This window comes from Gopherus flavomarginatus, chromosome 15, assembly GCF_025201925.1.
Source record: "Gopherus flavomarginatus isolate rGopFla2 chromosome 15, rGopFla2.mat.asm, whole genome shotgun sequence".
In the NCBI taxonomy this organism is placed as follows: domain Eukaryota; kingdom Metazoa; phylum Chordata; order Testudines; family Testudinidae; genus Gopherus; species Gopherus flavomarginatus.
In genome coordinates this window covers 15237731-15381909 of record NC_066631.1, presented here as the reverse complement: position 1 = coordinate 15381909, position 144179 = coordinate 15237731, and the positions used below count along the sequence as shown (strand labels likewise).

Sequence of the window (144179 nt, the reverse complement as noted above, 5' to 3'; positions counted from 1 at the left end):
TCCAATGGCTTTTAATAATAAAAACCACATTGTAAATGGCCAATAAATTAATCTTTAAAAAGGCTGCAGTACCCCCTGTGTGTTAACTATTTTTCAAAGACATTTCTTCTGGATTTTTGGTTACTTCCTTTAATATGTGTTGCTAGCTAGCAGAGCTGTTATGCTCTGTGGAGTAAATGTAATATTCATTTTTAAAACATTTATAAATATGTATTCACCCTATGGACCAGAATGGCCTTGTATGAGCTGGGTTCTGATGTGTCTTGAGAGTAATGCAGTTTTTAAAAATAATTATAAATATACTGAGGTATATGCTCATCACAATGCATGGGGATTTAGCTACATAAATTTCATTAACACTAATGAGAGATGTGCGACTAAAGCCCTGCTATCAAGACATCGTGCACAAAGAAAAGCCTGCCTGATGATATATTTACTTATTAAACCAGCACAGCTTTGAAGGGCATGAATGTTGATCAATTTTTATTTATTCTTTTTAAAAATGAAACTAACCACACACACGTAGGCACTGTAGAACTGAAATTACCGACTGAACATTAATTTTTGCTCTATTCACGAATTTGAAAAAAATCTGTGAAAATGAGTCTTCAACAATTATTTTTTGCAATAGGCAAATGGCAAGCATCTTCTGTGGAGGCTGCTTTGGAACATGCATTGCAAATAATTCAGTGTAAATACGGGCCCGGTCGCTTTTGAACTAGAATAAACAGACACTAATGTAAAGAGGACTCTGGTATATTTTGGTATTGTTGAGGTTATGGGCACATGCCACTCAAAGCTGGGAAATTAACACTTCTGGCTAATTTATACCTCAGCTCACTCACTCTCTTATGCCTTTTAAAAACTTTTTTCTTTCAGGAATAGCGTAAATAAAGTGCAGAGTGTCCTTGTTAACTGAATGCCCTGTTTTTAGTGCATGCATTTGGGTCACAAACTGGGGATTCTGTCACTACACTTTTGTTAATTTCTGGACATGAAAGAATGCATCATTATTTTGGTTGTAGTATCAAAAGCAATTGCTTATTTACTTCACTATATTACAGGTGGTCCCTTTGTTCAATGGATACCACATGTGTTTGCTGCCAAGTTCAGGGTCTTAACATGTTGCTCCAATGTATCATTTGAAGACTTCGGTGCCATCTACTAGATCATTGTGTTATGGGGCCAACTAAGGGCCAGCAGGGTAAAGGCAATTTATAACCCACATTGTGACATCAATCTAACCTAGCAACCTCCTTAGCAACACTGCCAAAGCATCACAATGTGCCCCCATCACTCAGATGATATGAAGATAGCAGCATTGTTAGGGTGGGAGGCTGCCACTTTGGCCTAGCAACAAACAACTGCCTGACCTTGGGATCTATTGAAAACTGAGAAGCCAAGCAGAACAGAGAGAGCAGCACCAAATGACGCCCCCCCCCCCCACCTCCCCGGTTCCTGCCTGTTTCTTTTATTTAACCTAAACAAATTCTTCAGTGAAAAAATATGGCTGTCCATCCAGACAGTCTGCATGTGTATATTCAAGATTGCCTTTCCATATTGATGGGTCTTCTGCATTGTGATTCTGAAATCTTAAAATCAGTACATACGCACCAGGAAAAATAATCACTGGAAAAAATTCTCAGTGGTGACAAACAAGTTAAATATTATTATTACAGTGTACTAGCTACGCTAGGTCTTATATTTCAGGTGCTGAGCATTGAGCTCTAGCAGCTGCAAAGAGGGTATTTGCCACGTAAGAAAGCCAGTTGTAACCAGTTTGTGTATAAGCATTCTATCACTTAAAATAACTAAATGGACATAAATCACAGGTTTTCCTCTTCTCTTTCCTCTTGTTACTTATTCAAATGAGCCCCCTACACATGCCACTGTGTCAATTCTTCTCCACATGCAGCTGCTGATGTAAGGTAACATTTTTCTCTTTCGCTTACACCCACACACACACACACACATACACATTGAAAAGTAGAATCACTTTAATATCTTCTACTGTACATCCCCTGTTGGGAGGCTAACTATATTCTGGAGAAAAATGACCTAATTGGTCTTTTCAGTAGCTACGATGATATTCCTAAAATGGGGAGGAGGGGGGTTGTATTTTTAAGTTAAATGCCACTTCTTAAAGTGTGGCCACACTTACAATGATTTGACAGGAAATTGAGAGAGAAACAAATACTAATTATAGGGAAAAAAGTCAAAGAAATGTTCTGAGAACTATGTATTTCTAGACAGGTGGCGCTGAGTCATATGAGACGCTGCTTATTCTCCAGGAGACTCAGCTTCTAGCCTGGTGCAGAAGCTAGCCTTCTACGTGAAATTCAGCTAGTAATATCAACCCAGCAGCCCTTTCCAGTGAGTAATAACCCATCTTCTAACAAAGCCACCTTGTACTCTGGCTAGTTCAAGGACCAAGTTAGTGAGGACAACTCACCCCCTCCCTCACTTTAGCTGGCCAGTGCAAATTGCAGCTGCCTTTACCCTGTTTAGCATTCGAGAGAAACAGATGACTTTAGTTTGCAGCAGCAAGACATGTCATGACAACCATTACATTTTCATAAGTGTGAATTGTTTCTGACAAGGAAATTCACACTTGTACAGACTGTGTGTTTATATATATATATATGAGAAATCGCTACACCTAATTATAAATGTTTGAAAGGGAATTTCTCTGGGCATTTAATAATTTCCATTTGGCTACATTTGTTTTATTTAACACGTGGTTATCATCTTCAGTTTACAACCTGGCTTAAAAGAGTAGCCACAAGTCACAGTCAGTTGCACATTAGTGGTAGTCTTTAAACGGTTAATATAGTTAAACTTGAAAGCTGACTTTGGTGATATTGTAAAGTGCTTGCATAAGACTGAGGTGCCTTAATATAGGCAACAGTTAGCATAGGTTTCATTGTGGTATATTGCATATGTTTATTGGATCAAATTTTGGCTCTGAGCCCTGGCAACCCACTGAACTTAAGAGGGTTGGTTGTATGATGTGACAGAGAGCAGAATTTGATCCATTATGTGCTTCATAAAGTACATACATTATATGAATTTAAAATGGGTTCACACAGGAGCCGAGGCTAGGAGAAATCTCTCGCGTCATTTAGTCCTGTTTCAGAAACTACCAGAGTTTTAAATTGGAAAACTGGCTAATTTTGTAATAGTGAGCCCAACTGCATCACCCTACAGAAAAGTCCACAGCAGGGGCTTCTTGGCCTCGGAGTGAGAGTTTCCTCCAAACTCTCCTGGGAAGTGATGGGAGGAGGTCATTAGCCAAGGAACCAGTGGGTTTAACTCCTATCCTGCAAATCAGCTGGGATTCACACAGACCCTGTGGGAACTGCTGCCTCCCCATGGCTTCCTAGCCCCTTGCAGTTAGCCCCCGCTGCCGGGCTCCCCTGCACATTGTCAGTTTCCCTAGACACAAAAATGTCAATATAACCTCTAGCTCTCTTACTTTTCTGGGCTTAACAGGGAACAGTATGCATCCCCCCTGGACCCAACTCTGGCCTCCCTGCTCACAGCCTGCCCCCTCTTTGGCTCCCAGAGCAGGGGGAGGGACAGTGCCAGAGAGGTAACTGAGCTCCCACGCTCTGTGGGATGGAGTACGCCTCCCTGCCTGGACTTCAGAGGGATTTGGGGCATAGTGTAGTTTATATATTTTCCCTATGTATGGTAATCTGGCGATCTGTAGTAGATAACATGTGCAATGCACTTTGTAAAATATATGAGAAGCATCTTATCTCCCCACCTAGTACTCAACACACAGCACTTCTGCATAATACTCACACCATGGGCAGTCTGAGCTCTCTCGTTCCGGTGTTGGTATTCTCTGGGGGCTCCGAATCTGGCTAGGGCTGTTTTCTCTAATTGCCAGTGCAGTGCTATTCACTAGCTAAAACTCCAGTGTGATGAACAACAAGAAGGAGAACCAGTGGGACCCAGACACCAAGAAGGTGACTTGTTCTCTGTGCTTCCGATTGTTCAGTATGGTTCATTCCTTTCCAGCTTCTGAAACAGAGTAATTGAGGCAAAGACCAAAGTCAGGAACAACTGCTCAGAAGAAGGATAAAAGATTCCTTCATGAATCCATTCAAGAATGAGGCGATGCTTTCAGGTGACATATTATGCATACATTTAACTTCTTAGAAATCTGTAAATTTAGATTGTTTGTAATTGCTGGTTCCCTCAGAGTGACATGAATGAAGCTGGGACATTGAAGCCAAAAGGAATTACTTATATTCTACGGAGGGGAAATAAAATCCCGTGTCTCTATTGAAGGCCAACACCAACCTGAGAAATAATGAATATCTGGGGCAAAGATGAGGGAGGAAATCTGGAAAAGCTTGGGATGTTTGGATCTGGGTCTTTGGTTGATTCATTAAAGGCAGGGTAGCAGGCCCAGAATCTGAATCCAATTCAGCTCCCAGGTTTAGGTTTGCAGCCATCTCTGGTGTACAGCATGTTAAGCCCATATGTAAGCACCTAGGAAGATGCAGCATCACTTGAACAATATGTGCTTTCGGGGTGGAGGAGGAAACAATCCAGCATTTGAGAGAGGAATGTGGCTATATATAAATATAAGGATCTTCAGTGCCTGTGGCTGTAGTTAATGCCAAGGTCAACTTTTTCAGCTGACACTTGTGCCTTCAGGCTGGGTGAGGTGGGGGGTGTTTGTTGTATTGTGCAATGAAGCCACAAGATGTCAGGAGACTGCTGCTCTGATTCACTAGTGTGTTAGCTGGGTACAGAGTGTTTTAAGGGATGAGAAGAGGCTGCAAGGTTTTATCCTCGTTTTTAGAGCTGGCCTACTTCTTAACTATGTTGTCCGGCCTAGTTCCCCGCACCCCTTCTGTTTCTCAGTGCAAAGGAGCGAGCAAACAAATGAGAAATTGTCCATCTTGGGATAGCTGTTCTCAGCCCCTTATTTCCACAGCTTGCTGATTCCCTACCTGTATGTCTCTAGGCATGTTTCTTCCTTTTTAACTGTACTTTGGTTACTGGTGGACACTTCCATTTGAGGTCCTGTCAGTTGAGGCATATTACATAATCATTGACTAACCCACTGTTTTAAGTAACCTGCATCGTATTCAGTTACAGTTCCACCATGTGAAATTCAAAACTGGGCTTGTCACGTACAAGAGAGCAGCAGTTTGCTAGAACAATCACATTAATAAAAATTTGAACACAAGCTTACAAACTGGTCATGAAACTGTGCCGGAACTTGTGTCCCAATTCACCGTGTTGTGCCTGAATGGCGTTAAAAATAAAAGAAAGTGAATAATGTGTATTTCCCATAGGCAGCATGTGTCCTTCTAGTGAGAACTGTGGTGCCAGTTAATACCCTGAGTAAAATGTGAAAATACTGCAGGATTCTGCTTAGGGGATATACCCTTTCCCAGCAGGTAGAGTGCATTCATTTGGGGCTTATTAGCTGTTTGTGCCTAAGGTAGATTGCAGTTTCTGTCCATAATTCACAATGAGAAATGCCCTGTTTGCATGGTTCAATCCCTATGCAGTAGTTAGGATTCGGGTAATTGCTGTTCCTTGCACAGAAATTACACATGGGCCAAGAGAAAGCATTCCTTTACATCCAGACTGATCACAAAGCTAACATCTGGAATTTCTGTGCGGCATTATCCAAGGGAGCACTAATAGCAACCATTTTGCTGCTTTTTATCAGAGCAAGAACAAAATGGTGGCCTGGAAAACCTGCCTCATCTCTCTTTCACACGCGTACATTCAGACATGCACTTGTCTATACATGCAGAGCGAAACCCACTTATAGAGAAGTCTTTTTTTCCCACAGAACAGCCTTACTGTAAGCAGAAGTTCATTGTAACCAGGACCTGCACAGTGCAGTGTGAGAAACAATCTGGGACCTTCCCAGCCCAGGTCTCCACTGCTTTGCTCCCTTTGTAAACTGATCACACCTGTGCAGACTGACTGAAAACTGCTGCTGTTCTGAACTGGTAATATTTTACATTCATTTTGCACAGGTGTAAATGGTGACACAAGGGACAAGGCAGCAGAAAGCCACTCCCACATTCTACCACGCTATAACTCAACTTTTACTACAGGAAGAGGTGTACAAAAGATCATCCTTCTTAGGCAATCTCCCGCCTTAAGGTACCTTCCCTTATATATTGAGTCTGGTTCACCTGGCTGTTACATCAGCTTTATGACAGCGTAACAACTTTGACTTAAATGGAGCTACACTGATTTAAATGAAGTCATACCAGTATAAAGCTAGTGTAATGGAGTGGTGAATCAGGCCCACTGAGTGCAACTGAACTCTGTCTTTGAAAACTAACTGTGCTCAGTGAGTCTCTCAGTCCCTTGAGTCATCACAAGTCAGGTTTCGCTGTATATCCAACTTCTCTAAAAAGTGCTAGTTCTGTGGCTAAAACTGTGCACATATGCACTGGTTATTCCTTTCACATTGCCCCGCAGCTACCCCATTCCTGTCACATGAAATCTCGTGTGCTATTTTTTGTGGTTGCTGCAAAAGATCATTTAAAAAGAGTGTAATAATCTGTTCAAATGATCATTCAAATTTGAAAGTAGTACGGTGTTCTGAACCCCTTGACTGCTTTGGGTGCACACGCCAGGTACGTTCTCGATTTTGCTACATGCTTTGCTGGCTGGATCTAGCTGGCTCACCATGCAGGTCATGGTCTTTGTCTTCTGACTCTGGTCCTAGAGCTGGCTGGATATTGGATGAATGGAGTGAGGCCTCCTCTCTGAGATCAAGCAGCCGGTGTGAGCAGTTGCATGCCCCTTGGCTCATAGCTATCTGTATGCAACCCACAAGTGAAACAACTAGACCATGGTCTCTTATGATGCTCTCTAGCCAAGACATAACTGACCAGTTTGCAACTGAGCATGGCTCTTTGTTAGCGTCCCCTACTAATCCCTAACACACACCACCACTAAATAATACTTTACTCTAATTATTCCAAAGGCATTTAAGGCTAAGCATGAAATGTTTTTCCTCCTATACCTTCTCCTCCCCATTTTTTAATCTGAAATGGGGGCTCCATAGGTTAAAACAGGGCCTATGGCAGCCATTGTGCAGGCTTCATGCACTTGAAATATTCTTACCATAACGGAGTACTGGGACAGAACTGAGGGTATGGCTACCCTACATCCACTTCAGTGGCATAACAACAATACTGCCACTGTGCTGCTATAGTACCATCGTGTAGATATCTCCTACATCAACAGAAAGGATTTTTCCACCAATATAGTTATTCCTCCTGTCCCACAGGCAGTAGCTAGGTCAAAGAAGAATTCTTCTGTCCACCTAGCTGCAGAATTCAGGACGCTAAATTTTTCACGGCCCTGAGCAAGGTAGCAAGGTCAATGTAATTTTTAAGTGTTGAGCAGGCCTCTGTATAAAAGTATGAGTGCCGGAGGTTTGGAACTCTGAAGATGAGGGACAACAATCTCTGTTTTTCTGGTCATAAATGACAATGTTACAGCTGCAATTTTTTACTTATTTCTGACACTGCTGATGGCCTATCAGGAGGTCAAAACATATGGTGAAGCCAGGATTATTCAGTATAAATTATTAGTAGAAAATATTTGGGGGAAAGAGGAAGGTGGTATGGAAAGAGATAATGTAATACCCAGGGGTCAAGCCAGTCAAAGGACAGATCAGTGGTCAGAGTTCACACATGAGGTCCGATAGGCAGGAGATCCAATCCAAGAGGAAGGTACGACAAGGCAGCTGGCAGGGTCAAGCAGGATCCAAATAGTTGCTAGCAGGCAATGGCTTGTTGTTCAGACAAGACCAGAAAGAAAGCAGGAAGTTTATGTATGGTCACCAGCCAGTCAGGGTGAAGACTATGTGCCCAGTCAAGAAGCAGATCGCAGAACCCTAGAAACTGGCCCATCCAAGTCTGTGAATTCCCTGGTATGTAGACAAGTTGGTGTGGCATGATGGTCCAAGCTACTTCTCAAGAACCCTGTGGGTCTGGGCTCAAGACCAGAGTCCTGACCGATTGACTACGTAAGGGACTGTGGCACTGTAGCTGTGCCAGCATAACTCTGTTGTGTAGATGCAGCCTACAGCAACAGCCGGGGTTTTTATGTTGCTGTAGGAACACCACCTCCCTGATCAACATTAGTTAGGCTGATAGAAACATTCTTCGGCCAGCCTAGTTGTGTCCCCAATGGGGGTCAGGCTGGCATAGCTACACCAGTCAGGAGTGCGAATAGCTATGTTGACCTACATTTTAAGTACAGACCAGTCCTTAGTTAGAATCAGTCACCTAATGGCATGAAATGCTTTCTAATGAAGTATCTGATAGATCAATTAATGGATTGTTCAATCCATCACGGGCAGTGGCCATTCAAATATGCACCCAGAGTCCTGGGTAGCTAGGACTAGTCTGTGCTGCTGGGTTTCACTACTATTGTTACACAAGCTATCTCTGATCTATCTTTCTCTAGCGCTGCTGCAGTCACACCTCCAGACTGCAGTGGAGACATACCCTAAAGTGAATGAAAAGTATGCACAGTGTTTTAAAATAACACCTACTTTGCCAGAGCAACATGACGAAATCTGACACATGGGATAGTTTATCTACATTTGCTTATCTTCCAGTCCCAGTGAGGGTCAATGACAATGGATCTTAGAGTGGGAGGTTTAGATATGGGCTCAGGTCCTTGATACTGGGATAGACTTTCACGCTTAGGACACTGGTTCAGTTTTGGGCCCGGTAGTGAATGGAAATAACCCAATTGTTTGTCAGCAGCTTATACAAAATGACTTGTAGGCCAACAAGTTCTTATGGACGTGTCCAGTATTGGCCCCCTTTATGTCAATACCAAAACTCTCATTGATTCCAGTAGGACTGTGACTTCACCTGAACACAAAAACTGTCCTCTCTATTCTACAGGCTGGTGCTATCTGTCAGGACCGAGGCTCATTAGTGGAGTAGCACGGAGAAGCTGCACTGTCCCGGTACATTCTGCAACTGCTGTGGCTAGTAGATTTAGATTTCTAGTGCAACCAACCTAGGATCTTTCACCAGTGCGCAGTCAAGATTTTTAAAAAAGCCTCTTCTCTTTTCGTAACTTTAGAAAATATGGACTTTCCAGTTTTTTCCTCTGTTTTCAACCACTGGTCGGGCCACCGATAAACGGGTGGATACCACCAAGTGGAGAGTAGTAAATGCAAGCATTTACTTAAGCCTCTAATCTTGCCCCCCTTTTTGTTAATGTTTCACTGCAGTAAATAGGAATACCCATAGGAGTAAAACTTGCTCTGTGAGTAATGGTTGCAGAACTGGGCTGTAAACTGCAGAATTCAGAACTGCCATGCAGTGGTTCACATCCTGAATTTGGTACTGTAATCAGAGCATTTCAATTAATTAAAATATATGCATATTTTAATGACAACGTAGGGCATGTAGATGATTTTTACTGTGTTATCTTACACTTGCAAATTCAAGGAACATCAGAGAAGCAACGAGTGCAGCCCTCAAGTCTGTTAAGTTTTAGAGACTGTATACACCTGTCAAGGTACAGCTTCCCTGTGTTTTGCCACAGCAACCATATTTATGTGGTCACTCTTAGACCACAACTCTGTCAACAAAAGAGCACTGTCACAATTAGGATACCTCAGGAAATTATAGTGCTTCCATTTTATCTTAACAGCATGTTTCCCAAAACCATATGGAGAAAAAGGACTAGCGACAAAGGGATGCCTCTTCCTAGATGGATCTTGCTTTTATTTCAAAGAGAATTAGGGGATAAAGATAATAGTAATGAGATATGGAAATGGTTACACATCTTAGCAGTAATCTTTTATACGTGCTTGTGTCCCAGGCTCTCTCCTCGGTAAGGTACTGTTTTGGCATGCCAGAATTAGGATGTGTGCCATACAGCATGGTCTGCAAACAGACTGGAGAAGTAGGAGATTGATTTCTATGGTGACCAAAACAAAGTCAGGTATGCAAATAACTTCATGCAGTATCGATAGGTAACGTTCAAGCACCTGAACAACTGTGGATTGTACCTCCGCTTACAAATGCAGATTCTGATTCTACAAAGCCTGGTTCCCTTTTCTCCTGCTTGACCGTTTTCTAAATATTTTGAGATCTATTTCCAGTTTCTTGCAACAGAAGCCAGTTGGGGTTTTGTAAATATACAATTAGTTATTAAACCAAGACAGAATGTTTTAAGGTGTTTAGAACCCTGGAAATTAACTAGATTCCTCTATTGCTGCTGATTATGTTCCTTCTGTCCCTTTTGAGACCTTCCTTTCCTCGAGCCAAGTGCACACCACACTAAGCTACACATCTCAAGCATTGTGTTTGGAGCCAGACAAAACTTTTCTGTCAAAAGATTTTGAGTGAAAAATGCAAATTCCGCAACACTGAAGTGTTTTGCGAATGTATGTTGGTTCGACATCTTAGAAACAAAATATTTTGGTTTTGGGGGTCAACATAATTTTTTTTTCAAAATTTCTTCAATTTTTAAAAAATGCAAAAAAAGAGAGCTTGAAATCAGAATGAAATATTTGTTCAAGTCAAAGAAAATTTTCCTTCAGCTTTTCAATTTGATGAAAAATTCATTTTTGGGTCAACAAGAAATGATTTTTATTTTTATTAATCAGAATGTCAGCAGACCAAAAAAACGTTAGTCACACATCTCTGTGTCACCTTGTCATCAGTGTTGACATTTGCTTGCAGAGAATGTAGAAAATACAGGGAGACTGCAGATTTCCTGAGGATGGAAGTCAAGACTGAATCCAGCTGAGCAGCTCTTCCTAAGCAAGCCACATCACTGGAGCCAGCTGAAATTGCTGCAGGCATTCCAAGGTGCAAAGGGATACTTTGTAAGAAAGAAAGAACTTGAACATGAAGTAATGTCCCTAGGTGAACATTAACAATAACTGGATGATGACATTGTTTTGACTGAACCAAAACCTCCTAAGTGATTATGTGTAGGATTGTATGATTTTACAATGCAGATGAGTGACAGGTCAAAAAGAATGCCACTGTTTTTCTGTTCAATAGAGTTTAGATCTAGGCATTTATTTATTGTCTTGTGGAAGACAATACAAAGAAGCAGATTTTGCCAGATGAATCAGAATTTTCTTTTAAATAGTTGCAAACTATTTTTTCCAAGAAAAATACTGTCGTTGTTATTTGATTGTCCACTAATAGTATTGTTTTCAGCACATACATCACTGAACTTTGTATTAAGTACACTTGTGGGTACAGAATATATTAATCGAGCACTTTTATTTGTCACTTTCCGGGAATATTCTTCTTGCAAAACTAGCTGACTCAAACTGAGTGCTCACGTGATGATGGATCATTTTAAAAATAAATATTAAAAGAACCTGTGTTCCATCCCCTCAACCATTTCACAGAGGAACAAGGACAGCAATGTGTTAGGACTGCAGCATGGAGTGGTGTGGTTTCATGCTTCACATTAGCGGAAAAAACAAGTAGAGGCCAGCACAATTTGTAAACCAATTACAGCCTCTGGAATTGATGGTCTTGTGCTGCTAACTAGAGTTCTAAGAGAATCAGGTGTTTGACTGCAGCAATGGCCAAACAAGGAGAGACAGTAAATTAAGTGCCATTCAGAATGGCAAAGAGAATATTAAGTTTCTTACTAACAGCGAGTCATTAATTTAAACTTTGAAGTTTTACTTAGATCACGGAGCAGTATGTAGCATTGTGACTAGTTTGCCGGAAGAAGCAATGACGCTAGATTAAAAAGAAAACTCAAAGTCAAAAAATCCTCTCTTAAATGTAACCTTGGGGCTTGCATTGAAGAGACCACAAACTCAGTTAGCATTTCCCATTGGATCATGTGATGTACCTAACCCTGCCTGAAGACCATGCATTATCACAGACATTATTGGCTACACACATGACCTCACCAAAAAAAAAAAAGTACTTCTGCAAAAAAGGAAATTTTCCTCATGCAGAAATGGGAACTAGGAGTTTTGCATTCTTCCTAAAAGAGAACTAAGCTTTTCTCTTGCACTAGTGATTGGATTAAGTAATGACTAATTAGATGAGTTCACCACATTTGATGTTGTCAAATACGGACAATATTTATGGAGAATTTGCTCATTCTAATTAACAAAGCAGAAATCGTTTCATTTTCCTGAAATTAAGAGTCCCTTGAATTTGTTCCACTTTTGATCTTTCTTTGATGGCTATGTTTGCTTTACATTAAAATAACTTCTAACATTCCCATTAAGGATAATCCCTCCAGAAGCCACAGTATGACATTTCTATATTAATCTTTTAAGCATTTTAGAAAAGCAAGGTTTCATGTTTTAATAATCACAGTGTTTTTCTCCAAGGAGTTGTAAAAATTTATGGGGCCTTTCTATCCTATTTGACTTCTACATCTTTAGAGTTTGGTGCTAATGGCCCATTCAGCCAGCTTACTCTTTGACTCCTTTTTTATTTCTTTTTCATCTTCTTGCAAAAGAAAAATTGCTTCCACGGCGTACACTGTTGCAGATCCTATTCAAGTGGTAAGTAATTTCAACCCAACTAGGTGAAAAAAATATAGTTTACCCTCATCTCAAAATCACTGGGGGTGGGGTGTCTTCACTGTACATGTGTGCATATAGACCCTTTATTTCTTAATTACAAAGGTGCAGTGGCTTACTTTTAAAATAAGATCAACTGATTTCCATGCATTTTTTATTAGGGCTCTGTCTTTTTTTTTTTTTTTTAATATCTTTTCTTATTTTCCTTAAATCTCAGAATCTCACTCCTGGATTCTGAGTAGCAAAGTAACAGGAATAGATGCCATTTATTTGTTTATTGTGATATTTTAAACTAAAAGAAGTGCCTCTGCAATACCCCTAAGAGCCTTCACAGATGCTAAAATATTGCACACAAAATTTTAAAATACAGAAAATCATTCAAACCAACGAAATCCAGCCATTCAGTGACACCCCACCTTTCCAAATATCCAGGAAAATACATTGTCTCAGCAGCATGCCCTGAAGGTCAACACATTTAAGCCATTTTGGACCAAAAGGGAGCAGTAATTCCAAAATGGAAGGAGAACGGCTTGCCAGCAACTCCCTGTTACATAAATCAAGTGGGCTCTGGCTCAATTGCCTCTGGTGATCGGTAGGTGGAACTTGCTCTCCTCACCTCCATCTTATTTTGATTGAACTTCAGCCAGTTATCCTTCACCCATGACGCAAGACTCAGTTGCACCAGCACAATTAGTTAACAGGAAGGTATAGTAGTGAGTAACATCAATCTACAGATGCTGCCAACAGTCATGTCTCCGCTCTATCTCACTTACTTGCCCCACATACATACCAAACAAGAGGGTTGATAAGCTGGAACCCCGCAGCATCCTGCAGGACAGCAATGAACAGTTTCCTGATATAATCTTATGAGACCTAATTCTGACTGCAGGGGAGTCAACGTCACCTCATGATTAGTAGCACTATAGGCAGCCGAAACATCTAATACTATAGCCATGGACTCTTCAGAAGACCATTGACCTGTGTGATAAGTGTAGTTTCTGAAGCATATCCGGTACTGTAACTCTACTGGCATGGGTCTAGAACAGTAGTTTTCAGCCTGTGGTCCATGCATCTCTGGGGGTCCACAGACTATGTCTAAGATTTCCAAAGGGATCTGCACCTCCATTTGAAATGTTTTAGGGGTTGGCAAATGAAAAAAGGTTGAAAACCACTGAACTAGAAGATCTGAGGCAGCTTTTATTAATTATTATTATTATCACCATAATGCCACAGTGTTGTTACACCATTCCAGATGTGAAGGGCCCTTGTTCACCTCCATACTGGAAGCAAGAATTTGTCCACATTTGTGGAATAATGAGGATAATATTTACTGCCCTGTATCTTAGAAGGCTGTCTGCTTAGAAGGCTTAGCTACTGTCTGCTGAAAAGCACTATGTAAATGCTACATTTTATTTATGATACAGAGATATATTTTTTGCAATTATTGTTCATGATGTCAACATTGTGTTTTTCTCTCTCTCTCTTTCCTACATCAACTTTTATCTTTACTCAGGTTTTAGATTAAGCAGAATATCACCTGGCAACATGTTACACAGTTTGCAAACATTACACCAGGGAAATGTGTTAGCATAAAGGGTTAACATACTCTACCCCGTTCTCCCCTGCAGAGATCCAAGCTGAAAGCCTGCTAAGGACCTCTTGCTGCAGTTACTTTACTAACAGCCTGAAACTATGGCTGTGATAAACCAGTACGCATTGCTCCATCCTCCCCTGTGTCTGAACTCCACTTTGCACAGGAAGGGAGGGAAATGTAAGGCAGACAGTTACAGCTCCCTGATTCTGCACCAGCTTGGCCCCAGCATCAGTTAGAGGCAGGATGGCTTTACCGTGGGTTCAGTTGCACCCACAGAAATCACACAACCAAGGGTGCCAAATCTAAGTGGTGCTGCAACCCCATGTGCCAGGTTGCAAAGCCTGAAGTGGTGAGCCAGGCCCAGCCTTGTGGGACAGGAGGTGCCACCGTTGGGTGAGTGCAGAGAGAGCTCACTGTCCTGCCCCACCACACCCCATGGGCTTCCTCCACCACGGCAGGTCAAGATTAGGATTGCAGTGCCTGGGAAGTGGGTGCTGCTGGAGGTGGTCAGTGCCCTCCTTCATTACAACTCAAAATTATGTCCTAGAAGCTATTATCTGATTTACTGCAATTACACTAGAGTTTAGTACAGTGCACCCAGTGAGTCAGGAGACTTCATTCTCCCCTGGTTAGAGCAAACTAGGGGAAGCTCTTTCTTACACCACTAACATATGATCCCTAAGAGACGGTACAGGGACCACACTGCATGGCATATGCTTTGTGTGCCTTCTTCAGCTTCTTAGCAGTTCACGTTGTACTTGAATTGTCCTTCAAGCTTGAACAATGTGAGGGCAATACCATGTTCTTTATGTCTTAAAGAAAAATAGAATACAAATCTTAATGAGAGAAAAGAAAAAATTAATATCTGGAGTTCTGTCCCCATGCTATCAACCCTGGACTGGTATCCCACATTCAAAGCCAGTCAGAGAGCCACACTAATACCACAATGCCAACACAGCCAATCAGCAGACTAAACCTTTCCAGGCGCTCATAACCAGTCTTCTTTCTGTCTGCAGCTGAATAAAACCCCAACCTCTTTATTCTTTGTCCTCTGAACTATAGTCACCTTCCATTACACAGTATGAAATGACTTGCAAGGCTTTCCATGGTGATCAGCATTTAAATCACATCAAACACTGGGCTGGATTCTCCTCTGACATACACCAGGGTAACTCCATGGATGCAAGTAGAGTTACTCCTGATTGAACCCGGCAACAGTGATCTCAGGATCAGACGGGAGGGTGATTTTTGGAAAACAAGAAGAAAACATCAAAATCAACAGAAGGGAAAGTCTCAGTGAAGCTATTTTCTCCTTTGTCAGGTGCATTCAACTGCCTCAGACTCTCAAATTAGCAGAGCATCTGGCAGAGTAAGGCGGTCTGGCCTCCAAGGCAAATCCTCTGCCAACATAAAGCAACACATACTCCACACCCATATTTTTGCATTAACATTTTAGGTCATAATAAACACATTCTGCTCTGATGCCAAACAAGATGACTCACGATTGGTACAGAGGCTTGAATCCTCAGTCAGTGCCGTCCTGTTAGCAAAAGGACATATGACTTTTATTAGCATTCAGCAGCCTTTGTTACTGTTAGCCACTAGGTGTTGCTGACCTGCCAGTGGGCACTTTCACAGGTGGAGAAGTAGACACTTGGTAACTGTCACCCACTCTTGTCAGTGTGTTCGCACATTAAGTGTTTTAATTCATATCAAGGTGCAGGAGACTGAACTCATTGTTGGGCATGAAGTAGCTGCTCTGTCCTCTTTAGCACCTGCTGCAGGCAATCGCTCTGTTCCTGTGCAGGTCTCTTTTCCCATGACTTGACCCACTGGAGAGGTAAAAGAAAGTCCAACAGGAAATCCAGTTCTTTACATCTAGTCCACTCCACCTCTTGGTCCCGTGGTCTTCACACTCTTCTCTCAGGGCTTTAAATTGTCCTTGCTCCCTCATGTCAGGGGGCTTCGCAGCACCTTCCTGCAGGGTGATAGGGGAAGCCAGGCTCACCCACTACATTGGGTTCCAGTCCAGGATCCAGAGGACAAACAGCCATGTTTTGCTCCATCAGACGCCTCACCATTGCCTCCCCTGACTCCTTCCTACCATTAGCCATCTGCAGGCCTTCCCCCCAGCCCCTTCCTGAGCATTTGTGACCAGAGGACCCCCCAAGACTTCTCCCCAGAGGTCCAGTTTCTACCCTTGTGTCAGGGCCATGCACAGGAGCTTGTGCCAATCCTGCATCTTCCAGGTGTCTTTTCCCCTTTCACCCCAGGCTTCCTGCTCACCTGCAGGAGCCTTCCTGGTCCCATGGGTCTCTCCACTCTCTGCTACCAAGAGAGTGACTGGTCATGGCTGAATTCTCCTCTCTCCTTACAGCCCCATTCTGTTCCCGACTTCCTCTCTTTATAGCACCAACCAGATCCTCTCCAGCTGGGTTTAATCCTTAATTAGGCCTGATCCACCCTCCAGGTGCAACCAGGTGATTAAGTGACCTCTCAAGACAACATTAACCTTTTCACCACCTGTATGGAGTAGACCCCATTGCAAAGAGTAACACAGAGGATCCAGAAAAAAAGTTGATGGAAGAGAGTCAGATAAAGATTATGGATGAAATTCTGATTCCATTGAAGTCAATGGCAAAACTCCACAGAGTCCAGGATTTCACCCTACAGGTATATAATGAGACAGAGAAAGTGATGTTTGCATCTCTATGGATATTAAAAAGCAGCTTTTGCCATGCAGCTGCAGTGCAATATGTCCTAACATGCCAGGATCCTCTTTGCATGTAATTGAACCTAATAGAATCTTCCTTGTTCATCTCATCTGTATCTGGTGATTATCTTCTTCACCATCTTAATTCAGAAAACTGCTTTGGATTGTCCCGGATCTTTAATTCTGTTCTGGACAATTTTCCCCACTCTTTTTGCGCTTGTTTTTGAATAGCCTTATGAGGGCTCTTCTCATTGGCTACATCTTCACTGCAAGATAAGTGTGTCTGTACAATGACTTAGCTATCTCCATGTGAAACCCTACAGCAGACACACACAGGTAGTTTTTACCTCGAGTAGTTAGTCAAGATCAACCCCAGGTAGGGGGGTATAAGGTTGACCTCCACTAGATACATTGAGGTAAAAACTGCCTGTGACATGTTTCCAGTAGGGTTTTAGACTAAGGCTACGTCTCCTCTACAGCACTTACAGTGGCACAGCTTGTGGTGGAGTGGAGATGCTCTAAGCTGACAAGTGAGAGCTCTCCCACCAACATAGCGCTGTTCACACCAGCACTTAGGTCAGTATAACTGATGTCGCTCAGAGATGTGGATTATTGACACCCCTGATGTAAATTATACCAAAATAACCTGTAGTGTAGACAAGGTCTGAGATAGCTAACCCAATGCAAGAACATATCTCTTTTGCAGTGCAGACATAGCCTTTGTGTTCCTCTTCTGGAATAAATTCCATTTCTTCCATCACACTTACACCGGCGAATGAGCCATCTCACACCATTCCACAAGTAGGTTCCAAAGCATTCAGGCAAAACTCATATTTTAAATTCCACCTAGACACTAGCTGGCAACCAGTGTTCTGTTCTCCAATACATGTTACTTCATAATGCACTCCTACTGTTGGAATTGTTTCCTTGACCATCTTATCTACTTTACCTTCATCTTCTGATAGGTTAATCTTTCAGCATGCAATCTTAATTACTCATATAAGCAGCACATACATTCATTCAAATAGGTACACACAAAAAGAAAGTAAAAAGTATTTATGTACTGTTGTATTTGCTTTTCTAATATTTATTTCTAACATGTTGACAGAGAGAGATTAATTCTAGGCTACATATAATCTGAAAATCTTCTCCACAAGTATTTCAGAAGACCTGCATTTTAACAAGCACTTGCTCGTTCTATGGTTTGTTACAGACAATGTAAAATACCACTTAGTACTCCTATCTTAGCAATAAATAATAACATAAAAACTCTAACCAAAGATGTTATAAGTACAAAAATAAAAGTAGAACTGAACAAATCAGTCTGAAATTTGTACACACACTTACTGATCACTCGTCTTCTGCCTGTGATATTGTGTACCCATAGTCTAATGGAGATACACCACTGCACAGACTATAACCACTAACATGGCAGACATAGGTATTTTGCAGTGCATTAATAAAATGTTTGATGTAAAACAAAATAACTCATATTATAGCAATACAACTGTCCCTCCTTCTCCCACAGAAATTAAAATAATATATCACTGTGTATATGATATTGAACTGTTCACAAAGAGAATCTTCCAAATCTGAACCAGTGCTGGACCAGTGAGTTTACAGCTGGGCAAACAAAAACAAAAGCTCTGAGAGGTTGGACCTAACCAATTCATCTCTTCACTAGACAGCTCTGGATTCATATTATGTTTTCAGTAAAGTTTTCTTCTAAATTAAACACGTGTTTCTTAAAAACTTGTTCTTTGCCTTTCAATTCCATTGGAACAAAGCTGCATGAAAAATGAAAGTGGAATTCCCGCACTGTCTAGTATGTAATTATTAAAGAATTTTTTTAGAGGTGGAGGTTTTTATATGCAAGGGTAAAAAAGTAATTTTCCTGCAAGCGTCCATCAACTGCAATCATAATTTGAGCAGCAATAACCCACAAAAAGGGGTGGGAAATTGAAATAACCTAATTATGAAGAGGCCTTACTGAGAATAGTCTAATAGTGCATAGATGTATTTACAGCTGAAGAGATAGAAGAGATGGAGAAGCTTTTCAGATACATCTTGGCGTAAAACACAGCCTCCTTCGTGGCCATTCTGGATTGTCTGTTGTTGAGTGGATTAGTGAATATGCCTTCCAGGGGCTTATGGTCTGATTGCAGAAGGACTTCTTTGTCAGACATTGGTACGACTACATTGTACATTATATTACCAACAGGTCTTTTTTCATTTGAGCACAATTTGCACAGTTGTCTAGGTCAGAACTTCAGTACCAATGCCTAAAAAGATGCTCATAGGCAATCTTATGTTCTCATCTTCATATCATTAAGAAACAGTTTTTTCAGCGGGACTCTTAGTCTTGTCCCATTTGGGATGCAGTAAATCAGGCAGCAGACCATGCCTAGAAAATGTTGTAGCCACTTCTTGTCTTTGTGGAGCTGGTAGGTTAGCTATTGCCTGTATTTTCCTTTCACTCATACTTTGGTGATATGATTATTTGCCCCCCATATAGTTTGCTTCCTTCCTAGAACTGCATTTTATTCCAGATTTAGTTCAAAATGTTCTTACTTTGTACATTTTATACCCTGCCGTCCTTTGCAGTCAGATTATTTCCTGAAAGACTCACTGCTGGAAAATTTCCCTTGCTGCCTAACAGCAAAAAGTGATTATTTAAATCTGTACCTGCATACAAGGTGCAGAAAGAGAACACAGTACTAGCTGATATCGAGTTTAACTCACCCATACCCACCCTTTTCATTCACTATTGTAAACAACGGCTTTGTCTGCTAGGTGGCACTGGACATCCACTGCCGTTGGGAGAGGTGGTGCTGAATGGTTGTCAGGGCACAGGGGCACACCAGCTCTGGAGTCCTCTTTATTTTCTGCAGTGACGTGTTCTTTTCTGTGATGGCTTCACTGCTGACCCTTTTAGGGATTCAATTCTACACATCACAGCAATGTCCTCCTGCCTTTTTACCAAGAGCAAAAGCCAGCTATCAGTATAGCTTTGAAAGGCTAGAGGTGCTTTAAAGTCCATCCATGGGTGGCGAGTGCCTTTAAACTCACTACAGCCCTGAAAACCTTCTGAGGTTTCATCTACCAACTCTTGTTTTGAACCTAAATATTTTGCCTGCAGCGTCTCCATCTTGTATTTAATATTAAGGTCCACAAATGCTTCTCTGCCCAGAAACAGCGTCACTGAGACATTTAGGAGGAAGGGCTGGAGACTAATGTGAATAGGGGATATAATTCCAGCCAGGTTTACTAGCTCTTCAGGTTCTATTCTGAACTATTAATACACCACTAGGATGAAATTTGTTTGTTGTACTTGCATCGGCTCCAGGGTCTTCAACATATTCACCACGATCCACAGGACAAGGTCAGTGTCTTTGTGTCTGTACAGCACCTGGCACAATGGGTCCCGATCCTGATCGGGGCCTCAGAGGGCTGCTGCAGCATATATATATTAAAAAATAATGGTTATAAGCACCAGTTTCTGATTAGAACTGGAATGGTTGTCCTCCTCCAGATATCACTGAGTACCAAACATTCTCAAAACTTATTCAGATGCGCCATACCACAGTCCCCAGGAACAATGTATTTATGCCAGAGTTGTCGTTCTCATTTGGTCTTGGCCCTGACATTGCTGCTGTCTATGCCTGGGTAGTACTTTTACTTGACACATGTACCCAGTGTTAGACATGCCCACAGTGGGTGTGTTTTGGGGGCACTGTTTGTTTGGATGGCAACATCCATGGCTGTATGCCTTGTTTGGACATATCTTTCTTGTATGCTGTAAGTCTTGTTCTGATGGAGCTGTGGTCATAGCCTGTGCCCCACTTGTTCCAGCAGATACTCAGATATCCCCGGTTTGAATGGAAGGTCCAGGTCTGGATTTCTCATTAGCCCCTCTTTAGCCATATAACTCTTACATATCTATTAAGCTGAACACAGATTTGTGTCCTATCACAGCATTTTCCACTGTGCCAGCCTCCTAATTTATAGATTTTTGTCTCAGTTCCATTATATATTTGTCCTTGTCTCCATTTCCTTAGAGTGGGTGTGTCCAGAACGGATGGTCCCCAAACCTATGGAGGTTTTGGATGAAAGCAATTTCTAAACTTGGCTAAAACAGCTTCTAGATTTGTCTCTCTTCCCTGCTTAGTTCACATGCCACAAGGATTGGGTATTATCCTACAACTCCTCCAGCACAGCATGGAGTGAGATAACTCCCTGCACCTCTCTAGCTTTTTGCAAGGCCACTAGTTTTAAAATGCAGCTGGAAACCACTCCCGTCACCATTTCCCTGTGAACATTAATGAAGCAAGAGTCTTGAACTGATCTCTATCTAATTCACCGTGTCTTGTACTCACAGTCAGTTCTGCTGTTCTCTCCATTGCTAGGGTTTTCTGCTCTTTACTGAGTGTATGGTGAGAGCACTGCAAGTCCAGACCCTTCTGACACTCTGTTGTGATCTGTCTTATCTTTATTTGTCTATTCAGGCCTCTATGGTGGGACTGAGAGACCTCTGTGGCAAAAACTTTGAACCTCAGGTGAACAACGATGAAAGGAACTTTATTATCAGACAAGGCTAATGTAGGCTGTGGGGCTATGATGGAGCTTAACTGCCTGGATCTGCACAAGAAGCCCTTGAAATACTTGATATTGCTAGGGCTACCATCAAATTCTCAGAAACATTACAAATTACAAGATCAACTTAATTAACCTAATTGTCCTGCCCAATGTAAAAGTGACTTGGGTCCTGGGCGATATTGAGGACTTTGCTTCTTAGAAGCAAAAAACCCCTTGGCACAATAATTTCCTCCTTTATTAATAAATATATAACATATCATATAAAAAGAAAACATGATCTCACACTTGCAAATATTCCAATTATTTCTATGTGAGAGCAAAATAATCTTATATCTAATTGCCATAATATGTGGTCATATATGTTCCTTCATTATTAGAGGTTAATTAGCTAAGTTCTGTATAGCATTTTGAAAACATGACACATTGAAATTGTAATACTAAATATTATTCCTGTTCAGCATTACATGCATGTTGCTGGCCATGCTCATCAATGTGGAAAAGCTGAAGCTTATCTATCATTCACGTTTTTAAAATTAAAGCCCTAATCCTAAAATAAATTATGCACATGCTCAATTTAAGCAGGTAGTCCCCTTTTGTTCAAGGGAATTACTCTTGTGCTTAAAATTAAACAGGTGTAAGTGCTTGCAGAACTGAGGATGTAAATCCCAAACAACTTCCCCCTCCAATATAGTTCCAATAAATCAAATAAATCTTAAATTCCTGTTGACTCCTTGGGGCAAGGCTCTGTCTCTATTTGTATCTTATATGATACAGAACACACTGGTGGTGCTTAACTAATAATGGTAATAACAAACTAATAACATACAGATTGCATTGTACATTTTTCCGGTTTTGCATACAGCATGAAACTAATTTTTTAAAAAGAAAATCTCAACACATGTACAGGTTATATTCCCTATCGTTCTTTTACAGACACAGTCTAGATCTCAGTGGGAGAGAAAAAATAGTCTTCACAAATGCCTTTTTAATTACTGAAAAGCGGAGCGTGGGTAGCAATATTTAGATTGCCATAACCGAGTGATAGGATTGCGGGGTTGAATTCGGAGGTGTGGGTGGTAGGGGGTGGGGGTGGGGGAAGCCTGCGTCCTTTAATGGGAATTACAAAGCTCTCCGTCCCTCTCTCCCAGCTCCGCTGCTGCAACATTTATTGCAAAAGCAGGAAATTGCTTATTACTAAGCTAGCTGGCAAGAGGGCAGGAGCTGATGTGTTATTGGCGCAGCACTTGCTTAGCTGTTGCCTTTCTCTCTCTCCTTCTCTTCCTTTTTGTTCTTCCCCCTCTCCCTCTCTCTTCCCCCCTCTCCTCCTTTTCTTCCCCCCCCCTTTTTTCATTTTGGCTTCTATTCAAATGTGGGTCAGGGGTGAGCAGCTCCCAACGTCACAAGCTTGCAAGATGGCGCTGGGAGGAAGGCTGTGAGATGAGGAACAGGCTGGTATAGCCCGAGAGCCGAAGGGGAAGGGGGAGCAAAGCTGGGCTACCGATGCAATAACAATACAAAAAGGTAACGAGACAAAGTCGCCGCGGAGGGTCCGGGACTCGCGGGTCTCCCAGTTCGGGGGCCGGACGCGGCAGACTCCAGCCCAGCTGCTGCTGCTGCTGCCCAGGGCTCTCCGCCCAGCCCTGCTGCCCCCTGCTCTTTATGTGCCCACTGCATGGGTGAAAGGGGGGCCCACGCACAGGGAGTGGGGGGTGTCTCCTGCCTTGCAGTGCCCGAGCCCGGCAGCCGCTGCTCTCTCCCCCCATGTGCTGTCCCTGCTGCATGGGAAGGGGGTGGGGAAGGGGGTGAATTTGGATGGGTCTTTGGATGGTAAATCGTTGCTATTCGGTCGCAGCGGCTGGAAACTTTTTGCAACCCCCCCCCCCCGTTGCTCTGCCCCTTTTGCTCGATGCCTGGCGCTCGGGGGGAGGGGGCACTGGGAAGCTTGCGGCAGCTGCTGCCTGGAGGAGCCCGGGGGGGACCCAACAGCCCCCGGAGTCGCTGGCTGCCCTAACCCCCTCCCCGCCCCCTGCTTGGAGATAGCGATTGAGCCATTTTCGGGCGGGGGGGGCCGTGCATTGGGGTGGGAGGCGTGTTTTGCCTTTGCCTGTATTGTGCTGGGGGGGTCCCGTGAATACCCCCCTCCCGACGGTCCACCTATTTCCACCCCCCGCTCCCGGAGGAGCGCTAAGGAGGGAGATCGAGACGCGGGTGGCAATCGCTGGCCACGGTGGTTCTTCCCCGCCGCTCCCTGGAGCCCGAGGCCAGGTTCCCTACCCCTGAGGCTGACCCTTTCCCCCAAACAGGCACCCCACCGCTCAGTGGGATCGCATTGAACTTTCGCCCCAGACCCTCTCACCACCGCCCTGAGATCAAGGAGGGACGGAGCCGCCGCCGCTATGTGTCTCTGTGTGTGTATGGGGGGGGGGGGTGTCTCTGGCTTTTGTTACCGACTGCACCGTCTCCAATGCAATGGACGGAGCAGAGAATACTACGCAGCCCCACTGTTTGGGGCTCGCTAGGACCCGGCTTTTCTGTGCATGCCCCCCCCCCCCATCCATTTAGTCCCCGAGCTACCTGGGGGAAAGATTTAAAGCCTGGCCAAGCTGCTGTTAAATCAGACCGGAACGTAACATTTTATATTCCACGGAGTGGGGCTTCTGCCCCCCTTCAGCTGTATTTCTCCCCCTCCCCCGTTACAAAGCAAGACCCGGTGGGATCCCCATGGCTAAGCCGTGAACTCTTCTTTTTCTCAATGGGGGCTCTGAGGCTTACGTGGGCTCCCTCTTCCCAGCTCAATAAGAATTGTAAAAAGTGTGAGTAAATCTGTTCCCCCAGCCGAATGCTGAATGAAAACCTCTCGCGCCTGGGAAATGACCACGCTCGGCAGCTGCTGCGGGGCGATCTCTAGGAGTAAGGCGCCCATTACGTTCGCTGCAGTTCGGGGCGGGTTGCAAACACCCAGTCTGAGTTGCTAGTGACCGGTGCTACAGCGGAGAAGTCAATAATTTACTTCTGTTTGAACTTGTCCCACGTAGAAGTGGGCATCTTAGTGCGGGGCGGAGGGTTTTCCAGCATGTCTGTTTATCCCTTTATCAGTGCTGCCAGCTGGGCGCTCTTATTTGGTCATTTTACAGCAGTGCTGGATACAGTGCATAGAGTGTAGCTAGTCGTTCGTCACTAATGCAAGCAGAGAGCCTTTTATTTAGGCGCAGCTTCGAGTCTTTTGTGTAAATTATAATATACTCTGGCATTTGAGAACTTCTGCAAACTTTGCTAGGAAAACTGGCAATTTAGAAACACAACAAAACAGCTACCTCTTGTTACTGAGGGAGCTGTAACTTCGCATTCAATGTCTGTGAGTGTAAGGGTTTATAGCTCTACATAAAATGAATGAATTATATATGAAACCAAGTATGTACCAGAGGGCTACTCAAATCCCACTGGATACTACTTAATTATGGAATATATTCATGCAAGAAGCCAAAAACCAATATGAACGTAATTTGTTACAAAACTACTGTTATCTTTTGTTTGAAGGAAGCTTAAAATACTGCAAAATGCTGTTTTGAATTTGAATAATCTGGTTGAATTTATACACTGACTACAGGAGAAAACAATATGCTACTCCTAACAATTGTTTTCACTGGAAAAACATCCTGAACTTTGAACATATATTTAATTTTCATGTTTAATAAATGCACTGTACATATAAATAGCACAGTCAGAATTTTGTGTGACTTAAAGCTATTGCTTATGCTGCAGCAGGTCTGGAGAGAGAACCATAAATGGCTCCTTAGGATCATATCACAGTAGCTCTGCATGGAGAAAATGACATATGAAAGGAAAATTGACTTATTTCCACAACTGCAAGTGGCCTCTTTTTTGTGTGCCTTTTCATTAGCAATCTAATCCTAAAAGCATTAGGAGCAATTATTTGTGGTGGTGCCTGACATTCGAGGTCTAATTATTTAAATCAGTTTAACTCTTGATGGTTGACCCATTGGGTCAAATCTGGCTGCCCTTTGTTGTTATGTTTATTAAAAAGAAAGAAAAGAAACAACTCCCATCCGCCCTCAGACTTGCCACCTGCCACTGGCATATCATTTTAGTTATAAGGGAGGTCAGCAATAAGAATAATCTGCTGCTTACATTTGTTACTTTCCATTCAAACATGGGGAAAAGACACCAATCACAATTGCCTTGTTCTCTGGGGTCTAAAATAAATTGCTTGATCTAAGTGTGGTGGGATGCAAAAGGAAGTAAGTGGTGAGTGTGAACCTGTAGCACATGTTCTCTTAGTTTATCTCTCTCTCTCTCTTCTGAGTGAAATGAAGAAAAAATACAAAAGCATCTCTTTCACATTTTTAAAAACAACTCTCTTGCCAAAGATCTGGGAGAGATTTACATCTTTAATGCAATAACTCATGTTAGTATCCACATACGTTGCTGTGCAAAATGACTTATAGACGTGTAGATAGTAATAAATATCGTAAGATGCTTGAAGCACTTTTTATCACGTGGTGTGTTGTAGTAGCAGTACTGAATTGTTTGGCAGAGGCCAATGTGAAAGGATAAAGGGGGTGAGCAGGCATCAGTCCTGGAGGTTGCATGGCACAATTTACTTTGATTAGCATCATGGTCCTTTTTATTAAAATTGCTAGTCTGTTTTGGTGTGGAATGGATTGAAAATCTCTGCCCCCTCCCTCCCAAACAGCCCCTGCAATCCAAAAATACTGATCAGATTTGAATATCCAAATTTTGACTAGAGGATGTTGCTGTGAGTTCTTAGATTTCAGCATTTTTAAAGCTTGTAGTGATAAACCTAAATTGCATATTACTAATTCTTATGACCTTGTAGAAAATGGAATGTATAGCTCTGCTTTAATTCCCACCCACAGTCCTGGCTAATAGGTATAGAGAAATATGATGATAAAAAATGGAAGAATCCTGGAGCAGGTCCTCAAGGAATCAATTCTGAAGCACAAAGGTCTGGTCTACACTACGCGTTTATACCAAATTTAGCAGAGTTAAACCAATTTAACCCTGCACCCGTCCACACAATAAAGCCTTTTATATTGATATAAAGGGCTCTTAAAACCGATTTCTGTACTCCTCCCCGACGAGGGGCGTAGCGCTGAAATCGGTATTACCGTGTCGGATTAGGGTTAGCGTGGCCACAATTCGACGGTATTGGACTCCGGGCGGTATCCCACAGTGCACCATTGTGACTGCTCTGGAAAGCCATCTGAACTCGGATGCACTGGCCAGATAGACAGGAAAAGCCCCGTGAACTTTTGAATTTCATTTCCTGTTTGGCCAGCATAGAGAGCTCATCAGCACAGGTAACAATGCAGTCTCCTGAGAATTGAAAAAGAGCTCCAGCATGGACCGCACGGGAGGTGCTGGATCTGATCACTGTGTGGGGAGAGGATTCCGTGCTAACAGAACTCCGTTCCAAAAGATGAAATGAAAAAACATTTGAAAAAATTTCCAAGGCCATGATGCAGAGAGGCCACAGCAGGGACTCAGTACAGTGCCGTGTGAAAGTTAAGGTGCTCAGACAAGCCTACCAGAAAACTGAAGAAGCAAACAGAAGGTCTGGGGCAGGGCTGAAAACATGCCGCTTCTATGCTGAGCTGCATGCAATTCTCGGGGGGTCCGCCACCACTACCCCACCCCTGTCCGTGGATTCCGAGGTGGGGGTGGTAATCTCAGCCATGGCTGAGGAGTCTGCGGACGGGGAAGATGAGGAGGACGAGCTTGCAGAGAGCACACAGCACTCCGTTCTCCCCAAGAGCCAGGAGCTTTTTCTCACTCTGACGGAATTACCCTCCCAGCCCTCCCAAGCCACTATCCCACACAATGAAGCCATGGAAGGGACCTCTGGTGAGTGTACCTTTGTAAATATAAAACATGGTTTAAAAGCAAACATTTTTTAATGACTAATTTGCCCTGAGGACTTGGGATGCATTCGCAGCCAGTACAGTTACTGGAAAAGTCTGTTAACATGTCTGGGGATGGAGCAGAAATCCTCCAGGGACGTCTCCATGAAGCTCTCCTGGAGGTACTCCGAAAGCCTTTGCAGAGGGTTTCTGGGCAAGGCAGCCTTATTCCGTCCTCCATGGTCGGACACTTGACCATGCCATGCATGTAGCAAGTAATCTGGTATCATTGCATGACAAAGCCTAGCTGTGTATGATCCCGGTGTTTGCTGGTATTCAAGCAACATCCGTTCTTTATCTCGCTGTGTTATCCTCAAGAGAGTGATATCATCCATGGTAATCTGGTTGAAATTCTGGAATTTAATTAAGGGGACAGAGATGGCCATTCCTACTGGGCTGTTTGCCTGTTGCTTAAAAGAAATCCTTCCTTGCAGGTAGCCAAGCAGGGGGAAGGAGGGTGGGTGATTGGTGCTGAGCTTTTTCATGTTTGGCTAGCAGGGATCTTCCCTGCTACCAGCCATGTGGTGGGGTGGGAAGGGGGCGGTAAAGCAATCATCCCAGAGAATTGGATGGGGGAGGGGGTGGTTTCTGCTGCTGCATGTTAACAGGAAAGAAGCAGCACTGAACGAGCTTTGCTTGGTATTTGGTAAAGGAGGGCGCTGGATATATAAAGGCTGCAGAAGACAATGGCTTACCATGGCTGCATGCAAGCCGAATTCTGCTGCCCAGACCTGCGTCTGTGAGATCTCTAACACCAGAGCCTTAGGCACTCAATATTAAGATGCAAAATGCGACCTTGTAGTCATATCACATGTGCTGTGTAAGGTGAATAGTGTTGTTCGCCATGAAAGAGTATAAGCATTGTTCTGTAAAATGTATCTTTTTAAATACTTCTCTCCCTTTTTCCCCTCCCTCATGCAGCTGCACATTTTTCAAGCCTCCCTAATCCATCCCGAAGGCTCTCTCAGATAAGGCAGCGGGAAAAGAAAGGCGCGAGACGAAATGTTCTCAGAAATCATGGAAGTGACCCGCAATGAAAGAGCTCATCTGAATGAGTGGAAGGACGTGGTATCAAATTACAGGAAAGATGCCAGTAAATGTGAGGACAGGAGGGATGCTCGAGACCAGAGGTGGCGGCAGGAAGATCAGCGGTGGTGGGATGCAACTCTGGGGCTACTGCATGATCAAACTGACATCCTCCGACGTCTGGTGGAGCTTCAGGAACAGCAGCAGGATCACAGAGTGCTGCTGCAGCCCCTGTATAACCACCCTCACCATGTTCCACATCCTCCTCACCCAGACGTGTATGAACGCGTAGGGGGAGGCTCTGTGCACCCGCCCACTCCACCCCCGTGGACAGCCCAACCAAAAAAAGGCTGTCATTACTTCGAAATTTTTTTAGTGGCCTTTCCTTCCCTCCTATCCTCCTCCCAAACCGCACCCGGGCTGCCTTGTCAGTTCTCTCTCTCTTTTTATAATAAAAAATACATGATTTTTAAACAATAGTGACTATTTCCTTAAGCAAGCTGTAATCGGGGAGGGTGGGTTTTTTACAGGGAATGAGTCAATCGAGGAGGGGGGAGGGCTCATCAAGAGGAAACAAACACAGCAGTCACACCGTACCCTGGCCTGTGATGAAACTCATTTTCAAAGCTTCTCTAATGTGCAGCGCTTCCTGGTGTGCTCTTCTAATCGCCCTGATGTCTGGCTGCGCGTAATTAGTGGCCAGGTGATTTGCCTCAGCCTCCCACCCCGCCATAAAGGTCTCCCCCTTACTCTCACAGAGATTGTGGAGCACACAGCAAGCAGCAATAACAAAGGGGACGTTGGTTTGGCTGAGGTCTGAGCGAGTCGGTAATGTGCGCCAACGCGCCTTTAAACAGCCAAATGCACATTCTACCACCATTCTGCACTTGCTCAGCCTTAGTTGAACAACTCCTGACTACTGCCCAGGCTGCCTGTGTATGGCTTCATGAGCCATGGCATCAAGGGGTAGGCTGGGTCCCCCAGGAGAACTACAGGCATTTCAACATCCCCAACTGTTTTCTGGTCTGGGAAGTGATTCCCTTGCCGCAGCCGTTTTAAACAGAGTAGTGTTCCTGAAGACGTGAGCGTCATGCACCCTTCCTGGCCATCCCACGTGGATGTTGGTGAAACGTCCCTTGTGATCCACCAGTGCTTGCAGCACCATTGAAAAGTACCCCTTGCGGTTTACGTACTGGGTGTCCTGGTGCTCCGGTGCCAAGATAGGGATATGGGTTCCATCTATCGCCCCCCCACAGTTAGGGAATCCCATTGCAGCAAAGCCATCCACTATGACGTGCACATTTCCCAGAGTCACCACCTTTCGTAGCAGCAGCTTAATGATTGCTTTGGCTACTTGCATCACAGCAGCCCCCACAGTAGATTTTCCCACTCCGAATTGATTCCCGACTGACCGGTAGCTGTCTGGCGTTGCAAGCTTCCAGAGGGCTATTGCCACTAGCTTCTCAACTGTGAGGGCTGCTCTCATCTTGGTATTATGGCGTTTCAGGGCAGGGGAAAGCAAGTCACAAAGTTCCATGAAAGTGCCTTTACGCATGCGAAAGTTTTGCAGCCATTGGGAATCGTCCCAAACCCGCAAAACTATGCGGTCCCACCAGTCTGTGCTTGTTTCCCGGGCCCGAAACCGGCGTTCAATGGCTAGACCCTGCCCCATTACCAGCAGGATCTCCAAAGCGCAGGGGTCCACAGTTTGAGAGAATTCTGTGTCCATGTCCTCATCACTCTCGTCGCCACGCTGCTGTAGCCGCCGCCTCCTCGCCTGGTTTTGCAGGTCCTGGTTCAGCATAGACTGTGCAAGGTGTTTACAACGTCCATGATTGCTGTCTTGAGCTCAGCAGGGTCCATGCTTGCTGTGCTATGGCATTTGCACAGTTCACCCAGGAAAAAAGGCACGAAACAGTTGTCTGCTGCTTTCACGGAGGGAGGGGTGAGGCTGTACCCAGAACCCACCCACGACAATGTTTTTTGCCCCATCAGGCACTGGGATCTCAACCCAGAATTCCAAGGGGCGGGGGAGACTGCGGGAACTGTGGGATAGCTACCCCCAGTGCAACGCTCCGGAAATCGACACCAGCCTCGGTACATGGATGCACACTGCCAAATTAATGTGCTTAGTGTGGCCACGTGCACTCGACTTTATACAATCTGTTTTAAAAAACCAGTTTGTGTAAAATCAGTATAATCCTGTAGTGTAAACATACCCTTAGAGATGAGGAAAGTGATCAGGAACGGTCAGCATAGATTCACCAAGGGCAAGTCATGCCTGAATAACCTGAGTGCCTTCTGTGATGAGATAACTGGCTCTGTGGATGAGGGGAAAGCAGTGGACGTGTTATTCCTTAACTTTAGCAAAGCTTTTGATACCGTCTCCCACAGTATTCTTGCCAACAAGTTAAAGAAGTATGGGCTGGATGAATGGACTATAAAGTGGATAGAAAGATGGCTAGATTGTCAGGCTCAGTGGGTAGTGATCAATGGCTCCATGTCTAGTTGGTGGCTGGTATCAAGTGGAGTGCCCTAAAGATCGGTCCTGGGGCTGGTTTTGTTCAATATCTTCGTTAATGATCTGGAGGATGACGTGGATTGTACCCTCAGCAAGTTTGCAGATGACACCAAACTGGGAGGAGTGGTAGATACGCTGGAGGGTAGGGATAGGACACAGAGGGACCTAGACAAATTAGAGGACTGGGCCAAAAGAAACCTGATGAGGTTCAACAAGGACAAGTGCAGAGCCCTGCACTTAAGACAGAAGAATCCCATGCACTGTTACAGATTAGGGACCGAATGGCTAGGAAGCAGTTCTGCAGAAAAGGAGCTAGGGTTTACAGTGGACGAGAAGCTGGATATGAGTAAACAGTGTGCCCTTGTTGCCAAGAAGGCTAATGGCATTTTGGGCTGTAAGTAGGGGCACTGCCAGTAGATCGAGGGATGTGATCATTTCCCTCTATTCAACATTGGTGAGGCCTCACTCATCTGGAGTACTGTGTCCAGTTTTGGGCCCCACACTACAAGAAGGATGGGGGAAAAATTGGAAAGAGTCCAGCAAAAGGCAGCAAATCATGTGCTTCAGCCTCCTAATCATTTTTATGAGGCGAGGCTGAGGGAACTGGGATTGTTTAGTCTGCGGAAGAGAAGAATGAGGGGGGATTTGATAGCTGCTTTCAACTACCTGAAAGGGGGTTCTAAAGAGGATGGATCTAGACTGTTCTCGGTGGTTCCAGATGAGAGAACAAGGAGTAATAGTCTCAAGTTGCAGTGGGGGAGGTTTAGGTTGGATATTAGGAAAAACTTATTCACTAGGAGGGTGGTGAAGCACTGGAATGGGTTACCTAGGGAGATGGTGGAATCTCCTTCCTTAGAGGTTTTTAAGGTCAGGCTTGACAAAGCCCTGGCTGGGATGATTTAGTTAGGGATTGGTCCTTCTTTGAGCAGGGGGTTTGACTAGATGGCCTCCCAAGGTCCCTTCCAACCCTGATATTCTATAATTCTACGATAATGCTTTTTAGTGGATGCATAGTTGCTTTAGAATCAGAATTCCTATTTGCATTGATTATGGTGTTTTGCACTGCCATTCAGTTTGATGGCTGTATCATGGCTTGATAGATAGCAGGTCTTGGTATTGCTAGAAAGATAGTTTTCAGTTTCCCCATCTTAGGACACCAAACTTTTGGTCCACTAGTGAAATTGGACTTACCGATTCATTGTACCCTAAAGCTGCTGCTGCATCTTGTGATTTAATGGCAGTCAACAATACTTGCCACAAAGTGATTCACTGGGTTTCAACACAGCAGCAGATACAGTCTCGGAATGGGAGAAAATGGAATTGCATTTGCAGTGCAGCCATTACATAGGCTGTTCTGTGACAGGCAAAGCTCAGTGAGAAGGGAGACCATTTCAGCATCAGTGGACAAGCCTACCCTGCTGGGCTTGGAGAAAAATTAAGAGGGCTCAGCTGTGGAACTGCTTACAACACTAGTCCTGACCCAACCACAAGCAGAAGAATATTTAATAAATAAATTAAATTAAAAAACCTTCCATGTTGGGTTGGCTGTGAATGAAAATGACCAACTGTATCACTGAGGCTGCTTAAGTGAGTTTACACTACACTCTTCATGGCAGGGATAGTGCATTGCAGTGGAGATTTGTCTCCTGTGTGCAGCTTTGGTGCTAAAGCAACTATTTTAAGCTGCCGCAATGGTACATGTAATTATTTTTTCTTCTGCCTGGAGTAGTTCAAAATCTGCCTCAAAATATTCTTTCAAGTTGCATTTTCCTGTTAAATTGGCCCATCAAACTTCCATCAGAATGCCAATTTGAAGACCAGAATATTTTCCCTGAAGAATGTGTGCATTAGAAGCTAGCTATCAAAATTTGTAAAAGTTAATCACTTTTTCTTTTATTTGCAATTTTATGGAAGGAAAATTCACCCTCAATCGCTGGTTGTTGGCAAAACAAGAAAGAAACAGAATAATGAGGTTATCATGAATGTGAAACTTACATAAAAGTGATGGTTACAATAGCTGTAGGAGAGAGACTACAACATTGCAATAATTGTACCTGCTTTAAGTGACAGGTGGGAGAAAACTTCACTCCTTGTCATCGGTGTTTGGATGAAGGCCCAGTGTTGGCCACAACTGCAATCCAGGATTAATCCCCAGTGTTTTCTTTCTATATATCAGATTTCCTATTTTGTTTAATGAGCACAGCCTACTATGCACTTGAAGTCAGCTGTTCTGGAGTGCAAGCAACAGGGTTTTGCATTATTGAAATGACAACCCTCGTGCCTTCCTAGAGCCCGTATTGTTTAAGGATGAAGGGGTGGAGAGTGATCCTGGTAATTGCTGATCCCAAACAAGGGCTTTACTTGCAGATCTGAGTTATTGAAGAGGTTTGGAAAGCCGTGGGGAATCTGACTTACCTAAGCCTCCATCTCTTACATTTCAAGTTGCCTGATGTGCATGTTGCAGGACTTGAAGGGACAAGGCTGCACTTACATAATAACTAAAATTGTAACCTGAGAGCCGAAGGCCCTGTTTCTGCTAGTGAACAGACCAGCTGTAGAAAATGGTAGTCAGAAATGGGGCCGCTTTGGCCAATGCTGAAAGGGTTTCTGTTGCTAGCATAGATGGAACAAACTGTTCATCTCCATCACGCTTTCTGTTACAGAGTTGATGTTCTACCAGGCTCAACAGTCAGCATGATGGAGATACTGATGAGTTCTGTCTCACTACTCTGGCAATTCAGCAGGCGTCAAAAACTGTTTACAGAAAAGCAGGAAGTTCACTTCTGAAAACCATTGTCATCAGTGGATCGTTTTCCTAATACCACTGGACCCAAAACTGGGATGCATCATTATTTGCTTTTTCCTTCCTTTACAGAAAGCTTTGAGATATATTGATAGTGCTGTCCAAGAGCGAGGTATGACTCTACCCATTAGCTAAAGCAGGTGTTGTCTGGTAGGGCTAAGTTTTAAAAACTTTTCATTGTTGCCCTAACTCATCCTCTGGCTGAGAGAGGTAGAAAGCATTCCACTTTAGCAGGCTGGCCTGAGGCATTATCTGTCCTTCAGCCTCTTGGGTAAAGAGAGAAGTGGTAACTTTCAATAATACATGAACTTATCAAACCAAAGCAGCTCTTCTTATATTCCAAGGCCAGAAGAGACCGTTGTGGTCATCTTGTCTGACCTTGTGTAGAACACAGGCCATAGAACTTCCCTGAAATAATTCCTAGAGCAGATGTTTTGGAAAAACATCCAATCTTGATTTAAAAGTTGTCCATGGTGGAGAATCCACCACAAACCTTGGTAAATTGGTCCAATGGTTAATTATCCTCATTTGTTTAAAATTAAAAAAAAAAGGTGTCTTATTTACAGTCTGGATTAGTCTAGCTTCAGCTTCCAGCATTGGATCGTGTTACACGTTCCTCTGCTAGATTGAAGAGCCCATTATTAAATATTTGTTCCCTATGTACATACGGTACTTATAGACTGTAATCAAGTCACCTATTAACTCCCTCTTTGTTTAGCTAAGTAGACTCAAGGAGCTCAATCTGTCACTATAAAGCATGTTTTCTAATACTTTAATCATCCTCATAGCTCTTCCTGGGACCCTCTCCAATTTATCAACATCCTCCTTGAATTTTGGACACCAGAACTGGACACAGTATTCCACCAGTGCCAAATACAAAGGTGAAAACCTCTCTGCTCCTACTCGAGGTTCTTACATATCCATGAATTTCATTAGCCCTTTTGGTCACAGCATTGCACTGGGAACTCATGTTCAGCTGATTATGCACCATATCCCTCCACATCTTATTCTGAGTGACGGCTTCCCGGGAGAAAGTTTCCCATCTTGTAAGTATGGCCTATGTTCTTTGTTACATACTTGCATAGATACATACTTTTTACAGGGTAGCCATATTAAAATACATAGTTTGGTGCACCCAGTTTACCAAGCGAACCAGATCGCTCTGTCAGTGACCTGTCCTCTTCATTATTTACCACTCCCCTAATTTTTATAGTATCTTTAAACTTTATCAGTGATGATTTTATTTTCTTCCAGGTCACTCATTAAAAATGTTACACAGATGAGGGCCAAGTACTGCTCACTGGGGAAATCTCCAGAAGCAGCTCCTCAATGGTGATTCCCCGTTTAGTTATTTTAATCTATTTAACATGTGCCATGTTAATTTTATATCTTTCTAGTTTTTAATCAAAATGTTGTGCTATACCCAATGTGTTAAAGAAGTCTAATTATATTACATCAACACTGTTACCTTTATCAACCAAACTTGTAATCTCATTTTAAAAAAAAATCAGTTTAATTTGATGGGCTCTGTTTTCCACAAATCCAATAAATTAAACCCTTCAGAAGGATGCTATTCCCTAAATAAAGCCTCATTTAACTTACTGATAGCCCACTTGGGGAAAGTGAGGCAGGGAGCATTGATAGGACACCTGGCCAAATAGCAGCACTATAGGGCAGGTAGACCTTGTCTGAAAGAGCTTATGCTCTATGGCCCCAGTCCTACAGTTGGATCTGCCAGCCTGTTAAAGTGCAATGCTTTCTACTTCTGTCAGCCAGAGGATGAGTTAGGGCAACAATAAAAAGTTTTTAACAATATTATCACCCCTTTAATTAATCTAACTTTCCTCCAGTCTTTTGAAATTCCCCAGTATTCGACAACTTACTGAAAATCAAACATTAACAGTCCAGCAAGCTCCTCAGCTAGCTCTTTTAAAATTCTTAGATGTAAATTATCTGAATCTGCTGATTTAAAGATGTCTAACTTTAATAGCTGCTGTTTGCAGCTGTGTGGATCCCAGGAGAGAGACATGGTCGGGGAAGTAATATCTTTTATTGGACCAGTTTCTGTTGGTGAAGGAGAGGGTTCTGTACCCGTAGTGGCTGCTGTTTAATGTCCTCCTGAGATACTAGTGCAATGAAAAGAGTGTCATCCGATGATATGACTACATTCTCTGTTTTTGGTTTTGTTTTTTTTCCCCCGAATGCAGAACAGAAATACTTATTGAACACTTCTGCCTTTTCTGCATTATTATTGATAATTCTATCATTTCCACCAGTGGACAATACCATTGTTTGAATTCTTTTTGTTTCTGACATACTTTAAAAAAACTCCGTATTGACCTTAACTCTGTTGGCCATAGACTTTTCCTTGTTTCCCTTTGGTTTTATGACTTGATTTTGAAAGTGATGCATGATATGGTGGCCATTGGAAATGCTGCATCACAGAAGTGAATTTACTGTGCTGCCTGACATTTTGCAAGCCCATCTCACCCCTAGGTTGCCTTCACCTGCTTAGGTATGCAGAAAATTCTCACTCATGAAATGTATGTTTGTAGCTTTTTAAATAAAAGCAGCATTCATTGTGCATGGATCCAGTCTTCATTATGCCACAAGAAGATGCTGTCTTACAAGACTAAAATCATCATGCTTATTATAGTCTTTCCATGAGCTCTCAATATGCCACTGGCCTGTCTCTGAGTTTTGTGTGACCCTGTGAAAACTTTCCTTTTGTACAATAAAGAGTTCAAAGCAGCATTTGTGGGGAATTTTTTTGAATTAAACTCTGAGTCTCTGAAAAAAAACAACTGTTGTCCGTTTTCAGAGGAGATGGAAAGCTCTTGATACTGTTTGATATTGCTGACCCGACACAACCTAGTTTTCAAAGAAAAATCTGTAAGTGCTTTGGGGCAGGGACTATGCCTACCAATGTTTGTATGACGCAGAGAATGTATCCATTAACTTCCCTACCATACATGTTTTCAGAGCTCTGCTCGTACATGTCAATCCTGACCTGTGGGTGATGTCCTGAAAAGGTTTCCTTTGGTTGGAGACTGTCAATTGTGTTGTAGCTTTGTGAGGTTCATAGACTGATGTCTGCTAGGACTAGTTTGAAAGTAATTTCACTTGTGACCTGAAATCCAGTTACGCCCAAGTTTCCCAAAGCTGAAGCTTCTCCTTAAAACTCTTGAGTTGGTTTAATAAATGGTCTGACATTGTTCATTTAAAAAGGGGGGACCTTGTTCTGCCCTAAGTTGGTGCATATGAATGCATCAGTGGGTTGTATGTCACCTTTTCTGGGTGGTCTTGATTGGGACTTGAGAGATCTGGGTTCGATTTGTAGCCCTACCACAGACTCCCTGTGTAACCGAGGGCAAGTCACTTAATTTTTCTCTGCCTTAGTTCCCCATCTGTAAAATGGGGATGTTGTTGTCCTTTTGTCTATTTAGCTCTCAGGTCTCTGGAGGAGGGACTGTATTTTACTATATCTTTTCACAATGGGACCCTGACCTCAGTTGGGGGCCTTTAGGAGCCACTATAATACAAATAATAATCTTAAAAAAACCTCTAACCTATTGATGCATCCTAAAAGGCTAAGTCAATTATGTTAAGCAAAACACACTGTGGGTGAAGAAGAACTTGATATCCAGGCCTCTTGCATGTTGTGCTTGTTAGGCTGTGTTGTATGGTTATTAAATCAGTGTTGCAAAATATCATGAAAATTTACCATCCTGAGTATCAAATCTACTTGCTTAACCGTACCACAATGATGAAAATATGAATGAGATTTTGTTCCTCTGTGGCGAATAGCTCTTTGGAAAGAGTTTCTTGCACCACCTACTTCTTCTTGGAAATATCCCCGAATAATTTGAAAGCAATCATCTGTCCCCCTTTAACCTCTGCTAGGAGTGGTTTCTTGTCTTGTTTTTGTTTTCCCCTCTTGGGTTACATGGTCCAGTGCCAGCGTACTGCATGACTCAACAGCCTTAGAGATTCTTGGAAAAGCACTTCCGTTTGCTCTAGGTCAAAATTGTATTGGCAGCAAAACTGATTCTGCTGTTTACAAGTTGGCAACATTCTTAAGCGAACTCCAAGAAGAGCAGTTTAATGCGTGTTGCACTCTGCATCCATCCAAGTTGCGGAGGTGTTTGAAAATGCTGGCCTGCTATAATGGGTGGGACTCATTGAAAAGGAAAGAGCATGGTCTAATGCAGAATCTCTGAAACAGTGGTCTGTGGACTACTTGATAGTGGTTTGTAGACAGCTGCCTGGTCACTTGGTGCTGGCACTTGTAATTTTCAGTTATTAAATGTCAGCTGTAGTGCTGTTACTCAGTCACCAGTTAAGAGGCAAGGTGGTCTGTACTTGGAAGGCTACAAGGAGATCTCATTGTTAACTTGGAAAGAGTCTGAGGGCTTGTCTACATCACAAAGTTGCAGCGCTGGTGAGGGGGTTACAGCGCTGCAACTTAGGAGGTGTACACATCTGCAGGGCATCACCAGCGCTGCAACTCCCTGTTTGCAGCGCTGGCCGTACTCCCGTTTTGTCTCGGGTGTAGAGGATCCAGTGCTGGTGATCCAGCGCTGGTAATCAAGTGTAGACACTTACCAGCGCTTTTCTTGACCTCCGTGGAATAAACAGGTATCCCAGCATACCTGAGGAAGCCTCTCTGGTAATCAAGCAGGTCTCCTTCCCCGCGGTTTGCAGGGGGGTTCGGGGAACGCGAGAGCAAACCGCGGGGAAGCAGGTCTCCTTCCCCGGTTTGCTCTCGCGTTCCCCGAACCCCCGTGCAAGCAGGTCTCCTTCCCCGCGGTTTGCAGGGGGGTTCGGGGAACGCGAGAGCAAACCGCGGGGAAGCAGGTCTCCTTCCCCGGTTTGCTCTCGCGTTCCCCGAACCCCCGTGCAAGCAGGTCTCCTTCCCCGGTTTGCTCTCGCATTCCCCGAACCCCCGAGCAAGCAGGTCTCCTTCCCCGCGGTTTGCAGGGGGGTTCGGGGAACGCGAGAGCAAACCGCGGGGAAGGAGACCTGCTTGCTCGGGGGTTCGGGGAACACTGGAGCAAACCGGGGAAGGAGACCTGCTTCCCCGCGGTTTGCTCTCGCGTTCCCCGAACCCCCCTTGAAGCCGCCCAACAGCGCTGCAGTGTGGCCACATCTAACACCACTTGCAGCGCTGGTTGCTGTAAGTGTGGCCACTCTGCAGCGCTGGCCCTATACAGCTGTACTAATACAGCTGTAACAACCAGCGCTGCAAAATTGTAGATGTAGACATACCCTGAGAATCCCTGGTTTAGTGGCTAAAACAAAGGCATGGGTGTAATGATTCCTTTGCCACTGACTGGCTGTGTAATTTTGGGAAAGTCACTTACCCCTCTGTGCCTCTGTTTCTCCAGCTGTATAATGGGCATGATATTTGAAAGATGGGCTAGATGACCTCGTGGGCTTTCCTTCATGTTTCATGAAAGGAAAGTAGTAATAGCTGCTGCTATTGTCTAAGTTCTTCTGGTGAAAACTGCCTGATTATTACAGGCTTAACACTTCTGGTTCAGTTGCCCATATCTACATGGAGAGATAGTTGTTAAGAAAAAAGTTCGAACTTTTTTTACTACTGCAGTGGGAAGCAGTTTGTTGAATGGAAAGCTGTTTCAGGGGTGTGACCAGCTACTGTAGGCTGTGGGAAAAGGAATATATACAGTAGCTCTTTACATTAAGAGAGTGGTGGTTACAGGTTGGAAGTGGTAGAATACTTATCCTTATAGCATTTCCATCCAAAGATCTCAAAGTGCTTTATAAACCGTTAAGCCTCATAACTGTCAGACTGATGGTGCTAACCCCTCTGTGCCTGCATTTCCAGATCAGAAATATGGCAATTGTGATTTTTCTCAAGGTCACACAGTGCGTCAATGGCAGAGCCAAGGATAGAACCCAGGGTCTTAACCACACAACCATATTTCCTCCCCATGTAAAGCAAACTGGTTACATGTTTCAGTTTAATCTTCTCTGCCTCCTTTCCCCTCCCAGAATCTGAGGGATTCAGATGAATGGGATCTGTATCTGAACCATATGTGAGTAAGGTTTTGTGAAACACAACCTCAGCCAACAGTCCTGAGAAACCAAATCCACCCATGATATTCCCCCCTCTAATGGCAGGGAAACTAGCTGCATCCCTGGCAGAGCCTGACTCTTCCGATGGCAGTATACTAAATCTGCCCAGCACATCCAGTAGTATGTGTCAGAGACTTGGGGGTTCTCCCCTGCTCTTAGTGTACTGGTTAGACAAGAGTCCAGATAAGTCCAAGCAAGTTTACTGATGTGTAGTTGTTCTGATATTCAAAATATTTGCTGACTTGCTTTTGTCTCCTCACTGATAGTACATAGACTCACGCTGTGTCTGTCTGTCTGTCTGAAACGGCTTGATCTGCACCCTCTCTCTCTCCTCTCCCTGCCCTCCTCCAAAACCTCTTGAAGCAACAGCAATGCACATGCCTGTTTTGAGGTTGAGAGAAAAGCTGCATTATTTCAATAGGTTTGGCCAGTCAAAGTGGTGAGTAAGAGGGTATCTTACAGCCCTAGGGCTGTAGATTGATTGGCTGAGGTCACGTTTTTGTAAGTGAGAAGGTAGCAGCTGTCCTTTGTGGCATGCAGCAATTCAAGGGAAGTTTCAGAAAGTCTCTCGGTTCCCCCCCCCACCCCCCGAACTGCTACATGCCATGCCATGTTGTTGCCCCACCCCCACACTGATCTGCGCCTCAGGAGGGGGGGTGGAGTGATTTGTGTTGGCCAGGAGCTCATACATTGGCAGTGGGAGAGAGAACCCCGTCTCTGCTAAATTTAATCTAAATTATTGGAAACTAATTGGGCATGTTTGTGCTAGAAAAACTTTCAGTTCCGACTCCTCTTAAATCTTCCAGAAGGAGGGAATGCCAAGGCCTGAAGGGTATCCTGGCATTGCACTGACTTCAGTGCTGTGCCATACAGATATTTCTGCAAGCCAGGGTTTGAATATTAAACAAGTGATGGTATGAACACACAACTTTTGCAGTAAAATAAAGACATCGGTTAATTAGTGCAAACTAGTTGTTGGTCAGAGCTAAATGTTCAGTGGAAAAAGCCCCTTTGAGCATATGATGGAGTGTAGAGTTGCTCTTTGCACCAAAAATTAGGCTTAGTGCCACAAATGGATGTAGAGCACTTTGCAGCTGATAGAATGTACTCAAAAACCAGGCCACCTTCCTGGCTTAAGGAGCTTGCAGTCCAGAGGCTCAGATAGGTGCAAGATAGATAACTGATTAGGGTCAGACTCTGCAAACGTTTGGGCACTTCTCTGGAAGTCAGTGTGACTCTGCTGGTGTAAGGGCTTGCACAATCAGGTCCAAGGAGTGGAGACACTGTAGCCATTGAGAACTGCTGGTGAATTTTTTGTGTGAGACTTATGCAGAGGGCTCTTGGCAAAGGCCTGGTTCTCACACTGGTTCCTTGGAAGGCCTTGAGCAAGACCATTTATTTTCTGCCATTATTACTCCAGTTGTAAAATGGATAATTACAGTTGGACAAATCACTACAGGTACAGATGTGAACGCTTTGTACGCTACCAAGGCAAAAGTCAAGTGGACTTTTCCTACTTTGTAACTGACACTCGGTGCAGTCCAGTCTTTTGGGCTAGAGGCTGAAGATACTATTTCAAAACGGTCCCTGGGTCACAGTTGATAGTTTGGGACAGATTCTGCTCCCTGTGCTCTGTAAAAGGAATGGAAGCCTCCTGCTGGAGATTCTCTCAAAATGTGAAGGAGCCTCAAACAGGTGTGGAGCTGCCATAGTGTCTAGTGCAGGAAGCGAGGAGGGGCATGTGCCTGGAGCACATTTTAACCCACATTAAGGCTGGGGCAGAGCATTGGAGAGCCCTCACTGGGTGTGGGTTCTTGGCTTCTCTTACTTGAGTTCCCACCCTCCTACTTTGTCAGGGAAGGGAACTATCCAGATAGTAGAGCCAGAGCCACTCTTCTCCCTCCCCTGGGCTGCACGGGGGAGCTGACAGGAAAGGGGCAGCTGCCTGTGCGGGGTATTGCATTTTGACAGTACAGCTGCTCCATAAGGCTGCAGAGGAAGTGGTGGGGGCCATTGGAGAAGCGGCACCTTCTGCCTCCTCTCTCTAGCAATGGGACTGGCTCAAACACTTCAATTTACAACTTGCAGGGGACAGTTCAGGGAAGGCATGTTTGAGTCCTAACCCTATACACATTTTCTTCTTTGACCAGTTGGCCTCAGGCCACAGTTTAGAGGTTTGAGATAAGACATGACTCTTCCACCTGGACACGTATTTCAGGGTTTCATCCTAGTGCCCATTATCACCATGTCAGAGTGCCTTCCATGTAAAATAGATTGGCAGGAGTGATTCCCAGTGAGTCTCTGGCCCTTCTTGTCTGTCTTTATTTTTAAAAAGAAGAAAACCCCCCTAAAACCTCCTGAATAGGTTTGTTAGTCAGTGAATTATCAAAAATCCTTCTCTCTGATGGGCCAGTGGATCCAGAGGTTATTTTGGACTTCCTCTGAAAACTAGTTTATTTCAAGAACATACAACACTTACTTGACCTAATGTGAAAGAGAGACAAGATAATATCTCTTCTGTTGAGAGAGAGAGAAGCTTGCGAACTTAAAGAGCTTGCAAGCTTCTCTCTCTCACCAGTGGAAGTTAGTCCAGTAAAAGAGATCTCAACCATGTTGTCTCTTTAATATCCTGGGACCAACACAGCTACAACAACATTGCATACAATAATGTGAAAGAAGCATTTGATGAGAACATAAAACCTTCATTTGAAGCACGGAAATGGACAGCTTATTATCTGACTTGCAATTCTCCTGCTAACCAATCACCTTTGTAAACTTTTTTAATGCAAACATTATCACTTTGGTGTATCAAATGAAAAACACCATTTTAAAAAAATGGTACTTTACTTGTTTAAGAATGGCTTTCTAATGGGACCTGATTCTGCAAGGCACTAGAGTAGTCCGAATTGGAGCTGTCCCTAATAAAAGAGCAACTCTTCAATATGCAGTAACTAGTAAAATGGACTCTCTCTCTCTCTCTCTCTCTCTCTCTCTCTCTCTCTCTTAGTAATTGTTTCTAATTCACTGGTGTTTGAGTGAACAATCTCTCCCTCAAAAGCAGAATCTACAATGGACAACTGCACACAAGTGTCAGACTTTATTTTAGAATAGTTTGGGAATGAACATTAGTTCTGTTTTGGGTGGTAGGCAGCTTGAGGATTTGAGCAAGTGGGTTCCTAGAAGTCTCTGTATTCCCCCCCCCCGCTCCTCAACCCCTTCTTTTGTTCTAGGAATTGACAGGATGTGGTCAGCCACCCTGTTGATCCAGTTCTGTCAATATATATGCTATCCAAGACTCAACCAGCACAATAATGCTGTTTCATATGCACTGTTTTGAGATAAGGTTTTTTTGTTTCTCTCCCATTCATAAAAAGCTTAGCTTAGCTTTGTAGTGGATGGAGATGGGATTTAAGTTCTGATGCTTGAGTGACTAAGGTGGGTTTGGAGGAGAATTTTAATGGTGAAATATTTGCAGTCCACTGAACCCAGTTCTCCTATGTCAGTCATCTTAATTGAGTTGTCTTTTCTATTAAACAATTTGGTGCATGGCTTAACTTTTTTACCATGCCGGTTCTTAAATTCCAGTTGACCATCAGATGTCCATGGTGACTTCCCCCTTAATCCATATCTTTTAAAGTCAAGCTTTTGCCTTTCTTCTAAAGCATGTTCCTGTGTTTCCAACTCTGCCTTCGTGTCTGCCCTACTTTCTCCTGTGTACCTTCCCATTCTGAGCACTGTGCTCATTCCTGTCTGCTGTCTTCCCCTTTTGTCTCCCCCACTCAGATTTGCATTGGGTCTTATGCTGCACTTTATACGGAGCAGCCAGCCGTCTAATACATACTGAACTACTCCATGAAGCGTTGCATCTGTAAGGCACCCACAGTGCATTGTGCGCTGCACTGGCCTGCGCTTATAGACTGTAGGCGGTTTGTTTTTGAACTGCTCTGTGTACACTGGGCTGTAATAATACCTGACCACTGTTCAGATGGAGTTGGTCAGGGGTGTCCATTTGCTGCTTCTGCTTTTCTTACCTATTAGGAAAGCAGGAGCGCTTGATGTTGGTGCATATGCTTCTTTCTTGCTGGATGCCAGTAGTTAAACTGAAGCCTTCAGTTGAACAGTTCATGTTTGTTCTTGTTCTTAAAAACATCCAGCCTACCCACCAGGGTGCCATCTGTGTGTTCCTGGACTGGCCTCCTCAGGGCTATTGAGGGCCAAGTGATTATCTCTCTTGGGGGAACCTGTGACTGTGGGCCTGCTCCTGTAATGTGCTGTATGCCCTCAAATGCCACTGACATCAGTCAGTTGAAGGTGCTCAGTATCTTGTAGCAGTTACTTATCTTGTAAGCTCCTGGGGGCCGGGTCCCTCTTTTTGTTCTCTGGTTGTACAGTGCCTAGCACACTGGGGTCCTGGACCATGACGAGGGCCCCAGATGCTTTGGTAGGACAAATAATAAATACTTAGGCCCAATCTCAGCAACCCACAGACCACATCCACTCTTCATTTGGCCATGGAACCAAAGAGGAAGGCAACATACAGTCCACTTCTCTTTCCCTCCCTGGGCAGTACTGGGGCCTTATTTAAATTGAGTTCCATATATAAGACCAGACAAGAGCCTCCCTGTAGGGATAACTAAAAACAAATGTGTTGATGGGTGTGATTACAAAATATGAAAAGAAAAAATTGAGCCTTAAGTTCACTTTTGCCATTTAAAAACTTCATGTCTGAATTTAATAAATTTTGCAGGAAAATAGGCAAACGTGCAGCACGTAGAACTGTAGGACTGGAAGGGACCTCGAGAGGTCATCTAGTCCAGTCCCCTGCACTCAAGGCAGGACTAAGCATTATCTAGGCCATCCCTGACAGGGGTTTGTCCAACCCCCTCTTAAAAATCCCCAAGATGGCAATTCCACAACTTCCCTAGGAAATTTATTCCAGTGCTTAAGTACTCTGACAGTTAAAAGTTGTTCCTAATGTCCAACCTAAACTACCCTTGCTGCAGTTTAAGCCCATTGCTTCTTGTCCTGTCCTCAGAGGTTAAGAAGAACAAATGTTCTCCCTCCTCCTTGTAACAACCGTTTACATCCTTGAAAACTGTTATGTCCCCTCTCAGTCTTCCCTTCTCCAGACTAAACAAACCCAGTTTTTTCAGTCTTCCCTCATAAGTCATTTTCTAGACCTTGAATCATTTTTGTTGCTCTTCTCTGGACTTTCTCCAATTTGTCCACATCTTTCCTGAAATGTGGCGCCAATAGTCCAGTTGAGGCCTAATCAGCGTGAAGTAGAGCAGAAGAATTACTTCTTGTGTCTTGCTTACAACAGTCCTGCTAATACATTCCACAAGGATGTTTGCTTTTTTTGCAACAGTGTTACACTGTTGACTCATATATTTAGTTTGTGATCCACTATGACCCCCAGATCCCTTTCCGCAGCACTCCTTCCTAGACAGTCATTTTGCATGTGTGCAACTGATTGTTCCTTCCTAAGTGGCGTACTTTGCATTTGTCCTTATTGAATTTCATCCTATTTACTTCAGACCATTTCTCCAGCTTGTCCAGATCATTTTGAATTTTAATCCTATCCTCCAATGCACTTGCAACCCCTCCCAGCTTGGTAGTGTCCGCGAACTTTATAAGTGTACTCTCTATGCTGTTATCTAAATAACTGATGAAGATATTGAACAGAACCAGACCCAGAACCAATCCCTTCAGAACTCCACTCGTTACGCCCTTCCAGCATGACTGTGAACCACTGATAACTACTCTCTGGGAATGGTTTTCCAACCAGTTATGCACCCACCTTATAGTAGCTCCATCTAGGTTGTATTTCCCTAGTTTGTTTATGAGATGGTCATGTGAGACAGTATCAAAAGCCTTACTAAAGTCAAGAGATACCACATCCTCCCCCTCCCCCTCCCCTGCTTGTTACCCTGTCAAAGAAAGCTATCAGGTTGGTTTGCTACGATTTGTGACATGAAGTGCATAAAATGAAAGTTAGCATGTATAATTATTCAGTATGTCAATCTGTTGCTGTCTGAAATAAAATATGAATTTTCTGTACCCTTCTAGCTGTGCCATGACAAAATGAAAGTTACAGAGGTTTCTACTGCCAGGAAAGATGGGGGCAAGATACCTGCTCCCCTGTAGAAAGGACAATGAAGCTGCAGTCAAATCGCAACTGGAAAGTGAGAGAGTGGTAGCTAATCACCACCAATGGGCACATGTCTAACCACGTGAAGGCTGACATCTAATATCAGGACACTTGTGTCTGGGGACATTTATGGTGGCTGTAGTGTTCTTCTCTTTTAGGCACAGAGAGCTTGTTGCCAAATAAAAGTTGTTTCTGCTTTAATCATTACATAACTTAGCACAACAGCAGTCAGCGTGAGGTGATATCTGCAGTCTGCCAGACCAAGCTGGCCAGAATCCTCCGTTCCAAAATGGAGGATGAGCTTTAGCCACAGCCAGTGTAACGACAACAGCTATCCACGCTGCGGTGAGGAAGAGAGTTAATTCTAAGGTGATGTGTTGAAGGTCTTTCTGAAGGCCTAAGCGCCTTTCAAACGCTAGGGTTTCAAGTGCCTAGATATATTGTGCCAGTGCCTATTAGGAAAAGAGCATAAAAGTGGCTTGGCTGTGTGTGTATTCCTGGTCATGGTGTCCTCCTGCCACTGCGGGGGTGGGGGTGGGTGGGTTTACACTGAATCCTCTTTAGTCAATCGGTGTGCCTACGCTGGAGCTGGAGGTGTAACTGCCAGCTCTGATCGAGCTAGCACAGTGACAAGAGAAATGTAGCTGTGGCTGCACAGTTGGAGAGAAGGGCCACCTCCTGAAGACAGATCTAGGGTCTTGGATGGGATTCTGTTGGGGTGGCTAGCCCGTCCTGCCATGACTACAATTCTGCGTTTAGCGCCCCCTAGCTCGATCAGAGAGAGCTCGGGTATGTCCACCTGGGCTGGAAATTACACCTCCAGCTCAGACATACCCTGTAGCTCCATTCTGTGCTCTGTTCAAAAATCGAACAAATGCAGGCCAACAGAGAGCTGGGTGAAGGGGAAATGTGGGGAGCACAGGTATCACTGCGGCCCATGCAAATAGCCTGGTGAAGAGCAACTACTGATGGCTTTGGCGTGGCTGTTTTCACAGACAGCTGCACTCCACACAGCGTGGGTGTTACCTTGCATTTAGCAGATGTAGTTTCCTATTGATTTTTGGGTGGAACTGATTTATAGAGCTATTTAATGGAATTGATTCTTTTTATAACTTTCTTTTGCTCTAAGACCAGCTCTGTTTCTTGAGCATTGTCTACAAGTTTGTGGGTGTACAAATACACAAACACACCCCAGCAGTCCCTACTCTGTCCTGTCCTTTACACTCTCCCTTCAAGAAACACAAAGAAACAACAAAAAGCAATCTAAATCTTGAACACCTCCTTTTGACTTGACTTGATATGTGAGCTATAATAAATTCAACATGATGAAATCCCAGTGGTGGGTATAACCACAAAGTGGTGCTCCATTAAGCCAGTGACTGTGGGGAATGTTTGTTGTGGTTGTGTTTGAAGTGAAGGGAGCGCTCCCTTTAGCTTAGCATAGGCAGATATTTTTAATTCTTCCTGGCTCACAAATGAGGGAAAGAGAATCCAGAAATCACCTAAGATGTGTAGGATTGTGCAGTCTCCCCCTTTGTAAGGGTACATCTACACTACGGGATTATTCCGATTTTATATAAACCGGTTTTATAAAACAGATTGTATAAAGTCGAGTGTATGCGGCCACATTAAGCACATTAATTCGGTGGTGTGCGTCCATGGTCCGAGGCTAGCGTCGATTTCCGGAGCGTTGCACTGTGGGTAGCTATTCCGTAGCTATCCCATAGTTCCCGCAGTCTCCCCCGCCCCTTGGAATTCTGGGTTGAGAGCCCAGTGGCTGATGGGGCAAAAATCATTGTTGCGGGTGGTTCTGGGTAAATGTCGTCAGTCATTCCTTCCTCCGGGAAATCAACAGCAGACAATCATTTCGCACCCTTTTTCCCTGGATTGCCCTGGCAGACGCCATAGCACGGCAACCATGGAGCCCGTTCAGCCTTTTTTTTTCACAGTCACCGTATGTGTACTGGATGCCGCGGACAGAGGCGATACTCCAGCGCTACACAGCAGCATTCATTCGCTTTTGCATGATAGCAGAGATGGTTATCAGTCGTTCTGTACCGTCTGCTGCCGGTGTAAATTGGCAATGAGATGACGGTTATCTGCCCTTCTGTGCTGTCTGCTGCTATCATGGGTGCCCCTGGCTGAGATCGGCCGGGGGCGCAAAGGCAAAACTGGGAATGACTCCCCGAGTCAATCCCTCCTTTATAGTTTCTAAAAATAGAGTCAGTCCAGCCTGGAATATGGGGCAAGTGTACTAGAGAACCAGTGTATCAGAGAGCACAGCTGCTCCGTGTCAGATCCCGCAGAAATGATGAGCTACATGCCATTCAGCGGGGGATGCCCCTGCAACAACCCCACTCATTGCTTCCCTTCTCCCCCAACCTTCCTGGGCTACCGTGGCAGTGTCCCCCCCATTTGTGTCATGAAGTTATAAAGAATGCAGGAATAAGAAACAATGACCTGTTAGTGAGATAAAATGAGGGGGAGCAGCCTCCCGGTGCTATGACAGTCCAGGCAGGACATTAAGCGGTGCGGGCAAGAGGAGCCCAGCATGCCGCTGCTATGATAGTCCAGGCAGAACAGAATCTTTTCTTTACACAGGAAAGGGAGGGGGCTGATGGAGCTCAGCCCCTAGTTGCTATGATGAGGATGATTACCAGCCGTTCTGTACCATCTACTGGGAATGACTGAGAATCATTCCTATTTTCACCCAGGCGCCCCTGGCCAGCCTCACCTGAAGCCAGCCAGGAGCACTCACGGGTTGATAATAAGGACGGCTACCAGTCCTACTGCACCGTCTGCCACCAGGCAGAGGAGAGGAGTGGATACTGCTCTTCGCTGCTGCAGCATCGCATCTACCAGCAGCATTCAGTAGACATAGGGTGACATTGAAAGAAGTCAAGAAATGATTTCTTTCCCTTTTCTTTCACGTGTGTGTGGGGGGGGGGGGGAGTAAATTGACGAGCTATTCCCTGAGCCACGCCGGACAATGTGTTTGAACCTACAGGCATTGGGAGCTCAGCCAAGAATGCAAATACTTTTTGGAGACTGCTGGGGACTGTGGGATAGCTGGAGTCCTCAGTACCCCCTCCCTCCTTCCATGAGCGTCCATTTGAGTCTCTGGCTTCCCGTTACGCTTGTCACGCAGCACTGTGTAGCCTGGAGATTTTTTTTCCAAACACTTTGGCACTTTGTCTTCTGTAACGGAGCTTTGATAGAACAGATTTGTTTCCCCATACAGCGATCAGATCCAGTATCTCCTGTACGGTGCATGCTGGAGCTCTTTTTGGATTTGGGACTGCATCGCCACCCATGCTGATCAGAGCTCCACGCTGGGCAAACAGGAAATGAAAATCAAAATTTCGCGGGGCTTTTCCTGTTTACCTGACCACTGCATCCGAGTTGAGATTGCTGTCCAGAGCGGTCACAGTAGTGCACTATGGGATGCTGCCCGGAGGCCAATACCGTTGATTTGCGGCCACACTAACCCTAATCCGATATGGTAATACTGATTTTAGCGCTACTCCTCTTGTCGGGGAGGAGTACAGAAATCGGTTTAAAGAGCCCTTTATATAGGTATAAAGGGCCTCGTAGTGTGGACGGGTACAGTGTTAAATCGGTTTAACGCTGCTTAAATCGGTTTAAATGCGTAGTGTAGGCCAAGCCTAAGTGACTGGGTAGGGATGACAATATTACTCCACTTACTGTCTTTCGCTCTCTGTCCCCAACATGCAGATTGTATTATGAATATTTTATTATTACAGAATATTTTTCAAGATAGTGGAAATATTTCCAGCTTTCTTTGTTTTACTGTTTACAGCCCTATTCTGTTAGTATGTTGATAATCTTACAATACTTAATACAGTAGCTTTGATGTGGAATTTGATTGTGCATGTTAGACTTGGGATAGACTCTTGATTGGATGGCATTACTACCAGCCTACCACCCTGCTAACAGCTCAGTGTTAATACACAAGAAGAGAACTGATCGTTAGCCAGGACCCCAATGATGCAGGTAATTAAAATCACCACCTGGGTTTACACTAGTAACTAAGTGGAAGGCACCACAGAACCCAGCTGTCCTATATGATTTCTGTGAGAAATGCAGCTAAGTGAGCAGGCAGCTGTATTCTGCACTAGCTGAAGCTTCAAAGTATTTACTGTAGCCCCAAGAAGAGTACATTGCAATAATCCAGGTGTCGGCAACCTTTCAGAAGCGCTGTGCTAAGTCTTTATTTATTCACTCCAATTTAATTTAAGGTTTTGCGTGCCAGTAATACATTTTAACATTTTTATAAGGTCTCTTTCTATAAGTCTATAATACATACATAAACCATTGTCATATGTAAAGTAAATAAGGTTTTTAGAAGTTTAAGAAGCTTCATTTAAAATTCAATTAAAATGCAGAGCCTCCCGGTCTGGTTGCCAGGACCCGAGCAGTGTGAGTGCCACTGAAAATCAGCTCGCGTGCTGCCTTTGGCACACATGCCATAGGTTGCCTGCCCCTGCAATAATCCAACAGGGAGGTGACACAGACATGGGGTAACTGGCAAAGACCTCATCTGAGTGGAAAAATCCTTTGCTCCTTGCTGACCCCAGACAGAAAATCTCTGCCACAGATGATAGTTGACCATCTCAAGACAGTTCAGGACCCCGTAGGACCCCTAGATTGCACACTCAACTGTTTAGTTTTATAGGACTGCCAAAAAACACATCATGTGTACGCTGAATCTCCTACTGCTATGGGAGTGTGTGTCAGTGGGGCTTGGCAGATACGTTCTAAACAGTGCATGCATGATGTAGAGCAGCTGATAGCAGTTTGGTCAGTGGTCTTATATCTACAATTTTAAATATCAGACATCAACTTTGGGAAAGGATTCCAAAAATAAGTAAATTGCCCTGGCCCAAATTTCAGTGGCGCAGGGACTTGCATTCACACACAAGAAATTCTGAGCATGTATGGTTGCAATACATGCTTTAAAAATGTGGGTCTACCTTGCAGTATGCTACCCTTACGTAGCTTCCCAGCAACAGTAACTACTATTAGCCCTCTCTTGGCACTTTATGCAACACCTTAGCAAATCCTAAAGGGCACTCTGCAGGGGGAAAAGGAATTTTATTGTTGCTTCATAAATGAAACCTGCAGCAGTTGGATTATACTGTTGTTTTATGGAGGTGTTTTATATACTCTTACCATGCTGTAAACTGCAGTTTCTGTTTACTTAGCCATCATACCAGCTATTTGTAGTCTGAGTCTCTTGCAGATGCGATTCATAGGTTTTTAAAGCTAGCAGGGATCATTACCATCTTGTCTGACCTCCTGCATGGTACAGTCCAGAGAACCACAGACAATGATTCCTGTATCAAACCCAAAACTCCTTGTTAAGCTACAGTGTATCTTTTAGAAAGAGGCACCCAATCTTGATTTAAAGACTTAGTGATGGAGAATCCACTGCATTCCAGTGGTTCATTACCCTCGCTGTTAAAAATTTGCCCCTTTTTTTCCAGTCTGTCTCCTTCTTGCCATCACATGCCCTAAGCATCCAGGTGGACTTAAGAATGCTTGCCATAGCTCCAGGTTTTGTTATCTGTGTCACCCCACTGCCAAGCCTCTCCTTTCCATTCTCTGTAGGGAATTAGAAGAAATTCCAGACATTCTTTGGAAGGGAGAGGGTTAAGTTTAAAAAGCTGGATGTCTTGTCTTTTTTGCTGCTGGTGAAGGAGGGGGTTGAACTGAGCCTGCTCTCTGGAACTGCCTTATTATGGGTTTGATGACATGGCCTTGGCGTGTCCTTGGTGGGTTTGGTTAGATAGCTTTTCCTTGTCCAAGGGTCCTCAACACAGAGCCTGGCAGCAGCAACGGTAGAAAGCATTTACTTCGGAAGAGGAGATGTCTTTAATAAAGAGAGTTGCAGTTGTCCAGCCCCTACCTATTTGAAGCTAAATTATGTAAAAGGGCCACGTTAGCTTAGGATTCTGAAGTCACTAGGTGCTATACTAACATAGTAATAGACTAACTCTGCCACCAAGAGCTTACAATTTAAACAGACAAGACAAAGGTTGAAAGGGGAAGTAGAGGCACAGAGGTGAACTAATGGGCCCAAGGTCACACAGCAGGTGAATGCTAGAGCCCTATCTACTGAAACATGCTCTCTCTCCTAAATCCCTGTATCTCAGTCCTCTTACTTGGACTCTTGAAATTCTGTCTTAAGGCCTTGTCTACGTGGGAGAAATTGATGGATCTTGCTGTTCCAAAGTAACTATCCCACTGTCACTATTCTAGTAGAATTTAGCTTTGAGTGGATTAATTATTCTGTAATAGTCACTTTATTTCAGAACAGTGTCTCCACACAGGGAATTATTCCAGAATAGCTGTCTCCTCCCCCGCATCTCCCAAAGACAAGCCCTTAGAGAAAGAAGAGGCTACTGGCAGTCATCCTCCCATTTTCCTAGATGACTACGTGAAAATAACTTACTTGTGGTCTCTTAGAAAGTTGATAGGCTTTACTTGACTTAAAGGAGATGCTACCTAAGAAGAGTAATAAGAATTACTGATCATGAAAGGACATCTAGAACTCCTGGTGCCCAGCTCTGCAAGTAGACCTCTCCCTGGGCTCTTGGATGTAACACATCCTAGTTGCCAATACTTCCCCAAGGACTTTTATATACTGGAGGAGACCTGTGGCAACCCCCCCCCCAAACATTAACTTGATGTGGGCATTCTGGGATGCGCAGAATGTGCCCGATGCATCTTTTTCCTAGTGTCTTAATAGAATAAGTCTCCAGCTGCAAGTGGGTAAGTGGCCAAGTCTTGGCTTCCTAAGCAAACACACAACTCATAGTTTCACCCACTGTAAAATGCATGGTCCCTTCAGACAGGCAGCTAAAGTATAACTCCAGTTCTGACTAGGGAAATCACTGAAAATAAATACCAGTTCTGTAGGTAGTGCATGCACCAATCCTCTCCCAGTTCACTGTACATTTTAATGTAACAATTGGATTCTCAGCCTTTCCCTGACTGCTTGCTTGGGAGAAAGTTGAAGACAATATAAAGGGCAGAGCAGCTGTGGTCTCGGTCTCCCAGGTCTATCCAGGAAGGCATGGACAAAAGCTACCCACCTGTCACTAAGTTCAAAAAATATTATGTTCTCCAAGTGGTTTGTTTGGTGTTGATTCAAATGTAGTTACTGCTCAGGAAGTCCTCAGATTGGGAAAGGGAGTGGCAACAGAGAGGAGCCTAGCTGCTAGAGCAGGGGTCCCCAACGCGGTGCCCACGGGCGCCATGGCACCTGCGGGGGCATCTAAATGTGCCCGTCGTCCTGGCCGGCAGTCGAGCATCTGCCGAAATTCGGCGGCATTTCGGCGGCGACGCCTCTGGATGACGTTGCTTCTCGGTGGCAAGCAGCGTCATCCAGAGGCATCGCTGCTGAAATGCCTCCGAATTTCGGCGGATGCTCAACCACAGCACCAGACAAAAAAGGTTGGGGACCACTGTGCTGGAGAGTATGAAGAGTTGGTTCTTCACCACTGTTTGTCCTGCCTTTCACCCCTTCAAGTATGTCTACTCTGCAATTAGCTGACTTGGGTGAAGGGGCACAGGCTTAAGGGGCTGTTAACTGCGGGGTAGACATCTGAGCACAGGACCCGCCCACCTCGTAGGGTCCTAGTGCCCAGCCCAAGCCCAAATGTCTGCATGGCCATTAAACAACCTCTTAGCCAGAGGCCCCACAGGTCTGAGTCGGCTGGCACTGGCAGCCTACGGATTTTTAATTGCAGCCTAGACATACCCATAGAATCCAAGCTGCAATCAGAAAATACAACATATGATTCTACTATCTCATTCACTCGCTGCACCAATGTAGCAGGCTCCCTTTAATGGCCCTTTATTTAGTTACTAATCTGTGTAGGCTGCCGTGTTTGTCTATATCCTACTGGTCACTAGCATTTTCTGCTTGTTGGAGTGGGAGGTGGGAAGTCAGTCAAGAAAAGATTTCGCTGACCAGGAATCCAGATTTCCCTTTTGTCTAACATAGTTTAAACTGAAATACGGCCTGTAGCTGGTAAAAACCAGTTACACTTTCTGTCCAGAACACCTTTGGAAGAGCTTTCTCCACTCAGCCAAACAAGTAGTCATCTCTGCACTCATGTCTCGTACAGCTATCACGAGACCTTGCTGGTCTGAAGATGACCTTCCTATTGCTTCGCTACCTAATTATCGTACCGTGTAGCATTAGCTCTGCCACACACACGCTGTCACCCAGGAACTTGAAGCAACTCTTGTTTTCCCTCTCAACAGCCCTGGCACGCATATATCCTCGGACTGCTTCAAAGCTCTACCAGCTCTCTGACTGGGTCAAGTGATAAGATGTCATTCTTGATGGTGTCAGATATCAGAGGGGGAGCCTTGTTAGTCTGGATCTGTAAAAGCAGCAAAGAATCCTGTGGCACCTGATAGACAAACATATTGGAGCATGAGCTTTCGTGGGTGAATACCCACTTCGTCGGATGCATGCAAATGTTTGTTAGTCTATAAGGTGCCACAGAATTCTTGATGGTCCATCTCTTGAGCTACAACATACTGCACTAAGCCTCCCTGCTGTGTGTGCTCCAAACGACAACTGGACAAGTTTTCCCATACATGCCTCCTGGTGACAGAGCACCAACAGATTAAAACAGTGAATTCTCATTGGTCACACTCAAGAAACACACAGAGACCACAAGGAATGTTTTTTGATTCAAAACCTCGTACTTCTCCGATACTTAAACGCTAGTTAGGTAAGTTGCTGTTCTGCCTTGCCAGGAGCCCCCATGATGGCATTTGTTACTGCTTGGCTCCTAAAAGTTACCAAATGAAAACTAGCTTCCTGATGCCACAACACGGTAACCATCCTCAAAAATGTTACCTACCATTTGTGCTGTGATTTCGCTGTAGTAAATGCTATAGCAACTTCCTTTAAAAAGCTCTTGTAATCTAGCTAACTGTTGCTCTGGGTGCTTGAGGTCCCGTATGCCCTCATGGTTTAACATCTACAGTTCGGGGCTGAGGGGAACTAGAATGATGTTTACTGAGCTAATAAACTTCTCACTAAACACAATTCACAGGCTCTAGTTGGCTAATACCCAGGACCTCCCGCTCAATGCTGGCCCTACACATTTTAAAACAAAGTTTTATTTGATGTGAAAACTTTTTAAAAAATAAACTACAGGATTTAATTCCTCTTTTTACTATTCTCCACGCCCACCCCTCCCAAGATAAGAAAAAGCCTATAACTACTGAGTGCATTTTAGAATATTTCCATTACAATTCTTTGACTAATGCTGGTAGCCCCCAAATCTCTCACCACCCCTGGAGTCTAGGGTGGGGTGTGTGTGTGTGTATATATATATATAAAATTAATCTATAGATGAGCCCTCGTTTTTAAAGCTGCACTGGGTGGATATTTTTTTTCTTATTAATATTTTAAAAACTGAGTCTGACCATTCTATCCTCTGTGGGTTGTTTGTTTCCGCTGTCTGCTATGGGAGTGGGGGAGGAGAAGTGAAGTAATCACTTTATTATTTATTTATTTATTTAACTTCAGTGCTTTTGAAATTAATTCCATGACCCTTCTTATACCCCCAATTGAAGTAAGATTTTTTTTTCCCCCTACCCTCCTGCCGAGGAGAGAGCGCTTCAATTTAGCAGGTTTGTTTAAAATGTCTGTAGGATTAGTAGGAGGAAAATCCTGCTTTCTCCAAGTAAAAGCGTTCTGATTCTGCAGGTTCATTCTGTGGATGTTCTTCCTTGTAACATCATAGTGTTTATAACTCAAATAGGCTTCAAATGCTCCGCTTTTTCAAGGGTGCACAAATTATACCACATAGGTAATGTGCTCAATAGTCAGCTGCTTCAGAGCTGGGGTGATGGGTTAAATACCCCTGGTGATGGACTATTCTCTACTAGATACATACATAGCTCCCGTTGTTTAGGATGCAGTGTTGCATGGTTAGATCCAGGGTTTGGGAGTCAGTGAACTTGGGTTTCTATTTTTACTCTGCCCCAACTTGCTCCATGACCTTGGGTGAGACACCTGACTTGTTTTTGTGTGCGCGTGCCTCAGTTTCACCAGGGGCAGTAAAACATCCCCAAGTTCTGTAAATCACTTTGAGTCCTGTAGACCGAAGATGCAATATAAATGCAAAGTACTAACCTATTATTGTTTAAGAAGGTATTACACATGTGCCTTGAGAGGACAACAGACATGGTAGCTTTGCCCTCCATCTAATGGATTTGTTACCCTCGCCCTTGTACGGAGCTTTTTGGGGAATTCTATAGACTGTCCTTTTGGAGAGGTGGAAATGAGATGTTCCGAAAAGCAGTTTTCCTGGCCACGATGTACACGTTTGACTGGGGTTGCCAGCCCTCCCGGATTCTCCTGGAAGTCTCTAGGAATTAAAGATTGTCATGTGATGAAACCATCAGGAATAGGTCCAACCAAAACTGGCAACACTATGTACAACTTTAAAGCATAACAGTAAGTAGTGTTTTTGAAGAGGTAAGGGAATCATTAATGCACATATACAATAACTGGTTTTGTCAGTCACCCTGTGCCTGCTTAATTCTTCCTCCTCATTCCTAATCTTTTGAGGACTTCTTTTGTGATACAGACTCAGGGTTTTGTTTTGTTTGCTGCATGGAGATGTTAAATTTTTATGTATTGATTTGATGAGATAATGGAATAAACCCCTTGGTTCATTCATGCAGCCCTTTTAGTCCAAAAATAACAAGTTTATTATGTCAACTCTTCTTCTTTAATGAATTAAATTGAAATATTGCTAACCATTTTAGGCAAATTTGTATCTAATAGTAACTGAGTTAAGAAATTCAAATGAAGTTAAACAGTCATCAGTGTGGACAATTACGTAGCTTTCTCTGTTTTACAATAAGCAAAAATATTTTTAGTTTTAGGTTTTGGATTTCCTGGCTTTTATTAGCTATTGTTGCAACTCCATTTAATGTTGATTGGTTTATTTGTCTCTTGTCTGTGGTGGTGCCTGCTGCTAGATATCTGGCATGGGTAGTTGAATGAGGACTCAGGGGCAGGAAATATTTTTGTTGTTGTTCTGTGTTTGTACAACACCTAGCACAGTGCAGTTCTGGTCCAGGTCTAGAGCGCCTAGGTGCTAGTATAATAGTTAATAATGAATAATGCAACAATGGCAGCTGGTTTCGAGCAGAGTGTCTGCAAAGCAGGGGTATGAGCGAGCTGGTTTTCCAGGATGCTGCTCTGGGCAGATATCTGGTAGCATGTTCTGTAGAGTACACCTCAGGAGGCCTCAATCTGAGGGCTAATCTGGCTTGGAGCCAAAGCCAATGGGGATGCTTCATCCAGAGACATGGGTCTAATTTCCCCCAAATGGCAATTTTCCTCAGCTGACTCAGGGCCTCCTAGCTCAAGAGGAAGACAGAGGCCATTGTCTTAAAGGCCCTTTTGGCGTGGATGCAATGTCTTGGGCCTGAGGTTTACAAACTGGTGTATGAATTTGCACTACCACTCTGCTATGAGAGGTGAGGCTTATCCAAAGGCTAATAGGAAAGAGTGCCAAGAAAACTAGGTTTTCTAGCTGCAGAAGCACTCGTGGCATAGGAGAGTGATTGTTTTCATTAGCTCGCTTTTGGGACCTTCATGCCTGACGCTGTCAGTATTTCTGCTTTAAATCTAGCACTTTACAGTACAGTCATCTGCAAATGGCCGTTTTGTTGGTCCTTTTCTTTTGTAACACATCTACTCCAGAGCATCCCTTCTCCCATCGAGGGGGGCTTAAAGGGCCAAACTTAGCCCTCTCTTACACCTAAGCACCCACAAGTGAAGACCAAGTTTGGCCCTTGGGGTTTTGAAGCAACCTGCCCCCTGCCATGCTCTCCTGCTTCCCACTCGCCTGAGTGCAGGGCCTGATGGGGAGCGAAGGCTATCTAACAGGGCTGTCTGTCAGTGGAACTTGCTATCTAATATTCTACACGTTTCCCAGCATGTTCTTTCCTTTCCAGCTTGGAATGCAGGAATTGCTATGCCAGATCAGAACCAGGATCTGTCTGTCTAGTCTGGCATCCTCTCCAATAGAGGCAAATGCCAGATGCTTCAGAGAAAAATGACAGGAACCATAAAAGTAAATTTGTTAAGGAATAACCTTCCCATAGGGGAAGCAAGTAGTTGGTTTTGTGCCCTGAAGCATGAGATCTTGTATCCCTCAGATTTGTGTAGCTGAGTATTCACATCCATTTTTAAAAATGTGGTGGTGTTTTTTTTAATCCTCCTAAGCTCCCAGCCTTCTGTATCTTGTGGCAATGAGTTCCATAGGCTAACTGTACGTTGTATTTCAGTTTTAAATGTATTTGGAGTTATTGAGGGGGGGATAAATAGTGCCTGCTTGCCTTTCTTCTCTGTAGCATTCCCTGTTTTGCAACCCTCCATTATGTCTTCTCTGTGAAGTAAACAGCTCCAATCTTTTCTTGCTCTACTCCTACAGAAGTCTTTTCATGCTGTAATTTTTTTTACCCGTATCTCAATCTTTTTCTATTTCTACTAGACCTGGAATTCTGTTGGTCATGCCGGATGCTCCATGCCTTAAAATAACTAGCTATGGAGATGATCATCTCATGAGACTGTGTTCCAGGATGCTCTAAACAGACACGTCAATATTTTTTCCTGTTCAGTAAATCATTGCATAAACTCTTCCTTCTCTCTCTCGCCAATGAACAGGAGGGAGCTGCTGATCCATTCCATAGACTTGAGTTCAGTAACTAAGTACCATCAAGCATCTATTGCAGGACGAGATAAGAACTCCCTATCTTCTCTCCCATGCCTAGTGTTTTCCAGCAGCTAAACCCTTTATCACAAACTACATGCATAAACAGTGTGTCCTGCCACGTAGGAATATTGCTGGTCGCTGGTGTGAAATAGCCTCAAGCAACACTGCATAAGGGGGAGAGGCCTTGCCAGCTCCTTGCTTGAGAGGAGCAAGACCTTAAGAAGCACTTCTGTTTCTGGTGTTGATGCAGAAGCCAATTTTAGGCAGGACCAGTATCCACCTCTGGGGGTGGCATATTTTAATTTCTGATTTGCAAATTTTTCTCCAGTCACTCAGTGCCCAGGCTTCCCCAGAATTCTGAAGCAGTATTGTATTTAGCTAAGGATGTTGCTCACGGAATGCTTGGGAATCTTGACTCGCTTGGGAGTGGAGTTTTCCTCCTGGTGGAATATTCCATTGTGGCAGGAGTGTCTCTTAACAGATTTATTTATATAAATTAGAGAAATTCTGCCTCCAACCCCCTCACCTCACTACCACCATTGGGATGGGGGGGGGGAAGCTGGTGATAAGGACAATATACAAAACTAGCACATATTGTGTTTGGAAATGGTGCCCTGCTTCATAGCATATTCACCTTAACAAATACTCTTAGCCTAAACTCCCAATCAATGACTTGTATGCCAGCTGAGGTACCTTATTGCCTACATCTGCCTAATTGTTTTCTGGCCTACTATAAAACAGTATAAAGGTGACATGTAAGACAGCATGTCCCGTGGTTAGAGCATGGAAAGCGGGAATTTGGGACCTCTTGAGTTCTCGCTTGCTCTGCCTTGGCGCAAATCACTTAACCTCTGCCTCAGTTTACCTATCTGAAAACTGGGTATAATAAATCCTCCTCACTTCTGAAGAGTGCTTTGCTTTGAGGTCATCTGATGGAAAAACTCTATATAAATGCATGTATTTGAGTTACATAGTATGGCATTTGATAGTGCTGTACTACTGAGGTTACAGCCTATTTGGGGCAGGGATTCTATTGTGTTTGTGCCGTGTTCAGCCAAAAAGGGCCTTCTCAGCATTAGCCAAACAAATAATACAACGTAAGATGTTTGAGAGTCCCTGTTTCCAGCAACCTGGCAAGAGGGTCAGTGGGCCTGAGCTAGGGAGTTCAGATCTGGATGCAGTTCCAGAATCAAACTTCTCCAGAGATGGGCTGGGGGTGGTTAGTCACGTGGCCTGGTCCCCCTCTACGTTACAGTGCTCTGTGAGTATCTATATATTAGTGAGAGGTGATCTTTTTCTCTCAGTCTGGAACTGATTTAATGTCACCTTCTCCTCCTTCCCGTGTTGTCATTCTTGGACCCAAAACCATATTGTACTCACATGCACATGACTGTACTGTTCATGGTTCCAATGGATTGAAATGAAATAAAATGGAGGGCAAAGGCAGGACTAGTGGAGTTTGCCCAGACTTGTTCAGAACCTCCCAAGAATGAGCCCAGGGAATGGCAGAGCCATTTCTGTCCAGCAGCAGTCTAGCATGCAGCTTACCCTTTCAGTGAGGGTTTCTGGGCTTTGAGTGGCATTAGCAATTGGGTTAGGCTGCCCACTCCTGTTTCTCCACTTTGGTAGCACATCTCCACTCCTCACTCCTCTATCACTGCTGTAAGCCACTTGCTGTATAATCAAGACAAAATTCCTCAGTTGTTTGGATCATTTCAGAAGAAGAAAGTCATTTTCAGGGTCCAGGAATTTATTTTGTGATCTGAAAGGCTGTGTCTGTCTGGCAAAGTTTTATTTAGATTGTGCAGGACAAGCCAAGGGTTAGGGGAAAATGTGACTTGCAGCTATTGCTGTGAAGACCTGCACGGTGAAACTCAGCTAGCTTTGCATCTGGATGTGACAGCAAAACCATCAGAGTTGCACATGAAGCTATATTTTTGGATCGGAACCCAAGCAAAAGTTTGTCTCTCTCTGGCTGGGCATGCTTTTCTGTCCGGAAACTATTTTGTAGTCTTGTTTTTCCTTTAGTAAGAAAGTGTGAAGCTGGTCACGTGAGTTAAATAAACTCTTGCAAATGCTGCTTAAGAAACTTGCTGGCTTCGTCAAACTCAAGGAGTGCCAGGACATGTAAACACTGCCCGGCAAGCATTCCCAGCTCTATTGCGCTGTGTCCGTCTGAGCTGTAATGGAAATTCCAGCAGACTCATTATAATCCTTTGTCTGGCTTCTCATTTCTACTGGAGGACTAGTAGTCTAGGACCCACTGTGTTGCTCCAAAACAGAGATGAAAATGTTTCAGCTGTAATTTCCAGTAGGCTGGTTGTGTCTGTTTAAAGGGTGTCATCAGGAGGAGGGAGAAAACTTGTTCACCTTAGCCTCCAATGATAGAACAAGAAGCGATGGGCTTAAACTGCAGCAAGGGAGATTTAGGTTGGACATTAGGAAAAAGTTCCTAACTGTCAGGGTAGTTAAACACTGGAATAGATTGCCTAGGGAAGTTGTGGAATCTCCATCTCTGGAGATATTTAAGAGTAGGTTAGATAAATGTCTATTAAGGATGGTCTAGACAGTATTTGGTCCTGCTGTGAGGGCAGGGGACTGGACTCGACCTCTCGAGGTCCCTTCCAGTCCTAGAGTCTGAGTCTATAAGAGCAATTGGGAGATAGGTAGTACTATTTCCTTTGTATGTGATTAGGATATGGGGACAAGCAGACCTGGGGAAAGTGGTTCTTTATGGGCCAGTTAATGAGTAAATGCTCTTCTACCTGGCAAGAGGTGTGTCTGGAATAAAGGCTGTGGCAGCTCATGAGTGCGAAAGCCCTTTCTAGGCTTGTACTGCTTTCGAAAGCCTGGAGCACTGTATGCATGTCATATAAAGAAAAATAAAACTTTTTCAAAACACCATTTAAAAAACACCTCTTCAAGGCACATGCTTAACTGAAACCAGCCTGGCGATGGCCACCTCATGTGTGTTGAAAGGGGACTGGAGGTGGCGGGTGGGCAGGAGAGAATTAGCGGAGGCTGTTCTGAGAGAACAGTCTCTTGTTTGTTGCATTCAGCTGCCCAAGCTCTAGGAATCACAACCTGGGAAAGTCCCTAGGGACTCTTGATATTTAGCCTTGGTTTGTGTATGTGGATAGAGTGCTCAAGTACTAACAAACCTGCACGAGCAGACCTTCAATCCACTAACAAAGGATCAAGCCTACTAAATACACTTTGGCATTGCGCTGTTCTCCAGCTTGAGAAAACCAAAGGGCTCTCAGCGATTGACTCAATGGAGTTATTTCCGTCTGTGCCCTTTTACAAAGGCACTGATGCAGAAGATTATTAGCCACAGGCCATTAAGGGGTTAAATGAAATGCCCAGACCTGAGAGCCCATTCTGTAAGAAGACATGGGCTAGAGAAGGGTTTTGCGGCAGAGGCAGGCTGATGCACTCCCAGCCAAGATTGCAGGCTTATCAGTAAAGATAAACACAGTGGGGTTTCCAAAACCATGCGCTCCAGCCACTTATTTGAGATCCTTTTTCAGAAACCAGGCAAAAATGCAAGATTGTCTTGGAGATAGGAGCTCCTTCCAGGAGAGCCGCCAGCAGAATTTGTCGAAACAGAAGCCATGTATTAATATGTGGTTTGGAACAGGTACAGGCAATATTAGTTTACCTGCTTCACAATAGTACTTGAGCTGTTGCAATATCATGTAGGCTTAGTTCTGGCTTCTTCATTATGAGCCTTTTGCTGAGTATCCAAACCCTGGGCAATACCAGCTTTCGTGCCAGGACTTTCTGCTGCCTTGGCACCCCAGGGTTTTGTCACCTGTCTGTTTACCACACTCTGTAAATACCCTGCAGGTGCTTTCTTTTCTTTTTGTCCTGGTGCTAGGAGAGGAAGGATGGGGATTCATGCTGCTTCCTCATACAGGTTGATGTAAAAATGTCCGACCAGGTCTTGAATTTCAGGATACTGAGTGTAGGCAGTTTGTCTGTAAAAACTGTCCTCCATACAGTGCCTAGCTCTTATATAGCTTATTGGTAACTGGTTTCTCTCTTTTCTTCTTCACTACCAAAAGTGTCACTTTGTGTGAAGCTGGAGCTAGATAAAACTAGAATGAGAGTAGCTTCTGACTTCTCCAGGTACCAACCCCTGAGTTAATACTAACAATTCAGAGTGTTCCAGGTGTGTTAGGGAACTGGCAGTTTCTCTCACCCCCAAAACGTTTGTGCCATTCTGAAATCTCAGCCTGAGCTCCTCTGTTTTTGCCACAGTGGCTGATTGACACGTGTGTGCAGCCCTTTTATACAGGACTGGACTTGAGTTTAAAATCCCAACATTTCTGGACTGTGACAGCAGTTGGTTTGGTGTCTCAGGCTATGTTTTAGCTTAGTTACTGGCAGTTTAAAAATAGTGTTGCAAACTATTGTACAAATCAACTAGTGGAGAGATTTATTAAAAACAAACATTTATCCCAAATCTCAGAAAGGGCCTCCGAACTTGGGAACGGAGGAGGCTTTTGATTATAGGTGCCCAAATCCACATTAAAACAAATTAATTTTCACATTGAGATGACTAATGTTGGGTTCCATGTACTAAAAGGTGTGAGTGAAGAGGACAGCGTTGGCGTGAACATGGGATTTCCTGGCTCTGTGCTTTCTGTATCATAACTGTAGCATGCAGTGGCACTAACTCGCCCTATCAGGAAAAGACCAGCTCCAGCCAAAAATTCTGACCCATCAGGGGGAGACCAGAGGAAGAGTGTTTGTTTGATCTCAATTGCTCTTTATTGCTGACAGTAACATGCTAATGATGTCAGTGGGAGGTGAAAGATGGGTAAATTTCTGCTAGGGCTGAGCTGCAGTTTAATTTTCATCATCTGGGCTGCCCTGTATTCATAAAGAGGCATTTCTTGTTAGACTAATCTTTGATCTTTGAGCAGTTTGGAGCACTGTGAATCAAAAAGGCGCTTGGTATTTGACTCAGGTGGGTTTTTTTAGTTTTCTCTCCTCTCCTCATTCTTGTATTTAAAATTGTGAACTGTTGGTGTTTAAGGGAAGTGACAGGTTTGAAATTCTAAGAATAGTCTGAGTCCCGGTGATCAGTGGCCATCTGTCGACCACAGCATGTTCAGTTTTTGTTTGACATCTGACGCTGAAATCTCAAGTGCCTCCTGAACATCCATTACTTACCTTTTCCAGCAGGGGCAGATAAACGCCAGCCTTGGTCAGGGATATTTAAATAAACTTTCAATCTCCTCTTGGTTTGAGGTTTTATCCCACTGACGCAAATTGGGATCCTTTCTATATTGGACACCTACATGCTATTGTATGTTTTGCCACAGACCTGCAGCATGAAGACAGAAGCAGCAAGTGAGCGCTCAGAAGGGATGCTCAGCAATGTTTGTGTGGTTTGGAGAGTTGACCTAAATAGTCTCTGGGTCCTTTTTATAGGCCTGTAAAGCAGGGATCTGCTAGAGGGAGCAGTAGGGCCACTACTAGGGTTGCCAACCCTCTCGGGTTCGCCAAGAGTTTCCCAGAGTTGGGCTCTATCTCCTGGAGGCTACTGAAGCCAAACCGGAAGATTTTTAGGCCACTAAAAGTCCAGTGGCACAGTGGGGCTAAGGCAGGTTCCCTGCCTGCCCTGGCCCTGCACCACTCCTAGAAGTAGCCAGCACATTCCTGTGGCCCCGGGGGGGGGGAGGGCCAGGGAGTCTCTACGCGCTGCCCCCCATTGCCAGCTCTGCAGCTCCCATTGGCCAGGAGCCTGCCTTAGCCCCACTCTACGGCCAACCAGGAGCTCCCCAAGGTAAGCGCTGCCCGACCAGAGCACGCACCCCTCCCTCCTGCACCCCAACCCCTTCCTGGAGCCAGCACCCCACCTCGATCCCCCTCCTGCACCCCAACCCCCTCCTGGAGCCAGCACCCCAACGCCGATCCCCCTCCTGCACCCAAACTCCCTCCGAGAGCTTGCACCCTGCACCCCAGGCTCAGCTTGGAGCCCCATTCCACACTCCAAACCCCTCGGCCCCAGCCCAGAGCCTGCACCCCCGGCCCCCCCGGCACCCGAACATTTTGCCCCAGTCTGGTAAAAGTGAGTGAGGGTGGGGGAGAGGGAGCAATAGAGGGAGGGGAGGATGGAGGGGGTGGGGCAGGGCAAGGATGTTTGCGTTTGTGTGATTAGACAGTTGGCAACCTTAGCCACTACTCTAGTGGTTTAATCCTAACCCACTTTCTTGGTTGGTAGGCTCTAGGTGTGTTCTGAATGAAAAGCAGGGGCTCTATCCCTTCCTTTACAGAATGGAACTTCTCAATGCAGGTGAAGCATGTTGTGCTACAGAGAGATCATCCTGGATGTTTCTGCAACTAAACACTTTTTTTTTTTTAAGTGTTGTTGAAAGTCAGAAGCATTGTGCCAGGCAACTTTATTACACTGCTGCTGTGCCCAAGACCTATATTATAGATCTGGGCTAATTTTGCCTTCTATAAATAAATGTGAGACTTCATAGAGCATTGTTTTGCCGCTAATTAATTCTAATTAACCTTCAGCTGTGTGTGGACATAACTGGCAGTTTTTTTTAATCTAGGTTTATTTTCTTTGTGAATGCATCTAAGTAGTTAGAGGGCAGGTGGAATACCTCAGCGCTGGGTGCTGTAAATGCTTAGATGGAATAAAAGGAAACAAGATAGGTGTACAGGGGGCCAAAAAACCTGCTCTGTTGAAAAATTCTCCAAGGAGAAGAGCAAACATCTAAGGTTCAGATATTACGTTTATCAAAACCTGATGTTTACCTCACTAAAACGAATACAGATGAAGAACTGTGCCTGCCTGCTACTAGAATCCACTGCCTCTGTGGCAGTGCTGAACACTAACGGCCAAGTACACTTCCCTTGCCATTGTGCCCTTTCTTTAGCAATCACCAGAGGAAATTCAGATGCTGCTACAAAGGAGTTTGTTTGGGGAAAAATGTAAATCCTCTCATGCTCTGGTTTTGCGTTGTATCTTCATGTCTGGGCCCTTAAATGAGATATGGAGATGAATTGGGTGCCAGTTAACTGAATTCTAGGGGGGCAGATGGGAGGACATAGTATATCCAGTTTCCTCTAATGCGACACTTTCCAAATTGACCTTTTTTGGGGGGAAGGGGGGGCTGCTGTTCAGTGAGAGGGATAAGCCACCACTGAGGCTAGGTTTTTCTTTTAAAATAAAATCAGAAATCTGGGCCTGGGGAGGACCTCCAGAGGACATTTTAGTCCATCTCCCTGCACTGAGGTAGGATGAAGTATACCTAAACGCATCCTATCTAAATCTCCTTGCAGCAAACTAAGCAGATTACTACTTGTCCTAGCCTCAGTGGACATGGAGAAGAATTGATCAGTCCTCTTTTAAACGCCTTTTATTCATTTGAAGACTGTCATATGTCTCTTCAGCCTTCACATCCCTAGGCTAACCATGGCCAGTTCTGTCAACCTCTCTTCATAGATCATGTTTTCTAAACTCCCCACAACCCCTTCCCCCTGACTCTCTCCAGTTTGTTCATGTCCTTCAAATGTGGAGCCTAAAACTGGACACAGTATTCCAGCTGAGGTCTCACCAGTGCTGAGTAGAATGGAACAATTATCTCCCTGTTTTACATATTGCATTGTTAATACGTCCCGGAATGGCATTTTGCCCCTCCCCCTTTTTTTTTTGTGCAGCATCATATTGACTCTCTCAATTTGTGATCCACTATAACCCCACATCCTTTTGTGCAGTACTGCTGCCTAGCCAGTTATTTCCATGTTGCATAGGGACTTCTGATTTTTTTTTCTTCCTAAATATTGTACTTTGCACTTCTTTAGTGAATTTCATCTTGTTGATTTTTCAGACCAATTTGTCAAGATCATTTTGAATTCTAATCCTGTCCTTCAAAGTGCTAGCAACTCCTCTGACTGTGGTGTCATCTGCAAATTTTTAAGCATACTCTCTACTCTTTCATCCATAATTAATGAAAATATTGACTAGTACCTGACCCAGGCTAGATCCCTGTGGGACTTCAATTGATATGTCCTACCAGTTTGACAATGAGCCGTTGATAACTGCTCTTTGAGTATAGCCTTTCAATCAGTTATCATGGTAGATGTGCAAAAGCCAGTTGGAAAAAGCTGACTAACCATCCACTTTGGGTGTAAGGTTTTTTGTTTGACTCAGTGACATGCTGCTACCAGTTCCATGTTTCAGATAACATGCCCCTACCAGACACTACACCACACCACCCTTGACACTGAAGGTGTTCAAAAGTAGGCAGCATGGATTCTGGATACACTAAGCAATTCTTAACCATGTCATGAACATCCAGTCCCCACAGTAATGATCCTGTTGCCTGTGTTTTTTCTGAAAATCTCCCACTGTGGCTGTAGCATGAATGTGAACAACACAAAAGCACATGCATTCTTCCTCGCTGCCCTTTCTGGACCTCTTCTAAGCAGTTAGATGATACAACTGGAAGTGTCTGAGTCACGTCTACATTATGGTTTCCACTGCTGCCACCACCATTAATAAAATCTAGGTCCCAGTTTTCCTGGTATATATACAGCCCGTACATGCACGTGAACCAGGCGTGAAAGCTTAACAGCAAGCGTACAAGGCAACAAGCCATTCCAGTATTGTTCCAAAAAGCATGGTTGAAGTTAGCAAGCCTGTATGCAGGGATACAGGCTAAACATTTTTTAAAGTGCTTAAGTGACTTAGCTCTTCCCTGGGGACTACATTTTGAGATGCAGCAGGAAGGCTTGTGTGTTCAAATGACCCTTAAAGCTATGCTGGTGGGAGCTTTAACTCCAAGGAGGCCTGTCAAAGGGTAGGGACCACCGGAAAAGCAGCCGACTGGCCCTCCAGCCTAACTTGTCCCAGTAAAAAAAAAAAAAAAATTTGTTTTATAGAAACACAAAGTAGGTGTTCAGGCAAACAACATGATAGAGAGAGAGGGTGGGGTCTTGTTCATGCCCTAAGACAGTGGTCTCTAATCTTTTTATGCCCAAGATCACTTTTTGAATTTAAGGTCAACCTAGGATCTACTCCACCCTTTCCCCAAAGCCCTGCCCTGCTCACTCCATCCTCCCTCTCTCTGTTGCTCGCTCTCCCCCACTGTCACTCCCTTTCACTGGGCTGGGGAAAGGGGTTGGGGTTCAGGAGGGTGTGCAGGCTCTGGGAGGGAGATTGGATGCAGGAGGGGGCTCTGGGCTGGGGCAGTGTTGGGGTGCAGGAGAGGGTGTGGGGTGCTGGTTCTGAGAGTGGGGGATCAGGGCTGGGGCAGGGGGTTTGGGGTGCTGGCTCCAGGAGGGGTTGGGGTGTGGCCTCCCACTGGGTGGCATTTACCTTGGGTGGCTCCTGGTCAGCACACAGCAAGGCAAAGGCAGGTTCCCTGCCTACCGTGGCCCTATGCCGCTCCCGGAAGGGGCCAATGGGAGCTTCAGGGGTGGTGTTTGCAGGTAGGAAGAACACGTGGAAGGAGATCCCCGCCCCCAGGGCTGTGCTGGCTGCTTCCAGGAGCGGTGTGGGGCAGGGGCAGGCAGGGAGCCTGCCTTAGCCACAGCCCTGCAACACCACTGGAGATCGCGATCGAGAGAGATTCTCTAGGATCGACCAGTTGGTGACCACTGCCCTAAGCAAAATGTGATGGCATGGGAAGGATTCAGATCCAGAAGTGACTTGGTAGCATTAGTCCCCTTAACTTTCTTAGGCTATGTCTGTGCTACAGAATTACGTGGACCTAACTTACATTGGCATACAGTCACGGCAGTTTATTAAATTGCTTGTGTGCGCACACTTGGCTCACGTCAGCAGTGCGCATCCTCACCAGCAGCACTCGTGTGGATTGTATTGTCCGTGCGGGGCATTGCGGGACGGCTCCTGAAAGCCAGCAACAGTTGATGTAAGCAATGCAGCGTCTACACTGATGCAGCATCAACCTAACTACATCGACGTTGACTCTACACTGCTCGGGGAGGTGTTGCTGCTGAAGGCAGGTCTACACTAAAAACGCTGACGCCACTGTCGCACTTGAGTGAAGTTGCTGTGATGACCACGGGAGAGAGCTCTCCCATCTGCATAGTTAATCCACCACCCTGAGGGGCAGTAGCTATACAGCACTGTCTTTTTGGGGAGTGGGGGGAAGTAGGTTGGTATAACTGCCCCTCTCCTCCCCCCGAGTTATACCAATATAGGTCTGTAGTGTAGACCTGGTGCAGAGAGGCACTTATGTTGGTGGTAGCCAAATTTAAGTGAAGACACTCCCACAGCTAGGTTGACGCAAGGCAGCTTACCTCAACCTATCCGTGCAGTGCAGACAAGGCTAAAGTGACTTAAGAACTTGCGTCACATAGGGACTTTTGGAAATTTTACTCAAGGTCTCCTTTGCCTGGCTGCCAACAACTGTCTTTCATGCCTAGAATGGGAATCCTCTTCAGCAAGGTAAGGCTGTTAAAGCTGCTTAGAATTTTCCCCAGGAGCTGGGCTGGGAGAGGCCTTTGATCCCCATTCTCTTTAATATTAAAGAATAGGACTGTGGGACCCTACACGAAACAATTGGCAAACAGCCTCTCTGGAAACCACTCTTGCTGCCTGGGGCCATAGTGCATTCCAGAGACTTGCTGCAAAGAGCTGCCTTCTCAGCATGCCTCCCAGGCAGGGTAGAGGATAAGACAGGCCTGCTGTAGGTCCCGTTCTAATGCTGTCTCTATCATTGGGCTGCAATACTCGCAGAGAGTCATGGCCAGAGCCTGAGACTTTTCTGAAGTGTGTTCAAAACAATATGTTGGTGCTACTTGTGTTCTGGTTACGATGGCTTAAAGCAGAAGCTGAGCCTTAACACGTGTGTGGGGTGAGGGGGTGGGGTTCAGTCATTCATGCTGCACAAAAAAGTCTGCGTGTGAACTCCTGCCATGCATTACTGGGAAGCAAACATCCCCTGCATTTTCACTTCCGTCCCCCCTTAACTCCAGTTGTTCAAAGATGTTTCTAGAGCAGGGATATTTCGTTAAATGAAAGAAAAGATAAAATTCTTATTTCCCAGCTGATTTGGCCGATGTTCACAATGTTCTAGTATTAAAGTGGTGTGTGAGGAATAAAGATCTACATGAGTGAAAATGTGCCCTGCTAATATTAGAGAGATACTGTATAACTTTGCCTAAGCATAAAATGTAACTTTAACTGAAAGCTGCTGTAACCTGGTAGGCAATACTCCATCTCCAGGATATCTAGTTTAAAAAAAAAACAAAAAAAAAAACCCCACAGAGCCAACTTTTAACGCTGTCTCTCTTAGCGCTACATGCCCTCTTTGATCCATGCATGAATGTCACTATTCCCAAGATCAGAGTGGATAAAAATATTTTTAATTAAAAAAAAAACCCTACAGTTTTTTGTTTAAATTAGATTTTGTTTAAATACAGGGTGTGTGGTTTTTTTTTTACATTAACCTATTTAAAATTATATTTGAAATTATGACAACCTACATTAAGGCCTAAACTTTATAATAATCTATTAGAATAATTTAAATTAATACCAAAAAAATTAAGCCCTACGTTTGCTGCCAAGTTTTAAAGAAAGTCAAACCACTGAGCTGTTGGAAGTTAAAGGCTAAGCACCTGTAACTACATTTGTTAAAGAGCTAAACCAGCTTTTAACAGTAGTCTCCCCTGCAGATGCAGAGAATATTTTCTTCATTTTAATTCAGTTCATTAAAACAGTTAAAAAACCAATTGAGAGCTGAAAATGCAGAAAAGTTTGTTTTCCTCTTCCAATCTGTGAATTAAAAACTAGGTGTGAGGGTAAGATCTACTAGTTCTAAAATCTTGAAGGTCAGGGTGACCAGAATCTCTCAGTTCAATTCATTAACTATTCATACTTCCTTTATTTAATAAATCAGTTTCTTATCAAAACACCTTTTGGTAAGAAAAGAGTTAATATATCAGGCACTTTTAAGGTAGTTTAATTTAAAAAAATTAATTGTATATTTTGAATTGAATTTCCATCCAAATTGAGCTTGACGCAAATCATATTTCTTATTTACTAAACTTTTCCTTGTATCTTTAAGCATTTGCTAACATAGTAAATATAAAAAGTAAGACTCTGAATAAAGCTAAAGTTGAGCTATATAATTTGTGCATAGATACAGTGTAGTCACCTGGTTAGCAAAGAGAACCGTTAAAGGCTATATTTCGTTGCAAATAACGTGTTAACAAGAATCCACCTACTTCAGGAAAATAAAGTACAGGTCAAAATGCAATTTAAAAATCGATAATTTAAATCAGGGTTTCTTGCTTGCTGATTTAAATTAATCTACCCTTGCCCATAGGCACAGGTCTTTATATGAAGATCTGTGTGCTTCCCAAAAATACATTTATTCAGAAGCAAAAACTATATTAATGCAGAATTAAGGTTGCCTGGTAGTAGGTGAGCCCCTTGCAGAACTTAAAACTTCTCAGAACCAGGAAATGCTCACTTAAGGTTGTCCCTACCATCTTAACTCTGCCCTCATTTCAGCAACGCCTCAATATGCCCCAGTAACACACAGTTGCTACAATGTCCAAGCTCTTCACATAGCCTAGCCATACTCACTTACTGTTAAAAGACAAAATGGGCAGGGAGTGTTGGGGAGAGAAGTTGCCCAGGCCTTCCTTGTGCACAGAGGGACAAAGTTTCAGACTAGAAACATCATCAGTGTCAAGGTGTTCACTGGGCAGTGGTGTCAGCACATTCCCTTGGACTACCGAGGCAAGCACAAAGTGGCTTCCTAGAAATAGTTTTTTCTTTATTGGCGTGTGCACACTTCTGTCCTTCTAGACTGCACATCTGTGCAAGGGAAGTGAACGTGTTCTTAAATACCATTCGCAATGTGGGTCCTGCAAAGCCTTAGTGGGTGCCATGCACTAACTTGGGTGAAAACTGGCTGATTGGAGACCATTTTGATACACATCACAGCAATACATTTGATCTTCAGCTCTGCACAAAACAAAACAAGACAAACCCTAGAAACTCTTTCAATTTTTTTTCTCCGGGATTGTATCTCTGGAACCCCTGGCTCAAATGACTCCAAATGTGGGTCACTAACCCTGCTCTGCACTCCCACAAAACAAAACAACAGATTTCAAGAAAATCCATGCAAGTGTTTATACCCCTGAGCATAGGCGCTGATGCTGTGGGTGCTCCAGGGCAGGAGCACCTACAGGGGAAAAAAGCCCCCCTATCAGCTCCTGCCCACCCCCTGGCTCTGCCCACCCACTGATAGCCCCGTGGATCAGTGCCTCCCCATGAACAACTGTTTTGGGGAGGAGCAGGAATGCAGCCTGCTCGGGGGAGGGGGCAGAACTAGGCAGGAAGAGGTGGGACCTAGGGGGAAGAGGTGGAGTGGGGGCAAGGCCTGGGACAGAGCCAAGGGTCGAGCATCCCCGAGCAGTTTGAAAAGTTGGTGCCTGTGCCCCTGAGCAATGCAGTTATCCCGATCTAACTCCTAGGGTAGACAGCACTATGTCAATGGGTGGGCTTCTCCCCTTGACACAGCTACTGCCTCTCAGTCAGGTGGAGTACCTACATAGAGTGGGAGAAGCCCTCCTTTTGGCATAGATATCATTTTCACTGAAATGCTACAGTGGCGCAGCTGTACTACTGCAGCATTTTAAGTATAGACAAGCCCTTAAAAGCATCCACCTTTAAACAGGAGGGCTTGAGGGACGATGGAGGGAAAAGGCTCCTTTGCTTGGCCATCTGTAGCATTGGAGGCTCTAAAAGGTCCAAAGTGGCCCATTCCTCACTCTGTGATGTTCTGAGCTGAATGAGAACACCCCCTGGAGATGAATACAACCTGAAACAGCAGTGAGATATGTGAACTGCTCCATTCATCTCTATGGGTGTTCCATCCCTTGTGTGGGGGTGTGTGTGTGTGTGTGTGCTTTAGAGCCTATGAAATAGATGACGTTTACCTGTTCTCTGCACCGCACTCAAAGGGGCAGAGCCTGGCTCATGTGGGGAATGGGCCTCTGACTCTTCCAAAAGGACAGGCTCCCCCAGAACCAGCTCACATGGCAGGGAAGTAAGGAATAAATTGGACCGTGAGGGGGTCCAACCCCTGTAGATGGTCATGGTCCCTCCAGAGCCTGCAGTGCACAAGGGCAGCAACAAGATGGGCTCAGACACCCCCACAGGGGCAGAGCTCCCCATATCTGAGCTCTAATAAAACCATGCAACACTCTATAGTTTCTCCCTTTTATAGACCGCAGAACTGAGACCTGGAAAGTTTGTGTGTTGCTTGAGTTAATATGGTAAGTCACTGTAAATAGAGATTAAAATTCAAGACTTGCTGATTCTTGGTCCCTGGCTCCAAGTTTATGACTGACTATTATGATGTACCTAGTTTCAGGGACTACTTTATTTGTTTTCTCCCACAGTCTCTGAAGCAGCAGCACAAACTATTTTTTGGGAACAGAGTGCATTGCATATCTGCATTGTACGGACTAAATGGGTCCAGAAATGAGAGAGAATGAAAGGAACTTGATCTTCTGTGTTCTTCTCCATAAGAACTGTGGGATAGAGGAATCCATGTCTGCCAAATGAGGGGGGAGAAACGGAGGACTGGCTCTGTAGGTGGCAGATGTTTTTTTTAAGTGTTTTATAGAGAAGCATTTGAGGGTGCCTTTAATCTTTGAGTATTAAAACCTTTTTGAAAAATGTCAGATGGTAAAGGGAGGATGACAAATTGTAATCCAGGTCAGACCTGGGCTATTTCCTCTTCCTCTGTTTTTCACATAACCTATGGGATGAAGGAGCATAGCTGAGTGTGCTTGCTGTGCAGTTACCGTTTGCTCGCTGCAAACACCCCAGTTGCACAAGTGGCTCAAACTTTGATCTTTTTTGTTGTGGAAATGAAATCTGAGACTAGGAAACCTGCCCTTAGTCACAAACAATGCGGTGGACATTACCCAAACCCAGCTGGAAATGCAAGTGCAGCCAAATCTGATCAAAACAAAAACACTTTTCCGCCCAGCCTTTGCCCTCTGGTATATATAACCTGCTCTTACCAGTGGCTTCCACTCCAGCTTGCCCAGCTCTGTTTGTGATTCAGGCCCTAGTCCCACACCTGAAACGCCCAAATCCAAATACTCCCAAGTGCTGTTGGGGATAATGTTTAAACCATGGATGCAATTAAGCTTTTAAGCAGTAAGCCTATTTGGTGAGGGGCACACCTATTGCCTGGACAAGCCATGAGAAATTATCTGTCTTTCAAGCTGACAGACTGTTCCCCAAATACTGCTAGAAGGGCTGGAAGATGCCACAAGACTCATAACTCTTCTGATATTTATTGTAATAACTCTGAACAGGCTCTGTGCGGATGGTCGATGCTGCCACAGCAAGGTGGACCTCTGTGTATTTGAATAATAAATCGGGTAATGGATTGTGAAAACGGTGTTGCTGGGATCCAGGGCACCATCTTTACTGCCCCTTAAAATCTTGCTTTAAGCTCGTTGGTCATCACTGGAGGAGGAAAGGGGGCAAGTCCAGTTCCCTTCTCTTAGGAATTCTGTGATTCCTTCTGGCCTTTGAATCTATGTGGTCATCTAGTCTGACCCCCTGTGTACCACAGGTCATAGAACTTCTCCCAAAATAATTCCTAGAGCATTTCCATTAGAAAAACCTCCGATCTTGATTTTAAAATTGTCAGTGATGGAGAATCCACCATGACTCTGGGTAAATTAACCACTGGAACAATTACTCCTTATTTCCAGTCTGAATTTGTCTAGCTTCCGCTTCCAGTCATTGGATCGTGTTAGACCAGGGGTTCTCAAACTGGGGGTTGGGACCCCTCAGGGGGTCATGAGATTATTACATGGGGGGTCGCAAGCTGTCAGCCTCCACCCCAAACCCCACTTTGCCTCCAGCATTTATAATGTTAAGTTAAAGTTAAAAAACACTTAGAAAAGTTAGATGCCTGCAAGTCACCAGGGCCTGATGAAATGCATCCTAGAATACTCAAGGAGTTAATAGAGGAGGTATGTGAGCCTCTAGCTATTATCTTTGGAAAATCATGGGAGACGGGAGAGATTCCAGAAGACTGGAAAAGGGCAAATATAGTGCCCATCTATAAAAAGGGAAATAAAAACAACCCAGGAAACTACAGACCAGTTAGTTTAACTTCTGTGCCAGGGAAGATAATGGAGCAAGTAATTAAAGAAATCATCTGCAAATACTTGGAAGGTGGTAAGGTGACAGGGAATAGCCAGCATGGATTTATAAAGAACAAATCGTGTCAAACCAATCTGATAGCTTTCTTTGACAGGATAAAGGGTCTTGTGGATAAGGGAGAAGCGGTGGATGTGGTATATCTAGACTTTAGTAAGGCATTTGATATGGTCTCGCATGATATCCTTATCGATAAACTAGGAAAATACAATTTAGATGGGGCTACTATAAGGTGGGTGCATAACTGGCTGGATAACCGTACTCAGCGAGTAGTTATTAATGGCTCCCAATCCTGCTGGAAAGGTATAACAAGTGGGGTTCCGCAGGGGTCTGTTTTGGGACTGGCTCTGTTTAATATCTTCATCAACAACTTAGATGTTGGCATAGAAAGTACGCTTATTAAGTTTGCAGACGATACCAAACTGGGAGGGATTGCAACTGCTTTGGAGGACAGGGTCAAAATTCAAAATGATCTGGACAAATTGGAGAAATGGTCTGAGGTAAACCGGATGAAGTTCAATAAAGACAAATGCAAAGTGCTCCACTTAGGAAGGAACAATCCGTTTCACACATACAGAACGGGAAGAGACTGTCTAGGAAGGAGTATGGCAGAAAGAGATCTAGGGGTCATAGTGGACCACAAGCTAAATATGAGTCAACAGTATGATACTATTGCAAAAAAAGCAAACGTGATTCTGGGATGCATTAACAGGTGTGTTGTAAACAAGACATGAGAAGTCATTCTTCCGCTCTACTCTGCGCTGGTTAGGCCTCAACTGGAGTATTGTGTCCAGTTCTGGGCACCGCATTTCAAGAAAGATGTGGAGAAATTGGAGAGGGTCCAGAGAAGAGCAACAAGAATGATTAAAGGTCTGGAGAACATGACCTATGAAGGAAGGCTGAAAGAATTGGGTTTATTTAGTTTGGAAAAGAGAAGACAGAGAGGACATGATAGCAGTTTTCAGGTATCTAAAAGGGTGTCATCAGGAGGAGGGAGATAACTTGTTCCCCTTAGCCTCTAATGATAGAACAAGAAGCAATGGGCTTAAACTGCAGCAAGGGAGATTTGGGTTGGATATTAGGAAAAAGTTCCTAACTGTCAGGGTAGTTAAACACTGGAATAAATTGCTTAGGGAGGTTGTGGAATCTCCATCTCTAGAGATATTTAAGAGTAGGTTAGATAAATGTCTAGCAGGGATGGTCTAGACAGTATTTGGTCCTGCCATGAGGGCAGGGGACTGGACTTGATGACCTCTCGAGGTCCTTTCCAGTCCTAGAGTCTATGAATCTATGCTGTTAAGTATATAAAAAACTGTTTTTAATGTAGAAGGGGGGGTCGCACTCAGAGACTTGGTATGTGAAAGGGGTCACCAGTACAAAAGTCTGAGAACCTCTGTGTTAGACGGTTGCTAGATGGAAGAGCGCATTATTAAATATTTATTCCCCATGTAGATACAATAGCCATCCACTCCTGAGTGCTGTAGTTTTATTCCAGAAATGATGAGCACCCGCAACTCACACTGAAGTCAACATCTTTGGGTCAAATATGCCCTCAATCACAGCTTTGCAATCTCAGGGACTTCAGAGGGACTGTTTACCCATCTGTCAAACAGGTATAATATTTATAGCTGCGCTCAAGGTAGGTGAGTCGTTGATTGTCAAGCAATATGAAATCCTCTGATTTAGAAAGTTTGAGGGGAGTGCAAACTAGTGGTTGAATCCCTTTTTTTCTGGGTAATGGGGCTTTGGATGGAGCATCAGAGAGAACACTAGCCACGGGGTAATGTCTAACTGCAAAATGATACTAGAAATTGGAAATTAACTCTTCCACATGCAACCTTCAGTCTGAGTAGTACAGTTTATTCTTGTCTATTGACTATAAAATACACCAGAACATAGATGCAAGGTGCTCTCTATTGCTTGTCATCCCAGTGATCTCACACCACATTTTAGCTTTGCTCTTAGTCCCTGTGATGTCATCAGAAACAGGATCTGTATAGACTTGAATGCTTGGACTTGGATTTAGAAATGTGGTGGTAGCTAAAGTGTCCTGACCAGCTTAGTCTGCACAGGGTCTTAGAAGCTGCATGGTTTGGTTGCTAATCAGCACTGAGGGGGGAAATTATGCTGTGCTTCAGGATCTTTGCTGTTTCTGTGCCTTTTGTCATCTTCCCATCTTCCTTTCCCTTTTCTCTGTCTTCCCTGTCTGTGCCACCTCTGTTCTTCCCTACAGTAACTCCCATTCCATCTGCTCAAATGTAAGCATTAACTACTTAATTGCTGATCACTGAAGTGTTGTCATTGGGCTTCAGGGTTAATATCCTAATGAGATTAATGGGGGGTGGGCAGTCCACATCTTTCTGGCTGCCTGCAGACATGGAAAGATGCTGCTTCAGGGTTTCACACTTATTTGGATTGTTACCTTCATAACCAGGAAGGCTAGAAATGCTTTTTTCAAAATAAAAGCTTCAGATTTTCCATTATCTGAATGTCAAAGGGCCAGACAAGTCCATCAGCTGAGCGTGATCTGGCTGCAGACCCCACCATTCGATGCCTCTGGCCTAGAGGTTAGAGGAGTGGGCTCAGAACTGGAGAAGTCTGGGCTCTGTCCAATTTCCCTCTTTATTGCCTTGTGACCTTGGGCAAGTCCTCTAACCTCGCAACAGCAGTGCCAAGCGCTATGAGATTTTTGAGTGAAGTGAACGATTTAAATACAAAGGACTAGTTGTGTTATCTAGAGTCACACATACCTTTTTTCTGATGATTTTTCGGAATTGTATGCTGTGCTGAGGAGGGGAGCTAAGCAGGAGAAAAAACAGCACTTCTCTGGATAGTGAAAAATACTCGGTCTTTTAGCTTTGTGCTTCAGCAGAAACGTGTGGGGTTTTGCCCTATCAACACAATGCGCTGTGCTGCTAGTTGATTGGGTGTTCCCGATATCAGATGTTCTAAGCCTCCCTGCATTGGCTGTATTTTGACTGCTATTTACATCTATAATATCTGCTTACTTCAGCCAGCTGGAGTTTAATACACCTAAAGACTAGGGGGCCAGGAGGAGATGGTTTTGGAATGCCTTGAGCAGCAAACAGGGCTGGGTGGCTAGAATTGCACTTGGAACCTTGTCAGGTTTTTGATAGGAGGAAAAAAAAATACAGCCTGAAAGATTCTGAGGACTTGAGAGTGAATGAAATGGTGACATTGCAAGAGTCACGACAGTAATCGTTTGAACAGTTACATGGGAAAAGGGATTTTTAGTCAGACTCAGGCTCTTTTCATTAACACCTATTTAACTTCAAAAGCTGTCATTTTGGAGAGAGGAAGTTTTTTTTGTTAAAAACTGGGTACACTTGCACCTTCAATTAAGGAGTCCGCACTCACAAAATACATCCGCAGAGACCCCCCCAATGACTAGTATCACATTGGGGGGAGCGATAGCTCAGGGGTTTGAGCATTGGCCTACTAAACCCAGGGTTGTGAGTTCAATCCCTGAGGGGGCCATTAAGGGAACTGGGGTAAAAATCTGGGGATTGGTCCTGCTTGGAGCAGGGGGTTGGACTAGATGACCTCCTGAGGTCCCTTCCAACCCTAATAGTCTATGATTCTATGATTCCTGATATTTCCAAGGAGGGAGGGGGAAGAGGAAGACAACAAGCAGAGAAAAAACACAACTTTGAGAAAGTGACAAATACTAGTATATATCCTATACTTTCTTTAGCCATCACAAAGAAGAGGAAAAAAAAAACCACATGGCTAATTTTTGGAAGTCTTTTTTCAGCTGCTAAAGGCCATTAGCCCCTCTGATAAGGGGAGCTTACACTTCTGAAACAAAGCAAACTGGTTTGAAATTCTACTCATTTAAAAAATGCGGCTGCCTTCCTAAAGTGCTGGGTAGGATTCTGATTTCAGTTTTTCTACTGTAAATCTGGAGTAACTTAGCTGATGTGATGTAAGTGCAACCAGAATCTGGTCCACTAATTTTGCTGCTTAATCTTCAATTGGTGACCCATTCATTATATAATACACACACACCCCTACCTTTTTTTAGACTGAAATTTTTGGCCTATTTAATTTTGTTCAAGGGCCACTTAAAATTATACCCCATCTACCATGCAGCCGTAGTTTAGAGATGGCAGCGACTATAAAATGAGATTTCCATGTGTAAGTTTCAGATATTGTCACCAAAAAATGCAGTGGATTTCCCTCCCCTCCTTCATCTGTTCAATTTCCAGGACACATGGCTCAACGAATTTGTGTTGGAGTTTGCAAAAATGGCCTGGATAATAGGAGCAATCTGATCACACAATAGGGGTTCAAAACCGAACCATCAAACAGAAGTTGCAACTCATCCGCATATTTTCTCAGTATAACATCTAGTGACATGTATTTCGTTCCACCCCACCATGAAAGTAGTATCACAGTTGAAATGAGCCAGGACAGGTATTTCTGCCACCTCCCTCTTTCTGGTGGCTGGGCTTCCAGCCTTTTGCTTTCCACTGCACCCCTAAAGGGCATGGGTATTAGGGAAAGGAGCGGGGAGAGAGGCTCTCACGCCTTGTTGTGCCTTATTGCTTACACTGTAGAATCTCTAGCTTATCCACCCAGTGCAGTTGACTGTATGTGGAGGAGGGGGAGAGAGCTTGTGTTGCAACCTCTGAGAAAATTAGTTGTCTCTATTTTATCTTTTGCAGCTGCAGCACTTCTCCTCTATCCCTCCTCCCCCGCCCCTTACACGACTGGTATGTCTGAACCATATCCTTCAAAACCAGTTTTTTAAGCAGATTAGATGGGTAGCAGAGACAGCTATGCAATCAGGCAAAAATGTGCGCTCAAGCCTTGATTTTTTGCAGTGGCCAGAGCAATAAGCGTCTCACACCTGGATATTTTTTTTCTCTCCTGTCTCTCCAACATGTCGTAGTCTGTCCATTGCTGTAGAGTGGAACTAAAAGGTCATCCTAGGCACTAATAATGTTACAATTTAATATTGAGCACGGAGGTGACTGGCTCCCTGCTCGCAGAAGGAATTCATGTTGAAGCAGTAGGAAACTGCTTCCTGGCTATGGTTATTCATCACACGAACCAATGTCCCTCCCGGTATGTTCTGAAGTTCTTGAGGGGATTACCCTACCTTGGGTGACTAGTACTAAGAACCTCAGGCCAAGCCTACTGTGAAAGGTTATGTGGGCATAGCGGCATAAGTCCTGGGTATGGAAAAAACCCACACCCCTGACCAATGTAGCTATGTGGACGTAGTTCCATCTACACTGGAGCTTATGTCAACCTAAGAGGGCCTCTGCTGACCTAGCCAACATTGTTCAGAAAAAACGCTTCCGTTGCCATAGGCGTCTATACTACGGCACTATGCAAGAATGTAGAAAAGCCTCTTCGGTATCTCACTAAGTCAGCTGAGCTGAAACACTTGGTTTCATTGGTCTTGCAGCTGTTGAAACCAGGACTCCCTGCTTCAACACCAAAAGACCTTGTATGCATCAGTAGTGGGTTTCAGGTCTAGCTCCTTCAATATACAAGCAACTATAAATTGCATTCAGGGTTATCTCTTAATCTCTGTTTGGAAAAACCTACTTAACCGCTCTTGCAGGGTGAACAGGCAATTGGGATTGGTTAGAGGGCTGAGTGGCAGGTCCGGGGACAAGAGGATTGAGTGAGCTGCTGCCTTCCTTTCTGGAGGAAAGGAGGGAGTTGCATGTCCTAGGAAACAGTTGCTACTACTTTGGAGGATAGAAAGGAACCAAATGTGGAGTGGCCCAGAACTCAGTTCCCTTCAGCGAACAGGAGTGTGTGTGAGTGGGTAGGAGAAAGAAGGGAGAGATTTAAGATCTAGATAATATTTGAATTATTAAGCTAGAGAAGATAAGCAGGGGACTGAGATTTCAGGTGAGAAAGCAGGAGAGAGAAAATAGAGAGGTGGGGGTGTGGGGAAAGGAAGGAAAGATGAAACATACCCTAAAAAACAAGGCAAGACGTATCCTATGATCTGTGCTAGGAAAGAAAGTGGAATGAAACTAGAAAAGGAAAAACTAACATTTCCAATATTAAGTAGGGAATTGATATTAAAAATGTTGTATACAATGCATGGTTATTGTATTCCTTTACATTTCAGGCAGCATAGCTTTGGGGAAGGCATGGTAGCAAAGGCCCCGTCCCTCACCACATATCTTTCTGTAGTCAGAAAAATCAAATATCCCAGCTAAAGGAGGAAATAAAAAGAAAGCTGGTCATGTGTGTCACAGCCATATGGAGAACGTCCAACGGCAGTAAAATACAACTGTAAAACATGCATCGAAGGCTTAAAATCATGAATAAAAACACAGGTATTTTTTCCACTCTGGCTAGTAGGCTTAGTCCTTGGGCTAGTAGGTGCTGGGTTGAGAAATTTACTCTGGCTTCAGAGGTAATTTAAGATCCCATCAAATCCATACTCAGTCTGTATAAGTTACTCTGTGAAAAAGTTAGTCTCCTTGTTGCCTTTATATTAGATGTGACAGATTAATATGTTTGAGGGCAAATCACAGCTAGACTAAATCTTTCTCTGGTTAGGATTCCTTACAATTATAAAACAGTCACAAGGTTATGGGGTTTATAAAGAGGTTTATTACAGTTTCCAACACTGGAATTCTGTGGGCTAAGTGTTTTTTAAAGAAGTAAATCAAAATACATGCACATCCCATTTCCCCTTCCCTTAGATGGACAAGAATTAGGAATACACTATACTACTTTTATAGAGGGAAAACTACTAAAAATGACAATGCACATTGGTCCTCATGTAGCATCTTACTGTTTACAGTGGCTGGGTAACCCTGCACCCGTTCTTACAGTAGAATCCTCCATTGTGTCGTTATTGATGATCTAGACACATACATGTGGGATAAGAAAGAACTTGCAACATAAAGAACCTCCATACACACTCGCTTCTTCACTCACTGGGCTGAGGCAGTGTCAACAGCTCAAGCAGTAGAAGGATGGGATCCACCTACAGGCACCTGTGTTGAGTAACTTCTATAGCGGGGGGTCTCAAAATTCTTTCCAAACCCCACAGTCTATTCTTACCATGATCTTGATCCTCCAATCCTTTTGGATTTTTATGATGGTTAAAAGTCAAGATATATTAGTGCCGTGTGTGTGTGTATAATAAAAATATGCAGTATATGGATAGATAAAGTGTTTGTGGTCTTCAGTCTCACCATCGTTCAGGGGATGGCGGGGAAGGGATAACCGAGCGGTTTGAGCATTGGCCTGCTAAACCCAGGATTGTGAGTTCAATCCTTGAGGGGGCCATTTAGGGATCTGGGGCAAAAATCTGTCTGGGGATTAGTCCTGCTTTGAGCAGGAGGTTGGACTAGATGACCTCCTGAGGTCCCTTCCAAACCTGATATTCTACGACAGAATGAGGTCAGGAGGGGAGAGGTGTTTACTCCAATTTCTAAAGACCCTTTCCATAGGTGTGAAACTGACCCAAGTCTAAAATACTGTTTTAGAGAAATTTCTGTGATACAGCATGAGCTTCAATCAATAGCTTATTTTTAAGGTATCCCAGAATTCTACAGTGCAGAGAGAATTTATTATAGGATGATCCAGGAAACTCCACAGAGAAGTTATCTTTCTATGTAAAATTTGATGGAACTTTTTATGAAGGTAATGACAGCTGGGAATAGGTGCCAAGGATGTGGATGCAGGTTGTAGCTAGTGGGTAAAGGTGTACCTGGGGTTTTAGGATACCTTCTGTGCCCCTCGAGCCTGTGTTATGCTTCCCAGAAGTGCCGCTTACACATGGTGAGACACAGAGCTACTTGGAAATTCTGTCAATGATTGTCCAACGGAAAATGCACTTTCTGCAAAATCAAAGTCTTCTGCAGGGAAAATTGATTTTGTTGAAAATCTTCAGCTTTTCCCCTCCAATTAGAAAAATCAAAATGAAATAATGTTGGGTTGGTTCAAGCAGGTTTGTTTTTTTTGTTTTGTTAAACTGATCTGAAAGAAAACATTAAACTGCATTTCCCTGACAGCGCTTTGCCTTATGGGAGTTGTTGTTCAGGCCACCTTTATCCTCTATGGGCCAGAATCACTGGAGGATTATGCCTTCCCATGATGAAATGCAGATTTTCCTGAGGCTGAGGTTTAATAGCACACTGACTGGAAATGAAACATTTCAGCTCAGTTCAATAAACTGAAACTAAATAACTTCAGTTTGGGGAATGTCTGACTGGTTTGAGGGAAAATGTCAAATTGAAACATTACAACTTTTTGGAAACACGTTTTTCAGAATTTCTGTTCTGCTAAAAGTTTCAGAATTTCAACTTTGTGCCCTGACTTGGGATGAAGACAAATGTTGAAATGTCAGAATTCCCTGTGGGATAGAAATTCTGGGTTTTGCATAGCTCTAGGGAGGAGGCAGGTGACAGCTGTGAGCTACAGGGTCAAGGCAGCTGGTTCCTAAAACCTGGTTCTTCTCTAGAGCAGAACATGAGAGGAAGGGAGGAGGCAGGAGTGAGAAGTTGCTGTGGGGCAAGGGTGAAGCAGTGGCAACAGCAGGAGGAAAAAAGTTTCTCCTTAACCTTCCTGCCCCCTTAGCTCCTTGGAGTCTTGCTCTGCTCCCATACCTCTGTCTGGTATGAGAACTCTTATTTTCCTGGATCATTCGCTTAAACACAGTCCAGTATGTTACACCATGGATGGTCAAGATGCAGGGCTTCATCTTCCTCAGTGAGGAGGCCTGGATAGCGCCCCCTTAGGGCCAGTTTGTGGTGCTTCTTGCTGAGAGCAGGAGTTTGTTCAATTGGGTGCCCGGTGGTGCTCCCTCTGCAGCAGTGTCGGGAGTATAAGACTCAAGAGGTTTCTGAGCAGGTCGCTGCCCTGTACTGAATGGAACTGGGTGCCTGGGCATACTCGTCAAATTTTGTTACATTACAAACTGACTTACTCTTTTTCAAAGAGGGACTTGTGGCCAAGTGGTCTGAACACAGGACGGGAAGTGGGGAATGCCTAATTCCAATCCTGGCTCTGACCACGACTCTGACCTTGGGCAAGTTTTCTAACATCTCTCTGCCTCATCGTCCTATCTGTGAAGTGGGAATAAAAATACTTCCTGCCTTCACCTGGATGTTCAGATAAAATAGTGCCTGTGCATATTGCACTGTAGAAGCATTTATTATTATTGTATTATTATTGTTAACAAAATTAGTGTCTTGTGTAGAAAACTGATAAATTTCATCCATCAGCAGTAAAGAGGGACTTGTGAAAAGACAAACCCAGGTTACACATTGAACAGGTTTCTCCAGTATTATTGCCTACATTACTAGCCAAGCTCCCTTGTAAGTAATCATCAAATAATCAGCCTGGCTCCTTTTGTGAATGGCTTGAATCTGTGTGGTCCTCCTTTGTTAGGGCAGCTTGTGGGCTCTGAAAGCTTCTATTCCCCCTGTTCAGTACTGCAGAGGCTGGTGGCACCAGCTGCTTGTGCCTGAAACACGCATTTGTATGAGATAGTGGCCTTCCGCCCCACCCCCCCTTTACATTTCAAAATGTATTTCCCATCTTTTCGACCTCTTCATTTTTAAGCCCCTCTCAAAACTTTTGATGCACTTTATTTTTATTTTGCCACATGCCTCTTTTTACCAAGTAAAGCTCGGAGGAGGGAGAAGTCTTCCTTCCTTCAGAAATAAAACAGCAGCCAGTGTTTGGAAATATCTTAACAATAGGCCATATGGGAGTCCCAAGCTATTAAGCTTTATTATTCAGAAGGCAGAAAATGTGGTTTGATATTCAATTGATGTTCAGCATAAATGAGAGCCACAAACTAGGCTCCCTTGAGCTGGGATTCATATATTCTTTTGAATATAACTAATACTTTGGCCTAGTTCCACAGAATGCGTCCAGCTTGCTGATCACAAGCCAAGAAACTGTAGGCTATTCCCTCTACCCACCTCCCCCTCCTTCTCAGAAGCACTTTCCTCTCCTGCCAGCATGGGTTCTTGCCCTGAATATAAATCTCCTGATATTAGTTGCTCAAAGAAGACAGAGAGGGCATAAGCACGGGTTGTTTGTTCTGAAGGGGAGGAAAAGAACAAAGTTTACCCTTTGCAAGAATCTGGTCAGGAACTACAATGGCTGGTCCAGGTGGGATCCTCTGTGCCTGTTTCTGTAGCCACTGAGGAAATAGCATACACTGAAACAGGTAAACATGCCTCTTCCCCAGGTTACTCTGAAGTGGTGCCAGAGGGCACATGGGACAGGGATTTATGGAATCCAGAGATTGGAACTGGTTTGTTTCCTTCTGTGACCCTGTTTGATGTACACGTACTATAATTTTCCACTCGCCTTTATGTTGACTATTCCTCTTAGCTATGCTGTTCCCTGGGGAAATGAACCCACAAAAGTTGCTTCAGGCTCCAGTTTTTTTTATAGCCTTAAACAGCCCCCAAACCAGGCAACTTCAACTGAGAAAAATCAAGTTTGTGTTTTAACAGAGGGTCTGTAAATGTTATTTCAAAAGCAGTCACACAAAACTACATTAAAAGAACATTAGTAAGGTTGCAAAGTCAAGTTGTGAAATGCCACTATTAAAGTTGCCTGTGTAACCTTAATTCAGCCTTTTGTGCATATGCATTATTGATACAGGCTTTAGTTACATGATCATAGTATTTTTTCCTCATCGGATGCTTGTCTCATACATGGCGGATGGACTTGCTCTGGGGATGATTCAGGTTATGCATGTCTGTGGGACCCATGCTTTGCTTATTGCAGCAGTGTAATGAGTGAGGCCAGGGATTGCAGGAAGAGAAGGGACAGTGTCACAGTTAAGACAGCTGACTGCTGGAGAATGTGACTATTGCTGCCTCTGCCAGAGTTCGTGTGTGATGCTAGTTAAGTCACTTAAACTAAACATTGCACAGTTGCTCACTAATTGTCTGTTACTCATTTTCTGCATGCCCAGCTTGAGACCCCTCCCCAGGTCTGACTTGCAGAAGTGCTGAGCACCCACAGGTGCAACTGAAGCAGCTGAGCTCTGCTTTGAACAAATGAAGTACAATATGATAAGTGCTCCGAGGGCCTAGACATCTCAAATTGTACACCTAAACTCAGTGCTAATTTTGACCTTTAATCTGACTCAGTTTCCCAGCTGCAAAAGGGGGATAGCATTCCCTCAGCTCACAGGGTGTTGTGAAAATAAATTCATGAATGTTTCTGAAGTACTGAGCCTATAGTGATGAGCACCATAGAAAAACCACTGTGGAAATTGATGACTCTGCCTCAGAGCAGGGTTTGGGTAGAATACAATGAATAAGACACAGGGCCACACGTTGTGCAATGAGAAAACAAAATCGTGAATAGCTGCTCATTAAGTGAGTGCGATCCATCCTTGCACTGAATGAGGCAGGGGGCCTGTGGGGGAAAAAGAATGTGCTCATGCATATCGTAGAATTATAGAATATCAGGGTTGGAAAGGAGCTCGGGAGGTCATCTAGTCCATCCCTCTGCTCAAAGAAGGACCAGTCCCTAGCTAAATCTTCCCAGCCAGGGCTTTGTCAAACCTGACTTTAAAATCCTCTAAGGAAGGAGATTCCACCACCTCCCTAGGTAACCCATTCCAGTGCTTCACCACCCTCCTAGGGAAATAGCGTTTCCTAATATCCAACCTAAACCTCCCCCACTGCAACTTGAGACTATTACTCCTTGCTCTGTCATCTGGTACCACCGAGAACAGTCTAGATCCATCCTCTTTGGAACCCCCTTTCAGGTAGTTGAAAGCAGCATATGTGTAAGGGGACCAAATTAAGGCTGCACAAGCAACTTTAATTCTGGCATTTCCTAACTAAGGATGCCTTAGTAAACTGCTAAGTAAAACCATAGTAAAACTGCTGGTAGTTCCTAACTTCTGAGTGCTTGACTTTGCAACATTAATGTCCTTTTAACATGGTTGTGTGTGTTTTTAATAAAAGCAGCAAAGAGTCCTGTGGCACCTTATAGACTAACAGACGTTTTGGAGCATGAGCGTTCGTGGGTGAATACCCACTTCAACATGCATCCGATGAAGTGGGTATTCACCCACGAAAGCTCATGCTCCAAAACGTCTGTTAGTCTATAAAGTGCCACAGGACTCTGCTCCTTTTACAGATCCAGACTAACACGGCTACCCCCTGATACTTGTCTTTTTAATGGCCTACTTTAGAAAAAAGAAAACACCTGAGAAAGCTGATTCCATCTTAAATCATATTAACACGTAAGTTGGTCATCAGCAGGGTTGGAATCTTTAGGTGCACCACACAGACCTTAGCCACTTCAGCAAACAGAGTAACTGATAACTGTAGTAGGCTGTTACCCTGTATGGACCAGCAGTAGAGGAGGATGTGACACTTTGCCAGTGAGTTTCACAGGTATTTGACAGAGTCTGAGGGTTTGTCTATACTTGACAATTTACCAAAGTAGCCATTCTGGAAAAGATATTACTTATGATAGAAGTAACTACACTGCTAAAATCTGAAGTCTGAGCACGAGAACCTTCCCCTTCCCCCATCGAAAAAAGTCTCCAGAACTTGGCCAAATTTGGTCAGATTTTCACCAGGGCCACCCCCGTGCTAAAAGTCAAGTTCTATCTTTAACACATTACGGGGACTAGAGCTTTTCAAAGAAAAGTTTGCCAGAATTTAATATGGGCCAAACAATATATTTTCCCCCATTACCCTCCCTTGGCAATGGCTGAACCGTTTTCCTTGAAATTCTTAAAATAATAAATAAATCAGTCTGAGGCAGACACAGCATGGAAAACTTCAGCCCAATCAGTTAAAAACTGTTAAAATTATGAGCAACTGAAAACACCATCTTATGATGAAATGTATCAAGCAACCTTAATAGGCAATGCGATCAGCCCACATGGAAGATTACATTATATAAAGCAAAATGGTGGTTTGTTACGATATTTAGGTGTATCTGTATTCTGGGTTTTCCTAATTTCTTGTGCTGCAGGACTCTTGGCATGTCAATAAATATCACTCCTCTCTGGTTTTATGATAAAATCCTTAGATAATCCAAGTTTGGGGAGGTTTTTTGAATCGGAGTTCCACAAAGGAATTTAGTTTTGGACTGCTGTAATTCAAACTGCATAAGTTGGAGGATTCCGAACTTGGCCTGACTTGTACTTCCCTTGAAAGCATGCAGAGCCCATGTGAACACTTCTTTATGAACGTGTTAATGCAGTTGCGCGTGACAAGCCTTCACCTTGCAGTGGACATAGGTTTGTGCACAGTGTAGTGAAGGCTGAATTTCAGTGTGTGTGTTCCCCCTGCCCCCATTTCCCCTTTCAGTTGGACATAATACATGAAGTTTTCTATCTTGACTCCCTTAAATTAAAGGGATTTTTATTATTTATACCTGCTTCTGTCTAGTGGAGGGAGGGGAGAGAATTTGTCGTGTATTTAATTTAGTCAATAATGCCTAGCATCCCTAATGTGCTAGGCATTTTGCCACCCTTTTTGGATCAGTCTTTTACCCTAATCACTTAATAAATGGAGGAACATAGAAAGCTCAAACATCCCTTTGACCTGTGATCTCCCTTAGGTCTGAGGAATAAGCCAAATTGGAGGAAAATTGGGCCAGAGGTTTTAAAGTGGAAAAATGTCACATATGTATAAGGCCGTCTATGCCACAAGTACAACCATGGCTTTTTAACTAGTTCTTGTCTCAACTGCATGTGTTGTAATAGACATAAGTTAGTTTCACAGCACAACTGGTATGTTCGTTTCCTTGGTGTGGACACACCTATCACACTGGCTAACTCGATATAATTGCATTCTGGAACAATCCCATACCTCTGAGAGGGTATTCTTGGAAGACCTACAGATAGAGCAGCATTAGCAGTGCCTGGGGTATTACACCCCGATACCTTATTACTATTAGTTGAGGAGGAATAAAAATAGCAAAATTGCACATGCATGATAGTGTGTGTAGGGGGAGCTGTTCTCTTCACGGTGCAAAAAACTGCATTGAACTGGTTCTAGGAAGACAGTTGTGTCTTCTGGCAGGGGTGGAATACTGTAAGTTGCCAGTTGTCAAACAAGGATTAACCTTGTGATGTATGAACACACAGTGGGTTTGGAGCTGTTTATGCAGGTAACTGATAAACTTGGTTTGAAAGTTATAGTGTAGACAGGACCTGTGTATTTTATACCATTAATTTGTTTACATGTAATACCTCTAACATATAAACAATCCTTACAATTACAAAAAAATCTGTGTATGCTGTGTCAGGACAGTCCTGTCTAAGACTGACTATAAAAACCAACAGGCTTATAACTTATTTTGGCCTGGAATTTGATATGAGCTTCTAAGACTGGACGTGAATGTGAGAGATTCTGGTGTGGGGGAAGAGAAGAGGTGTTCTTGTAGAATTTATTTTGTGTGAGAGCCCATGATGATGCTCTTGATATTTTTGGTATCCTACTCCTGACATTGGCATTGTTAATTCATAGTTTTCCCATTGACTTTTGGACTCTTCTCCTCACCCCTTTTTTTTGGGGGGTGGGGTGGGGAGTGGAACAGAATGGAATGGAGAAGCTCGAACTACAGAACTTAACAAGTTAGTCCAGCTGGCCGCCTCCAGTGTCAAACCTAAATCATTCTCTCAGTGAATCGCCACCATGATTATCTTCCATGTGTAGGATTCTCTGGAACACACAGATTGCAAGCAGCTCAGGGCAGGGAGCTTTTGTCTGGTCTCTATAAAGTGTTATGATATTTGCATTTAGATCCTACAGTGATAGGCACCTTAAATGTTACATTTTGTATAGCCCACCATGTAGATCTGTGCATGATGTACCGTCTATGTATGTCTGTAATATTATTCTCTAGTGGCTGGCCCTCAGAAGAAGAGGGGACTTATTATAAGCTATGAGGGAGCAGCTTTAGCCCAAGTGGTAGAGGTCATTGTGTTTTGTTTGCTTTAGGGGAGCCGAAAAATCAGTGCTCTAGTCTCAGCTATGCAGATACATAATTTACTTAACTGCCTGTCTACTATGTTGGATTTGTTACAAAAGGACAGCGAGTTGGGTGACTTGGATTCTTGACAATACTCTTCTACTGGTCATGCTTTGGGACCTCAGCCAAATTACTTAACCTCTCCACCGCCGTTTCTCTATTCAGTATACTACTTTAATTTGTTCTTTTAATAACGGGTGGGGGGAGGAAAGTTGGGGAGGAAAATATTAGCTTGCTGGAAAATCTCAAGAGTAATGGTTTTTAGAAGGTATGCCCAAACACAGCAAAACCACTTTAGGGTATGGCTACATTTGGAACGGCAGCGCTTTGAAGTGTGAGTGTAGTCAGAGCGGCAGCGCTGGGAGAGAGCTCTCCCAGCGCTGCATGTAAACCACATCCCTTACGGGTGTAGCGTGCAGCGCTGGGAGCGCGCTGCTGCCCTGATTACACTGACGCTTTACAGCACTGTATGTTGCAGCGCTCAGGGGGGTGTTTTTTCACACCCCAGTTGCAGCGCTGTAAAGTGTGAATGTAACCAAGGCCTTAGAGTATCCTCAGGGTTTCCACTATAATCTTGTTCAACCTTTTAGTTAAAGGTCCCCCTTTAGGAGGCAGCAAACTCTCTCTCTCTCTCTCTCCAGTCCCTTGGATGGTTTTAGAAATATTCATATACATGGAAAATTATTATTTCAGGTCATTTCAGACTTGTCAGTCTTTATTCATCTCCAGAAAGGACGAATTTGAGTTCTTGTATTTATTCTACACCAGTTTCTTGGTGATTGTTTTAGTTTCTGTTCAAAATATTCATCCCAAATTGCAAAGTTCTTTTTCCCCCCCCCCCACCTCTGTCCATGTGACTTTTGGGTAAAATTTTCAGAAGTGCCTGTGTCTCTTAGCAGCAATAACTTCTCTTCACCAAATATCATGCTGCGCCGGGCCAAAGATTCAGAAGATCCTCCACATCTTCATGAGTGTTATTTTCTATTGTCTTGTGTTTAACAGTGTTATTGGCTATACTTTTTGGGCCCTTGTCTTCATTGGGGATAGAACACTAGCAAAATTAGCAGGGTTGCCAACCCTCCAGAATTAGCCTGGAGTCTCCTTGAATTGACAGTCATCTCCCAGTGACTATTGAAAGCAATCCGGGAGATTTTAATAGGATGTTTTAAGAAAATGACGTTGTGGGGGAGTGGGAGAGGGGAATCTCCGGGAATAGCTTTAGTCAGAGTTGGCAAACCTAAAAGTTAGGTCGACACAAATCACCTTGCCATAGAAACCTATGAAAAGTTTGCACAGGGGATGCAGCAAAAGGGCATAATAGGGACCAGCATCAGCACCCCCTGAAAGCGAAGGAACTTGGCCAGGCATATCACAAGGCCAGGGAGGCCAACAACTGATCTGGCGCTGAGCCACACACCTGCTGCTTTTAAAACAAGCCACATGCCATAGTTGGCGGAGACCCTGCAGACCACCATGGATACCTCTGAGGAGCCAGAGCCACAGATCCCTGCTGTGAAGAGGAAGAGCAGGGAGATGAGAGTCCCAATAATGACACAAGACAGGACCTGTTTGAGACTTCGCCCCCATCTAGCGAGTCCCAGCAGGCGAGCATGGATGAGCCGAGGGGAAGGGACCTCCGGTAAGCAGGCATTTACAATGTTGAAACTGCAAGATGGCACTTGGCCCATCCCCCGGTTAACAAGACAAAGGTATTTGCTTTTCATTGTTGTTTTCCTACCAGATCAATTAGAGTTGGCACCTGCTCTTCATTCCCCTGTTAGGTTAGATGTGGGGGCTGGTGGGGAGCTGCATGGAGCTTGTTTATGTACATAGGGAAGACTCTTGTATCCCAGAGATACTCTGCAGTCCTCTCCTGACTCTGCAGTTCTCTCCTGAAGACTTCCAGGGATGGCTGCATTTCTTCCTCCACGGTAGGACGCTTTCCCACACCATTGTTCTGCTCCCGCCAGATGAGTTAGAGCTGGCACTTGCTCTTCATTCCCCTGTTGGATTAGATGTGGGGGCTGGCAGAGGAGCCACATGGAGCTTGTTTATGTACATAGGGAAGACTCTTGTATCCGAGAGATACTCTGCAGTAAACAGGCTAGAGGCATATGGACCTAGGCAGCCAATGGCAGCTGAGTGTTCTATGCCTTTGTTACCCTCCTGGGCAAGTCGTCCGCTAAAGCCGCTGCCGCCTTGGAAAATAGTGCCACTATTCAGTGCTGTTGCCCTGCACATGGAGCCATGGAACAGGGACCAAACTTTTGTTTCATGCAACTGAAATTCCTTCCTTGCCCCTGGTGGGCTGCTCTCCTTGTGGCTGGTCTCCAAAGCATCAATAAGCATTTCATATTAACTGTTTATGGGAACAAGGTTACGGGAGTTTTGAAACTGTTTTCTTTCCATTGGGACTGTAAATCCAATGACACATCTGTCTGTTTTTATCAGCAGCTGCTGCTGTTGCAGCCTTGAGGGGTGCCTGTCCCCTGCTCACAGAACTCCTGGCCCTGACTAGGAGGAGAATGAGGAATAGGGAGGACATATTCAGGGAGATCCTGCAAGCTAATGTTGCACTGGACTGCAAATGGCCTGGAGATCAACACAGCAGATGGCATGGAGAAGGAAAGAACGGAAAGGAGACAGGCCCCGGAATCCCATCAGGAAAAGGAGAGGGAGATGAACCAGCACGTAATGGGTTTTCTCAGACAGCAAAGCCAACTGCTGTAGACCCTGGTTGACCTACAGATCCAAAGATTCCAGACTCTCGCCCTTTGCCATCCTTGGAGAACTCCATTGGAGCAGCTCCCTACACTCCCCCCCCCCCCATGGCATCACAGGCTGCATCCTTAGTCCTCCTGCTCCACGTTAGGTGACAGCAAGGGAAACCACAGCTGCACGTACACCAACCTTGGCTCTTACAGGTCAGTGTACGTGTAGCCACAACAGACTACATTTGTGCACTGAAATGGGCAGAAATGTTTGCTGCCTTTCCAATGTCAAAGTCCCATTCTGTTAAGTTTAAAGTTTGTATTTCGTTGCCTGCTGTTTTTTGCACATTGTTTTTCTGCACTGGTTTTGCAAGTCAATAAATGTCTATTTTTGAAGAATACTATTATCTTTGAGTTCACCAGAAATGTTGCAGAATGCACAGCAGTATTCAAAGCACACAACACTTGTAAGTGTACAGCAAACACCGCATAACTCCTAGCTTGAGGGAAATACACATTTTATAAATGTACAGCAGGTAACTATATAGTTCCTAGCAGCACCAATTCTCCAAGCACAGAGTACAATCCAGCACAGAACATTACTGTGGCTGACCACTGAAGGGCTTTTTCAAAACCTCCCTCAGCTGCATAACTCCATGCTGAGCTCTTGTAACGGCCCTTGTGTCTGGCTTTTCAAAGTAAGAGGTACTCCACCTTGACCCTCCACCCTGGTGGCAGCTTTTCCTCTCAGATAGCGTCCATCACAAGAGGCAGCTCTTAACCATTGGTATTTTTCCTCACTGCCAGCATCCCATCAATCCTCCAATAGCACATTCAGCAGTCATTTGGCACCTGCTGAGCCAGTAACTGAATCTCTCCTTGGTGCTGTCAAGGTGGCTGGTATACGACTTTGTGAGCAAGAGTGAGTCTGGGTCCCCCAGAATAACTCTGGGCAGTTCAGTTGGGAAAGAATGCCCTTGTCTGCAGCTTTATGAACAGTCCTGTGTTCTTACAGATGCAAGTGTCGTGCGCCTTCCCTGACCAGCCACCTTGGATATTGGTGAAGTGTGATCCACTAGCATCTGCATACTCTTAGAAAGTTAGCCATTTATGTACTCTGTAGCAAGGCGGACTAGTGCCAAAAGTGCTGCACGGGTTTGTGGGATTTAAAAAAAAAAAAAAAGGTAAAATGATTATGGGATATGAATGATGTTCTGAGATGGCGAAAGTTGCATGCTGGGAACTTGACCCCCAGATTCCTGGGAGAGTGATTTCTACCCCAGAACACGTTGAGAAAAGGCTTCACACTAGATAGCAGCACGTGGCACACTGGGATACCTATCTATGGTGCACCACACTCTGCATTGAGAAAAGCGCTCCTGGTGAGTACGCACAAGTGTCCATGCAAACAGCTAAGTATGCCTGTGCACAAGTGATGTATAAACGTTAGCAGCTGTTCGCCCATGTAACTTGCATTAACTAAAGTCTGTAGTGTAGACATGGCCTGAGTTTAAATGCATTTTCTGCAAACACAGTTTGTCTGTCAAATATTCCAAACCTAGGTCCTGTCAGTACTGGGTTTCTGACAGAGTAAAACCTGGCCTGGAAGGTGTTCAGAACATGTCACTTTCTATGGCATCCACAGTATCCAGCCAAACCATTATTAGAAACCTGTTTAGCTGGAACTATGTGTTTACACGGAGATAAAAAGTATTTCCTTGGCTTATGCTGAAGCTAGCTAACATGGCATACACACCACCTCCCCCGGGGTCCCTATCAGATGCAGGGGGTGGAACATGCTGATGCTCAGTTCTTGGCCTAGAGCAGGGATCGGCAACCTTTCAGAAGTGGTGTGTTGAGTCTTCATTTATTCACTCTAATATAAGGTTTTGCGTGCCAGTAATACATTTTAATGTTTTTAGAAGGTCTCTTTCTGTAAGTCTATAATATATAATTAAACTGTTGTGTATATAAAGTAAATAAGGTTTTTAAAATGTTTAAGAAGCTTCATTTAAAATTATATTCAAATGCAGAGCCCCCGGACTGGTGGCCAGGACGGGGGCAGTGTGAGTGCCACTGAAAATCAACTTGCATGCCGCAGGTTGCCTACCCCTGGCCTAGAGCATTCCCAGCAGCCAAGCATAAGGCAGCCAATGCTAGCTGCTTCTTGGTGCACAAGCATGCCTTCTCTCCCAGTGATCAGCAAATAGTTAGCCCAGTGAATATAGCCCCTCTTCCTGCCCATGGAATATCCATGAGCAGATGGTCACTTTGTCACATTTTATTTGGCAGCTGTTTTGTGAGTTATTTTACTCTGTGAACATTCACACAATGAACAGGAGCAATTCAGTCTTCACACTGCTAGTTATAATTGGTCACATAAGCTACCTTGTACTGTTTCTGTTCCCTGATTGGAAGAGGGTAATTTATCCTCAGAAGGCAGCCTTGGAGAAGGCATCTCTCAGGGATTCAGCAGTTTAGGGAAAGGTTGAAGATAAGCAGGATCAGGGAATCTTAGAAAATTGGAAGTGTGTTTCCCCTTTCTGGGCTACACACAGTCCTTGCCTGAGGTATTATTCAGAGAGAGAAGTTAAGCTATGGTAATACTTACGGGCTGGGTACAAAGTTTAAATGTAATGTTCCATTCACACCAAGTAGTTGTGATGGGTGTGGTCAGGTCTTTGCCTGACTCTCGCAATTACCTCTATGCCAAGGCTCTAGCAAGGGTCTTAGGAGAGCTCCTTTTGTGGCAAGATGGAATTAGTCTCTGCTTGATTTATTTAACAAAAAACTGGGAGTGTATAAGATTGGTTGTGTTTGTTTTTTTTGCGCAAACCGTGTCTGAGTAAAACCCAATTGCTCAACCATTCTGTCAGCAAACAAGTGTTGTACCTCCCCACTGTGCCTGATTTGGTGCCCCTCTGGTTAATGCTAGGCAGACACTAATATCTTTTAAAACCTCTGCGGAATGAGGTTCTTGGGAGTCTACAGTCTTGGACTGCCCTTCCTGTCTGACAGGATTGAACAAGCGTGGAAGTAACTACTACTTTTTAAGCAGGTTTTTAATTCCAAAGACCTCAAGTCACATAATATTGGTCTTATTCTGGTTTTAATTGATGGATATTTTTAGTCACTTACTCATAGGTTTTCTCCCTGTCCCACACTCTGTCAGTCTTGTCTGTTTAGATTGTAAGCTGTTCAGGACAGTGGGGCACTGATCTCAGTTGGGGCCAATGGATATTACTACTGTAATTCAGATTAATTGCAGAAAAGACTTCTTTAAACAGGGGAGCAGAACAGCCCTCTCTGCCCCCTTATTAAGGGAATTGTCATCGATTCTGGTAAAGTATTGGAAAAAAAAGTCACTTTATTCTAACACTGAACCAAGAACTTTGTTAGATAAGGGAAGCAGTATTATCCCTAAAACTATTCATTCTTTCTGAAGTTTCTCTCCAGAACGTCCTCCAGCCCATTTAAAGGAAGAGTACACGAGTCTTTGAACCATCCACCTGCCTGCCCCTCACTCACATGCAAACCAGAATTAATATCGATAGCAACAAATGTGTAGCTCCAAAGGAGTCACCAGATTCCCTATTTGGCCAAATCTGGTTTTGAATTTTAATTTTCAGGACCATCTGTTCCAAGTGTGTGCCATCAGAATCTCCCCTCCCTCGTTAGTCAATTAAAAAAGGTTGTTCATGATTGTGTGTTAAGAGTTCCCCATATGGAAGGCACTAGGAAAGCACCAACTCTTACACCACCTGGGGCATATGCACTGGTGATTCACACCAGGCCTGCCCATCATACAATTCAAGAAGCAAAAATACATGACAAAGAAGCCACACACCCTCTCTTTCTCCTGCTTATTCAGTCCATGATACTAAAGTATTTGATTGGATTGCCCTGCCCCACCCCATTTGAAAACCAACAACACAGTTAAACTTCACAGAAAGTGTGAGTGACCAGTGGCATTTGCCACCCTTGGTCTGACACATGCTTGAATTAGGAAACTGTAGCTCAGTCTAAGGTAGGATTTCTTTTATTGCTGTAATTACACCAGACGGGTTACTGCATGGCTGATCTTTAGGCATGGGTATGTGTTGGGTGAGTGGGTGGGTTTTTTTTAAATCTTAAGTCAGTCAGGGACCAGACTAGTAGTTCTGTACTTTTGTGAATAACTCTGCTTCTTGATTGGCTGAAGTGTACAAGAGGTCTGTTCCTAAAGCCAGTCTGAGCATACTATATTAATGACAGGATACAATGAAGAACTATCATTCTACCAATAGCCATCAGATTAAATAATCACTTATTTGATGTATGAGAAACTACATTGCTGGGCAAGAAACCTCATCACACTCTTGATGTAAAAACCAAACAGAGCTTTGCACCGGTTTAGCTGTAGGAAATCGTTAGCACGTCCACTTGCTTTGAGAGTAAAAGTAATAAGTTTATCTGTAGCCTTTAAACAAGACAATGTGAGCTTTTTACTATTCTCCATCAGATAGTGGAATGTTTGTTTTCCAGTAAAAGAGTCCGGGTGCACCTTCTGCAGGGGTGCTAACCAGCTGCCACAAGTCAAATCTCGGGGTACGTCTACACTACCCGCCAGATTGGTGGGTAGCAATCGATCTATCAGGGATCAATTGATCACATGTAGTGTAGACACGGACGTGATAAATCGATCCCCGATTGCTCTCACATTGACTACTGAACTCCAGCTCTGCGAGAGGCGGAAGCAAAGTCGATGGGGGAGCCGTGGCAGTAGATTCCCATGCCACAAGGACGCGAAGTAAGTGATTCTATTCTCATAGCTGAAGTTGCAAATCTTAGATCCACATTTCCCCCTCCCCCGTGTAGACCTGGCCTGAGTATGCAATAAGAAGAGAACTTACAACTCTGCTTCATTTCTGTCTTCCAGGCTTTACAGGTTCAGTCACTGAGGCCACATCTACACTAGGCATAATGGTGCGGGTTTTTTACAATGAGAAAGCTATCTTGTAAAAACCACCTATTTACTAGTATAGACAAGGCTCAGGTGGGGATAAATCTCATTCCTCTCTTCATCATGCCAGCTTCTTACTCTCCTATTCTCTTCAACAAGCTGCAGGACTTGTTAATTTTCACTCCTAGTTTTGTCCCAGTCCCTGACTCTAATGTGGCTGTCCTCCTGCACAGTTTCACTCTCTCCTGATGAGAAAACATTTTAAGGAATGGATGTTCCAGCCAGTACTGTGGGCACACATGCAGACAGCCAAAAGGTAGAACAGGGAAGTTGCTTAGTGTCAGTTTCCATAGGAACAGTGTGATGAATACCTGTCTCCTGCTTTTTCATGTAAAGTGGGCTCTGCTCAGGAAAAAGGCTGTGTTTTTTATACTTTCCCTGATGGCAGTATATGCTTCATCTTTTTATACTCAGGATATGTTTTATATTTTTCCATAACCACCTCTCCCTAATCCAAGCAGCTAAAGGAAATGTAGATGGACAACAGGATTAAATGGTAACTATCAACTGGAAATTTGTATGATTTTTTTTTTTAAATGGACACAATGCCCATTTTCTAATAAGGGATCTTATGAAAGTGTGGTAGAGGTTCCAGCTTCACCAGTATCCAGCACATCAGCCTCTCCATCATTACACCATGGAAAACGAAGCAGAATGGAAAATTTCTGTGTTTTCTGGGGGTTTTGGGTGTGGTTTTATTATTACTTACGCTTTCAGAATTGAACATTAGTAGAAGCTTGGAGGATGTTGTGGGAAGTGTACAGTAGGTGCCATTAAGAAATGGTTGCTAACCACACATGGTAGTTAAGAATAGGAAACACTGTAGCAAGTTTATTACAGGAAATATTGCAAATACTGCAATGTGACAAATGTCAAAAAAAAAATTAATGGCACCCACTCTGAATGGGAGTGTTTATAATTCTATGCACACACATAACACAGCCTTGGACTTTCCTTTCTCCCGCCCCCCAATTTTTTTTTTAAGAGAAGGGGGAACATCAGGCATTTAACACCAATATTCCATACCTCTCAGAGAGCAAATCAACTATAGGAATCCATGAGAGCAAAATTTAAGTGATATGCTGGTGTCAGCATGCTGACAATCATGTACAGTTGTTCTATCTTCCTGTGCTCTACGTATGGAAAGAGAAAACTTAAGCGGGTTGTTTTTTATTTAACCTTTTAATCGTATATTTGATCTTGTAATTTAGAAGGGGAAAAATGATCTGAAAGGCAGTCCATCCAATGGTAAAATGGTTTGGATGCTGAGCTGTTGGATAAAATTTTAAAATGTGGGTTGTTTATACATTACATTTAAAAAAGCCCCATAATTTATGGCAATGGTTTCACAGTAAACATAACAGCCTTCTCAATAATCATTGCTGTTCAGTAGCTCATTAATTTTTATTCTTAATGGCAGTGGGATTTTTGCTGTTTCACTAATAAAACTCCTTTCAGTTATATAATGCATTCAGTCAAGTTTTAAAGAGAATGTTGCTAGGAGTTTATACCCCAAGGCTGACGTTTCTTGAAATAGCCATAGTTTGCTGGAGAACATCGAGTGGATTAGGTGCTTAGCTATGCTGAGAGCAGTGAGAGTTCAACACTTGGACTAACTCCTGGATATAAGCTATTGTACAGTTCAGTTTCCACACAACTAGTAACTGGCAGCTAAATCCTTGTGCATCAAGCTGAAATTAGCTATTTTTTCCCCATAGAACCTGAACCCTTTTCCTCATTTACTTCGAAATGAAGACCCAGTGGCTCTGTGTGGAAACAGAAAGATGTATGTACTATCCCAGTCCAGAGCTGGGCACGTTTGTTCAGAGTAATAAGTTGACCTTATCCATGGAGGTAGGAGTTCCTCCAGGCCTGACACTTGTATTTGGCAAAGGAAGCGAGTGATTGCACTACAGAGCTGAAGACAATATATTTTACTGCTCTCTTAAATAAGTCTCTATCTAACCAAGTAGCAATTCAGTATGAAAGATTCCCTAGATTTGCATCCTGTTTGTTGCGAGGAACAGAAAAGTAGTTGAGTGTAAACTTATTTCCAGGTGAGGCAGATGTGATCTTGTGGTTGGTTTTCAGTAGCTGGAATGTTAACATCCTGCATTTTGGCTTTATGGAAGAAAAACAGCAGAAGAGCTGGGTTGTGTGTTCATTTTCTTGTGGAGTGGCTTGTGGAGTTGAAGGACCCTTAACCCAGATGACCACTAAGGGTATGTCTACTGCATCTGGGAGCGAGCTTCCAAGCCCAGGTAGACAGACTCATGTTAGATAGCATGCTAAAAATAGTACTGTATGCGGCAACTCAGACTCTCAAGCCCACCTGACCCCTGACTCTGAGCTCAGGTGGCTAAACTAAGTCTCCACCAGAGTTGTGATGTTCACACTGATATGTTTAGCATGCTAACTTGTGTAGAGCTAGCTCAAGGCTGGCTTCCAGCTACAGTGTAGACATACTCTGTCTGCCAAGAAATCCCTGATATAGCAGTCACTATAATAGCAGTGAAGAGTGGAAACTGTTTAAAATCTTCGGGATAGGAAAAGCTTAAACTGTTGAACTTTTGGTTGGCACAGAACATCGGGTGATGATTATGCCACAGATCTTTTCCTGGTCAAAGACCAAGTTGAGTAAAGAATAAGGGTACAGCTGACAGCTGTTTGTGTAGGTATGAATTGGGGTCTCCTGAAAAGAGGGGAAATAGCAGTGATTAGAGCTATGTGTGTTTTTTGCCTACACAAACCTTGAACCAGAACTGCCAGAGGATGCCTCATCTCTAGGCTTCACCTGTGCAGACAGAGCCAGTTTGAGATTCTGTGGGATAAATGGATGCAGGTTTACTAAGGCCTAGACTGAAACCAAGGACTCCTCTCTTCACTGGTGACCTAAACTGGATTGAGTAGCTGGTTCATCTAACCTGCTCTCACCCAGCCCTAAAAAAGCTGGATATCAGAAGATGATTGAACTCTGGACTCTGCCTGGCCCTATTAAAGGCATTCAGGCATCCATTTGTTTCACACCTGCAGGCTACTCATGATTTCTGAAGCAGTCTCTACTTTCACAATAGTACAGATGGACAGATATGCTCATCTGTAGAGCCCTGACAAATTCACAGCCATGAAAAACATGTTACCGACTGTGAAATCTGGTCTCCTGTGAAATCTGGTCTTGTGTGCTTTTACCCTATTCTATACAGATTTCACAGGGGGAGACCAGTATTTGTCAAATCAGGGGTCCTGACCCAAAAGGGGTTGCAAGATTTTGTGCGTGGGGAGGGTCACAGTATTGTCACTCTTGCTTCTGCACTGCCATCCAAGCTGGGCAGCCGAAGAACAGCGGCTGTTGGCTGGCTGGCCAGCTCTGAAGGCAGCGCCCTGCCAGTAGTGATGCAGAAGTAAGGGTGGCAATACCATACCATGCCACTCTTACTTCTGCGCTGCTGCTGGCAGTGGCTCTGCCTTCAGAGTTGGGGTCCTGGCCAGCAGCCACTGCTCTCCAGCTGCCCAACTCTGAAGGCTGCACTCCCTCCGGCAGCAGCATAGAAGTAAGGGTAGCAGTACTGCAACCCCCCCCCCTACAGTAACTTTGCGACCCTCCTCCACACACAACTCCTTTTTGGGTCAGGACCCCTACAATTACAACACTGAAATTTCAGAGTTAAATAGCTGAAATCATGAAATTTAGGATTTTAAAAATCCTTTGACAGTGAAATTGACCAGAATGGACCGTGAATTTGGTAGAGCCCTATTCATGTGAGTTCAGACCATTCAGTCTGAATTAACCATTGGAACAGTTGACCTAAGGATATTGAAGATTCTCCATTACTTGGAGGGTGTGTTTTTTGTTTTTTGTTTTTTTTTTAATTTGAGGTTGGATGCCTTTCTAAACTGTACTGTAACTCAACCAGAAATTATGGGCTTGATGCAGGAATCACTTGGTGGAATTCTCTAGCCTGTGTTATGCAGGTGGTCAGACTGGATGGTCACAGTGGTCCCTTCTGGCCTTGCTATGTAACCCAGTGGTCCCAAACTTTTTCAATTGTTCCCCCCTATTACCCAGTCCAAGCCCCCTGGGGACTGAGAGTTGGGCTGGAGCAGAGCAGGGGGCAAAGTGGGGCTGGGGGGTGCTCCTTCCCCACCTCCTGTGTGGGTTGACCCAGTCCCTGCTGTGCCTCCCCAAACTTCCCTCTACACCCTCCTTAGGGAGGTGCGCCCCACAGTTTGGGAACCAGTGTTATATCCTATGAATGTCATCCTGGGACAGCTTGCCACCAGCTGTCCCCAGGCTCTCCACCACATACTTTGAGCTGCCTTTTGTGGGGTAGGAGGTGATGCAGTGACAGTACACGTGTGTAGGGATGTCCAGCTGGCCCCTTTGTGGTGGGGAAGGACAGAGAAGTAATGACTGGTCACTAAACTAGCATTGCTCTTTGTGTTACCAAGAAGCTTTTACTATTCAATTTGCCCTTCTTTGGTATCTGCTGTAGGCAATGGCACTTACTGACTTGCTGCCTCAAGTCTCCTCTTCGTAACCTGCAGCCCCTTTGGTAAATGCTGGGTCTTGGGCCAACAGTTTCTTAAGAATTAAATGGGAACATCTCTATCACATCAAACATAAACTGCTTCTATTCACTTGCAAGGCCCTTCGCAGTCAATCCCCACCCTACCTGCCATCTCTGATACATCGTCACACTGCTGATGCTTGCCTCTCATCAACCCACAATGCCAGCCTCCACTGCCCACGTGAATTTTCAAGCACACACCGTTAGTGTTTTCTCCCATGCTGTCCCCGGTGCTTGGTGGCATCCTCACAAACATCCATAAGGCCAACTCATTAGTCCCTTTCAAATCCCTTCTTTACCACAGTGGCTACAGAAAACTTGACAACAGGCTGCTGATGTGCAGAGACCACACTCTATCCTGCTGACCAGTATTGTCTCCTGGATTACTTGTACTTGTATTTGTTGTCTCTTGTCTTACACTTCAATTGTGTGCCCCATCGAGCAAGGACTGTCTTTTTGTTCTGTGTTTATACAGCGTCTAGCACAGTGGGGTCCTGGTCTAGGACTAAGGTTCTTAGGTGCAACAGTAAAACAAATAACCAATAATAATACCACCACCATGACGCCGGTGGCTTTTCACTTACTTTTAGATGCGTCTGTTGCTCACTTTCCTTTGTTCCAGATTCTTGTCACAGTTTAACCTCCTCCGAGGCCCTGTGGCTTCCCTGCCTCAGTTTCCACTCATCCAACTTTTCAGTTGCTCCTGTGGATGCACATGGCTCAGCCCCCCCCAGCCTTCTGGCCTTTTTGGGCTGAGACTGTGTCCTCTTCCAGACTTTTACCACAGCACTGACTCCCACGCTTCTTCCCTCAGAGTCCTAATGTAACAGAAAACTGATGGTTGGTCACCTGCTCCTCCAGGGCTCAGCTCTCCCTCCACAGTAATCAAAGTTCCAAATAAAACACCTGAATCTTCCACTGTAAAGGTCTGCCCTGGCTTTGCTCCCAGTCTTTCTGGGGTCCCAGGGAACCCAACCATCCTTCTGGCTTCCCTCTGGCTGAGCTTGCCCAGCTGTGTTGTTAAAAACCCTCTGACCTCTCCCCAGCTGGACCCCATAATTGACTAGGGCCCTCTGATCCCTAGTCAGTTAGGACCAGCTGGGAGGATGGCTGGCCTGCTGCAGGGAAGGCTGAGCCCAACTCCTCTTAAAGGGCCAGTCAGCCTGTGGTAATCCTGTTATGTAATATTTGAATAGCAGTTACTGCTTTGAAGAGAGTTCAAGCAGATGTTCCCTAGTTATGTAGTTCTGTATCCTCCTTCAAGATGATCTTCCATGTTTTCATTTGGCATAAAATGAGCCAAGGATTTGCAAGTAATAAATGGAAAAAACCCAGCATAATTATTTGAAACGCTTTGTACATTTAACTTGAAAATATACTTGTCGTTATTTTAGTCTGGGGGAGTGGGGCATGGCATTTGCTTCCGTATTTGTGCATGCACTGAGAGCACACGTGTTTGTAAGATGCCACTGCATATCTGTAGAATGTCTCTAGAAGGTCATATGGTCGGGGCTCTGTACGCAATTGAGAGTAGCGTGCCCCCCCTCCTTTGTTACAGGATACCACTGTGCGGTGAAGTACAGCTGGTGTGCAGTGGTACTAAATAATCCCTAGAACAGTGTCCAAGGGACACAAGTGTGGCATGGGAGGTATTTAATGGGACACACCTGTTCTAGAAATGGTCACGGCTGTTGCATGCCTTAGGAATGGAAGGTTTTAGGGAGGTAAAGGAAAAGTTTGCTCATCTATCCACACTGTTTTTCCGCCTTCTCTTCCCTTCTTCCTATTGAATTCAAAAAATGGATCTACCGTGTTTAGAATCCTAATGTTCAGGTTGTGATGGGCTGTTTTGAGGCTGAGATTTGCATTTGAACTTACCTTACTGTGTATTTCCAGAGGGATTAGCACAACAGAACAGCTACTGGACTGAGGTCTGGTCTACACCTAAAATGTAGGTGTGCTTTGAGAGACATAATTAAGCTGACCTAACTCCCCAGTGTAGACACCACTGGTTGACAAAAGCATTTTTCCATCGACCTAGGTACCGCCTCTCGAAGGGATGGATTTATTACAGCGATGGAAAAACCCTTTGTCACTATAGCAAGAGTCTACACTACAGTGCTACAGCGGTATAACTGCTGTAGTGTAGACATACCCTGACTGATGGTTCCAAGAAAAGGCAGAGAATTCAGAGAATGTTTTATTATTGTTCTTTTATAATTTAAGCATTCCTCTGTTTGCTTATATTTTTATTAGAAGACCTCAAGCTTGCAGTTTGCAGCAATAAATTGTGCAAAAGTGATTTTATTTTCACAGAACTTTGTTTGAAACTGTTTCATCCTATTGTTCTAGACCATTTTTTACCCCAAACTTTGGGGGTATTATGCCAAATCCTCATGAAATGGCCACTTTCACATCAAAAACCTGTGAAATGAAAAGTTTCAAAATTTTCTAACTTGAATTGATATTGGGTTTGCTTGAAAATGAGATTTCTTTTCCATGGAAAGGGGACCATTTTGGGAGTAGAAAAAACACTACACTTTTTGGGGCTTTTCCACACAATTGGACCACTTTTCTTCGTGTTATTTTGGATGGAAATACTCTCTTTGACGTTTTCACACACCTAAAACAGAATGGGTCACCTTTTGAAAGCCCTAATCTGCAAGCTGGCCTATGTGACTGGATCCCTGAAGCTTGTATGGCTGCAGATGAGCACAGGAACTGGTCTGCATAAAGCAGTTTGCAGGATTGGCACCCAAGTTATTCCTAACTGTATGTAGCAGTGGCTTTAAGTCACCCTTTAATTGGTCAGTAAAACTCAGCATACTGGTCTAATAGGTCAGTTACCTCTAGCCTGCAATAGCTGGTAGGGATGGGGAAGAGAAATTGTGTCCTTTTTGCTGTTCTTGTGGGTTTTGACTCGCTTTTTGTGGCTATGGGCCTAAGGGCACCATTCACTTACCTGCAAAAACCCTGAATGGGCTGGAAGAACTGATGGAAATAACCCAAGCCTACAGGAACAAAAATACCCTTTAAAAAGGAAGTGTCCTTATAACAAGTATTGAAGTGACACAGCCTTATAACGGAGGGAAGAGCTCATGCTAATAGTCTCCTGAACCCTGCCACCTTTTAAACAGTGGGGTGTCTTCCCCCACTCTCCTCCAAAAAGTTAATTGAGTGCAACACAAGTCTGTGTTTTTTCCATCTGTCACCCCACCCCACAAAATGCCCTGCCCTGCTGAATTGCTTCCAAATACTGGCATCTCTGGGGAGGGGTTATAAATCACTAATTTAAAGTCTACAACAGGATAATTAACTAACCAGTTTGATGTAAATGGCTTAATGGGGCTTTACTAGACTCTTTGAACTTAAAGTAGCACTAAAAAGTAAACTGTAAATACGTCAAGAAAATTAATGCCATGCCTGAATGTGTCACTCCTGAGAGTGAGCGAGCCTGTTTTACTTGCCTGGAATCCAGTGGCTCATGTGACAGCAAACATGTCAATGGACAAAACACCCCTTTGAGAAGACTGCAAATCCTCTGGAACACCAGAGTTTGTGCCCTTTGTGGGTTACTAACCCCTTTTCCCTGCTTCAGAAAATAAACTGAAATCTCAGTTGAAGTGCAACTGTAACAAAGTGCATTGGAATTGAAGAAAAAGCTCTGAGTGGGGAGGGAACCATAGAGCCCACCCTCATTTTCCTGGGGCTATATTTGCATTAACGTCTTTTGGCAAGTCCAGACAGGAACACTAAATCACTGGAGCTGTTAGACTTGGTTTCAGAAGACCTTGTTACCTACTGAATCGGCTGATACAATGCATGGCAGCCTTGCAGCAGATTCCAGCTGTAGCTTCAGGGCCATTCGGGAGAACCTCTGAATTCTCCGTCTCACTGGGCTGTTACATCGTTTCAAGGAAGACGCTAGACAAGCCAACAAAAATCCTCACTGAGCTCCTGAAAGGGAAGAGAATGGTTTTTAAAAGTAAAGTGCATCCTGCATGGCTTGATCTTCATATTATTTTAGCCTAAAACAAAATGGGGTGCTGGGGAGGAGACTTCCAGGCCAAAGTGAGGTAGGGCTGCTGCCCCTCAGGAAAATCCCACGTTGTCCATGGGGTGGAGATGCAGCTCATCCCTGCATAGGGAATCACGTGCCTTTATTTAAATATCCATTCTTTTTTCTCCTTTGGCTCTCCATCTCCACTATCGCTGCCTTCTTCCTTTTGACAGGAATTCTCCATAGCTACTCTAAAGAAAGAGAGTCGCAGACTTCATGGAAGGGAGCCTTTCCATTCCACAAGAGGAAGAATGATCTAGTGATTAAAGCATCAGACTGGGGCTGGGGAAACCTGGTTTCTGTTCTAGTCTGTCACTGACTTGAAGTACGATCTGGGGGGAAGTCACTGATTTCTCTGTGCCCTGTTTTTCTCAGCTGTAAAATGGGAATAATACGCTCTCCCTCACAACCGTGTCCAGGAAGGTTTGTGAAAAGCTTTGAGATCTGGTATGGAAGGTGACGACAAAATTCAGTACTGTACTCTCATTGCTCAGGTGGCTGCCTGCTTTATTGTAATCAAAGAGTAACTCCATTTACTGTGTCATGTAGGAGAAGAGACAATAAAATGGCCCCAATTTTGTTGACAGAAGACATTGACACAATTGACATTTCCGGCTTGTGTAAGGGTGGGCATACCAGTAAGTCCTGGTTTAATTCAGGGTTGGCATATGTTGGCAGAGTAGTTGGGAAAAGCTTGCCCAGAGCCTGCCTACACTAGACCAGAGCTGTTACTCTTTCTCTCATATCAAACTTAAACAAACTTCTCTCTTACTTATGCTGCTTGCAGTGTCTGCTGTTAGGTAGTCATCCCCACCCCAAGAAACACCAGTGCACCTTAGTATGCAGGCTTTGATATCTCAGCATCTGACTGGGAAATGCTGTGAATACTTGATCTTAATCCTTCACTCCACATGCTGACTTGAATCCAAGGGGAACTTTTGTGAATATTCTAATTATTCCAGTGTCGTTATAACCATCTTTTTTTTTTTTAAACATTTCTTATCGGCCACAGTGTTCACCAGGTCTTTTATGCTGGATCTTTCAGATTTAGTGTCTCAAAGGGGAGGCAGAATGGCATGTAATGGTTGTGCGCAGCAGGGGAAAGGAACCCTGCGGTGGTAAAGTGCTTTTTGTTTTGTGGAGTTTTTTCCTTCTAATTTATTTTTTTCCTTCAAACTATTTTTAAGATAATCTGTCACTGAGTTCTCCAGTAATTTGACTCATTAAAAGAAAAATACTCTTTACCCTTTCTAGGAAAATAGCAATTAATTAAAAATAAGAGTCGAATACCTAACAATTTTTTTTTTAATTAGCAATGATCCAAGAAGGATGCATTGGGGGCTAAGGTTTGAATTCAATGGTGCTGAATTCCAAATGGCTGAGATCCAGCAAGATCCACTGAGATTTGGCCATGTTAAGTGGAGGATTTTTTAGTAGGTTAGCATTGTCATGAGACTTTCCACTATCCTTGGCAAAAGTCTGGCATTTTCCTGTGAAATTTCAGCTGCCAGAACTGGAAAGAGGGATACTTACAGTTGTTTGGTTTTTTGTTTGTTTTTTAATTCAAACCAGGGAAAAAAGCATTAGGTGTTGGTTTCAATTTGGAGATTTAAATATCTCGCTCACGCAAAATTATGGAGGTTTAGATTTTAGGTTTTGTATCTTAATTACAGGCAATCCTAAATGTAAAATTCAGATCTGAATCTGAAATTTCTTCTCCCTAAAGTTCTAATGTGTTTTAGATAAGCCCATTTTTTTTAAAATCTTGTTTTATATCCTAAAATGGGAATACTGTTCATCAGTTTTCTAAAATTTGTACTATGTATAAACAATCACTGTGGGTGGGGATTTCAGCAGCTCCGAAGTCACTTACAGTAGGTCTTCACTGCAATTAGAGATCCACGTCGGGCCCGTGCCAGCTGACTCAGGCCGCAGGGCTATTTAATTGTGGTGTAGACAAGACGTTTGGGCTGGGGTTGCAGCCCAAGCTCTGGGACCCTCCCACCTTATAGGGTTCTAGAGCCCCAAATCTGGACATCTACATTGCAATTAAACAGCCCCTCAGCCTGAGCCCCATGAGTCCAAGTCAGCTGGCACTGGCCAGCTATGGGTTTTTAATTGTAGTGTAGACATACTCTTAGGCTCCTTTTGTAAATATCAGCTTGTGTGTTTAGGCCCAATACAGGAATTACTATTAAAACTACCCTAGTCATGGAGAGAATGCAGAATTCCAAAGATCTGTTTATATCCTCCACTTTATTACTAAGACCTTTTTTTTTTTAAAGACAGTTTTCTTCTGAGAGACACCAAGCCTGCTGTCCAAGATCCCTTTGTTGGCTCTGCAGTTTCAGGGACAGAAGCTACCCATAAGCCCTGCTGTTAGCACTGTAGATGTTTCTGTGGCTGTCAGTGATGTCCGTTCTTTGTATACCAGCTAAATCCAACAAAGCTATGTTGAGTTCTCCATGTTAGAAACTCCAGGAAGGGGTGTTGGAGAATCTCTTTGCTAAATAGTCAGGGCACAATCAGTGGGAGAGAGCAATAGCACCGAAAATAAAAATGTGAACAGTAAAACGTAGTAAAAAATCAGGTTCTTGGGTGTATTCATTGAATTGTCTCCCAGTTAGAACAGGAGATGAGAATTCAACTCCTTTCTCAACATGTCACAACCAACCTCTGCATAGGATCCAGCAGCTGTGCCAAGACCCATTACCTGTTCAGAAATGAATATGTACAGTTGGGAATATCTCTGTGGGGGAGCCAGCATTCTCATGTACAGCTGGGATGCATTAAACCAGACTGATGAAAAATTGGCTAAAAAAAGTGAGTGTTTTTTAAAAAAGAAAATAACCCCCTTTGAAAGTGGAATGTTTCTCCAGGCTGCTCCCAGCCATCTAGGATTTCTCCCCTGTGTAAGATGACGAGGGGCCCAGTAAATACCTTGTTACAAAACTCTCATTGACTTCAGTGGGAGACCTGGATATGCAAGGACTAACTTTGTGAGAACTCAGAGATACATGAACTCTGGAATACGGGTATATTGTCGTTGTTATTCTTAGGTCTGCAGGAATAGTGGTATTAGTAAGGAAGCTGAGGAGAAAAGCCTCTGAAAACATTAGCATCACAGTAGAGCATGGAGAAGACCTACTACTAATGCATTATCTTCTCCTCCTGTTGCAGGATGGACTAGTTTCCTGGTGCAGGATGTATGTATGGTGAGGCGGTTTTTGCTATTCTAATTCTTTTAAATGGAAAAGCAGTTTATTTTATTAAAAAAAGACGAACATCTCTGCCGAATTCTTAGAGAAATCACCTTGAATACTGTATAGCTAGGGTAGTAGATTGATTAGGCAATCAACCAACCACAGGTTAAAGACCGCTGGATTGCATCCGAGTATGGCTGTTTCTGACCTAGAGTGGTTAGGGTTCTTGGTTAGTGCAGTTTCTTCACCTGCTTGAGCCTCACCAGGTGTGTGTTTGAGGGAGCAAGGATGCAGAACTTGTGCTGATGCACTTGCACTGTGGCACAATGATGCCTGAATTTAAGTTAGCACACCTCAATGGTAGGGTTGTAAATGCTGTTCAGCCAAGATCCTGCAGGTGATGGCAGTTAAATACTGGGTACAGGTGTTGAGAATACACCATGCCAAGAGTGAAGTTTTAGTCCAAATATATTCTTCCGAAGAGCACATCAGCATGCCTTCTAGAGAGCACCTTGATGCTGTTACTTTATTTTAGTGGGCTCAGATGGAAATGGCAGAGTGGTAACAATACTTTTTCCCCATGATGTGTAGCATCCATATTCCTGGAGGTGGTGGTTGTTGATAGAATTTGTTCTGTTTCGTTGGGCCAGACTCTTATCTGATGGCTATAAACTTATTGGGAACAACTACTCCATTTAAACCAGTGCAATAGTTTCAGTCCAGCCTGCTGTTTTTACCGCCCACCCCTTCAAGTGGGAAGGGGAGAGCACTCTAGGAAGTGACTCAGCAGTCTTTTATAGTTAAATAGCCTTTAGTTCTTCACTCCTGCAGGAGCTTTTGAATACACCTATGTGAATTCTCCTCAGGAGTGCCTATGAAACCTGCCAATCAAGCCTAAAACTTGAACGTGGCCCCACCTATTGCATGTTGTGAGAGCTTTCTTTGTCACAAAGACTGTGCTTCTGCACCTCTTGCTAGATTCAGCATTGTCACAGCCTCACCCCTCATGGCTGATTCTCCAGTAGCTCCTGTTTCTTCCAGGGTTATCCTCTATAAATAGAATTTGCCTCACCTCTCTGCTCCCTAGCACTCTTGGGGGCAATTGCCAAATGAGATTGTGCTAATATAGCTTAAAGAACTAAGGGAATCCATTCTGTCCTCATATAAAATGTTCCTTGAGGCTTCTGTCCTTCAGCAAATTAATAGGCAGTTAAAGTAGCAGTTTGCATAGGTGGTAACTGAAGATGAATTACTTTTGAAATACTTAACCCTGGGTATTCAGGCAGTTACCAACAAAACACCCATAGGTAATCCTGATAATGGGACTTTCCTAGTTGCCCCATACTCATGGTTTGATTGTTTTGTAACCCATAAAATGTACTTTATATTGGCTTAATTGAATTGTTACGACAGTATACTTGCCCAGGTCAATATCTACTCGCCTGCCTTTATCGTGGTGGTGGTGGTGATGGGAAATACTAATGGGGTCTCACTCACTTCTCCAGAAAACAAAAAATCGCACACCCCCAAGCAAACAGAATTTTGCAAGGTGTGCTGTTGGATCTGCTTAAGATTATGCCATGTTGAATTCAATCAGTATTTGAAACCAGTGCCAGAACGTGTAGGAGTGAAAACTCAGCAATATAGGAAGGTGGGGAGCTAAAAGAGAGCTTAGAACGGTGGGGAACTCTTCATTACTGTGCTGTAGACTCTGGTTCTACCGACTCAGCCAAGATGCTCATGGAGTAACAGCAAAATCTGGTCCTCCAAATTATATGAAGCAAGTGCTCAGCTACCATGGTGCTCAGCATGGTATAAATGCCTAGACAGACGCAAATGCTTTGTGAATGAATCATTAGTGGTACACAGGTGCAGACTGGCAAATTAGTCTATACTGGATGAAGGGAAGAGAAATCTCCCACTGTATTTTTTAATGTTTTAACAGAGAGGTGATGGGGAAGATTAATCTCAACAGTGTCAATAAAAGCAGATGTCTGGCATAGGAAATCTTCCAAATCACCTCTAAAATAAAAACAGGGGTGCTTGTTAGAGTAAGTCAGCTGAGGGCAACCAGTATCTCTAGCAGTCCTACCAACAGCACAGATTAAGGTATGGAACAGCCGTGTTTTTGCAATTTTACAGACAGCATCTCTGCTCCATGATGATTTATTCTTTACTACTCCTTATTTGGTGCTCTGTAAAGTTAAATGGTGCTTTACAAATTAAGACGTGCCCTGTCCTGAAGAATCTGTGGCCAGTTTAATCTGTCACTGTTTTTACTCTTTTGCCTTTTATTGGTGGGAGGGGGAGGACTTTCCAGGACAATAGTCTCTAGCAGCTCACTCAGAAGTGGAAACTTCTCTGAGGTGTAGAAATCTGTAGAGGGCTGAGGAAAAGACGGTTACTCACCTTTGTAACTGTTGTTCTTCGATATGTGTTGCTCATATCCAATCCAGTTAGGTGTGCGCGCATCACGTGCACGTTGGTCGGAAGATTTTTACCCTGGCAACACTCGGTGGGTCGGCTGGGCGCCCCCTGGAGTGGCACCACTATGGTGCCGGATATATACCCCTGCCGACCCAACCGCCCCTCAGTTACTTCTTGCTGGCTACTCCGACAGTGGGGAAGGAGGGCGGGTGTGGAATGGATATGAGCAACACATCTCGAAGAACAACAGTTACAAAGGTGAGTAACCGTCTTTTCTTCTTCGAGTGCTTGCTCATATCCATTCCAGTTAGGTGATTCCCAAGCCTTACCTAGGCGGTGGGGTCAGAGTGAGATGTTGCATAATGCAAAACTGCTGAGCCAAAGGCTGCATCATCTCTGGACTGTTGAACCAGAGCAAAATGCCAAGCAAAGGTGTGGACCGAGGACCAGGTAGCTGCGCGACCTATCTCCTGGATAGGTACACGAGCCAGGAAGGCGGCAGATGAAGCCTGAGCCCTGGTAGAATGCGCGGTGATTTGGCTTGGGGAAATATGAGCCAAATCATAACAAGTGCGGATGCACGCTGTTACCCAAGATGAGATCCTCTGAGAGGAAACAGGTAGGCCTTTCATTCGGTCTGCTACCGCGACAAAGAGTTGGGGCGTTTTATGAAAGGGTTTTATCCGCTCAATATAAAATGTGAGCGCTCTACAGACGTCCAGAGAGTGCAATTGTTGCTCCCTTCGCGTTGAGCATGGCTTCGGGAAGAAGACCAGGAGAAATGTCCTGGTTAACATGAAAGGCCAAAACTACCTTAGGGAGGAATGCCAGGTGTGGTCGCAACTGCACCTTGTCCTTGTGGAACACAGTGTACGGCGGATCCACCGTAAGAGCCCTAAGCTCGGAGACTCGTCTGGCTGATGTAATGACTACAAGGAAAGCTGTCTTCCAAGACAGGTATAGTAGCGAGCAGGTTGCTAACGGCTCGAATGGGGGAGACATAAGTCTGGTTAAAACCAGGCTGAGGTCCCAGGTCGGGGCTGGGCGGCGTACTTGAGGGTATAAGCGCTCCAAATCCTTGAGGAACCTCGAAACCATAGAGTGTGAGAACACAGAACGGCCACCTTTGCCTGGGTGGAAGGTAGAGATGGCTGCTAAATGTACCCTCAGTGATGATACTGCTAGGCCCTGCTGTTTGAGAGACCAGAGGTAGTCCAAAATAGAGGGGATCGAGACCTCAGTGGGAGTAAGATTAAGCGTTTCGCACCAGCAGGAGAAACGCTTCCACTTGGCCAGATACGTTGACCGAGTGGAAGGTTTCCTGCTACCCAGGAGAACTTGTCGTACTGATGCAGTGCAACGTAACTCTGACTGGTTTAGCCACGCAGCAGCCACGCCGAGAGGTGAAGAGCCTGCAGGTCGAGGTGACAAAGTCTGCCGTGGTCCTGAATTATGAGGTCTGGGTGGAGTGGCAGGGTAATTGGGTTGGCTATCGACAGGTCGAGCAACGTGGTGTACCAGGGCTGCCTGGGCCACGCTGGAGCGATCATGATGATGCGCGCTCTGTCCCTGCGGAGTTTTAGCAGGACCTTGTGAACCAGCGGGAACGATGGGAAGGCATAAAGGAGCTGGCTCTTCCACGGCATCAGGAAAGCATCCGAGATCGATCCTGGGGAGAGACCTTGGAAGGAGCAGAACATCTGGCATTTCCTGTTCTCGCAGGAAGCGAACAGGTCTATGTGGGGAAATCCCCACTTCTGGAAAACAGAATGCATAACATCCGGGTGGAGCGACCACTCGTGAGACAGGAAAGACCTGCTGAGTCAATCCGCCAGAGTGTTCCGAACGCCTGGAAGAAAGGACGCTACCAGATCTATCGAGTGGGCTATGCAGAAGTCCCAGAGTTGGATGGCCTCCTGGCAAAGGGGGGAGGATCGTGTCCCTCCCTGTTTGTTTATGTAGTACATGGCCGTTGTGTTGTCTGTAAACACTGAGACACAATGGCCTCGCAACTATTGCTGCAACACCTGGCACGCCAGGCGGACTGCTCTCAGTTCTCGGACATTTATGTGTAATGCCAGCTCCTGAGATGACCAAAGGCCTTGAGTACGAAGGTGACCGAGGCGAGCACCTCAGCTGAGAGATGACACGTCTGTCGTCAGGGACATTGAGGGTTGGGCGGATGGAACAGCATCCCTGCACACACCAGGGAGGGAGTTAGCCACCATTCTAGGGAGCCTAGGGTGCTCGGGGGAATGGTGACTATCGTGTCTATTGGGTCCCTGCCCAGGCAGTATACCGAGTTGAGCCAAACTTGGAGAGGACGGAGGCGGAGCCTGGCGTGTTTGGTTACAAATGTGCAGGCAGTCATGTGTCAAGGTATGATTCCCCACTCTGAACCTTAGCGTCCAAAAGATGGGGTACCTGCATGAACCCCTCTAAGCTTAATTACTAGCTTAGAAATGATAGAGCTGCCACCACCCAAAAATATAGTGTTTTGGGACACTTTCTGGCCCCAAAATCCTTCCCTGGGGACCCCCAGACTCAAACCCCTTGGATTGCAAAACAAAGGGAAATAAACCATTCCCCTCCTTTCTTCCTCCCAGATTCTCCCCTCCCTGGGTTACACTGGGAGATCACTGTGATTCAAACTCCTTGAATCTTAAAACAGAGAGGAAATTCACCTTCCCCCCCTTCTCTCCCCCTCCCAGACTCTCCCTGAGAGAGACAGTAATCCTAATACAGAGAAAAATCAGGCTTTTCCTCCCCCCTTCTCTCCTTTCTCCTACCAATTCCCTGGTGAGTGCAGACCTCCTCCCCTTGGGTCTTACACAAGAAATAAAAAAAAATCAATCAGGTTCTTAAAAAGAAAAGCTTTTAATAAAAGAAAGAAAAAAAGTAAAAATTGTCTCTGTAAAATCAAGATGGAAAATGTTACAGGGTCTTTCAGCTTATAGATGCTAGAGAAAATCCTCCTCCCAGCACAAATACAAGTTGCAGCAAACAGAGATACAATCCTTCCAGCAAAATACACATTTGCAAATAAAGAAAACAATCAAAAGACTAAACCGCCTTTCTAACTGGTACTTACTAAATTGAACAGAAGAGGCTGTTTTAGAAAATTGGAGAGTCTCTATACATGTCTGGTCCCTCTCAGAACCCAGAGAGAACAAAAAAAACCCAAAAAGCACAAACAAAGGCTTCCCTCCGCCGAGATTTGAAAGTATCTTGTCTCCTGATTGGTCCTCTGGTCAGGTGTTCCAGGTTTACTGAGCTAGTTAACCCTTTACAGGTAAAAAAGACATTAACCCTTAACCATCTGTTTATGACACCATGTGACCCAGGAGACCGAGACAAGTGCGAGCCGAGGTCGTCGGGAAGTTCTGTAGACCTTGGATGATTGTTGCCATCGCCTGAAACCGCGGCTGTGGTAAGCAGGCTCTGGCTAGATTGGAGTCCAGGGTAGCTCCTATGAAGTCTAACCTCTGCATGGGAACCAGAGTGGATTTTTCTATATTGATCATTAGGCCTAGACGTGTGAATAGGTCCTTGACGATGCCCACATGCTGAGTGACTTGTGTCTCAGAGGCCCCTCAGATGAGCCAATCGTCCAGATATGGAAAAATGTGTATCTGACGTCGGCGGAGGTAGGCGGCGACTACAGCCATACACTTTGTAAATACCCTTGGGGCTGTAGAAAGGCCAAACGGCAGGACCGTAAACTGGAAGTGCTGACGGTTGGCTACAAAGCGGAGGTATCTCCTGTGCAGAGGAAAGATGGTGATGTGAAAGTACGCGTCCTTCATATCGAGGGCGGCATACCAGTCTCCAGGATCCAAGGACGGGATAATGGTCCCCAGGGATACCATGCAGAACTTCAACTTTATCATAGACTGGTTGAGTCCTTGTAGGTCTAGGATAGGTCTGAGACCTCCCTTCGACTTGGGGATTAGGAAATAACGGGAGTAAAACCCCTTGCCCCTTTCGTCCATCGGTACCTCCTCTATAGCTCCTATGGCAGGGAGCGCCCACACCTCTTGTAAGAGGAATTGCTCGTGAGAGGGGTCCCCGAAGAGGGACAGGACTGGAGGGTGGGACGGCAGGGTTGAAATAAATTGGAGGTGGTACCCATACTCCACTGTGCGTAGGACCCACTGATCTGAAGTTAAGTGGGATGACACTGGGAGGAAGTAGGAGAGATGGTTGAAGAAGGGAGGAGAGGGATCCTGGCCTGTAACTGGTACGCCGCCCTCAGGTGCACCTTCAAAAGTTCGTCTTTGGTCCCGGTGGTGGTTTTGAGGGACCTTGATTTTGGCCCCCCTGGGGTCCTGGTGGTCGTCTGCGGCCACCTCAGCTGCGCCGCCTGCCAAAGTCCTGTCTTTGTCTCGGCACAGAGTATGGGCGGTGAGGCTGGGGACAGAAAGGCCTGTGTTGGGTCACTGGCGTATGCATGCCGAAAGAGCGCATTATGACCCTGTTGTCCTTCAGGCTTTGCAGCCTGGGGTCAGTCTTCTCCAAGAAGAGGCCTTTACCATCAAATGGCAAGTCCTGAATGGTATACTGTAGCTCCGGTGGGAGGCTTGAAACCTGAAGCCATGAGATGCGCCTCATGGCAATACCTGAGGCCAGAGTCCTGGCTGCTGAGTCTGCTGCATCCAACGAGGCCTGGAGGGAAGTTCTGGCCACCTTTTTCCCTTCCTCCAAGAGGGCAGCGAACTCTTGGCGGGAGTCTTGAGGGAGAAACTCCGTAAACTTACCCACTGCCACCCAGGTGTTATAATTATAGCAGCTAAGCAAGGCTTGTTGATTTGGCACCCGGAGCTGTAGGGCCCCTGCCGAGTACACTTTGCGGCCAAGTAGGTCCATTCGCCTAGCCTCCTTCGATTTTGGGGCTGGTGCCTGCTGGCCATGGCGTTCCCTCTCATTAACAGACTGGACGACTAGTGAGCAGGGAGGAGGATGGACATACAAGTACTCATACCCTTTAGAGGGCACCATATATTTACGCTTGACTCCCCTGGCTGCAGGAGGGATAGAGGCTGGGGACTGCCATATAGTATCGCCATTCGCCTGGATGGTCCAAATAAACGGTAGGGCTACTCTAGTGGGGGCATCCGCCAATAGACTGTCCACTACCGGGTCCTCTGCCTCCGGGACCACCTCCACCTGGAGGTTCGTATTGAGTGCTACCCTCCTTAGGAAGTCCTGATGGGCTCTCAAGTCGATTGGAGGAGGGCTCGAGGAGGATGTTCCTGCCACTGCCTCATCTGGAGAAGAGGAAGAGGAGGTGCCGGCGATGAGCGGGTCCTGTGTGGCCTCTGGCTCTTGGGCGACCTCCTGCTCCAGTGGAACCTGGGAGTCCAGTGGGTGAACTGGGGCTTCCTCCGTAGCAGTCAGAGGGGGACGGCTAACTGTTGCCTCTGGCACTCGGTGCTCTGATGAGACAGAGTGGGATGGAACTACTGGTACGCCTTGGGCCTGGTGGTATGCCCAAGGTGTCCAGAAAGACCACTGATGGGGTCCTTGGGCCTGGGCCTGGGCCTGGGTCTCTTGGAAAACTCTGGTGGGCACATCAAAATCGCGGTCCTGAGCATAAGAGCTGTCCGCGTGGGATGACACTGATGCATGTCTGGATGGCTATGGAGGTGCTGAAAACCCCTGGGCAGAGTCTCTGTCTCTAGCGGACCTTGCTCTACTCGGCACCGGGAACGAGACCGGGACCTGTGACCGGAGTGGTGCCGGAAAGTCAACCGAGATCTCGAGGCTCGACGTTGGGAGCGGCTACGGGAGTCACGGTGCCTGGAGTGGTGCTGGGAGCTGGAACGGTGCTGAGAGTAGTGGGCCAGCAAATGGGATACTGACTGGTGCTGAGGAGGAAAACGGTACCGGGACTGCGAACGGCGTCGGGAGCGGGAGCGCCGACGGGACCTAGAACGTCTGCGGGACCGTGATCGTGAACGGTGTCGTTCTGCTGTGCCGACAGAGGATGGTCTTATCAAGGCAGGCTTGCCGATAGACTGTATTACCCGCACCGGCGGTGCAGGGGGTTGAGGCAGCATCAACTCTATCATGGCAATTAGATCCCTCGCCGTTGAGAACGTCTCTGGCATGGATGGAATAGTAAGCTCAACCATGGCTCGCGCCGGGGAGCTGACAGGCACCGGACTCAACGGCCCTTATGGGACCGGAATCGATGGTGCCGACGTCGTCGGTGCCGCGGCAGGTGTCAGTGCCGGGCGATCCAACTTAGACGAGCTCTCTGGCTGCGGTGCAGGTGGCACGGAAGCAGCAGGAGTCTTAGGCTTTCTCGACCTCGGGGAGAGGGAGCGGTGCTGAGTCGACTTCGGTGCCGGCGACGGCCGGTGCCGAGAGGCCTTGGCAGTACCAGCACGGTCCGGTGCCAGGGAGGCGCTTGTGCCCACCGATTGACCAGCACTCAGTGCCGAAGGCGGAGGAGTAAGAGCCGCCTCCATGAGGAGCTGCTTTAGCCAAAACTCCCGCTCCTTTTTTGTTCTCAGCTTAAAAGCCTTACAAATGCGACACTTATCTGTCAGGTGAGATTTCCCGAGGCACTTAAGGCAGGAGTCGTGTGGAACTCCTATCGGCATCGGCTTATGACAGGCTGAGCACGGTTTGAAACCCAGTGAGCTGGGCATGCGCCCTGGTGCGGGGAAGGGGCTAATCCCCAAACCCCTCTTAACTATACACTAACTACGAACGATAAAAATTAACTAAAACTATATAACTTTGAACTATATACTCAAAAAAATAATTAGAGAACTACGAGTAGCTGAGGAGGTGGAGGTCAGTACAACCGCATTCCACTGTTCCAACGACCGACACGGGTGGTAAGAAGGAACTGAGGGGCGGTTGGGTCGGCAGGGGTATATATCCAGCGCCATAGCGGTGCTGCTCCAGGGGCGCCCAGCCGACCCACCGAGTGTTGCTAGGGTAGAAATCTTCCGACGAATGTGCACGCGGTGCGCGCACACCTAACTGGAATGGATATGAGCAAGGACTCGAAAAAGAACTAGTTAGTACTTAGCAAACAATTCATAGTGCATAATGGCTGTTTGAGGTAACTGAGCGCCAAAGGCACCTCCTTCATTTCTTGCTGAGGAGATGGATGATGACTTCGCTGTTTAATGCATTACCTCATCACTAGCTGCACAGACATTTGGGTTTAGGCAAACATTTCATACTTGTGGTGATAAAATCTATTTCTTTGTAAGCACACCCAACTTCTGTGCTCTCAGGTAGTCAGGATGTAGAAGTGGAATGATAGCTTGGTCTAAGTTCTTGTACCAGCGCAAAATGTGCCTATATACCTTCTCTTCTCCTCAGCTATTCCCATCGCTGCCTTCACGCTGGGTTTTAGTACAGCTGCTGCAGCAATGAGTGTATAGGGTTATTACACTGTGCAGTCAGCTCTGTGTTGAATGCTCCTTTCTTGACACAACCAGCAAAGCTCATGGAGCCCAGGAGCTTCAGTGGAGGACACAAAATAAATGGGACTTGTGTGGGAGAGTCAGTCTCCAGATCTGCCCCATTCTCTCAGCACTCCGAACCCTGGTTTAACAAACTTTAACTCTTAATTCTCTACTGGCAATTGCAACAATGCAAGTGGTAGAGACAGCCACAGTCAGGCAAAGGAGAGTGCCAGAGATTGAGTGGGGCACTCTCTCCCACTCCAGGATCCAGGGTACGTTTACACTACTGGTGCTGCTGCAGCACAGCTGCAGTAGTGCCCATAGAGTAGGTGCTTCCTGCATTAACAGAACTGCTTTTTTCTGTTGGTGTAGTTAATCCACCTCCCTAAGCAGCAGTACTTAAGTCAGTGGAAGAATTCTTCCATTGATGTAGCTGTGTCTTCACCGGGAGCAAGTTTAGCTTAGCAGCGGCTAACAGTGGTGCTCAGGGGTGTGAATTTTTCCCACCCGCAAGCAATATAGCTAGCTTGATCTAAATTTTAAGTGCAGACCAGGTCTGGAAATCTAAAACCTGATTTTCCTCTCTTCTCTTGCCAACTAAACTCCACAGCCACTGCTTCCTCCATCCTGCAGGCTGGCCAGCACTCTGATGTCCAGCTCCTCTCTTATGACATTGGGAATGTTTGTGCCTTTGCCATCCCTGACCACCTCTTTATTTACTGTCACTGCTGGAGGGAGTGTCGTTGGGGTTTGCTGAGGAGTATGACTTCACATTGGAACAGGACTTAAGCAGCTCTGAATACTCTGCTGACAGCAGCAGTGCATGTGCAGTGCCCACTTTCAGATCAGGAGAAACAATCATTAACACTGAGCAAAGAGTTAGTCTATAAATAATGGGTGGACAATGCACCCCAAAGCAGCCTGTACATCTCAGTGACCTAGAGCTCTGTGTCGTTAGCTGTATCCTTGGCAAGATGCTTGGCTACACTGCTGTGTGTGGTCTTGGATTCTCTGGGGTTTACCATGTTTCTCCTCTAGTGCCCTGTTGGAAAGGAAGTGAAGTAGGGGTTGGAAGAACGAAAGATGGGGTTGAAGAATGTAGCTGTCTTGGTTTATAAGTTAGTGGCTGTAGAGTCTGGATGTTGTTTTTCTGTGATGCCGCATAGGTCAGGCGGGCATCTTGCTGGTGCTGATGGTGGACTTGGTTGCCATTGTACGTGGCGCTTGGTTTGGCAATCACACTAGTTTTATGCAAAGGAAGATCATTAAAAGGGAAACCTGCCTGCGTGGAGGTTTTGGACTTCAGCTTTAACCCTATAACCCAAAGAGGAAATGTGCTCATTCTTGAAGCTCTAAGATAAAAGCATAGTAAATTCCGTCCCCAGAATGGGCAAAGAATCTCCTGGACTTCTTTCCACCTCTCATGAGTCACTTGCCAGCTTTGGCAGGGAGTTGTTATATGCCCACTCCCCTAGCCTGCCATCCTAAGGTGAAACATGGCAAGCCAGGGGAGGTAGGGGAAACCTTGACCATTTGACTTGCTCTAGACAAGAGTCCCTCCCTTCTGCCATGTCCTAGGAAGAGAAAAGGCTTCTAGTCCTATCCCGTGTCATCGTTGCAGTCCCTAGGAGCCTACCACTTCAGGATTAGCGCTTGTTCTATGAATTAACCAATGAAAGTCTTCGAAAGGTCTAGAACATTCAGATAAATCTTAAAGGAAGAACTCTGTATATCAAGGCCCAAAGCTAACTGGCTGTAAGAAGCTAGATGAATTTTGCATACATAAGAACGGCCATACTGCGTCAGACCAAAGGTCCATGTAGCCCAGTATCTTGTCTTCAGACAGTGGGCAATGCCAGGTGCCCCAGAGGGAATGAACAGTCAGAAAGGTAATCAAGTGATTCATCCCGTCTCCCGTTCTCAGCTTCTGGCAAAGGGACCTGGCTGGTAGGTGCGTCAGGGGTGTCTTTTTTGCTTGTGTGTGCTGGGTCTGCTTAAGGTAGGGTGACCAGACAGCAAGCGTGAAAAATCGGGACAGGGGTTGGGGGTAATAGGTCCTATATAAGAAAAAGACCCAAACGTTGGGACTGTCCCTGTAAAATCAGGACATCTGGTCACCCTAGCTTAAGGATATGGACATCTCTCTGAAATAAGAGGCTGTGTCAGATGACTGCTTGGCTTTAGGGCCGCCTTTGTCTGGTGGGGTTTTGTCGAAATGCAGGTTTTGGTGAGCTTGTTCAGCCAGTTGTGAGTTGCAGGAGTGTTGGCGTCTGTTGCTTGCTACCTGCTCCTCCTGTCTCTTGTGGTTTTTGTTTCATGGTTCTGCTACATCCCTGGAGTCCAGGCAAATATCACTGCTCCGTGGTTGCTGGTTCATGTGGGCAGCAGTAGACAAACGTGTTCTGTACAAGATTTCTGCTTAGGGATGGGCAGCTCAGGCAGAGACCAGTGGGAAGCTTGGCCTCAGTGTGAAGTGGGAGGCTCCACCAGTGGGAAATGTATCTTTATTTAAACAGTTCTGTGTTGTTTCTATTAGCTGGTTTTCCTTTTACAGCAGAAATCACTGAGCAGAGCTTCTTGCTTCACAGTAGTGAGTAGCAAATTGCTGTAATCTGTGTGTAAATCTGCATTTGAGCTGCTGTCTCACTCCAGATTCCAGAAATGCTTTAATGTCTTGCTCAGCACCCCCCTCGTAAGCTGGGTATCTCCACGTGCTTCACAGAGTTAGTGTTGGCATATGCTGCCACCATTGTGTACTCAGCAGTAGTTTACCTGCAGCCTGGATGTCATTGGCTTACTCCAGAAAGAGACAAGAGGTAAAGGTTCCAGTTCACAGGAGCCAAAACCCTTGTGCCTAAGCGAATACAGACACTCTGTTTAAACACATCTTGGGCTTTTCACACTGGCAGTGGTCTTGTTTTAAACCAGTTCTGCACCGCCGATCCTGGTTCAGTGTAAACTGGGTCAGTAAGAGAGTAAATGCTTAAATTTCACCTCTTTGATGAAATCTTGTCAATAAACAATTTGGCCTGTTTTGACAGCTATAATTTTAATACAAAAGCCTGTTATTTCAGCATGAAAATGACTTAGTTACGAAACTGTAAGGATACAAGTGGTATTGGTTCAGCTTTCCATATATTTTGGGCCTGAACCCAGCAGACGTCCAGGCAGATTGAAGAACCTTCTCTCTGCATTCTGTATCCTCTCCAGGGAGGAGCTTTATAGCTGCAAGGCCAGTGGTCCTCATTTACTAACAATCCCTTTTAAGGAAATTGCAGATTGATTTTTCTGAGGCATGGAAGTGATAGCCAGGATTGTAACTAACTTGAGAAGTGTTATCAGATCATTAACTCCCAGCTGGACAGGCACACAAGGCAGGCAAAAAGAACTAGAGCTGTGCAAATGTATAATATTTTGCTCCCTAATTAGGGAGCTGAACTTCATTGCTGAGAGTCCTGTGAAACTAGGCAAGGTTTCTAGTCCATGAGTACCTATGAAGCTAGGCAGGGGTTTTATTTCCTCTTGGACAAGCTTTGTAGTTTGTAATTTCTAGTTTTGCTGAGAAAATTATGAAATATCAACACAATCCCTCATAAAAACTATGCCTGACAAGTCAGGTAGGCCTGAACCCAAATCAAATGCCCTCTGAAAACTTACCAACCATCCTTCCTCTTCCTGAGTTTTATCTTGTGCTCCTTTAAAGTCCTCTGGGGGAGGGGAGGAAGAGGAATGTCCACAGACTTCCAGGCAGACCAATAGTAGGAGGGATGCTGGGAGACAGTGTGCTCCTAACCCAAGAGGAGCTGGGGAAGGGGAAGAGTGTTTGCCATGTTCTGTCCTTGAACCCCAGGTTTATCAGGCCCAGACATATTGTGTAACTGTTCACTTGACAACAAAATTCACAGCACTAAAAGTGCTTTGTGGGCTCTTCTCCTATTTGAGGCAAAATTTAGTTTTAATTACTTCCCTGATTTCACAAGTGGTGTATACCACTTTTACAACCAGCCCTATAAAGAGACCCATATTTAATGTCTCATCCAAAGGATTATCCTTCTCAGTAATCCTTCTTTATTTGATTATGGTAACCCTGAGGGAGGAGGCTCTGTAGTTGTAGGAGTTGCATTAAATTTCACAAGCCTGGAGCATCTGTGTAACATTCACTTAAAACGGGGAAGGCGCATAATTTTTTCTTTTAAGCAGGAAAGGGTGGTTCTGAATGATACATTTCAATGTATAACAAAATTCAGCTGCAGCACTGCAGCGTAGATCCTGCCTGCAATGATGGCAGGGGTTTTTCTCTGGGAGGCAGTAGCTAAGTCAATGGAAGAATTCTTCTGTCAACCTAGCTGCGTCTACAGTGGTTGAGCTATCTGTGTCGCACAGGACATGATATTTTCACAGCCCATAACGATGTAGTTAGATTGACCTAAGGTTTAGGTGGGGACCACAATGTAGTTTGCCATGAATTGGTATAATCCTCAATTACTGAGACACAGTGAAAATCCTAAACCATCAAAGAGCTCCATTATCATTGTGGTACACTGAGGCCTGGTCCACACTTAAATTAGACCAGCAGAGCTACATCACACAGGGCTGTGAACATTTTTGTGCCATGAGCGCTGTAGTTAGGTTGATCTAATCCCTGGTGTAAACCCAGCTACCTGCTGCCTCTGAGAGAGACTGATTAACTAGGTAGATGAAAAGCCTCTTCCGTCAGTGCAAGAAGCATCTACGCTATGGCGCTAACGCGGGATAGCTGCAGCACCATAGTTATGCCACTGTCGTGCCTGTGCGGTAGGCATGTCCTGAGGTGTTGTCTTGGAATAATGGGCTCTTTCCCCTTCTCTATATAATGGGGTCCACAGGAAACCAGATTGGCTTAATGCGATGGCAGCTCTATGACAGAAAGATTTCAAGGTAGGGCAGTGGCAGCTTTTAAGTGCTGCTTCAATAGCCATGCGAAAAGCATTGTGTAGAGCAGGGGTGGGCAAACTTTTTGGCCCGAGGGCCACATCGGGTTTCCAAAATTGTATGGAGGGTTGGTAACAGCCAGTTGTGGCCCAGCCAATGCCCCCTATCTGATACCACCCCACCCGGGCTTCTCACCTCTTGACAGCCCTCCCCCCACGCAGACTCTTGTCCCATCCACCCCTCCCTGCTCCCTGTCCCCGACTGCCCCTGGAACCCTCCGCCCCTGACTGCCCCTCGCTGCCCCATCCAACCTCTTCTCTCATTCCTGGCTGCCCCCTGGGACCTCTGCCCCATCCAACCACCCTTTCTCCCTGACCACCCCTGGAACCCCTGCCCCTGACTGCCCCCTGCCACCCCATCTAACCCGCCTCCCCCCTTCCTGACTACCCCCCCCCCCTCAGGATCCCTGCTCTCATATTTCCCACCCTCTGACCACCCTAACCTCTATCCACACCCCCACCCCCTGACCACCACCCCACACTCCCCTGCCCTCTATCCAACCCGCCACCCCCTTTACTGCACTGCCTGGAGCGCTGGCAGCGCTACAGCTGTGCCACCCAGAGCACCAGGACAGGCAGCTGTGCTGCTCGGCTGGAGCCAGCCATGTCATTGCGCAGCACAAAGCACCGGGTCAGGCTGCAGCCCTGCAACTGAGCTACCCCAGGAGCTCACAGCCCCACTGCCCAGAGCATTGCGCCAGCGGCGGGGCGAGCTGAGGCTGCGGAGGGGGGAATCAGCAGGGGAGGGGCCAGGGGCTAGCCTCCCGGGCCAGAGCTCAGGGGCTGGGCAGGAGGTTCCCATGGGCCAGATGTGGCCCACAGGCTGTAGTTTGCCCACCTCTGGTGCAGAGTATGGGACTCTGAAGATTGTGGTGTGAAGCTTTTAACTATGTAGAAGCATTCCTAAATCGCCCATCTCTGTAGTATATCTAGTTGCTAGATATCCTTCAAGGGGCAAAATGAGGTAATGAAGGTGTCTTACGGACAGCTCTTCCCTGGCAAGCATTTCCGTGTTCCCATCTGAAGCTCTTTGGGTTCTTGTATTTCTGAGAAAGGAGCTTGCCAGGGAAGGGGATCCAAGATGTTTGCAAGGATTTCCCCATAACGTTTGCACATCCCTGCTCTGTGCAGCTCAGCAGTCTGAGAGGGGGTTAACGATAGAAGCAGTTGTTGTCTTTGAATTAGGTAGCCGTTTGACGTGTACATTTCAATTTTGATTGCAGTTTTTTAATTGCATTTAACAGCGTCCCTGCTGGTTCTTCATTCAGCATCTGTGCAGCCACGTTCTATTGATGGCCTGTTGTGATTTCAATGGAACATCATGGGAATGTACCTGGCACGTCAGGCAGCACTGGATGGAGGTGCCCTTAGTCCTATGCACCTGGCATGGTAAGCGGCAACAAAGTGGTTAACCTGCATTCTAATGCTCATAGTTTCAACACATAACAAGGTGCCCCTGCTTTGCTGCAGCTTTATGCAGACCTGATGTCCCTTTGTTTTCCTGGTATTGTCAACACATACTAGCCTTAAGGAATCCCTGCATTCTTCACCCTCTTGAGTTTTTCTGCCCCGTGTGCAGTTTGCTGTGCATCAGGTATCTGGCACTGCTGGTTATCTTCTGGGCAGGGCGACAGGGTGCTGCAGGAATACTCAAACCTTTTTGCTTTTCCACCTTGCACAGTTTGAGGACAAAAGCCAGGGGTCCCTAGACGCTGAGCTTGTTTTGTCCTAGTTTTTCATGTCCAGACATCCCAGCACAGGCTACCACACCAAAAGATGCTTGTATCAAAACCCAAGCAGAACGGATTCTGCAGCAGTTCTGAGGCATTTGCTTTGTAAGCAGACACTCCCTTTCTTTTTGAGAGCAGTTCTGCACAGTACTGATTCCAACACAGCAGTCCAAGTGTGGCTCACGTTAGTTTCCCAAAGTCTTACCCTACTGTTTGACAAGATATCACAATCCTCCCCTCTCTCCCTCATTCCCATTCCTACCGCTTCAACTGTGCAGCCTGTTCCTACTGTGCATGCTGCTCGGCCCCTGCTGTGCACACCTCTGTCCTTGTATTGCTTGCAGGGCTAATCTGAAATATATTGAGATGAAGTGTAAGACTCTCTCTTCATGAACACTATGGTGCTGCGGCCAGTTTCCCATCTGGATCTCCTGGTGTTTCACCCCTTCCACCTAGAGCTTTTGCTGATCCTCCATTTTTTAAGAGAGAGAATGAAAAGGAGCACTTTGACACTGCTTCCAGCTCCAGCGCTTTGACTGTGTTCAGGGGGTGGGAGGCTGCCATTTGTGATAGCACTGTCAGCACATCTCTAGGGCTGGCTTTGACTTCTTTAGAGCTGAACCCAGGCCCCCTGCTTGTGTTTTAATTACGTGGCATTCGCAGCTCCCCAGGGGAACCTGTGAAACACCACTACTCTGCGGAGAGGTGAGCGTCCATGAGAGCCCACGTTTCCTGTGCCTCGTCCCAAAAACCACAATGAAATGAACATGCGAGGAGTATTCCTGCAGTGCAGATGGTCGTGGGACAAAGGGAGCGTTGGAGTAGGAATACATCCTGATAAAGCACTTTTCACCCAAGCCTCTCGCAAAGAGCCAAGTGTTCTCACTCCCATTTTACAGATTGGGAAGCTAAAGCAGAGAAGTGAAGTGACTTGCCCACAGGAATTTGGTGGCAGTTGGACATAGTCCATTCTTCTAACTGGTAAAAGACAAATAAATTGGTGGAAGAAGAAAGCAGAACAGGGAATAAACTTCCGTCTTTTTTTTTTTTTTTTTTTTTTTTTCTTTCTTTGTTCACTGGAGTGCACAGAGCTGCTGGGGACAGCAGGCAGTCAGGGAGAATACCACCTTTTCCTTTGTATATTAAAACATGCATGGTAGGCGAAAGATTAATAGCATCTAATTTGATACATAATTTCTAATCTCCGCTTGTTAGATTTTATCAATAGTAGAGTTATTTCAATACACAGCTGCTCAGTTTCTTGCCTCTCTCCCACCTACAAATTCTCTAAATGAAATGAGTGATTCGTTAGGTCTGCTTTGGAACGATTCTTTGCTTCACTGGTGTTCCTTTTGAAATATAAACACTGTCTGACACTCCAGTCTGAAACTCAGCAGTGAAATCAAATAGTGCCTCCTGCCATAGGTTGCAAAGATAGTTACAGTCTTAGTTTCTTTGGGATTTACTTTGGGGGATGGATGTAATTATCTTTTTTATGGTCCTTAAACAATCCTAAACCACTGTAGTGGCATTTTGTATTTCATCCTAAGTAGTTCTTTTTTGTTGCTGTTTTTATGTGTTTTGACAGTCTAATTTTAACCAATTTCCTTTCCGGAGTCTTGATGGTAAATGGAGAGAGGATTAAGTTGTTCTCACCTTATAATAAAGCAGCAAAGCTCTTAGGGCACGTGATATGTTCTACACTGTATTCAATGCCCATCAGACCAGAATATGCCCTAGTTTGGCTTTGAGCTGCTGATTTAATACATTGATTATCAATTCTCACAAGCATCCAGTTCCTTAGGCAACATTGCTTATGAAGACACTGTCAGTTCCTAGTTAGCAGAGCTTTATTTTAATGATGTTCATTGTGTGTAATATCTTCTTAGAAGCATAACATTTCTGTTCTCTCCCACTTTTCCATTAGCTAGACGCTGGCTGTGGGTGGGGGCGAATTCCCTGTAATGCTAAGGCTCCATTTTGTTTCCTTCCTTTATTGTGCTTCAGGATCCTTGATGATGTTCACACCTCTGGAAATGGTGCATGCTAAGCAGTTGCTGTTACTGCAGGGTCACTGAAACTGGGCAGGAGCCTTCCTTTATATCTGGGTAATCTCTACTACTATGTGACGAACACACCTCTAGTCCTGTTTGGTCCTAGACAGTATTCAAAGGACACTCCATTGCATTTGATCACAAACGTCAGTAATATGTCTCCTAGTCAGCGGAGAGAGTCTGCCATGTTTTTAAGTATCTTTCTTAATGGAAGAGCATCTGAAATCCCTCTGTGCCCATGCTACTCCTAGAATGGAACAAGTTTTATTTCCTTCCCCTAGCACAGAGCAAGGCTTCTTTCAGTGGTCCAAAAACAACCTTAGCATTTGTGATGCTCCACAGATGTTGGTTTTGTGTTTTTTCAGGAATCTCTCTTGAGCATCAGAGGGGTAGCCGTGTTAGTCTGAATCTGTAAAAAGTGACAGAGTCCTGACGAAGTGGGTATTCACCCATGAAAGCTTAAGCTCCAATACTTCTGTTAGTCTATAACAAGGATAGGCAACCTATGGCACATGTGCCAAAGGTGGCATGCGAGTTGATTTTCAGTGGCACTCACACTGCCCGGATCTGGCCACCGGTCCGGAGGGCTCTGCATTTTAATTTAATTTTAATGAAGCTTCTTAAATATTTTAAAACCTTTATTTACTTTAATATATAAATTATTATTGTATGTATAGACTTATAGAAAGAGACCTTCTAAAAATGTTAAAATGTATTATTGTCACGCAAAACCTTGTGAATAAATGAAGACTCGGCACACCACTTCTGAAAGGTTCCCGACCCCTGGTCTATAAGGTGCCACAGGACACTGTCACTTCTCTTGAGCATGATACAGTTGTAAAGCTTTAAGATCCTGTCCCCTTTCAGAGCTATGATACAAGTGCACATGGCATTTATTATAAAGTTGTAATGTTCACCGTTTATTTGGAATGCTGTGGTATTTTTTGTATTGGATCTATGCTGTTACTTACTGTTTGAGAGCATCCTAGGGATTATGTGTAGTCTCCTAAAGGCTATGGATTGCTGAATAATTCCTGCATCCATCTAGTGAACAAGGTGCGCTCTATCTCAAGATGCATCCCTGTTAAGTAGGTGTTTGGAGTTGGTCAGTTTTGGACCAACTTCTGTAATGGATTTATGATGATTTGCTCAGCGCTTCAGAAGATACAAATAAAGGCCAGGTCTACACTACAAATATCTGCTGGCATAGCTTTGTCAGTCCGGGGTGTGAAGAGGTGTGATCTGTGACCGACATAGCTGTGCCACCTCTTTTTGCTGGTAAAGTTTATTTTGCTTGTGGGGGCTGGAATAAGCAGTGTCCACACTAGGAGCTTTTGCCAGTATAGCAAAATAGATACAGCTATACTGGCAAAGCACTCCTAGACCTGGCCTGGGACAGTGCTGCTCCATGGAGTTCACTACACTGTTGCTGCTAAATCAACAGGAATCTCTAGTCTGGGGAACTCTTAATCCATTAGATAGCATTAGAGTGCCTGGAGTTGAAAATTGACTGCTGGTCTTAAAATATTCTACCCACTCTCTGTTACTCCATGGTTGCTTTAGAAAGCTCACTATTTTTCATGAGCCCTACAAAATAGCAATGTGTGGTAGCAATTACTTAATACTTATGATGCTGATGCACAAAGACACTTAAGGAAAACTGAAGCACTGTAATAAGCAGACGTCATTAAAGAACATGCACCATGCTAAAGAAGACAGGCTTAGGAAGGAAGGTCACAGACGTATTTTCAGAAATTGTAAATAAGAGTCTAAATGTAAAACTTCCTTCCTCCCACAGTCTTCCCCCCGCGCCCCCCCCTCGCCCCCCCAAGTACTAACTTGCCCATTTAGGATAGTTACTTCCATAGTTGGCATTTGTGCTGCAAGTTGGAAGTGAATATGCCAGTTACTTCAAGAGGGGCCTCCACAGCTAGTTCCCTGATATATTTGATATGATGTAATCAAAGGTCTTTCCCCTGAGCAACTGCAGCAGGGCTTTGTCTCTGCAAAGCTTTATATCAAACAGGCATTTGCAATTCAGGCATATTGCATGTTCTGTGTATACAAATTTGCCTGGATATCACTATTTCCAAGTGACACACACTGTGAAATAAGTTGGGTTTTAGTTCAGTAACCTACTAAATTTTCTCATTTGTCTGGCTAGGCAAGACCTATTATTGTCTCTCGTCTCCCTTCCCACATATCTCCTTTATAGAACAGCTTAAAATCACTCTCTTTTTGTGGGGTGGGGTGTTATGTGCACATAGAACAACAATCCTACTGTTAGTGAGAACAATGCGACTAGCTGACCATTTGCTGTGATTGAGCAATAGGTATTTATTTATATGTAGGTGGTGTGTTTAGTTATGTTGTAAGTAACGTTTCTCCCCTTCCCCTTCCCCATCCATATGGCTAGATGACAGAAGTTAGTCATATTTTACATGACTAGGTGATAAATGTGGGTATCTGGTGCCTTTGTGTGCTGCTGTATCTTCCTCTTAATCAGGAGTTCCGGAAACAAGCCATGAAAACCAGACAAATTGGATGTGCGCTGTGACTCTCCAGTATGGCTAATTACAGCATGCATAGTTTTTTAAAGTGCTTGTCAGTATCAAATAGTGGAGATCCTAGTCTCCTAGGGCTTTCATGCAGCTAGTGTGTGCTTCCCTACCAGACAGAAATGCCATATGGGGAGGGGAGAAGAAATGAATAATTACTATTTTGCTCAGGCTTGCATTTTATTCTTTGTCCTCCACTCTTTCTAGCATCCACCCGTCTCTGGGAACAGTGTTACGCTTCTGCACGATAGAGGCTGGATTCACCAGGATGCTCTGGCTGCCTTGTGTTGCTGGGACAGCACAGAACAGCCAGAGTGTAGCCCTTGGTTTTTAAATTTAAATAAAAAGTATGTGTGCGCGAGCACTAGATTGGATGAACGGGGATATTGAACGTGACTTGAAAATTTTACCAAATACCTACTCGCTGTCGTATCCACCCACTAGCCAGATGTAAAAAACGAGTCTTGTACAAGAGTAAACTAACTGCTTTGCAAACTATTAGCAGCAGCGGAAGCACTGGACTGTTAGCAGACTTGGGAAGAAATCTTTGCATTGGCTTATAGATGGAAGGTTTTCTATACAGCCATAAGAGCTAGAAACTCAGCTGTCCAGCGAAAGCCTGCACGGCACAGAAATTTATGATGCAGGCCACCCTTGCCAGGGAACCCTTACCATTCATCACTGGCTAGTGGTAGAATGGATTTTTTTTCCAAGCCTCGAGATTGATAACATCATTCAATATTTCTTTATCCTGAGTACATGAGACTTTACCCAGAGGAATAAGTGGGTCTGAATGTGGTAATGGGAAGCACAAGTAATAAAAAAATTAACTGGTAACTAACTTACTGATCTTAAAAAGAGAAAGTTAACTCCTTCACTGCTACCAGAATGTTGCTACATTCCCAGCCTATTTCCTTGGAGAAAACCATTTGAATGATAGACAGGACAGCTAGAGTGGGAGAGAAGCTTGTAATGCTGAAAGAGACCTAGTGGAAGCAAATTTTCAATACAATTCTGGATTGCATATGAGCATGGAGGGAACTAGAAAGATGTAGACAAATGGGAGGGAGAATATTTTGGAGTATTCTAAAGGAGTTGTCAGCACATTGGAACCTTCAGACTTTGCCCACACTGTTTCCCTTCTTTTCCTTTAGAAATCCAAGGGCTAGTCTACACTCCATTTCTGTACTACTTTAACTAGACTGATCTGAAACTGGTATTGTTAAATTGGTACAGCTCCTAGTGTGGCCACAGTTAAATCAGTGCAGAGGTACTTAAAGTTATAGTAATAAGCCTTTATACCAATATAACTGTTTGTGTGTCAAGTGTAGGGGTTGTACTGATTTAACAATATCAGTATCAAATCACAGCATTAACTGAAATAGTTACATTGGTACAAAAACTGTGTGGAACAGGCCCAAGTCACAGAGATGGTTAAAAGCATGAACACGCTCTGGCAGATGCTGTATATCCAAGAGAACCCAGCCAGTGCTCTTATGGCCTCCAAACGCTCTCCTTAATTCTCTGTTCTCACTTCTCATGTTGCTTACAGCTGATTTTTGGAGGCCAGTCCTTATATTCAATGACTTCAGGATGAACTCTCCCTGGGTAAGAGCTTCATATTGACGATGATAGTGGTTTTATTCCAGATCTGGGTCAAAAGTTAATTGGAATTAATTCTTGAGGTTCACCAGAGGGAGAAGAATGGAGGATAATCTACAAACTAATTAACTAAGGTCTAGAGAGTATGTTGACGTGTATTGTATGTTTGGTGTTTAATAGAGATCAGTTAATTTAAGCAATCATTTATAATGAGAAAAATCACACTGTGTGTGTGTGAGAGAGAGAGAGAGAGAGAGAAAAGAGGAAACTTACATTTCTATCTGGAGGAAGTTCATTAACTCCAGGCTGGTTACCCAAAACTCGTTTGGCTGGGAGGGAACAGGTACTTTTTAAAATAGATGTCAGGGAAATGCCTCCATGGAATTTGAATGCTGAGATCAGTGAAGTACAGGACTGGATTTTACATGTATGAAATCCAGCTACTAAAGTATAAAAGGAACTAGAAATCCAAATACAATGCGTATAATAGAGGGTTAGTGTCAAGTATTCCATGTAATACTCAGGAAATCCACAAATGTAATTGATCTTGATGATCCCCCTGCCATGCATTTCAAAATATAAAATAGTGCTTGGAAAGCCAGTGGATTTTTATGATGTTTAAAAGTCCAGATATATTAGCACCGTGCGTATGTATAATAAAAATATGCAGTATATGGATAGAAAAGGTGTTTGTGGTCTTCAGTCTCACCATCATTCAGGGGTCGGGGGGGAGGGATAACTCAGTGGTTTAAGCATTGGCCTGTTAAACCCAGGGTTTTGAGTTCAATCCCTGAGGGGGCCATTTAGGGATCTGGGGCAAAAATCTGTCTGAGGATTTGGTCCTGCTTTGAGCCAGGGGTTGGACTAGATGACCTCCTGAGGTCCCTTCTAACCCTGATATTCTATGACAGAATGAGAAAAAAGAAAGTGTCATGAGATAGGCAATTTATCTGTTTAAACAAAACCCTTACATACTATTTTATTTTTCTTTCTTTTTTTTAATCCAAGAAAATAATTTAAAGTTATTGATGAGCTTTTTTTAAGCAGTGGTAACAAGAACATTTAGCACTTCAAAAACTTTAATAATGCTAATTAATTTGGAGCCCTGGTTTTGTCGTCCTTGTCTTCATGGGGACCAGGATGTGGATTTGAACCGGCGGGAGGGGGAGATTTTTTAACTCACATTTTATACTCTTAAAAGTTCCCTCCCTCCCCTCCCCCCCCCCCGATTTCCCACCTCAATGTAATTAAATTGCATTGCATATGGAATAAATTGCTGCATGTAATATTTTTAACCCCAAAGAGACAAACCACATATTTAAAGCAATGAAAGCTCCTGCTTATGATAAATATTTTACATGTTTCAAATATACAAATAATGGTGAAACAGCTTGCTTTTCCCCCCAATCCCACTTAAAGGGGTTCAAGCAGAAGAAAAAACAAACTGCAAACTAACCATTGCTTCCCTGCTGATGCCTTTGGATAGGTAGTTTCAGCCTATCATGATTGTTTAAAATATATATAATTTTTTAAAGACCCTGAGCCTTTAGCATGAGAAATGTTTCTCCCTGTATTCTTAGCAGGAGCACAGCTTGCAGTGCTGGAATGCACCCAGAACTCCTTAGTCAGTGTCAAACCTAGTATTAAACAGCAGTCTGTTAAACCAGTCTATTAAACACAAGTTTGTCCAAGTGGAAATGGTGGGCTCATAGACCTTATTCTCTTGTCTTTCAGGTGGTGAAGAGAAGGTGAAAGGAAGAGAAGGTGGAGATGGAACTGCCAAATCATGCCAAACAACTGCTACTGCAGCTGAACCAGCAACGAGCCAAAGGTTTCCTCTGTGATGTGATTATTGTGGTAGAAAATGCCCTGTTTCGTGCCCACAAGAACATCCTGGCAGCCAGCAGCATGTATTTCAAATCCCTCGTCCTGCATGACAACCTGATTAACTTAGACACGGACATGGTGAACCCCACCGTGTTCCGACAGATCTTGGACTTTATTTATACTGGGAAGCTCTTAACGACTGACCAGCCTGGTGAACAGAACTTTAATGCTCTCCTCACCGCAGCAAGCTACCTCCAACTGCACGACCTGGCAGCTCTCTGCAGGAAAAAACTGAAGCGGAATGGGAGGTCTTTCGCTGGCAGGGCCGGAGGCCCCAGTGTCGGGAGACCCCCCAGGAGTCAGAGGCTTTCTACCACTTCAGTCATCCAAACTCGTTATTCAGGGTCAACTGAGGGCATGAAGGGCTCGCACTCAAAGGAGCTGCCAAAGGGAAAGGTCTCTGACGATGAGATCTTCATCAGCAGCTCTAACCAAGAGAACTCTCATTCCTTAAGCAGGGGAGCCAGCAAGAACGGCGGCAGTGCAAATGGAAGTAGCGGCGACCAGGAGCTCGGCCTTGACCTGTCCAAAAAAAGCCCGTCACTCCCCACAGCAGCCTCCCAGGACGACACACAGCACAGCGAAAGCCAGCACGGCTCTCCCCAATCTGCCTCAGCCCCCGCAGCCAACAGTGCCTCATCATTCGACGAGTCTGCAGCCGGAGCCCCCCAGAGTGCAGCAGACAGCAGTGAGCCCATGGAGATGGACATGAACGAGGAGAGCCACTCCCTGGCGGAGAGCGGCCAGCGCAAGAGCCTCCGGCACTCGGCACGCAAGAAGGAGTGGATCAAGAAAGACAATGCTTTTGACCGGAAAGAGGGGGGCAAAGGTGGTGAGGAAGGTGAGGGGCTGCCCAATGGCATCCTGGTGGGTCCCTTGTCCAAGTCGACTGAGCGGAACCTGAGCAATGCCTATGGCCCAGAGCAGGCGTTCCAGTGCAAAGAGGAGATAGAAAACGGCAAGGAGATGAGTGATGACAGTGGACAGAGTGAGTGTGAGAGCGGGGGGCACACCAGCGCCAACTACGTCTACCGGCAGGAGGGGTTTGAGCCTGTGGCCTACGGTGACAACCTGTATGTCTGCATCCCCTGCGGCAAGGGCTTTCCCAGCTCCGAGCAGCTCAACGCCCACGTGGAGACGCACACTGAGGAAGACCTCTACATCAAGGAGGAAGGCACGTACGGCGGCAAGGAGGAAGCTGAAGATTTGTCCAACCCTAACCAGCCCTACGCTGCAGAATCCCGGCCCTTTAAGTGTTCAGTATGTGAGAAGAGCTACAAGGATCCAGCCACTCTGCGGCAACATGAGAAGACTCACTGGCTGACACGGCCCTTCCCTTGCAATATCTGCGGCAAGATGTTCACGCAGCGGGGCACCATGACACGGCACATGCGCAGCCATTTAGGGCTCAAGCCCTTTGCTTGCGAGGAATGCGGGATGCGCTTTACCCGGCAGTACCGACTGACAGAGCATATGCGTGTCCACTCAGGAGAAAAACCCTACGAATGTCAACTGTGTGGTGGGAAATTCACCCAGCAGCGCAATCTGATCAGCCACCTGCGAATGCATACCTCTCCCACATAAGCCAAAGACTCCAGAATGAGCTTCGAGCCCATCCGCAGTGATTTACCTTTCTGTAGACTTGCTGCTTAAGAGGGCAACTCCCCTCCTCTGTTCAGTCATGGGCGGCCTAAACAAACATAGCTTTAAGATTTTTTTTTTTTTTTTTTTTTTTTTAATAAAAGACAAAGAAACATAGGTCCACAGCCAAGCTGATGCCCTTCTCAAATCATTCCCCACCCCTCCCTTTCTGAATCTCAATGGTGTGGCAAGAAATGCCATTTATTTTTGTGGGTTTTGACTTGGCCTCTCTTTTGATCCCTCCACCCAGGTAGCAGGAGTGAGGTCTCCTGCCTGTTGGATGGTAAGTGGGAATGGGGAGAGAAATTCCATCTGATCAACTAGAGCTGTACCAACTCTTTATTTTCCCTCCTCTCTTCCTTGGCACTCCTGTAGTGCTTTATAGACTTTGATCAAGTGTTATTTCCTGCACTAACGAAAAGTGCAAGTGGAACGTGTCATCCACTGGCTACTCTGGGCTTTGCCTTTCCTTTTGCATTCATGTTACATTACTAATGTCCCTACAACCAGATTCAATAAGGGCATTCCTTGCCACTCCTTAAAAAAAATGAACCCGATTTTCTAACAGCCCAAGTGGCTACAAAACCCCAAAGCATTGCTTTTGCTGTACCCAGTGCAGAAGCTGTGGACTGACTGTAACAGGGTTGGTAGCCCATTTAAATTCTGTGGGAAGCTGTGATGGTGATGGGAGTTGTCATCCTTCCCTGTGAGGTGGAGATGGCTAAAGCAGTCTACCTAGGTGTGTGCCAAGTAGTATTTCAGTTAAGGAAATGGCAACACATTTTTTTCTTTTGGGTTTAGTCTTTAATCTTGGCATACCTAACCACATGCCTCACCCCTCCTCTCCACCTCTGCAGCCTTACCCATGACTGAACAGGGGTGTGGATGCCCTGGAAATTTCTTTCAGTGAGCAGGGGGTAGTCTTTACTTTTCTAGTAGTTTTTGTATGAATATTCTTTGCTTAGAGGTACTTGTTTTATTAAAGGAAAAACCATTGTAATGTTTATGTGAATGTTTGAACTGGAAGGTCTGAGGTTAATTCTTGGGGTGGGTGGGATAGGGAAAGGGTTTGATGTAGGCTGGACTTGCTACAAGTTCCTTAGGTACTTTTTTTTTTATTTTTATTTTATTTTATTTTTGTGCGTGTGTATGTTTTTAGCTTTCCTCCCTCACTAAAGAGCGAGTCTGTGTGAACAGACCCGTTACCTTTGCTACCTCTTGAATTCATGAGAACAATAAGATGGTTAGTGAAAGATTAGGCAGGTATTTTTTTCTTTTATTGTAAGTAAATGTATAAAGTAGAAGCTAAATTAAAATTAAGGGATTTTTTACCACCCCGTCCTTCCATCAAAAGTCAGCTAGAAAAATATTAAAGCAAAGCTCGGCCAAAGACAAAAATGTATTAAGCCAGAGACCCCAGTGGATAGATGCTTAGAATGGTTCACTCAGCAAACTCTTGGCTTTTTGTAGTCACTTTTAGATAAAAGGAAGGAACCTTCTTAGAGCTTTTGGGCCCTTTCCAGCTTTGTTTATTGAACCTGGATGCTATGGAAAAAAGGTCCCCTCATCCTCCATTTTTCCAGCACATCTGGGTCAGTGTGTAACACCTGGCAGGACAGAGGGTGAGGGGAGTAGCAGCCTATAATTTACTAGAATCCAGAGTGCAATAAGATGGGGGAGGTGGGGGAAAAAAAACCAAAGTGTTTCATATCCTCCCTTTTAGAAAATTGCTCACACACACACACCCCAAAATGAAAAAACAACAAAATGTTTTTGCAACATTTGCCTAAGACATCACAGCCAACAGCTGCTATTGGTTTAGGAGAGAAGACAGAGAGTTTAGCCTGCCGATTCTTGGCCCCTCGACTTTGTTGGCGTGACCTTGTGGAAAGCTATGGCTTATTTCAAGCCTCCTGTGACTGGTGGAGTGTGGTGGTAAAAATTCACAGCCAGTAGAATCATCCCTTCTGAACTGAGTAAGGTTTACACACTTCGCCCCCCTTCCCTCCTGGCTCAAAACCATTGTCCTCTCTATCCATAGGGTTCACTGAACCCTACATGTCTTGTTTTCAAAACAAAAACTTTTTTTAAGTTTAGACCAAAAAAAGACAAGTGAGCATGTTCTTTTAAAACAAAGACAGATAAGCTTCATTTTCATTAGGGTTTTTCTGTTAAGGTAGACTAGTCCATGAGAAGTTTTTTGGGTCATTTGAATGAACTGAGGAAACTGGAATCCAGGCTCCATGCAATAGACAAACCAAACCTTGCTGAGTCTTGGCCTGGTGTCATGTTCCACAGAAACACTTGCCCCCACTCCTCTGCCCTCCCCACACCACCATGGTATTTCTAGTGCCATTGTCTTGTTACTCCTAGACTCTGAAAGTGAGAGTCATGGGGCAACTGTGGGGAGAATGGATTTCTTGATCCATATGCTGAGATACGCTGTTTTTTAGTGTCTTTAGCATTTCCATGTTTAAAAAAAAATAAAAATTCTTTCTCTGAGCCCTTGCCAAACCCTCCTGAGAAAGTCCCTTGAAACATCTGAATAGTGAAGGCCTCATCTATCCACCTTCTCCTCAGAGAAGCCTTTAGCTGGGCCAAGGAACACCAGTGCAAGATTAGCGTCTAGGCTTTTTTTTATCCCCCTTTCTACTTTTTCTTCTCCCTCTAAAAGCCCTAAAGCTGAATTGAATCCCGTATTAGTTTAGAGTGCAGCTAGAGCAGAGTTCCCATTGCTGCTGGCTGGCTAAGAAACCACCGAGTCCAGAGTTTCAAAATGATTTTTCAGCTCTTTTGTTCAGGAACACACAGCTGTCGATGGGGCTTTGCTTCTTGCTTTGTGGGGCGTTTCTTTTTTCTTTCCCTTGATTGTGGTGCTACAGTGAATGTCTCCATTCCATGCTGCAATTTCCTGAGATGCATCTGCCACATGCTCCCACTCTCACTAACGTGTCAGTGACGGGACTGGCCAGGCTATGAATTGCTAGAGCAAAGCTGGTAATGGGGAGGGGGCGAGGAGTGTGTGTGTGTGTGTGTGTGTGCGCACACACAGAATCCAGCTTTAGGAAACTAGCTCAAGCTGTGACTGACTGAGCCAAGACATGAAATGCAGAGAGCACGAAGACAAGAGCTAGGCCCTATTATTGAGCAGATACTCCACTCCCCCTTGTTTGATTAGACTTACAGGTGTGTGTGGGTATTCTTTGTTTTTTTCCTCGATTTGTTTCTTAAGCCTTGAGAATCATTTTGAAGTTTCAGGACCCAATGCTATCTATTTTTTAAAGGAACCTCCTTTTTTATTTTATTTTTCCCCCTCAGCACTTAAACAGTACGACATAAAGTCTGTGTAGAGCAAGAGTATTGTACAAAAGGAAATTTTGTTTTTCTTTTTCAAGTAGCTGTGTAGAGGTGTGTTCCATAGACTGAATATAAACAACATTTTCCAAATTGTGACAGTAATAATGATGAATAACTAATAATACTCAAAACTTCAGGGACTGTTTGAGGCCTGCTTGGGGGCCTAAACTCTCAACTGCATTTGTACGACATAGTATTGTATCAAACATTTTTCTGTATTTTAATGAGAAAGCAAAACACTAGTTTCATATTTAAGATTTTAAGAGTTTTAGGGTTGGGGGGAGGGAGTTACATTTTTTTAATTTTTTATTTTATTTTATTTTATTTTTAAAGATACACAAAGAGCCTCAAGAGGAATAAAACAATTTAAAAACAAAAATAGAGGCCAGGCAGCTTAAATGCTTTAGTCACTTAGTTCCAGAATGTTTTCGGAGTAACAGGATAAAATAGCAAAAGTTGTATAGAAAAGCTCATACCCAAATTCACAAAACTATTTTTTAAACCAAAGCACATTTGAATGAGTATGGAACCTCACTTGGCTCAGAAAAATACTAATATATTTATCTCATTGTTTACATAAACTTTTACAGTTTCAGACCTCAACAGATCTAGGGGCCAGTCAAAATTAATCTTTGCTTTTTCCATTGATTTGTATTTGAAGGCTATAACAACATTTCTTAAACTAGAAGCATGCACCAATAAAAAAAAAGTTCTCTATGAACCACTGCATTCCAACACTACTTATGGTTTGGGAGATGTAATTAGGAAAATAGGTTTATTTTATTTTTGTCCTCACAACCCATAAGAGATGTCTTAGGAGAAAAGAGACACTACATTTGCAGGGTTGTGTTGAGTGGGGTAGCCTCATCTGCTGTGTTTCATTGCTAAATTACAACATGAAAATTCCACAGTCTATCATTGACAACTAGGGTAGAGTAGGCCTTGGGTCTGTGCCAGTGGGAAATGGGTGCAGAAAGAAGAGTGGTTATTAGTCCTAAGGAGCCTGACTCTTCCTCTGAAGGTCTGGCTGTGTTACCAGCAGCGTGGGGAGGAATATGAGAGACTCTGGAAAGGAGAGCAAATGGCTGAAGCCGCTGTACCCAGTCGGTTTCCCTAACATTGGCCACAAGAGCTGGGCTAATCTCACATTCTATCCCTTTAGGGGGAGCTGCCAAAAGAAACCCAAAAGCCCAGCCCTGTGCTGTAGGGTAGCTGACAGAAGCCACAAAGATCACAGGAGACACCAAAGAGCTCCTGCCACGCAGCTTCTGTGAGTCTTTGTTGCTGTGGAAGAGAAGGGAAAGTGCAACTTTCAATTGGCCCATTGCACTGAATAAAAACTATTGCAGAGCCCACAGAACTCCCTGCTGGGCTGAAGAGGCCAACCTGGGTAGCTTTAATGGTCTGGATTGAGGGCAGTAGTGTATTGTACATATAGTGCCCTTCCTACATTCAGGATAGTGCAGAAGCATGAGCCAAACTATTTGGACTGTTTTATCCTTCTGTTAATTAAGATAGCTCTACTAATTCACTCCAAACTTTAATATCTTGTGTAGAAGAGCCCAGTCAAAACCCATGTGGAAATATGCTTGATTTGCATGTTAGAATAGTCTAAAGATTGCCAATGATGATGGTTTGTTAAAATACCGCTGAAGCCCAAAAAAAAAAAAAAAATTAAACTCAAAAAGCTTCCCACCCATAGTCTTGATTCTTTCTTTTTAGTTTATAAAATTTGACACCAAAGCCACTTCAAACACCTGAGGGAGGCTGATGGAAAATGAAACATTAATTTTGCCTGGTCTTAATATCTAACAAAGATGGTGCAAACACTATTTGACAGTGTTGTTTTTTGTATCAATATGTATGTGCAGTAATGAATGTATTTATTTCTCAGATTCTGTATGCACAGTTTTGCAATGAAATTCAGAACAGTTGCAAACACAAAGATGTGTCCGCAGGGTCTTCTCTACAGGATTTCAAAAAGAAAAAAAGAAAAAAAGAAAAAAAAAGAAAATATATTAAAAAAAAATCTCAGAGACTCAGCATAGCCATAAACCATAACCTGTGAAGACAATACAAAGACTGGACTTTTGTAGCTTTGCATAGAAGAGGAATTTATGTTTTGCTGTATTTAAATGTTTCCAGTTATGTCACTCTTAAGATTCCTGCCTTTATTTTTTTTTTCCTCTCTCTCGTGCGTGGAAAGCATTGTTTTCGAGCAGTGCAGGTTCAAAGTCTGGGTTAACAGTATTTTACCGTGTTGCTTCAGTTCTGAAATGCAGGAGTGTGGGGCTTGACCAGGGACACACCCAGGGCATGTTGTAAAGCAAAATCTATGGTTTCTGAAATGACTGTTTGGAAAAACATGGCGAGGGGGTAAACGTCAGGGAGGAAGGATGGTCTGGCACTGCTGATTAGAACTGGTGACTGATTATTGCATTCCCTTGCCTCTCCAGCCTGCTCTTCTACCATCTTCTTGATACTTACAGTGAAAGCAGTAAAGATCTCCAAGGTGGGGAGTTGGTGCCCAAGATAACTGGAAGAAGTCTAATCCCAGCTGCAGCCAAAGAGCATTCTGGCATTGTGATGGGATTTGCAATTTAAATTGAAGCACTGCATTCACTGTTGTAGCTATATGGAGTTCAAGATCTATATAAAATATAGCTGGCTATGACACATCAGTCGTAAGCTGATGCTTGTTGAAGCTAGACAGTCCTAGCTGGGCTCTAAAACAAAGAAGCCCTTCCAATCAGCAGGGCTGGGCTTAAGACAAAAGGAATATTTTGGAGGGAGGGTGGTGGACCTCAAGCCTGTAAGTAGGTCCACAGCAAAGACAGTGCATGTAAACCACTTCCCCTTCACACACTCACTCTTGCAGTCTATACCTAGCCATAGTCTCTAGAAGCAAAACTTCAAAATCCTATTTAATTAGTTAACAAGCTTGTTACAAAACACATAGTTCTCCTGACTCTCTGGGAGCAGCACAGGCAGGCTGTGTCAGCTTTCCAGGACCCTTCCTTTCCAAGTGTTCCCTTAATGCAGTTTCTCTTCCTGACCTGCAACTTCTCTCCCTGATTTCTGGCATTGCTGCTTTCCTTGTGAAAGGAGATCGTGCCCAGAACTTCACTGAGATCTCCCACTGGGCACTTCCAGCTTGCACAGAGCCCTGAGCTGGACCTCATTGAGAAGAGCGACCCTGATTCTTCTCTGTCCTATGCAGACCTGCTGTGCTCACTCTTTTCCTTACTGTAATTTACTGCTCTCAGAGATGCTGGAATATGAACTTAATGAGAGAGGGAAGTATTTTTGATAGATTAATTCCACCCCACTCCTGCCATTTCCCTTGTCCCACTTTCCCCCACTTGGGTATTTGCCACACATTTTGTAGCCCAGTATTAACCAGGTGGGCATTGGTGGGGCTGATGCTTATAATACTGAGCATTCCCTACAGGATGGAGTGGGGAAGGTTTAGAATAGGGCACCACATCCTGCTACAATGTGCTGATGGCATTGGGGAAACTTTATAGGTTTTGCTTTCATCAAACTGTTGGATGTTTTTAAACATCGTTATTCACAAATAGCCAATCAAAGCACCCAGAATCACTGTTACTATAACTTCCCAAACAACTTGGATTGGCTTTTCCTGAGGGGGGAGAGGAGGATCTCGTTCTGGGTGGAGTTTCTTTTTTCTTCTCATTTTAAATAAAACTGGAAAAGGGAGGTTGCATTAGCTCCTTTTTAAGCCTTAACTATGTCAGTCCAAGAGCCCTGGATGTTTCCTGAGGAGGGACCGACACTCCTGCAATGTTCTGTTCATTTTCCTTCAAGAGCTTGAATTCAGGTCAAAGCCACATGCTGTTGTGGCTCCAACACAAGTGTCATATAAAAATATACAGAAACTATAATATGATCTCAGCATTCAGAAATTTACAGTCTTAATGTACAGTGATAAGAAACTGTTATTTTATGATCTTTTCATTAAAAGCTTGATTGAAAATTATACCTTCTGTTTGGATTTGACTTTTTCTCCAATACAGCGTATATCTGTGCATGCATGCCCCAACATAAAATCATTTGTGTTTAAAACAGGAACTTTTTCCCTGCTGCAAGATGTAAAATGCTCAACTCAGCTATGGCATCACCACTGCACCTACATAAGCGCGTATCTGCGATGGTCATTAAAGTACAGGAAAAGATTTAATTGTACTCGCTAGGGCTAGACCCAGGCCTGTGCATGTTTATCACATCCCCACAGCCACTACAAAAGTACCTCAATCCTGACCCTTGTAGCAGGGGCCCTGAGCAAAGCAGGCTAAGACGGTCAACTAGGAATAAAGGTGAGATGCACAAACCCATTTTCACTTGTGTCCTAACAAGAATTTTAAAACTGAATCTGCCAAGAGATTTGTGCATGGGCCTATTGCTGCGATGAGACCCTTGCAGAATGTTTCCTCTGTAAATCTAATGGCCCAGATGCATACTGGGGAGCAAGGAAGCAGAAGATTGCATACTGTCTAACACAGGGCACTTTCTTAAAGGGAGCTCTAGGTCCAAATTCTACCATCAGTTACACAAGTGTAAATTGGGACTTACTCCAGATTCACATGGGTGTAACTAGTGATAAAACTTGGCCTATATTTATTTTAGATTTCAGCAAGGAGTTGAAGGACCAAAGCTATTTTTCTGACATCTTTTTATACCATTTGATTATGGCCTTAGCAAGAAATGATGAGCTCTCTTGGATCTGAAATCTTAATGGCATCTCCTGTTTTCCATGGGTACCTTTTCAGGTGGAAGGTTTTGTTTCTAATTGCATTTCTTTATTAACTGGACAGATCTAGTTACCTTCACCACCACAACACAAGATCCAAGCTCAATATTTTGTGACTGCTGCTTCTGTCATGTTGCCTAACAAAACATAGTTTTACTTATATTCCTGCCGGAGCTCCTTGAGATGCAGTGGAGTAACCCTGGCTTTGAATTAGTATATTTCATCTTTTAACACAA

The 144179-nt window shown here is 44.5% G+C and overlaps 1 protein-coding gene across 2 annotated transcripts; it reads left to right on the top strand.

Annotated features, from left to right (window-relative positions):
• Nucleotides 1–22561: 22561 nt before the first annotated feature.
• Nucleotides 22562–143172, top strand: HIC2 (HIC ZBTB transcriptional repressor 2). 2 transcript variants are annotated; one of them, XM_050923990.1, is made up of 3 exons: nt 22568–22977; nt 125588–125732; nt 134022–143172. In XM_050923990.1, exon 3 carries the CDS (start codon nt 134058–134060, stop codon nt 135756–135758), a length of 1701 nt encoding a protein of 566 aa, XP_050779947.1. In that variant the 5' UTR covers nt 22568–22977; nt 125588–125732; nt 134022–134057; the 3' UTR covers nt 135759–143172. The 2 variants fall into 2 exon arrangements, 1 of the variants encoding a protein (XP_050779947.1); XR_007769495.1 differs by lacking the exons at nt 125588–125732; nt 134022–143172 and adding an exon at nt 28320–28756 and having other exon boundaries at nt 22562–22977.
• Nucleotides 143173–144179: the final 1007 nt, after the last annotated feature.

Bases quoted from the DNA above. Each gene is read 5' to 3' on its own strand.
- HIC2 (XM_050923990.1), top strand. From the start codon at position 134,058: ATGGAACTGCCAAATCATGCCAAACAACTGCTACTGCAGCTGAACCAG.